Here is a 119,549-nt window from a genome sequence, read left to right as displayed (position 1 = left end):
CAAACTCAATTAAATCAAGCAGAAACGTCTTTTATGTCTCTTTCTGTTTCTCTTTCTGCTCCTCGTCCTCGACTTTGATTAGTCTTAGATGCTCAAATGTTGGTCATACTAATGGTTTAGCAAGTCATGACATGGTGGCCAGTGTCTCTATTGCAATGTCTGACTCATGAGACAACATGTTCCCATAATGCAACAGGAGTGTAAAAGAAGTGATGAGCCCACTGCTTCACTACAGGATGTAGCCTATTATATGTGTTATGTATATATGCATGGGGTCTTTGCACCCTGTGTTCTCACTTTACATGACATATAGGCCTAATGCTCTTCTGCAGAATTACCAGTGATGAAAAGCTAGTCTGTTCATGTTAAATAATTTGTAAGACAAAACGCCTGCATATTAAAGATTCACCTTCATCGTTTGTTCTAGTTGCAAATGATGAGCTACTTTTAGGGTCTCTTTGATCACATGGATGGGCTGGGGGCATGTTCCTGCTCACTGGTGAAAATGTGCTGTTAGCGGTAACTTACTCTCTGGGACTTCTCAGCTGCTCACCAGATGAGTTTCTGTTTATCTTACTTATCTTTACTGCATCTTTAATAGTCTTTGTTAGTTCCGTCATTAAAGAACTGAATTATAAAATAGTACAAGATACTGTTAGATAATACCCATTTAATAATTAATCCACTTATTGGATTTGTGCTGGTCAAATGAAGTCTGAGCATTGAAACATTCGCAACTAAGATTATTCAATAAATTAAACTGGTATTTTGGGTACGTGACAAGACTTGGGTTTTGGGTATAAGACTACTTGCTGACTAGTTGTTATTTTACCAGACAAAACAGATATTTTCTGACAGGATCTTGTGTCTGGGGATGGATCTTAATAATCTGGCGTGGATAATCTAACATTTTGGCATAGTCGGCAGGATGAAATAACACAGAGCGGTTATCTCCATAAGAGTGGGGATTGTTTCTCGCATGATCAGGTGGTGGAATGTCCCAGACCGCTGGGCTTCTGATTCGGGGACACACCAGAGGATGAGGAGGACTCCTGCAGGTGTCTTCCCCTGGCAAACTTATCTAATGCAGAGTCATTGTGTTCTGTTTGACATTTTGTGGAAATTCAGTACCATGGGTATCAAAGCTAAGTCAGATGATATAATTCTTATGGAGTGGTCAGAAGTTAAAGGTGCTCTAAGCAGTATTAGAAAAAAGCTTATGACCGCAGTGTAAAGACCAAGTCCCAAAACACACTCGCTGCCAATCAGCAGTAAGGGGCGTGTCTAATAATGCGCTCAGTGCACGGGACAGATATTAGCAGGTCGACCATTGTGAGAAATGCCAGGTAAAAAAGGAAAAATATTTCGGAGGAACGAGCAATAAAAAGAAGGGTTAAGATCAGGCAAGAGGTAGAATATGTAAATAATGGAACAACTTCCCAGCGGTCAACCCACATCGTTTTCACTTACTGATGACATCAGAGGCGTCATGCCTCTTTCATGACATTAGAGGGCACCAACCACACCGGCGATTAGAAGTTTCACTCGCTCGCTGACTAAATACCTCTTTTTTGGCGAATTCTCTCATCATAAAACAACTGTGCAAATGTGTGTACTAATCTGCAAGATATTAATTTCATAGTGAAAACAGCCTCAGTGATTTCAACGGGAGTTTTTAAGAGTGCTTGAACTAGACTGTCAGTGGAAATATTCTTTGAAACTGTAAATGATCTTTGCTCTCTTTCTGGCCAATGAAAGTGTTATGATTAGTAGCCTTTTTTGCAAAATTCACATTAAATATAACGTCAATCGTATTAAAAATGTTATGGCATGACACCATCTGTTAATTAAGTAAACAAATAGGAGTGCATAATATATATCGGCCGATAATTAATGCACATCTCGTCAGTAAAGCCAGTTCTCTAATTAGCGGTAAATTCCATCAGGTGCGTGATTTCACATCGAGCAGCTGTTACTACACAGAGCCGTTGTTAACTGTCAAGCTGCGCAATTCCACGCTGACAATGAACATGATTTGCACAGCTTGTCAGTTAACAGTGGCCGATAGTTATCGCGCACCTCTAAAAACAAGTTCTGCTGTGGCTGTGTGCTGTGGCTGTTGTGGCTGCTGTGTCACATGACATCATTATCTAAATGTCACGATTGGCCAACCAAATCCAGTATAATCGCAAAATAAAGGAGCATTTAAAGTAAATAAAACTCAGTAACTGTTCAAACGTAGTCTATATACACTACATGTGCTCCTCTTATCTGTTTTTTACCTGTTTGACACTAATGTGTGATGCTAGGAGCAGGTACACACAGTCCTGCACAGCCCAACTTCAGTGTCAACAATGATGGAAAATTAACTTCTGTACTGACAGGAAATAGCGGCATTAAGTTAACATCTATCATCTGGAAACTCAGCCACAAGTTCCTACAAGTTTTTAGAGACCATGTTGTCACTGCACTTTAAGGTAAACACTGAGAATATTATATTAATGATACTCATTTTAACTTGCATTGACAGAACTTTCTCCATGTTTACATCTATATGAATGTGTCTAGACTATGTAAAATGTGTATTAATTATCATTGAATGTTTGATGAAGCAAAACTAATATTTGCAATTAAGACTGTGCTTAATGAATGTTTCCATTGCATGCAAGGGCATTTTGATACTGAAGAAATGTCAAAGTCTAATTAACCAAGTTCTTTTTTATCCCCGTCACTAATCCTGTCCAAATATAGACAATTTTACGCTGACAAATAATTGTTTTAACTCAGATAATAACAGCTGAAATAAGGAAGCTGGAGAAAAATTGATTTACTCCTGTCAGATTTGTACAGAGGTGTGAGTGTTTGTTTTGTCCGCTGAGAGCAGCTATGGCTCTTTTCCCCTGACCATACAGTCTGTCTGAATGTGTCATTATTATTTTTTTCCTGATATAACAAAGGAGGATCTGTCCACTCTGTAACAAACTGTTAAAAACTATGCAGAATGACTGTCTTTGCTTTCTTTCCTGTTTTTTGGCTCACACAAAAACATGCAAATATCAGGATTGGGCACAATTCCGAAAATTCACAAAACTGCAGTACAGAATTACAATATTCCAAGAGTGTGGATTTGAATTAGCCACAACACACAGGAAGTATATATATATATATATATATTACATTATTATTATTATCATATATACTAGAAGTGGAGTTTTCTGACTCGCTGTGAGAAGTTTCACAGTTAATGGCATTCTGGGAATGTTTTTCCATCCTGGTCAATAATCTGTTTGTCCATAAGGAAAAATCTTCAAATGTTAAGACTTTCAGCGTTTACCATAAATAATTTTGTATTAATTTAAATTAATTTGAATTCTGCTTCTACCCCAGTTGTACAGTATTGTTCAAAATAATAGCAGTACAATGTGAGGTCATCAATTTTGTGAAGAAACAGGTGTGAATCAGGTGGCCCCTATTTAAGGATGAAGCCAACACTTGTTGAACATGCATTTGAAAGCTGAGGAAAATGGGTCGTTCAAGACATTGTTCAGAAGAACAGCGTACTTTGATTAAAAAGTTGATTAGAGAGGGGAAAACCTATAAAGAGGTGCAAAAAATGATAGGCTGTTCAGCTAAAATGATCTCCAATGCCTTAAAATGGAGAGCAAAACCAGAGAGACGTGGAAGAAAACGGAAGACAACCATCAAAATGGATAGAAGAATAACCAGAATGGCAAAGGCTCAGCCAATGATCACCTCCAGGATGATCAAAGACAGTCTGGAGTTACCTGTAAGTACTGTGACAGTTAGAAGACGTCTGTGTGAAGCTAATCTATTTTCAAGAATCCCCCGCAAAGTCCCTCTGTTAAAAAAAAGGCATGTGCAGAAGAGGTTACAATTTGCCAAAGAACACATCAACTGGCCTAAAGAGAAATGGAGGAACATTTTGTGGACTGATGAGAGTAAAATTGTTCTTTTTGGGTCCAAGGGCCACAGGCAGTTTGTGAGACGACCCCCAAACTCTGAATTCAAGCCACAGTACACAGTGAAGACAGTGAAGCATGGAGGTGCAAGCATCATGATATGGGCATGTTTCTCCTACTATGGTGTTGGGCCTATTTATCGCATACCAGGGATCATGGATCAGTTTGCATATGTTAAAATACTTGAAGAGGTCATGTTGCCCTATGCTGAAGAGGACATGCCCTTGAAATGGTTGTTTCAACAAGACAATGACCCAAAACACACTAGTAAACGGGCAAAGTCTTGGTTCCAAACCAACAAAATTAATGTTATGGAGTGGCCAGCCCAATCTCCAGACCTTAATCCAATTGAGAACTTGTGGGGTGATATCAAAAATGCTGTTTCTGAAGCAAAACCAAGAAATGTGAATGAATTGTGGAATGTTGTTAAAGAATCATGGAGTGGAATAACAGCTGAGAGGTGCCACAAGTTGGTTGACTCCATGCCACACAGATGTCAAGCAGTTTTAAAAAACTGTGGTCGTACAACTAAATATTAGTTTAGTGATTCACAGGATTGCTAAATCCCAGAAAAAAAAATGTTTGTACAAAATAGTTTTGAGTTTGTACAGTCAAAGGTAGACACTGCTATTTTTTTGAACACACCCCTTTCAACTAATTGCCCAATTGCACAGCCTTAAGAGCGTGCATATCATGAATGCTGGGTCTTGTTTGTTTTCTGACAATCTACTGAACCTACTGGTAACTTGTTTGCCACGTAGCAATAAAAAATATACTAAAAACCTTGATTATTCTGGTTAGTCACATTGTACTGCTATTATTTTGAACAAAACTGTAGTTCCCATGTGCTTCTGCAGTTCAAACTCTGATCAAATCTTCATCAACAGGTTTAATTATACTAAAATTGCCCTTTTAACATTTTAAATACACTACTATTATAAAGTTTGGGGTCAGCATGATTTAATTGTATTACAGGAATTAATACTTTTATTCAGTAAGGATGCATTAAATTAATCAAAAGTGACAGTAAAGACATTTATAATGTTGTAAAAGATTTCTGATAAATACTTAAAGACATATTCAAGAAAACATGTTTTATGGTTTCCACAAAAGCATTAAGCAACCGTTTCCATATATAATAATACATGTTTCATGAGCAAAACATTTGCATATTAGAATGATTTCTGAAGGATCACGTGACACTGAAGACCGGAGTAATGACTGTTATAAAATTCTGTTTTGCCATCACAGGAATCATTTACATTTCAAAATGTATTAAAATAGAAATTAGTTATTTTAAATTGATAGTTGTAGTATTTTTGATCAAATAAATGTAGCCTTGAAACCTTCAAATATGTAAACGGTATGTGTATTACACAGGTGTGTTCTAGTCTCAGTCAATTTCTAAAAAAGAGTGAGAACAACAATGAATCCTGCTGAAAAAGGTTCATTGTGATGCTTTGATACTGTGATTAATTTAGAATGCTTTAATCTATTTATAATCAAAAATGTATTCTGCCCTTGAAGATAGATTGCACGAACACTGGCTTGATTTAATGCATGCAGCTTCTTTTTCTTAGATCGATAATGTAGGGACATTTTTCTTGTAATGAACTCTTACAGTCAACCAGGTGAGGGAAATACTCTTTGCAGTGAATATAATGAAGGCAGTAAGCACATTTTTGCACAGGAAGAAGTGTTGATTCAAAGTTGCCATTCATCTTCAGCTTATTTCTCAATTTCAAAAAGGTGTCCTTTCCTGCAACATTCACAAAGAGAGAAGATACATTCAACTGCAAATAAAACGATCTGACAAGACAAAGCCACACTGAATTACGTTTCTCATACTGTTCGTGTGCAAGCGTGTGCGTTTATGCCATTTGGGGCAGCGATTGTTGATCATCAAACATTGATCTCCAGCAAGGACTCATTCTTTCTGTCTGCAGTCACCGTCTTATCCTAATGCTGGCAGAACATTATTCCTCAGTTATATTTTTGAAGAACGTGTCATTTTGAGTACATTGTGCAGCAGTGATAACGCTGGACTGTGTTCCACGGACAGTAAATATTAATATTAATGTACTCTTGTTCAAGCAGGAACATTTGTGTCCACCGCACAGTGTCAGAAAATATTAATATCTAGACGAAGGTATTTACCCTGTAGGTGTCCGTGTGTGTGTCAGTGGCTTCACGCTGCTTGAACAAAGCTCTGAAGAGCACTAGGAGCACCAGCTGTTCTTTAATTTCCACACAGATATTTCATAAATGACCACAAATAATGTCTGGATTGACCATTAAATGTACAGAAATATCTTAATGATGTGCACCATTCTGACAATAATGCCAGTGACAAGCTTACTCAATAGGATACAAAACATCTGGACAGAAAGAAGGGCTATTCTCTCATTCTTCTTTTATCACCACGGCTAATTAAATCTGTTCTGTCCTTCTGCTTTTTTTGGTCTGTTTATCACACTGTAGTGAGTGTGTGAAGGCAGTGGTTGTTTTCAAGCATGTTTTCCCCTTTAGTCAAGATCATGAATGAAAAGAAAGTGTTCTTATCTGCACAGAGCGAGCAGTGGATGAGTCATCTCTATTGCACAGCTAAAAAGAGAGAGATGGCGGTGACTTGGGTTTATTAAGGGTAACATGATGAAGTCTATCACACATGGCCAGGAGAGAGGGAGAGAGGAAATATGAGAGGTAAAAAAAGACAATGAAAGAGACTGAATTCTGCACACTGTAATCAGACAATGAGGTGTATTTTCCTGAGACAGAGATTATTTTTTGGAATTACTGGTCAACAAGGAGCAAATAACCAGTTACATGACCTTCATTACCTTAACAAACTTGAATAAATAGTGATATATTTATATATGTTTAACAATAAGTGCAGAGTAACAAGTAGAAAAACAAAATTGTAGCTATTAATATTCAAACATTTTACAGGTCTTTTATGAGTAATTTAATGATGTTGTAGTTGGTAAACTTGAGAGCCAAATACAAATAATATTTTGGAGATATGGAAATTATTTAAAATAAGATTATTAAGTGATGGACAATTAAGATGTCATGTTTAATTTAAGAGGTCTTTTATCCATGTTAGATGAGCAAGTTATCAATTACTGCTTATTTATATTTGTCTTCAATTCCCCTTTTGCCTGTTAAACCTCTTTGAAGGTTTGAAAGTATTATCAAGTTTCACATCCCTTGCAGCCACAAATAAATAAATAAATAAATAAGTAAGCATACTACACTAGAATTTGGGCATTTTCCCTTGTTATCCTCTTATAGTGTTCAATTGCCTGCCTTGGAAATTACCAGTCACTTTGTGAAGTCTGTACTTTGTCCAGCCTAACTTTGTGTCATTTTAGATGCCCAGTACAATGTTTTTTGCATTTTTATAAGAATGCTGAAGTATCTGGACACATATTTAACTGCTCTGCTTATTAATAGTGGATATAAGTATACGCTTAAATGCACAGATTCTCATTTGTCACCCTGACATTAACATTTATCCATTCAAATCTTAGTTTCAGCTCCGGCTAGCAGTATTAAATGACAGCTAGTACTTTGTGTTTGTGCTGTTCTGTTCAGATTTGCATCCTCTGATATACTTCAAGCCTCATTACACACATCTCTTTCTAAACAGCAGCACTTCCAAAAGTTTTAAAGCTATGTTATGAGAGGTCAGTGCTGATTCTGAATGAGTTCTAAGATGGCAATAATACATCAAAATAAGTGCAAATATCCTGCTGTTCGAGAGTCCTCGATTGTCCTAGCCAGAAGTACTGAGTTATGCCCTGCACTAAGTAGAATGTTAGTATATCATATAAATCCACATTTCCCAAAAGTATTGTTATCTAAGTAAAAATTCTCATTAAGTAGCCTACAACATGCAAGTTAAAAGTTTTTTTTTCTCCTTGTTTTTTTAGACAAAAGAGCACAAAATAAAGCTTTTAATTAATTGTGAAAATTCTGAAAAAAAGCAAAGCAGTGTACACTATATTCAAGAATTTAAACCATCTTGTTATAAGCTTACTTTAAAAAAAAAAATCACCTATTAAAACAATACCATTGAGCTTATCCTATAATTTATCTTATTTAACCTAAAAAGCAATAAGATTAACCTTTATGAAAGTCACATATTGAATATAGGTAGTAGCAATTATGCAGTGCTTACTACTCAAACCAGATGATCTATGAATGTGACTGTAAACCCCAATGTTTTCAATAATAAAGAAATCAAGTTATCATAACTTAACATTACTTAAAATGGCAAGTTTTGGTGTCAAAAATGAAACCGGTACGTTTAATTGGCTATTTGGGATCAAAATTGTTTTGAATTAAGATTTAAAGTATTATAGCCTTAAAATGTCAATTTATTTAAATTACACACTATAAAATGATTGGTCATGTTTGAAATTCTGCCTTGATAAACACGCAGATTAGTCGAGAGGCGGTGAGATTTACTATAACACTAACGGTCTCTAACCATGTTATTCTGGCAGAAATGTAGGATGCTCAAATTTGATTTGATTAAATTCTCAATGGGTAGGCTATAAATGTATTAAAGGTGTAATACAATAGACAGTGTACAGTTATTAAAGGGTTAGTTCACCCAAAAATGAAAATTATGTAATTAATAACTCACCCACATGTCGTTCCAAACCCGTAAGACCTCCGTTCATCTTCGGGACACAGTTTAAGAGATTTTAGATTTAGTCTGAGAGCTATAAATAAAGTGACGTGACATGTGGCCAAGTATGGTGACCCATACTCAGAATTCGTGCTCTGCTTTTAACCCATTCATAGTGCACACACATAGCAGTGAACACACACCCAGAGCAGTCGGCAGCCATTTATGCTGCGGCGCCCAGGGAGCAGTTAGGGGTTTGATGCCTTGCTCAAAGGCACCTCAGTCGTGGTATTGAAGGTGGAGAGAGAGCACTGTATATGCACTCCCCCCACCCACAATTCCTGCCGGCCCGAGACTAGAACTCACAACCCTTCGATTGCAAGTCTGAATCTCTAACCATTAGGCCACGTCTTCCCAAATTTAAATACCCAAGTGGTGTTATCACCGTTATTTTTGTGATGTGCCCATTGAAGACTGGCACCTGATGGTAACCTCAAATAAGCTCCACTTTCGAGAAAATAGTTTTCTCAGCCAGTAGGGATGAAAAATTCTGAATGTCAAAAGATTAGACATTCATCATGGCATTTATCAATATCGACTGATATGAAAATTCTATAATGTTTTTGGGGCTATATCGCTATAAAGGTGACTTGACTTGACTTGAACGTCAACTGACAGTAGAAGGAAGTAAAAGTTAGTCATTATACTCTGAGGCTCTGCAGATTTGGTTTAACATAACTCTAGACTCATTCTTCCCACTGGTTGCTCTTTTGCAACTACTGTAACTTTCTCAGTTGGTCACACAAGCGCATGATTTGGTTACACTTTTTATTTTTGCTACAACATAGAATTGGTCAATGCATGTTGATTAATTTTTTTTATCTTAGTTTATAGTTATATTGTAACAAATGTGGTTAACTTTCAACCCATCTAACCTATTATTTTCAATTCAATTCAAGTTTATTTGTACAGTGCTTTTTATGATACAAATTATTGCAAAGCAACTTTACAGAAAATTACGTATCTACAATATTTAGTAGTAGCTTATAAGTGGTGATTAGTTTATGTGCAAATGACAGGAATTTTCAGAAAAATCTATAAAAGACAATGTCAACCAGACGGTAAACACTATTAACAGCAATTCTAATGTGAATGCATAGTAAATTGCAATATTTGTTAGTTCTGTGTAAATCCTGTGGTAAAACAGAGAAACAAAAAGAGACATCATTAGCGTAGCTGCTGTTGCAACAAATTAAAATGAATTAGTTTAACCCAAACTAAATTATGAGATGCATTATACAAATGCTTGGCGAAAGAGATGTGTTTTTAATCTAGATATAAACAGAGAGAGTGTGCATTATCAGGAAGGCTATTCCAGAGTTTGGGAGCAAAATGTGAAAAAGCTCTACCTCCTTTAGTGGACTTTGTTATCCTAGGTACTACCTTAGGGAACGTGATGGGTTGTAACGTAGAGTACCTACCATTAAATTTGAAAGGAGTTTGGTCATTTAACTACTCCTGCATTTTTCTATATAGAATTAAACCGCTTAGTAAACATTGTACAGAAACTATAAAATTGTTTCAGTTGGGTGGCATCTGGTTATTTGTTAATCTAGCCACGGTGCTAAATAAAAACCTTGGATTGTTTTGGTTATTTTCAATGAGTTTGTGGATATGCTTGGCCCTGGCAGTTTTTAAGGCCTTTCTATAGCTGGATATACTGTTTTTCCACTCAATTCTAAAAACGAAAAAAAAAAATCTCCATTTGCCCTCAAGAGTTTATTTCTTGAGAAAGTGGGTATAACTGTTATACCATGGCACAGTTCGTTTTTCTCTAACCTTTTTCAATTTGATGGAGGCAACAGCTTCTAATGTATTAGAGAAAATAGTGGCCATGTTGCCAGTCATTCAATGTGGTTCATGTGTATCTTTACACATAGCAATTGAGAAAAATGAGGCAGGATCTTTGCAAATCTGTCTTTGGTGGCTGAAACAATAATTCTGCCCAGACGGTATCGCTGAGACATATAGTTAATATCAGTTATACGCAGCATGCACGATACAAGGAAATGGTCTGTAACATCATCGCTTTGAGGTACAATATCTATAGCAATAAGATCGATTCAATGCAATATAATTAAATCTAGTGTATGATTAAAAAGGTTGGGTGGGCCCAGTGACATTTTGCTTGACTCCAAAAGATTTTTTTAGATCAGCAAACGCAAGTCCTAAAGCATTTGTATTATCAACGTGAATATTAAAATCTCCCATGATTAACGCCTTATCAACTGTAACCAGAAGATCTGAGAGGAAATCTGCAAATTATTTTAGTTATTCTGTAAACGGCCTAGGTGGTCTATAAACAGTAGCCAAAGCAAGAGATACAATAGATTAATTTTGCATATCTGACAGTGTAACATTATGCAGAAGTATTTTGAATGATTTAAACCTGTATCATGTTTTCTGGGTAACACCTCCCTCAGACAGAATTATTTGTGAATTGAAGCTTGTGAATGGGAGTTCCTCTTTTTTCTATGGTATTAGCCATGCTTTTTCTTTCGGATTCATGATCTTGGTGTCATGTTTTACAAGTAAAGATCATTATATTAAATTAAATTAAATTATATTATATTAAATTAAATTAAAGTTTATTTGTATGTAACTTTTTACAATACAGATCATTGCAAAAACTATATCAGATCGGCACAGTCTTTTCTTTGGGTTTTACATATTGTGAGTTTATGGTATGAATCTGTGGGTTTTCGTGTTCTATGGATTTGTTTGTTTAGCACTTTGGTCAGCCGTGCTTGCTGTTTTAAATGTTCTATATAGATAAAACAAACTTGATACAACTTTAAAGGGGGGTGAAATGCTCGTTTTCACTCAATATCCTGTTAATCTTGAGTACCTATAGAGTAGTACTGCATCCTTTATAACTCCAAAAAGTTTTTATTTTTATTATATTTGTAAGAGAAAGATAGTCTGTACCGATTTTTCCCGGAAAAACACGAGTGCCTAGAGGTGTGACGTGTGGGCGGAGCTAAAGAATCACGAGCGCCAGTAGGCTTTTGGGTTGAGAGCGTCTAGAAGCTGTGACACAGATCCAGAGGCTGAAATTTAACAAGAGCAGCAACAACAAAGGCATCTCTATGTGGTATGTACTGAAACTGTATATATTTGCTTAGCGGTTTTGGAAAATGACTAAGTTCCACTTTATGTCGTCTTTTTTTTTTTTTTTTTTTAAGCTGTACATGTGGAAAGTGCAGTTTGATGACAACATCGCATGTTGTTTACTTGATATGCTTACGCGCCGATAGCTAAGTTAACAACACAGAGATATTTGAAGCAGTTTTACTCACCGCATGCGGTTCCAACACACGATCGTGACCCTTTTTCGTTGGGACTGCATTATCTTTAAGAAATAAACGATGTGCAAATCCGAAATTCAGGGAACAAACAAAAACACTTGCACAACTCCGTTGATGCTCTGTAAAAATAAACTCCATCCACTGGTCCCTTAATGCTGTTTCTCTTTTGGTAATCTGTGCAGGGTTGTCTTGCCCTGGCAACCAAAAACACACTTCTTTTGTGACATTTCGGTCTCTCGCTCTGATCAGTGAATGTCTGTGCTCTCTCAGTGCTCTGCTATACAGGAGCGTGCGCTCTTCCGGGAGAAGTGTCCTCAGGACCCATATAAGGAAATTCCGCTCCATCTAACGTCACACAGAGCCATACTCGCAAAAAAACTTTCAGAAACTTGTGACAAACCGTAAGAGGTTTTTTTGGAACAAAAATACTCCTTCAAACGTACAACTTAATTTTTGAAACTTTGTCCATGTTTAGTATGGGAATCCAACTCTTTAACAGTGACTACGTTTACATGCTGTTAAAATTCGGGTTATGGTCGGGTTAAGGTCACTATTTGGGTTTCTGAAACATTCTGGATAACCCGTTTACATGCGTGAGCAGAGAGAGTTACTCCTGTATACATGGAATGTGTAATCAGTCGCCAATATCCCGATGTAAACAGCGACGCACGGTTAGCGTCTGGACGTAATACAATATGCGTCATTTCCGATTCTTTTTCCTGTATCCAAAGACTCAAAAGACCAAGATTCCTTGCGAATAGAACATGCGCAGAACACACATTTTGATGGGGATATGCCGAAACGCATTTACAAGACCAAATATTCGGGTTAGAAAAGGGGTACCCCAGGTATAATATATGAGATATGAGCATATCCGGGTTTTTGCCGGTGTTTACATGGCCGTGCGCGACCGGGTTATTGCTAATATCCCGGTTTTGAACGGGTTATTGGCTGCATGTAAACGTAGTCAGTGTAAAAAACTCAGTATGCATGAAATAGCATTTCACCCCCCTTTAACTTTTTAAGACTAAAACAAAAGCTTCAATGATTAGTTAATAAAACAGTAGGCTACAATGCCTACAATGCAATACTTAATACACTGACACACATCTGCTTTCTTTCTCAGCCGTTTTGGTTCACTTAAGACATAACCGATTCAAAGCGTTCCACGTGCCTCGGTCTCCTCCAACACCTGCTCCGCCGCCGTAGGTTGGCTCCCTGGAGTCAGCTGCCACTCCTCCTCCTCCATTGCTCCACCGTGGGCCACTATTATTGCTATGGCCTGGGTCCAGTTGGACTCCTTCTGCTCCGGGTCCCTCCTGTCTCCTCCCTTGCTCCTCCCTTTATCGTCTCTTCCGTGAACTCTGTCTGCTGGCCCCTCCTGGGTGTCCATCCTCCACCGGAACCTCCTCCTTGGTTACACCCCACGCCTCAGTAATGTCACGCCTCTGGACTCATTATGTTGTCCATGTGTCCCATGTTGATTGTCTCGTTCCACACACCTGTGTTTACTAATTATCCTTAGTCCTTAATGTTCCTGTCTTTGTGTCTCACCTCTGTCGGACTTCGTCCATACTTGTTGGATGTTCTGTGTTACTGTTGTGGATTATCCCTATGATTCCTGGAATAAATACTTTTTCTTTTACTCCACATTTCTCTCTCGTTCCTCCAATAGTGAAGTGTGATAGGCGGATGCTTAAAAAGCAGCGAAAAGTGGCATGGTCAAAGACATCTGCATGTTTCCATAGGAAAACAATTAAAAAGTAGTTCAGTGTGACCGTCTATGACCTTACCAACGCTTGATAAAATAATATTTTTATAAAAAAAATAAAAATTTGTTATATTTTCTTGACTGTATGTGTACAATGTTCACATTGTATAATGTTGTTCATTTGATGTGGAGAATTTCCTTCAAAATGTAGATTCTCAGTTTCACTGTACTTCATGTATTGTTTATGTGTTTAAGAGTTTGAGGAAGGGGTATTTTACACTGGGGTTTATATATAATGATGACCACAGTTTTGAAATTGTTATGGTGTTGTGAGATTTGAAATCATATAGATACACAAAACTGCCAGAATGTAGACTTGGGAAAACACAGGTTCTTCTACTGTGGTCTTGGACACAGGCATCAGGTGATGTTTTACTGTCTTAGTTCACTTTTCATAGAAAATATACAGAGAAACCTGAAACTAGTGGCTGGCATGTGGTAAATGGTTTTATCAAGAGTTATGGTTATTATGATGAAGTGTCAATCCTGTTAAATAACGAGTATTTTTTAATTTGAATACATATAGATGGTGGTGTGTGTGGACCAAAGACATGGAATATACTATTAAAAAAATAATAATAATAATGTAAAGTTGTTAGAGTTGCCTAATGTAAGCATGCCATGAGTGGTACATAAGATCCTTCTAACTCTCATTCTGAAACCTTAGCACACTGCCTTTTTTGGAATAAAATGATGACACTTCTATTGTGGTGAAGCTAGACTGTTTAAAACCAGCATGAGAAAATTATTTTTATGGACTGACTTCAGCTATTTGTTTTGCGTCTGAGCTTCAGCTCCAACCATGCCGCATCTTTTCTCTGATATTCCAGACAAACTGCGTGTGATACTGTCACAGGCTGCAAATATATTTCTAGCTGTCGTTCTGATTTACATTATTCAGTACATCTTTAATTCTGAGTTTTCATGCTCCTGCACAATTGGGTTTCATTCAATTGGATACATTTACATTTTTGTCATTCCTATGATATTCTTCTTTATTTTAAAAATAGTTAGACAAACCACAACAAAGGTTTGTGCTGTAAGTTGTGGCGGTCTTTGTCCTCAATGTTTCCAACTATTTGGAATCTGTCTGTTCTGGTGGGGATTTGTCCTTTTAGATGGAGACCTTTATGTTTGTATTGCGACCAAATTTAATGTATCATTGGTTGAAATTCCTTGCAAGAAGGAACACACTTTTCAAGAAAGCAGCATGATTACAAGATATAAAAACACGTCACAGGTAAGTACTTTAATCAGGACAAATACATACATACATATATATATTTAGTCAAATTTTATGTAAATTACTTTTTACATTTCTTCTAAATCAGTTTAATTGATTGTCTATATTTTACATTTGGTGGTTGATACTAAAAATGTATACAGTGTGTCCTGGAGATTGTGGATGGTTGCCTATTTTTTACTACATGTTTTACAATTTTTACAAAATCCTTGGAAATCCTAAAAAAAAAGTGGGACACAGGACATGTTGTGAAAATATTTCATCAAACATTAAACTAATTTGAAAAGGTAAAAAATAATGCAACAACAAGAAACATACAAAATATCAAACCATTCTTTTGGTCAACAAAGATTGTAATAGATGTCTTTGCCTGAATGCATGTGAGTTTAATTTTGTTCACTTCCAGACATAAATATAGTGCTACTCTGGAGTTTAACTTCAAACTTCATTGCTGCTGAGATATAGAGATTCTTAGTCAACACCTAGTCCTGCATAGAATAACCTCCCCTATAGAATAATTACTGTAGCTTTGTGAGAAAAAAAAAGATTACAAATTTAAACTAATCTATTATTAGACATATTTTTCTTATTCTTCCTCTGTTTTTTTTTTTTTTTTTTTTTGCAGACTATTGGTTACATCCTCATAGCTATTGGTTTCTTTGGATGGTGTCTGATGTCAAACAGGAAGATTGGGATTTGTTGTGATAATTGCTGCCCGAATTGTAAGAACTGCTGTAAAAGAGAACCCTACTACAAGAGGCTGTATGAGGAACTCCTGTCTGAGGAAACTGATGAATACTTGGATACAAATTTGAGAGAAATTGCAAAAATGAAAGCAAAAAGTGTATGTTCGAAGTACATGGACTCTATTAAAACAAGCCAGATTAGCCAGGATAATGAAGATAATGAACAAACTTTAAACACTTCACAACCTTCACATCCTTCTGTAAATGTTGAAGATGCTTGGTCTACAATATCACAAGCAGATTTAATAAACGTAAATCTGAGCACAAGTGTGCACAGACCTCCGGAGGAGCAGGAAAGTAACAGTCCAGTGACACCTACCGTAGAACGGACCGAAGGATTGGCTATTCAAGGGGCTGGGGCTCGAGTCCACCCCATGCACAACACTGCACCTGAGCATTCCTAATCAGTGTGACAAACAAGGGGGAAGCAAATAATATAGTTTGTCAGACTGTTGATTGATGTTAATTATCATACCTGGCCACTATTTATTTCTTTTATTCTAGAATATTCCTTTTAAATCAATTAATTTAAATCAATCCATCGGAATATTTGTTAATACAACATCATAAGACCATCTTTTTTACATATCAAAAATAAATCAATATTGTGTTTTCTGATAATATTAATATGAATGTCTACAATTTTTAGTAAATTAAACCATTAATTTCTGTTAACAAAGCCTTTTGAATATCTTTGATATTTTGTTAAATAATATATATAATTATTGCCGCACCCAATTGTGCTGCAATGCTGATTTTTTTTTATATATATAATGAAAATAACTGTGAAATTAGAATATTATTGTAAAAATTATATTGTATGAATCTTTTAACAATCACCATATTACTTAAATGTTTTGAATAACTTTTAAACAATACTTTTTTATTTCTAGAATGTGCATCAGGATCTCTGGTATGAAGCGTATACACAGAAAAGTTTATTTTTACTACTTTTGAAATTATTTTTATGTAAAGGTGTTTCTTTAACATTTTGTGATTCATTAAAAATAATCAAGCATAATTTTCTTATGTGTCTCTTGACATCACAAAAACATGCATGCTGTTTATTATTTTTATTAATACTTTAATAATTATACTACATGATGAACAAGATCAAAATGGGACTCAAACATCTATGAAGTATATCAAAAAATAAAACTTTAATAAACTATTTAAACAATACCATTCTCATCACAAAAATGATGCATTTGAAACAGGTTCATGTAAATTCGTTTTTTTTTGCACAGCCCTATCATCTAACAAAGATAAACAGCGTAGCCCTTTGTGTAATAAGTTACAGAAACTATTAAACAGACCAACTTAAATAATAAAATACACCTACTGGTTGTGGTCCATAAACAACCCCTTCTCCAGACAAAGAGGGAACTGCTCCATCTTTCAAGAATAATCTTTGTGCGAATCCAGCATTAAACTGATTGAGATTGAGGAAGCTGTTCTCAGCAAAATGTGATGCACAGTTTTACATGTGGATTATAATTTTCGGGAACAGAGTTAAACATAAATTGTAACCATTGATCTCTAAGTACAGGGTCCCTGGGAAGGCCAAACAAAGGTAATTGGACTCCGAGATGAAAATAAAAGCGTTTTGACGACATGGCAACAAACACAAACGCAACTCTTCTTCTTCTCCGTCAGAGCGCAACAAAACCACGCCCCCTTTTTTGTGTATTCCTGTGGGCGGAGGTTAGTCAAAAAACTGTTTTAGTGACGTTATTACTGCAGGAACTAGAGGGATGTAGTCCAAACGGGTCGTTCGTTGTAGGCGAATTCTGTTAAATCAATTATCTCGCTTGGCATTGAACTTCGAGCTTTAGAATTTTACAGATATTATTTATCCTCTAACAACAACATTACACACTAACTAAAGTTTAAAACATGGGATCACGAAGAACGGGACCTTTAATAGTTAGTAAGGTAGTTGTTAATTTAGGTATGGGGTAGGATTAACCCTTGTGCATTGTTCAAATTCACTACCCTTTCATTATGTTCGGGATGAAAACATCCACTCAATTAAACTGCTATAAAAATGTGTCAGATTCATTTTTTTTCTCATTTTTTTTTGCATAAATATGTTAATCAACTTCAGTCCTGATCAAAACTACCAAATGTTTTTTAAAAATCTTGAAAATTGCCAAGTTCATAAATGATGTCACTGATTTGGGGGAAAACACAAAATGACTTATTTTCAATATAAAAGTAATTGTGGCTGGATTTTTTTACTTTTTATAAGAGTCTTGGGCATGTCAAAGATTAGTAGCAACATTGGCTTTGATGCATTTTTTGTCTTTGTGCAGCATTAGATTTACATTTTTTCTACCTAATTTGTTGTTGGTGGCTGTTTTTGCCCCATTGACTTCCATTATAATGACATTTTTGAATTGCAAAGCCATGACACCATATAATCATGCATTATTGATTTCTTGTGGTTTTCCCTTTTGGGAAGAGGTAAAATGTGTTATTTTTTTACAGTTGATCACTAGGTGGGACAATTAATCCTTTAGATGGGCCTGTGCAAAAAAAAAAAAAAGCTTAGTTTCTGACTTGTATATGAAGCTATACAGAGTATAACAGCAAATTATATATTGTGTGTATATACAAAGCATTTTCCCAAAATATTGGTCAAAATAAGATTTGTCACCAAAAATCATTCCATTAACTCAAACACAGAGAAAGTTGTGGCCAAAATAAGACCCAACTTTACCCCCTAGTGGACGAAAACGTCCCCAACACCGCATAAAGGGTTCAGAGATCTAAAATACCGTCATGCAGATTAAGTCATTAATATGTACTTTATAAGTACTTATAAACAGCCAATATGCTAGTAATATGCATGCAAAAAATTAATAGTCAGAATTGGTCCTTAAAATAAAGTGTTACCATAGATTAATATTTTTAAATGAATGTGATTAAAACAACATTCTGAATTTATGTGATGAACTACAGCTGTTTATTGGTGAACTTGAACTTGAACAGAAATTACTTCATACATCCTGTACAAATCACTGTGTCATTTGATTAAATGTAGCTAACTGAAAACAGCTTACAAATGACACTTGGTCTGATATCTTTTATTTATTTTTTATAATTATTATATATCTTTGAGGCCAGAATTACTTTAGGAAGGGCCTTAGGAATCCCTTATCTTTTTCTCCCTAACTCTCTATCTTACACACTCAATTAGATTTTCTTTTAAAAAAAACAATTGGTAAAGACCTATAATCTTCATAGTCACACCCTAGCAAACAGATCCTTCGGATGAGACGTTAAACCGAGGTCCTGACTCTCTGTGGTCATTAAAAATCCCAGGATGTCTTTCGAAAAGAGTAGAGGTGTGACCTCGGCATCCTGGCTAAATTCGCCCATTGGCCTCTGACCATCATGGCCTCCTAACAATCCTAATATCTGCTGATTGGCTTCATCGTTCTGTCTCCTCTCCACCAGTAAGCTGGTGTGTGGTGGGCGTTCTGGCGCAATATGGCTGCCGTCGCATCATCCAGGTGGATGCTGCACACTGGTGGTGGATGAGGAGATACCCCCTGTCTATGTAAAGCGCTTTGAGTGCCTAGAAAAGCGCTATATAAATGTAAGGAATTATTATTATTATCATAAAAGGAATATCTTTAGATTAGAGGGTGACACAGGAGTGGATTTTCAAACTTCTCCCATCTCGTCATTAACTTCTTCATCTGAAGCTTGTGTCCGGAGCATGGCAGGCAGCTAGAGGATGCAGTGTCTCGTTCCCTACTCAGTGAATCATGGTTACATTCGTAACCTGAGACGCTCCCTTTAAAGGGAACTTCGAACTGCGTCCCCTAGGGGTCGCTATGGGGAACAATATACCCATGCCGCCATGCTGAGGGGAGTGCAGGTCAGAATCACGGTGAACACTAAGTACCAACTATACTATTTCCATGGGAGTTGCCCCTGGGACATTTAGATGGCTGTCTGTGACAGTACCCCTTACAGCCAAAGGCCTAAGCTACATACCCAACTTAATCATTAGGGCCTCTGCCCAGGGTAGAGCTGAAGGCTTGGAATCAGGAAAGATTCATTTAAAGGGATACGGCTAAGAACCTAGCATTTTCTACCAAGTCTTGCCTGTCACACAGGGGCTACCGCTTGCTTTCTCCTAAGCTTGCTGAAGGAGCTGTCTCAACAGATCCCTAGTAATAACACCCTGTTTAGATGGGTATTCAAGGATACATAGGTGGAGTGGAGCCCAAGATGAACGGGGCTTTTACCAACTCAAGAAAGAGCACGGAGCAACCAAGCGAAGCCCTCACCATATAGGATTTTAGAAAGAACGCAGGATACTAGCATGCGAACTTACCACGGTGTGCATTTCAGAAAGTGTGCAAAGACTTCACGTGCACACTTACCAAAGCATGAATTTTCAAATATTGTTCTAAGGAGGGGCTCTCGTGGCACTCTGATAGAGCAGCTCATAGATGAAATGGTGCATCTCAAAACAGTATGTTTGAGAGTCATCAACTCGATCTGTGTAAATAATACAGGAGCGCTGTGAGGAAAAAACAAAGAACTCAGTCTCATCCTCTATCCAGGTCTCTTAGCAGATCAGTTTGATATGCTTGAAGTCCCACCATCGTGTATGATAAAGCCACAGTCTGACCTGTATATATACATTATATATGTAAATTATTAAAAGACTGGTTACTGTTCAATCTCTTCTAAGGTGTTCTGGATCCAGACTGGAGCTTGTGTATATCCTAGGGATGTAATTCCCGTGGCAAAACAGAGAAACAAATACAGACATAATTAGCATAGCTGCTGTTCCAACAAAGTAAAATTAATTAGTTTAACCCAAGCTAAAGAATAAAAATGTGCATTTGATCTGATGCAACTGCAGTCACAATTTAAGAGAAGCATTATGCAAATGCTTGGCGAAAGAGATGTGTTTTTAATCTAGATTTAAACAGAGAGAGTGTGTCTGAACCCCGAACATTATCAGGAAGGCTATTCCAGGGTTTGGGAGCCAAATGTGAAAAAGTTCTACCTCCTTTAGAGGACTTTGTTATCCTAGGAACTACCAAAAGTCCAGTGTTTTGAGACCTTAGGGTGCGTGATGGATTTTAACGTGGTATAAGGCTAGTTAGGTATGCTGGAGCTAAACCATTTAGGGCCTTATAGGTAAGTAATGATAATTTGTAACTGATACGGAACTTAATAGGTAGCCAGTGCAGAGACTGTAGAAATGGGGTAATATGATCATATTTTCTTGACCTTGTCAGGACTCTAATATAGAATTACATTTGTTTCAATAATAATGAACCAAACTTTATAAAACTGAACGTAACTTTTTCAGAAACTATCAAAAATATGCCATTACAAAAGAAGAAAAACACTATGAAAATGAAAAAAAAATGAACTCAGTCGCACAAATTTAACATGCTCTTCAAATATGTTTCAGTTTGTCCAAGTTTTTCAAAGATTCGTTTTCGCTAATGATGGATTCTAAATTAATTGCCACAGATTCACAGTGGCGCGTATATTGGAAAGCTCTCGCAGTGATTGAATCTGGTCTCGACCGCAAAACAAAGTTTTTCACAGACAAAGTGAAAGACATTAATTTTAAGCTCATACACAGGTTCTACCCTGTAAAGAAGTGTATACAAATATGACATTGATCTTTCAAGCTCTTTTTGTTTGAGTTCTGAAGAAACTGTACACTTATTTTTGTCATGTCACTACACTCTTTGGGATGATACTTGTGTGTTTGTCAAGTGTAAGATTTTGCCAGGCTTCTCAGTACATATGAAAAACATTATATTTGGGTATTATGACTCTGACCCCACAAACGAAAATAATAGTTTTGTTATTAATAAAAAAAAATTCCTAAACAAATTTCACATTCACAAATGCAAATTATCCAACTGTAAACCTGTCTTCTCTGTTTTCCTAAAAGAAATGAAAAACTATTTGAATGTATAATCTCAGTGTGTACTAAGAAAGCTATAAGGACTGTCAGGAAAAGTGATCTTAAGGGTTGGTGTACAATGTTCTCCATTACCAGACAAAGATTTTTCAGTAGCCTAACATGTTAATGGGGCACAGCTGTATTTCACTGGAGCTTGTGCCTCAGTAAAAAGGGTCTAGCCAAGATTCTGACGTTGAAAGCACTGCTCTACCCACGGTCTTAGGGGAAAGAGAAGTTTGAGAACACAGAGGTAGATTCGAGTACGGTGTCACGGCACAACAGCAGTGGTCAGAGGATGGTCAAACTGTGGTAACCAATGTAAAGACCTTACCCACTGAGACACCATCACATGTGAGTCACCCAGTTGAGTCACTGTACAGGAGGAAATGAAAAATGATAACCTCATACTTCAAGGAAAGGTCACTGTGAATTGTGCTCTAATTTAAAGCTTATATAAAACTAACTACTACAATTCCTTTTCAACCAACACATTTCTTAAGGGATTATTGCAAGCAGTGGGACCTTTATACACACACACATAAAAAATATGCATGCAACCCCCCCCCCCCCCCCAATTACCAACATTTACCATTTCAGACACTTTTGTCCACACATTCTCTAAGCCAAACTTTATCTAATACTCACTTTCATGCTTCATCTCCCTTTAGCTCCTATACTTATATCACCAGTGACCTATTTTCAAACCCTTTTAATGTCTGAAACCTCAGAGACAACATTTTAAACAATACAGATATACAGATCTTACCCTTTTTTAATCTGTATGGAGAATTAAGTTGATATCTTCTAAAAATTCAATGTTATTCATGTTACATTTGTTAACATTAGCTTCTGTGTAGTCTTTAGTCTCATGTCGCCAGATCTTCTGACTGACAGCTGAAGGTCTGGAATTCACGGCAGCTTTCACTGGCCAAAGCCCAACCATGAGGCCATTTGACCGACATGTCAAACAACCAATCAGAGTTCGTTTCGTTCAGCATCACGTTTCGAGGCGTGGAAATGTCGCCGCATTAACAGACCAGTGTGTAAAACTCTCTGAAGTATGTTAAAGATTCTATACCACAAACTTTAAATATTTCACATACTTTTGAAACTCCAGCGTTTAGTTAATCCTAATAAGCGTTCATCATCACAGTTGTAAACACAGCGGCTTTCTTCCTTCATGAGTGGGTTTGGTGGCACAGCATCCTTGTTTCCAGGCAGAATGTTAAAGAAGGCGACACACACGTCTCCCAGAAATCCTGTAGAATTCAACCAATCCGATGACGACTTTGACACTCCTGAAGTGTTTCCACTTTTGTTTCCCATATGCATAAGATGTTTAGCCAACAATCCGTAGGCATGATGTCTGAGGCTGAGACTAGGTAGTCTTCTCTGTCGTCTCTTTGTGGTGAGCGTGTGTTAGAATAATGAAGGTCATCCAGGAGAATAACCTTTGCAAGATCATTTAGAAGCCAAATGTTGTAGCTGACATTTGTACAGAATGGAGATCCCGACAAAATTATAATACAAGTAGGGAAAAATGAGGGCAATTTTCATTCAATGAAATCTTTCTTTGTGGCTTGCATGTGGGTCAGGAAGAATAGTGTGTTAGACAAAAACAGATATTACAAGCATAAGGGTGATTCATAACCTGGGTAGCAGCTTTTACAGTTCTTCTCTTCTGTAGTGGAAGATAAATCTCAAAAAATAAATTGATGTGCTAAATAGAAGGTCTAAAGTTTGCTACTTTGATTGCTAGACATCTACAGTGAATATCCCGAAAACTTGTGAGAATACATCCACTGTGACTGTCACTTTCATCTCATCTGAGTTTCCCCTCAGCAGTTTCACTTTTTAGAGCAGCATTGTGTGACTTTCACTCAAGCAGACATAATTACTCTGACAGCACAAACAACTGCTTCATTAGTCCATGGTACGTGTTTCAAAAGTGACTAAATAAAAAATCTTCTGTACAAACTTTGCCTGTATGTGATTATTTGCTCAGTTTATTTACAGTACTGCTCAGATGGAAGCTTGATTCAGATAAAGGGATCAGTAAACATAAATAAATAGTTTATTTCTGAGTTATGAACTACAGTAAATAATGATTCGTAATAACTCAATGTTGGTTGTATCGATGTTTATTCAATATTTTTTTTTTATTATTATTTTATCTGATGTGATGTGCAGTTATAATGTAAGCCTCAGATGAAAACTTATTAGATGACAATTTGAGAGCTTTAACCAAATTAAATGAATATGTAGTTCACCCAAAAACATATGTTTGCTCATGTCTTTCTGAACTTTAGCTTCTTTCTTTTGTAGAACACAAACACAGTTATTTATGAAAAGCAATATTTTCTAGAGAAGATTCGTTTTTTTGTTGTTGTTTTTTTTTAATAATGTAATTTGATTCTGGTCCTCGCTCACATAAGTATACAGTTTCAGAAATCTTTGTCTTAGAGCAGGACACCTAAACCTTGCTTAGCCTGGAGAGACCTGCTATTACTGTACTGGAAAAGGTTTCAGATGAAATGAAAAATCACTAATAATAATAATAATAGAATGCTGCTGTATTGTTGTTGAATACGCAGTTCAGTAAATCACATAAAGGCTCACTCTAACAATGCACTCATCCATAATTGTTGTCAGATTGTTAATGCATTAGTCACTATTTGAATGCACAGTAATCAAGGATAAAATTACAGATGCCCTTTCTAAAATAACCGCAGTGACTCGGCACGTGTCTGGTTTGTGCTGCCAGACATTATTCATTGTTGTAAGCAAATCATGTGCACAGCTAAACAGCAATAACTTACAAGATATCAATAAAACGCAGGAAGGGCTCTGAACAGAAATAAATGCGGTTTAGTAATGATGGCCATTGACTTTGCATTACATGTATTGGTTTAGCAAACCTTTTTATATAAAGTGACATGAGTGGACTGCAAAATAAGCTAGATCTACATACATAGCCCTCCTGTTCTCTTGCATTTTAACAGCTGAACATATTTTAATTGAGTATGTAGCGACTTCAAAGTGTAGTGGGATGAGAAAGCCTCCTGCTTACATTAACAACTACCAAGCTAATCTTGGCATTTAATCACCTTTTTTCAAATCACACACACACATACATACAGTACTGTGCAAATGTCTTAGGCCACTAGTATTTTCACCAAACAAATGGTTTTAAGTCAGTTATTTCTTTGTTTTGCTGTAGTGTGTCAGTAGGAAATATCAGGTTACATTTCCAAACATTATTTTTGCCATTAAATGTAATAATCCAGTAATTTTTGTTTGCACAAGGAGTCTGACAATCATCCAGTCTGTCTAGAATGACATGAAGAAACAGAACAAACTGAGACAGACTAAATCCAGAAGAACTGTGACAATGCTCCAAGACACTTTGAGAACCTGCAAAGCTACAGTACTGTGCAAAGTTTTAGGCATTTGTGTCAAAATGCTTTAAAGTGAGGATGCTGTCGAAATTAGTTTATTAGTTTAACTAAAATAAATCAACATTGGGTGTGACCACACTATGCTTTAAAAAAAAGCTTTTGTCCTAGGTGCACTTGGACAGTGTTATTTTCAGGTAGCTTTGCAGGTAGGTGTCTTGAAGTGTCTTGGACTCCATGTGCAATAAAAAAAAAAAAAAACCTCTGTTGAGCAGAGCTATTATATATGGCAAACATGTACATGGCACTTCTTGACCGATTTCTATTTTACCTAATGAAAACTGGTGTTTACCTACCAACACACAAACAGTACTCAAGTTGTATTCACTCACGTTTCATCAAGGGGAAATTCAGAGCTGCGGGAAAGCCACAATGATTGAAATATATTCTGAATGCATATTCCTACATTACCACATGAGGCCTTTTTATAGATTGACACACTTCCAAGCATCCTCTGTGTACTGCAGTCAACCATCAAAGAAAATGAATAATTCATGAAAGCCACTGTAACGGCAGAGATTCACCTGAAGTCAAAAGCTTGTCAAAGTGTTTCCTCAGCAATCCTATTGGAGAATATTCGATGAGGACTCATTACTGTCAGTGGTTAGTCATTCATTGCTCACCTTGTCTGATGAGGTCTGAATTTTAATTTGCATTCGGTAGGTTAATGTGCATGGTCTTATATAAATGAGAGATTCACATGGATCAGGAAATCTCTTTAACATCCGCTCCCTAGTTATTATAATTATTTTTTTTTTTTTTGTGCTTATTAACACCAACCAAGCAATCAATTTTTATTCATTATATCATACTTTTAAGTATTCATTGACTTCCAGACAGTTTTGTTTCGTCCTCTTCCCCTGCATGAAAATGAACAATATAACAGCCACATGTCAACTGGTCGTGGATCTCAGGTCACTTGGGTGACTTTATTTGATGGATGTGTTTATCACCCTGCTGGGTCACTAATGTCTCACCCTCTGGCTAAGTGTGCTTTTATAAAAGGGTTTTTGTTTATAGCTGGAGAATATTTCAAAGGCAACTTACCACAGTGCTTTAGAGCAAACCAAATCAATAAGTTTAAACTACAAAAATAGATTCTTGGTTTTCCATTTTCACATGTCAGAAAAATTTACAGATGTGTACCACAGGATATTCAGAGGACAAGTTTGTTCTTGAGACTCAATGCTGGAGGATTATTGCATAACACGTTTCATGAGGTGACTCACTATTTATCCATTTTGCATTTTCTCCTGTCATTGACCTGAGGTTAGTGCATTAGCAGAAGGGAAATAGAAGCAAGTCCCATTTTGAAATGGTGGAGAATATTTTCTATTATTATATATAATATATTTTTTTCTCATATATATTTAAAATAGCTATGAAATATTGGTAACACTTTATTTCAAGGACCAGTTCTTATTAGCTAGTTGCTTAGTAGCATGCATATGATTAGCATATTTGGCTGTTTGTTAGTACTTATAAAGCACATTTTAATGCCTTATTCTGCTTGACCATAATTTATACCCCATACCTACACTAAACAACTACCTTACGAACTAATAAGCAACAAGTTGGGGCTTTGTGCAGGGAAAACTCTTTAGGGAAAAATAGATGTTCCCTAAAGTGTTACCAATTTTTTTTTATTTTTTATTTTTTATTAAAACACTTTAGACGTGAAGATAAAGATATTTATTAGATGCCTTCAAAATCAACTTGTTATGTGCACCCTAACTTTAAATGGGTATGATTCCTCTCCTCTTGCTCTTGCTTTTATCTTACCTTACTTAGATGAGAGAAACAAAGAACAAAAAGGCTGCATCCTCCTGGGGGCCAGCAGAAGACCATTTGGTGATGTGAAGCGCTGCAAGTGAAGGAGCTCAATAAAGAAAGAGAGGGAAGCAGGGGATTGAGTTAGCGAGTTAACATGTCGTGTCTACGCACTCCTGTCTGTTTTTGTGCGGGGAGCACTACTTGCTCAAAGGGCAGAAAAGCTTCAGAGGAGAGCTGAGCAACCTGCTGCCAAGACCCAGAGGCTTCAGATCAATGAGCACACAGCTTCTGGCAGTCTCACTCAACAACAGGATATGAGCAGAGCCTTGAAGAATTAACCACAGGCAGTCGAAGAACAAAGAAGGGAAATGCATTCTAGGAGAGTTATGACTCACCACGTGTTAATAATATGGATATGTAAATGAAAGGAAAACTTTCTGTAGAATGCATTGACTTTATGTATTGTGTTTACAGCTGTATGTGTACGGAAGGTATTTGCATATACTGCATGCAATGCACATTTGAGGGACATGTGCTACTGAATAGGTTGTATGTTTCTTAAAGAGAAATCAATGGAGTTATGTTTACAGACTTTTTAGTAAAACACATATAGCCCTGGAGATGGACTGAAAGAAAGTGCTTCCAAAAACACTTTATGTGATGTTTTACAGCGCTCTCACTTCTGCAGAGGGTTTAAAATCTCTTACAGGCGTTCAAATGAAGGCAAATGTCAGAGAAGTGTCTGTAAATTCAGTTCATCTTCAAACCAATTTTTTTATGTAAAATCGATCGAGCTCCCTGCAGAGATCCTGTGCATATTTTATTTATTTTTTTGTCAGTGGCATGTGTTCAAAGATTTGTATTCCAACAATATGGTGTTAGTTTAATTAAATAAAGTTGTTGTGTGTTCATACACTGTGAGAAGAAAGTCTGTAATAAAACAGATGTAAATTTTCCATTAAGTTTATGAAAATTTCCTTCAACCTTATACACGTGTGTAATTCAAAATATGGGTAAAATACCTTTGAAAAATCAATGCAAAAAAATCATATTATCACTGTACACTAAACTGACATTTCTTAGAATAGAGAAAATAGAATATAGACAATGCTTATCGTAATTTCTCACAAATTACAACTGGATATATGTCATTAGTGTTCTGAATAGAATAGTACATGTTCACCTGTTTCAGTGTCTCTAGAAAGACTTCTACTCATAACTCATAACTGTGAGATGCAAGTTGCCGAACTGAAAATGCGGCTTGGCATCTGTGTCTGCTGTAAGGTGGAATATTTATGAAGGAATGAAAGAGTGGTCATCCATCACTGGAGACCGGTGAGATGGAACAGCTCAACAAAAAACAAGTGAAAATCAAAAACTGTAGAGAAGTTATTTATTAATTTTTTTAATCAGACAGAGAAAGGTGGAGGGCTGTTTGCGAAAAGAAAACAATTTAGTCTTTTCTTTGATGATGGACTCTTTCGGAATATTACCGAAATACAAATATCAAAAAAGATCTCATGAGGCAGTTGAACAACCTAAAAATGTTTTACACTTGATATGTGTGTCTAGGTGTTATGTCTTTGAATAAATGAAGTGAAATGTGTTATTATGTTTGTTATTATTCTTATTTTATCTACAGTATTTCAAACTGGCCTATGTGGGATTTTTTTTGTGTGATTATTATCAAAATTATCCACCTGTAACCACTTTGGTTGTTAAGGTTTTTTTTTTTTTTTTCTTTATTAGTTGATAGATTGGCTGCAATAAAGTTTAATCAAGACATGTTGGATGACATGTTTATCTTTATAGAAATGTCTTGGCAATTTCCGCCAGTTGTCCACTTATGATTCTCTGACTGCTCTTTTTCACGGAAATAGACTCTTATTTATTATTTGGCATTTATTGAGGAGGTTTGTTGACTGTCATCAGTGGAAGTGCTGCCAGCTGGGATGGTGTGAGCACAGAAGGGGTTTGCAAACTGGCCAAGATCTTGAAATATTAGTTAATTCATTAAAAAATGAAATGGCAAAAATGTTTGATTGACATCCTGTGAAAGAGTTACAAGTAAGGGAAAGAGACACAGACACCCTTAAGCATGGCTCAAAATCACAGAACCGCAGCTGTGACAGGCTTTTTTAATTGCTCAGTTCAGTTGTCATAGATGAAGCAATTATAATCATGATGAAAAACAGGAATATTGCAAAATAATTTGTTGACTTGCTTGGTCCCTGTGAGTTTTTAACAAGATTTTATTTTTATTTTTTTCAATTTTAAACTGCCTTCCTGTCACACCTTAATATATATATATATATATATATATATATATATATATATATATATATATATATATATATATATATATATATATATATATATATATATATATATATATATGTATATATATATATATTTTTTTATAATGATATCCCCACTCTTTTACAACAGAGATAGATTTCATTTATAGCCATTTCATTTCTTTGTATTTGCAGATTTCCTCTTTGCATATGTATGAGATTTGGATAACTAGTCTTTTGTGTTCCTGTCACATCAGTTTTATAACATACCTGCTGATTTCCCCTCTCAATTTTTAGAATTAAACTTGGAGGTATTATTCACTATATAAGGTGTGTATTGTAAATTTTTCAAAGAGGAGACAGTCAGTGCATCTTCAAGTCTTAGAGCACCCCATTTTTACATATTATTAACAGACAAAAGGCACCTAAACATTAGCATATTTAAAGCGGACACTGTCAAAGCCTGGCTGTCTTGTTTTCATAGACTTTATTTGTAATTTTTTGTTTTTTTTTGGTATCATCCTGAAGTATATTTCAGATGTAAAAAAAGATCTATGATGTGACAGAAAAGATGATGCATGACACAATAGAAGAGATTCGCTGGGGATATCACTGAATAATCTGACATGGGATTATCTCTGTTAGCTGCTTGCAGTGACATTAACTAATTCACTGAGAAGTATTGAAGTTGGTTTTTGAAGAAATCATAGCTTTTGTCTCTTGCAGCTAGAACCTTTCCTTTAGCCATACACATTTTAACTTAAAGTAGTAGTGAATTTGCGCCTAAGATTTCAAATCTTCTGATGATTCACAGGCTGGAAAGGAACAGATTGCTGAAACAAGAGGTGTTGACTGAGACTGGGTGTTTATATTTATCCACAAGCATAAAAACACTCACAGATGATGATGATGATGGAAATGAGTGGTAAACAGAGAAAATGAGCATTATGTAAAAGCCAAACTGTTCATGTAATCTCCATTGTGGTGACTGTGATTATATTTTTGGAGCAACAATTGAAAAGAAGAAACTGACATTTATGTCAGCTGAGTGAAGAGACTGTCTGATTTAGTTGAGCAGTTTACTTAGAAGGAAGTTTTAAGATGATTTCCCTTTCCTTTTCTTACATGCCTGAAGAGTGAGAGACTAAATGACTCAAGTCACACACACAAAAAAGTTTAGTTTACTTTCCACATTGATGCTGTATTTTTGTGTAATTTGTATAAACAATTAACCCTTTAAGTAAGCCCAGAAAGCACTTTTGCCTCACTGAAGTTTTTTTTCTCTCTTTTATTTCTGAGTGGCTGAGTGTCATACACAAGACTCATAACTCCAAGACCATGTGAGTCAAAAGGTTAGTATTGTTTGATAGAAAACTTTCTGTACTTTTTTTTTTTTCATTTGGACATTATCCTGCTGAGAAATAGCTAATAAAAATTTAAGAAAAATTTGAGTGCACAATTTTTTTTTTCTTATCCGTATTATTTGATATTCAATATCTCAGGACAGAAATGAGGTAGGAGAAACATTAAACTGCATCTGTTTCAAAATGTGTGATGATAGAATAAAGTATTCAAAATATACAATATTTTGTAACAGAATAGACCTTTTTGTTTAGCTCTTGACTCGCTGAAGGAATTTTAAAAACTGTTGTTTTTCTGAGAGCCATACACAAAAATAATGACTCTTAATTTCAAGACCATTTCGTCATAAGGTAGGTATCGTTTGATATAAATCTTTCTATTTGTTTGGGGGGGGGGGGGGGGGGGGGGTCTTTGCATTTGAATATTGTCATGTTGAGTAATAGGTGATGAAATGTAAGAAAAATTTGTATGGTCAAGGGAAATTTTTCATATCATTCTTATTTGAGGTTCAGTATCTCATGAAAGAAATAAGGTAGGATAAAATGTATATTAAATGAAGTTCCCCAACATATGTGCTGTATGTGAATTAAATTTTGTGGTGATATCATGAAGTAACCAAAAGTTACAGCGTTTGGAACCAAGGTAGCCCTTTTTTGAAATGGTTGTTTTAAATTTGAAGTAATGCCTCACTCAAGTTTAGCCAAAGCCCCAAACTATTATACTTGTTTTATTCTACTCGATAAGACCTTTCAAATGACAAATAACTCAAGCACTCCTTACGAGTTAATCAAAGTGGCTACATGCATTGCAAAGCTTAGACTCTTACTGTATTCTGTATACTGTACTCCATTTTTTGTTGATCAATGAAGTGGTTTGAAAAATATGATTAGTAATATTTTTGTGGAGGGGGCATCCCTCCCACAGTACACTCCGGTTTAGAGGCACTGCTCAGTGCTCTTTAACAGTTGTTGAAAATAATTACATTCATTAAAAATCTGATATTCTAAGCTTTAAAGGGGTCATATGATGCGATTTCAAGTTTTCCTTTCTCTTTGGAGTGTTACAAGCTGTTTGTGCATAAATAAGATCCCTTAAGTTGCAAAGACTAAAGTCTTAAACCCAAAGAGATATTCGTTATCAAAGTTAAGACTCTGCCACGCTCCCCCTAAAACAGCTCATTCAAACATGCCCCCACATCTACGTCACTATGTGGAAATATTAGCATTATACCACCCAAATTTTCACGTAAAGAAAGAAGGCATGGTTTTAGTAACCGCAGTTAATGTTGAAGCAGCCATGTCAGGGAGATGCTGTGTGTATCTAGGCGAAACCAAAAGCACTTTATTTGGTCTTCCGAAAATAAATGCATTTAGGAATCTTTAATATTACTTACAACAGAACAGCAACAGGTTCCCGCCTCCTTCTTGCACACTTACGAACTGTATTACACTGGTGCCGATACCCGGGAGGAAGGAGGGACACACTGTCAAAGAACCCTCGCTGCTGTGGTGAATCCACAGTGCCATCGAGCATGGCGGAGCAGTCTGCCGACATTGACACTCGAGGACACCGGCCGCCTGGGATGTGGAGGGATGGCTGCCGTCTGTGAGGGAGCGGAGGAGTCGCTGCCGTTCGCCTGCCACCGGAGCCTTCTGCCATTCGTTGTGATGGGGAGGAGCAGGGAACGGGGGACATAAAGTTAAATAAAAATATGTTTAAGGAACATATGTTATTTGGTTAACATGTTTATAAGTGTCATTGAGAACAGGGGAAGGTAAAGCAATAAGTCAAGGATTTGTGCATATTTTGAAATATAATTTAAATAATTATTTCAAACACAATTTCAGTCAAAATAGGAGATAATAAGAAACTATAGCCATGGTGTTACTATAGCATCAACATGTATCTGCATACCTGACAAAACTTGATACTGTGGAGGACCAGGGATGTTGGTCTCTTGAAGGTCTCTTATTCACTAAACGTTCCCTAAAATAACCCAGCAGTAAAAAAAAATAAAAAATAATAATAATCAAATAAAAATAATAATCAAAGTTGCAGTGAAAAGTTAGAATTTTCCAGAGCGCTCTCCTCCTAATCATATATATATATATATATATATATATATATATATATATATATATATATATATATATATATATATATATATATAAAGATTCCACAGTAATCTGATTGTTTTTTTTGTTTGTTTTTTTTAGTAACCATAACATTACCGTAGTAAAAACATGTTTTACTGCGTTTATACTGGAAGACAATCTAGATTTAAAAACATTCTAGCTAGCAAATATGTGCATATTAACAGCGTGAACATGAATTGACCATGCAACCATATGATATGATTAAATGTTAACAAATTAAGAGTATTAGCAATCATAAATCAAATAAGAAATTTCTTATAAATATATTTTACCTAGGTGATTACGATCACTCAAATGCAGTTTTGTTTTGTTTTTTACCTGCGAATGTGCGCAAATGTGCATTTCGTCCATCAATTAACATTTTCATCAACAGGTTAGGCTACAAAGTTTGTTGTAGCTATATGGACGCTCAGTTTTTCCAGCTGTAAAATACATTATGCCAAAATTTCATTTAATAAAGATGAATTGCAAGGTTGCTGTCTGTATGCACAGGCTATTTAAGTGTAAGCTATTGGCTATGACTAAGGCAAATGCTACCCCACTCTCCGAGCTCAAATACCTTAAATATGAGCCTTTATAGACATACTGTTTCTTGCGTAACGAAAACGCTGAACTTATTCAAACAACAAGATCTTTACCATTGCAAGACTTCATTCAGCTGCTGTGCAGGCCAGGGTTGCCAGGTTTTCACAACAAAAATCCACCCATTTGCTACACAAAAAAACTAACCCAATCGCGTTTCGAGGGGAGTCCCCCATTAAAACCAGGTGGTAAAAATACATGTTTTTTTGGTGGGGTTCCCATGGTAAATTTGCATTCCAGGTGTTAAATATAACATTGTTGAGGTCACTTCAATCCACGTACTTGGCAACACTTCTGCTGTGGAACTTCAGTTCATTCAGTTCAGAGCCAATTGTTGTTTTTCAATGGCTCTGATACAATCGATATAGAGGGGGTGGAGTTATGAGGTTTTAGTGACAGTTTGAGTGGATCCAACTAGATTTTAGCTTCAAGCTCTTTTTAATGTTTCATTGTCTAAATATTTGTAAAACAGACAGACGTAAAGGGTGATTGATACCACTGATTTATTGAGAGAGAGAGAGAAAAAAAGGGGGGAAAATACACCACAAAAAAAGGGCACTTCTGAGAGTAAGGGGAAAAAGGGTATATGGTCTGCACAGGTTGAGCCCGAGCGGCATCCTCCCGCTCTCTCTCTTGAAGCCAACAAGGCCCTTCATAACAACTGTAAGGGAGGTGAATTTTTTAATAACTCATCCATTTATTAAATAGTGTTCCTGTAGCTCAACTGGTAGAGCATTGCCTTAACAAGCAAGCAAGGGCAAGGTTGGGGGTTCGATTCCCCGGGAACACATAAAAGCGTCTGCTAAATGCTTACATTGAGTGACAGGTAGATTGCCGCTGCTGACAATGCCATTAAGCTAGGTGGGCATGGCTTCAGCAACCAGCTCCCGCCCTTTTGCCCATTTTCGATTGTACGGGAGAGTCGCGCGGTGACGCACTGCCAAGATGGCGACGGCCCACTCTGCACACTTTGAGCTTCAAAAACGCTCTTCAGGAGTCAATACGTCAATACATCCTTGTTTTTATACAGTCTATTGTTGAGTCCTACCTGTGCACGTGCCTGAGAGAGACGGTCACATCACAGGGGAGCTGTTTTAACCATCCGTGGCTTGTGTGCTGCAAACACATAGGAGCTTCATCACTGTGTCTGTCATGTGACTCTATTCCCCTTTCAGGCTTGAACTGATGGTAAAACTAAGGACATTATTAACTGGCTTTTCATTTATTTTGAAAGATGGATTATGGAAAGGGGCGTTACATTGTTTGCGGTGTTTGGCCAATCACAATGCACTGGATCAGTTGGCCAATCAGAGCAGACTGCGCATGTCGGAAGGAGGAACGCCGCATTTGAGAGAGGCGGGGCATAGAGGACCTACAATAATGTACAGTATTTGAAAAATATTTTTTTTAAACATTAAAGCATGTCAACATATTCTGTTACACCAAATACACAAAATAATGATCTTTTAAAAAAGCATCATATGACCCCTTTAAAATGATATCTATTTTATCTAATTTTATCTAATGAGTTATTCCATTCAGGGGTTGCTTAGTAATTTTATTATTTATTTTTTTCATGCAGGGACGGGGCATCTTGGGCCTAAAGGGCTAAGAACCAGAAATAAACAGCATTTTATTTTATTTCTATTTTATTCCCTGCATTGTCTATATCAAACTTGATAATCTCGTGTTTTAGTGGACCTGGACGTTAAAGACATTTAATTTATCTGTGTTATTGATAGACAAAACAAATTACAGGAAATCTGTGCTCCTATGTACAGCTTTAAAAGTTGCCTTTATAATGTATTTTGAACCATTATTCATATTGGATTGTGTTTTTGGAAAGTGGTGTGTTACTGCAGCATTAGTCTTCAAGCCAAGGGCAACAAAGGATTATTTATGCTTCATTCATACATAATTTCTAAATAATTTTTATACTTGTCTCAGAGTGGCCAGTCTGATCAAGAAATTTATATAGAGCACGGAAAACATATTTATATGTTAATCAAATATTTACATTTTTCAGTTTGTTTTCTTTCTTTTTCTTTCTCTTGTTCTTCTGTTTGTGTCGATAGCCTATTGGCCTTTGCAGTCTGTTTGTTCTTATCCGCTCGAGCAGATATATAGTTATAGCTGAGAAATGAGGCAAGAAAAGCATGAGGGTGAAAATATGATGTTAATATTTGCACAACTTATTCATGCACTTATTATATTGCACCTCGGCAACTTTCATTTGTGCTGCTAATGAACCGAGTAGCATGAATACTGGAGGTGTGCTGAGATAATTATATTCAAATATTTCCATCAATTAAATGTTCAAGTACAGAACTGAACCCAAGGCGTCATCATGGATGACCACCAATAGACTCTTTGGTGCATTAGAGCAAAATATTTCTAACAAAATATTTCTAGTTCCCTTTCATTGGTTCACTTCTATGCTTCTATGCGGTCGCTATGGGAACTGAAGCAGTTATATCATCACGCCATTATATTGGCCAGTAGCACCTAGCCTGGCCCCGAGAACATGTCACTTATGCTCATTTCAGCATACCATGCGCAATTTCATAAATTATCTGTTGCCTATATGAAAGCATTTTTGTAAGAGCAGTTTCACTCCTCTCAAACGGACAAGATGATCTACAGAGAATGCATTGAGAAAAAGCCCTTAGGTAATGGGCGCATGGCTCGTTTCTGAAGGCATTCAAAGCCCCCACTATCTCCAAAAAGGGATTCTTCCCATGACGGTGCATGCTTGGGAGGTGTCAGCTTTGAGTCAGAAGATTTTGTCCATCCTAGAGAAAGGGACTATAGAAGAAATACCCCCACTCAGATGAAGTCAGGTTTCTATTTTGTTCACTTCAGTCTCTTTCTGTTTTTGTTTGTTGACGTTATTTTGTTGTACCCAAGAAGTATAGGGGTTTACATCCGATTTTGGACTTTCGGCACCTACAGTAAACCTTGAACTCATAGTGAGCAAATTCAAGATGCTGATGTTAAAATCCATTTAGTCTCATATACGAACTCGAGATTGGTTTGTGACTAATGGATGCGTACTTTTACATACATATCATCAAGAAACACAGGAAGTTCTTCAGGTAAACTTTGAGGCAAAGCTTACCAATACAGTGTTCTTCCCTTTGGACTGGCTCTGGCTCTGAATTTTCACAAAGTGTATGGACACAAATCTGTGCCTGTTGCAGTTCCAGGGTGTCCAGATTTTGAACTACCTGGATTACAGGATTTGTGTAGACACCTTGTGCTCTGCGACTGTGAATGAAGCTCCATTTCGTTTGGAAGGGAGTCCAGCTGGGACATTTCGTCATCGCAAGACAATCACAACAGATGCATCTCTCATGGGCTGGGGGTAAATCTATCAAGGATACCCAGTTTGTGGAGTTTGGACAGAGGTGCATCATGGCTGGCACATAAATCATTTGGAGATGCTGACGGTGTTTCTGGCAATCAGACAGTTCTTACCCTATCTGAGGGGTTTTCACATTTTGGTCAGGAAGGACGACATGACTCTGGTCTCATGCCTGAATCGCCAAGAAGGAATTCATTCTTGCCCCCTGTGCATGTTGACAAGACATATTCTTCTTTGGGCACAGACCATGTTTCTGTCTGTCAGGGCAGCCCATGTCCCAGGTCATCTGAACTTAGAAAAAGACCTACTCTCAATGCAGGGCTTGGAAGCCAGAGAATGGAGGTTACTCATTGTGGTGAGCTTCATATGGAAGAGATTTGGCAAAGGAGACTTTTTTGCTGTGAGCATGACTATGCATTGTCCTCTCTGGTTGTTCCTGTCTCCTCCATCCCCTCTGGGTGTGGACGCTCTGGCCCAGAAATGGCACAGGACCAGACTTTATGCCCTCCTGCTGATCCATTCGAGATCACTCAGATGTGGTTCTTGGACTTATCACTTGCTAGCCAGCCCTCCTTGGGAGGTTCCCCTTAAACATGACCTGCTGACTCAGGTTTAGGGTATGATTTGGCATCCTCATCCAGATTTATGGAGATTATGGGAGTGGCTGCTGAGCGGAGTGCATAAATGTGTTTTGGTCTCTTGAGATTACAACATTACTCTTAACTCTAGGGCTCCCTCCATGAGCTGTCTGTATGCCCCTAAGTGGAAGCGTTTTGCCTCTTGGTGTAGGCAGTGCAACCTAGATCCAGTTCACTGCCCTGTATGTTCAATACTAAGTTTCTGCAGAGTCAATTTTCAAAGGAGTATACCCCTGCCACCTTTTATGTGGCAGCCATATCGGCTGAAAATGTGCACTTTGGGAGGTGTTACTGTTGGACATCACCCTCTAGTTTCCACTTTCATGCAGGGGTCAAGACTGCTTAGGCTTTTCTGCTAAGCAATAAATCCTTAATGGGATTTATCTATAGTGTTGGAAGGTCTGGCAGGTAATCCATCTGAGCTATTGGAGTTTTTGACCATTAATATGGTCCTTTTGCTGGCTCCTAAGAGAATTGGGGGATCTGGAAGCTCTTTCTTTCTCCAGGCTCTTTTCAGCCCTTTTTATATGGATTTTGCCCTAGTGCTGGTTAAAGTCTTACTGTGACCTAGGCTTGAGTACATTCCAGAGGTTGCTTTGACTCTGATTTGCTTCCAACCAGTGGTCTTGGAGGCTTTTTCTCAGGCTGATGCGAGGTGTGATAGTGATGTGTGACTTCTTAATCTTCCTAAGCCCCTTTCACACTGCACGTTGGACCCGCAATATTCCCGTAACATTGCCTGGTCGCCTTCTGTGTGAAAGCAACCACGTCCCGGAATTGATTACCGAATCGAACCCGGGTCGGGGACATAGTAACATTGCGGTAATCGATCCGGAACGAGCGCTGTGTGAACAAAAGCCAGATCTAATTCCGTATCGAAGTGATGACGCGTGTTATCGCGCGACTTTTTTACCGGCTGTTTTGAAGGAAGATCAACATTCGCGACGAAAACATATGTGCAAACTGTAATGAAGCAGAGATCAGTTAGTTCCTCACTTTCCGCGCTGACGCAGAGATCGTTTGCTTGCTTCAGTTAAAGTATAACGTGCCAAGCGTTGTGGACTCGTACATTACACGTCACGCGCTGATGTCACGTGTCGTTACGGGATCTTCAAGGGTTGTGTGTGAAAGCACGCACATATACCGGGTCATCACTGGCAGTGTGAAAGTGCCAAATCTAGCGACCAGGGAACAATTCCAGGAACACTTTACCCCTGTATTTGCCGGAATGGCAGTGTGAAAGGGGCTCTAGTGATGGCATTGAGGATCTATGTTAACCACACATCCAGTGGCATGGATATGACCAACTGTTTGAATGGTAAAAACAAGGGAGCTGCCGTCACCAAACAGAGAATGTCTCATTGGGTAGTTGATGCTTTTTCAGTGGCCTACGAGGCACGTGGATTAGCTTTGCCTCTGGGTGTGCGGCTCACTCAACAAGAGGAGTGGCTTCTTCTCAGGCTCTTTTTATGGGATCTTCGTTGGAAAATATTTATGCTACGGCAGGTTGGTCCTCTTCAAGTAAGTTCTACAGTCTGGACATGAGGATGGCTCTTGGATCCCAGGTTTCACCCATTTGATCAGATGCTTTCCTCTGTCCTCCAGCTATCCTAAGGTATGGGAAGGTGTTATGGTATATTGTTCTCATAGCAACCGATTTGCAGCGTAGAAGTGAACCTATTGAAGAAAATGTCTAATTTATGTATGTAACCTTAATTCCCTGGCCTTTCCCAAAACTTCAATAAGTGCTTCCTTCATTTTTGGAAATTTTATGAAATTGCATGTAGCATGCTGATATGACCATATGTCAGGTATTCTCTGTGCAGTGCTAGGTGCTACTGACCAAAATGGCACTGTCTCGGTTATGTTATGTAATCAAGATGTTACAGTCACTTTCTGCCTCCACATCTAAGTGAATCTTAGTAGCTGTTTGATGTATTTATTTATTTTTGCATGCGAGCATCCCTCTTCTATATGAATAATTTAATTTGTCCAATCAATCTTTTTGTTTTTTAAAGTACCAACTTGCATTTGTGGGTCTTCTGTAAAGATTAAATGTATAAATCTCTGAGCAGTGTTCATTAGAAGGTGACATCTAATTGGCAGTGAACTATTGATACTCAACATCTGACAAGCTAATTTATTATCAGTCTCATGTCTATAGTCAATAAAAACACCTCTACATGCCCGGCACAGTTCAGTTCCATTTAACACTGCATGCACACATTCGCATGTAAACATTTATTCTACAAGACATAACTGCCAGGTTAGATGTACAATAAAAAGGAAGATAAGTGGTACAGTGCTGGGGGTAATGAGACAGTTCAAACGTAAATGGAAAAGTGGGAGGAGAGAGAGAGATCTCAGTGAAATACATAGCATGACTGATGTGCTTATGTAGAGGACAGATGGATGGACTGATAGAGGGACAGTTAAGACCTTTACATATATAGATAGATATATGGATGGATATATATATATGGATGGATAGAAGGATTTACTTCAAATAGTAAGTTTGTGTGTTCATGTTTTTGTCTAAATGCTTTCCTATTATTGGCTATTTTTATCAATTACATTTTCTTTGGACCTCAAGCAAGTGGAGTGTGTAGTAGTAGTAGTAGTAGTAGAAAACTTTAATGTCCTCAAAGAGGCAATTTGTTATGCAGTACAGACATATTGACACATAATCCACAACACAAACATTATCCACATGCACAATATCATAAATAAAAAATACAAATAAAAACTACTTCACATATGTTCTCCAGTCATACCCCTCCCCATACCTTATTTGATTGGGTTATTGCCATTGGAATGAATGAGTTTTTTGCTCGGTTGGTTCTAACCTTAGGGTGTCTATATCTGCGACCAGAAGGGAGAGGCTTGAACTCCACTGAAAGTGGATGGGTTGTATCCATGCAAACCTTGTCTGCCTTCTGTGCCAATCTCATCAGATATAGTTGGTACAAGTCTACCTGTTGTTTACCAATGATTCTTCCACAGGTTTTAACAATCTTACCCAATTTGTTCCTGTGGGTGATTTTTGAATGTCCATACCAGCATACAATACAGTAGGAGAGAATACTCTCAATAAAAGACTTATAAAAAAGAGACAACATTTTGTTATCAACATTAAAATAATTAAGTTTTCTAAGAAAATATAAACGTTGTTGGCCCTTTTTAAAAACGGCATCAGCACACTGATCCCAGGATAACTTACGGTCAATGATAAGACCGAGATATTTATACTCCGTCACCTAGGGCTGTAGTACTCGAGTCCGGTCTTGGACTCGAGTCCGGACTCGAGACATTTTTCTGTCGTCTCGGACTTGTCTCGGACTCGTTGAATTTGCACTCGGACTTGGCCATTGGACTCGCCAAGTCTTCTAGTTGGTCTCGACCGAGTCCAGCAAAAAAATAAAATAAAAAATTTCTCCCTCAAAACAAAACCACATTTGCACGATGTTGCGACTGAAAACGTGTGGAAAACGCTAGGCGCGCCGCTCTCCTTATTTCCAAAGCACTCTGTAGCCTGCACTCTACGCTCGCGCTCCAGTGGCGTCTGCTGTTGCTGGGCAACCATGACCCGCTCTCCATGATGACGCAGAAGTTTCAGCAAAGAATAAATGGAATTCCAGCACTTAAAATCACTTACAGTAGCTCTGCTAATAGATTCATTTAAAAAATGGCTATCCTTGTACAACTATGATCATCTGTTTCTCCATCTTGCCTTAGCTTTCAGTATTGTTCCGGGAAAGGATGTGCATGACCAGTGGTGCACTTACTGCGACCTGAAAAGTTTAGATGTTTCTAATTTAATTTTCTACTTGTTAGATTGTGTTTTATTTACGTCTACACCTAGATAGCCTTTTTTTTATCAATAAACGCGTATTAATGCATAGCCTTATGCAACAATTACATATGTAAATTTTAAAAACTTTAAAATATATATGACATTACATATTTACATTTTCAGGTAACAGCCAGTATTTGTATCTGTAACAATCACAAAATTTTTCCTATCTGCATTCGGATACAACATCGTACAGTTACTTGATAAGACTATTATGACTTTTTATATATTTTTTCGTAGTTATCACTGAACAAGTATGTCGTGTTAAACTGAAATAATTATTAATTTCTAAAATAATATTTATCATGCAAGCAGAGAGATGTCATGACAAACGTTTAGTGATCATTTGAACACGACTGAATCCATTCAATGCACACATTCTCATTACGCAGAAAACTTTGAGCGAGTCTTAATGTTAATGAACTTCACTAAACAGATGTGTGTGTTCCGCGCAAACCAGCAAAAGGTAAATATGCAAACATGTAGGACAAGTAGACAATGTATCCGTATCTAAGCTGATTATTAGCCTACTCTTGAGAGATAACTGATTTGGTTTTTGAGAAACTGAGACGCGCAGCGCGGCTGTTTGATTGGTGAGCGCGCTGTGCTTATTCCATTAATTCGTATCATGGTAGCCTAAGCTTTCAATATTTGCCTTTTAAATATATACAAATAATATAACGTGTAGCTATGATGTATTATTATAGGTAAAATTACTCTTGCAACGCTCTGATTTCTGAGAGATAAACAGAGAGGCGACAACAATGCGGTGTTTGATTTGCACTCTTTTCACTCATAAAGTTTACATTCATTCACTTCTGGCGCTGATGCCCTGGCTCACCTAGCAAACACCAGACTGTGTCAGCTTCAGCCGAGTATTCAGGCAGAATTATTCCTTGTGCGTTATTCGTTTTTTAAGCAATTATCCTTGCCATTCCGAATAAGGTATTCGGCTTCAGGCACAACCCTAATTATTACATTACATGTTTTATTTTTACATGCAACATAGATAAGGTCATATAGTAACAGCTCCACGCAATATTGTAATTCTAAAATTCACGTCGTACTTGCAAACACTTTGTATGCATTATGGTTAATGCATGCTGGAGTAGTCGATTGTTTCCGACAGAGCTCGACTAGTCTATGCAAGCACTAGCACAGTAGGACAAAAAATTTGCTGTATTTATGTGCGCATGTCCAGTAGAGCCAAACGTATCCATTCTAGCCTTGCTGCGCGCATTTGTCATATCCCCAGCTTTGCGTGTGTCTGTGCACTGTGCCAATTAGGCATAGTCATATACATTTTTGACCACAGATATAATGTCAACAAAAAATAAAGTACATAAAAATTATTTGACCTTACAGTTCCAAACTTTGTTTGTTTATCCAAGTTTAGCTCCCAGGGTCGGACTGGGAGTAAAACCAGTATTCATTAGCAAGGCCCCAAAGGAAGAGAGGGCCCTTGAAAAGTATGAATCTGAAATATATATTTTTTACCTGGATATTTTCATGGGTGGGGGCCATGGGGGCCCATCAGGACTGCCTATGCATTGGGCCCAGGATCTTGTTTAACACCCCTGTTAGCTTTAACCCTAATTATACACACTTGAACCTAATCAAGCTCTTACTAGACACACTAATCTTACAGGTGTTTTAAGGCCAGTTGGAGCTAAACTTTTCAGGACATTGGCCATCCAGGATGTAGTTTGGAGACCCCTGTCCTACAGAGTTGTTACTTTGCACATGCTTTTTGATTATTACAAATAATAATGTAAAATGATTTTCTTAGAATAGGAGATATGCTTTCTCTCGCATCACAAACATTATCAGTAGTTTAGTATGTGGTCTTGAAGAGGACCCTTTTTTCTTTCATTTGGACTCGGTCTTGGACTTGGACTCGAAACTTTTGGACTTGGACTTGACTTGGACTCGAACCTCTTTGGACTCGGTCTTGACTCGGTCTCGACTAGTCCTGGACTTGGACTTGACTTGGACTCGACAAAGCCGGACTTGACTACAGCTCTACCGTCACCATCTCTATCTCCTCTCCTTTTATCAGAGTTGGAGTGGGTGAGGGAGCCCGATGTCTAAAATCAAAGACCAACTGCAATTGCAACTGGGAGGCTTCACACCAGTCAACAAATTCATGCAACACTGGACCGTGTTCAGTTTCATCTCGCTCCAGTAAACTAATCACAGCAGTATCATCTGCAAATTTAATTATATAACGTCCAGGATAACTACTGCGACAACAGTCAGTGTACAATATATACAATAGTGGTGACAAAAAGCTACCCTGTGGTGTCCCAATTGAAGTGAAGCGGACCCCAGACAATGTGTTCCCCACCCTTACTCTCTGTGGCCGCCCACTCAGGAAGTCCAAGATCCATTTAATTAGTGTTGTGTTTAGTTGGAAATTGTCTCTAAGTCTGTTTGCTAATATTTGTGGGTGGATTGTATTGAATGCTGATGAAAAGTCTGCAAATAAAATGCGAGCATGTGTTTTACAACCCTCCAAGTGTGTATACAGATAATTTAAAAGCACCACAATGGCATCGTCCGTCCCCCTCCCAAGTCTATAAGCAAACTGTAGAGGGTCAAGAGCATGTCTACAGGAATTCATGATGTGTGTTTTAATGATCTGCTCAAGTGATTTAACTAAAGTGTGTTTATGTGTGCCACCTGTCACATTAAATAAGCTCCCCGATTCGTCTTGGTAGTTGCAGACACAGATGCCGAAGAAAGAGATACACCTAAGGAACTTTCACTAAACCCCTGACTCACACTTCAGTCTCTCTCTCTCTCCCCTCTCTCTCAGCACAGCTGGATTGAACAGAATGATCACTGGCTTGAGGAGGACCAGAATCTGCTAGCACCGCACACTGTCAGAGAGAGCAGAGAGAGGGAGTGCGAGAGAGCGCACGCTCAACTATCAGGTCACCTAGCTCGTAAAATCTGTGGTGTTCTAACATTGAGAACAGAGAGGAGCAAGAAGACTTCACTTAACAGATGCAACACACACACTGCGCTTTCAGAAATGCATGGATTATGGGAACAACATTGCGTGTTTACACCTTACATTTTCAATTTGTCAGGCTTTTTGGTGACAGTAAAAGAGTAGCAGGAAGACTTCAGGAATGTTTTCAAAGAGGACAAAATGAAGCAAACCTCTGGACTGAATGGCTGGATGAAGGATGCAATGAAACAAAGAAGGATACATGACCTTTAACCGAACTTGGGAGGTAACAAACTTTTGTCTTTGAGAGTCTGTCAACATTAATAAGGGGCATTATGAACTTGCATGCCAACATTTCAAAACCTGCACCTAAAAGCATCTTCCCCTCTTCAAACCTGATGCCCTTTGACCCTGACACATCTGACACATGGACACAGAGTCCGGACATCATGCTGGGCAATGTGGTGCGCAACATTTCGTTTGGCTGTAACAAAAGTTGGGCTGATGCATCTCTCTTTCCCAATTTATCCATAAGTGGTACTTCCAGTGAAAAAACAGAACTGCTGTCATGGCAAAGGTGCAACGGTGAGATGAGTACAGAGGAGTTAGTTCGGAAAAACTGGGCTGCGCTGCTAATTTTGGTTGTGGTCATTATTACGGTTACCGGGAACATTTTGGTAATCTTGGCTGTCAATCTGGAACGAAAACTGCAAAATGCCACCAATTACTTTCTCATGTCATTGGCAGTGGCAGATATGCTTCTGGGACTTCTGGTCATGCCGGTCTCCATGGTGACCATTGTGTATGGTGAGTCTGCTTCGATTTTGACAGCAGTTATTGATTAGACGGTGATGTTTGTATGTAAGATTTCAGTGTTGAATGTTGATTCTGAATGACTGTAATGTGTCATACGCTTGTAGTAATGTTACCGTCAAAAGACATGGTGTGTATATCTGTCAGATTGCAGTAGATTCCAACCTGGAAAAGTTGGAAGCACAGATGTGGTTGATTTTGATATGATAATTTTCCCACCACAAACTTTGAGAAAATAATGACTGGAATGGTGCTCTAAATCGGACATGTATTAGATTAGGTTGATCAACCTTGACCTCAGGAGCATCATTTGATATCATTTCAAAGATGGCGGCTACTGACAATCATGGCACAACATTACGTTTATAATGTAATATTACGATATAAATATATATGATAATTTTCTTTTTTTGGTCTGCTGTTTTTAAAGCGAATGTGAGCTTTTCACTTTTGTTTTTGCCATAATTGGCATAAAAATTTTACGTTACGTTACGTTACATTACGCTATGTTATGTGGCACCATCTTGTGGTGTGTTCTGGTATTCCACATTCAAACTCCAACAAAATCAACATAATTGGAGCAGTGAAGGTGCGATGTCTAGGTATCTGAGAAATTAGTTGACTGCGCTTGTATATATATTTTTGCAGAAAAAAATATAATTTTTTTATTTTTCAAATTTTCCATGTATTTTTTTTTTATTAATATACTTTATCATTATCTTTATTATTATAATTATTATTATTACAAAGGCTATTCAAACTCATGCCATGGTAATTTTACATTTTAAAAATAAAATATTAGTTTCAAAAGTGAATATTGCAATAGGCTCAGAGAAATGAGCAAGTTGTGGGAGTTTTTGTTTCGGAGAACCTAAATAGCAAATAGTACTCGACTAATCGGTTACATCATTTCCATTGAATTAGTCCTAGCACAGTTCCCTGTTGATGTCACAACCTTGAGACGGATGTGATTGGCCTAGACAACTTATACACTTCAGTGACACTTTAAATTATGATATACTGTATAATATGTTAATAAAAACTAATGTTTGTATAATATGTCAAGAAAACAAATGATGCTATTTTTTTATAATTATATGTCTTGAGGCATTTAATATCTAAACCAATAATATACCCATTTTATTCTTGAAAAACTGCTTGCGTAAAGTGAGTGTATTAGCGTACACATTGTTTGAAGTGACTTCTGTAGCATACCGTATTTGTGGTATTTCAAGTTAATTTTCTAACCTGGCACATTTCTGACTGCATTTAAAAAATAATTGTTCACTGTTTTCACTGTTCTATTTAATTTTCAAGTTTTTTCACCAAGTTCATTTATCATTCATTGTGTTGTTAATTTTGTTTTCATTATGTTTCATCAGGGAAATGTTAATTTCTGTGTAATTTGTTATTTGTATACTTAAAGTGGATGTGTTAATTGATCATTAGTGGTCTTGTATACATTGAGGGTATTTTCATGCAAACTGTTTGCTGGATGACATTGTGGATTATTTTATTTACCTCTATATATTATAGTAAGTCCAAACAAATTAAAAATGCATGATTTAGTACAACAGATTGTATTTGTAGTTTGAAGATCTTTTTACAATTCGAGTAGGAATAAGAAATGTGTTTTTCTGATGGAACTTGATAGTGTCATTGTCATGCTGTATTTTAGGCTGTTGTCTGTATGCCGAGGCTGCGGCTTTTAAGAACTAAGAGACAGAAAGGTTAAGATTGCACAAGAGTATGCATGAGAGAAACATGCCACCCTCTTCACCATTTCCATCCCTCTCTGTGTCTCTCTTCTGTTCATCTGTCCCCTCTGTATTTGCTGTGGGAAGTATTAGTACCATTAGTCAGACTGTGGATGTGAATAAATGTCATGTCACTGTTTCCGGACAGAGTCACATGTTACAGCTAAAACCTTGTTAACATTTCAAGGTGAGTGTTAGTGGAATGACCTCTTCTGCTTACTAAATCTGTCTGTTAAATGGTCAGACAAAAGAACCCAGTAAACTACACTTTTGTTGAGCATTTTCTTGAGCACTTTTTGCACCTTTATTCTTCCTAATTAATTGGCTTGATTAAACTCTTTTGTCCTTGTGTTTGATGGTTGGGTCTCATTCAGTCTGTTCCATTCTCTCCTTTTCTCTCTCACTGTCCTACAAGCATGCATGTGAATACACAAACACAGGGATTCCAGAGAATGTTGCTGTAAAAATCATAAATTCATTCATTCTTTGTAAAGCATGACATTTGGACCATGAGTATATGGGTTTTCATTTTCTTTTAAGAATAAACTGAAGGGCAATTATAATGAATGCAGCTCATATTTATAGGAATAATCTTGTTTAACTGCTTAAGCTTTGGTGTGTAACCCATGGCAGTAGAGATATTACAATTATACCAATAAGCCCATAATAATTTACTATAATATATAATTTTTTTGATAATACATTTATTTAAATATTTCAATTGTAATATTTTCATATGAAAATATATGATGTTTTATCTAAGTAAATAAAGGGGAGGGGGGGGGGGGTGAAATGGAGAATCAAAATGCTCTTGATTTTTACACATACAGTATAAGAGGTTAATTGTGATAAAAATAAATCATACTGAACGTTTCAGAACTCCCCAGTTTCAAATATGAATGACTATTTCTACCCTTCTTAAGTGACAGGATTTAAAATTAGGAGAATAGTTACGTCACAATTATCCTTGTCATGCCCCTTAACATGAGTCATATTCATATGTAATCAAGGAGGTTTGTTCTGAACAACTCACGTTTGTGACTCTCAGAGCCATTCTGGAGATGAAGTGGAATGTCCTCATATATTGAGCTGACAGTGAGCATGTGTGCTGGAAACACAGTGAGTGTCATGTGTGTTTGAGTTTGTGTATTGGACAAAACCGCGCCATTCATTCGAGACGTGCAGAACATTCAAACATACAGTGACTGGCTGTTGTCGCTTTTTTTTTTTTTTTCTGTTTGACTGGCACAATAATTTTTACTTAATATTAATCCACATTAAGTAAAAATAATTGTGCCACATGTGTGTGTGTGTATATTTATGATAGCAGTAACTGTAAGTGAGGGTAAAGGATAATCAAAATAAAATGCAATTAGTCTGTGCATTTGTTTTTTAAGGTTAAAAAACACATTATTTTCCACATACTGTACATTATTGTTTCTCCTCTATGCCCCTCCTTTCTGACACACATTGATTATTTATTACAAAGCTTATTGTTCTGAAAAGCGAGGTGTATGGTGATTGGTCAGCTATCCAGTGCGTTGTGATTAGCTGAATGCATCAAACGTGTGTTGGAAATGTTACACACCCTTAATATACTGTTATTCCGTGTGTCCCGGCGCGACGAGACAAAACCAATAAAACCCATTACAAACGAGGCATTTGTTGCAACCAGTGGGGACATAATTATGGATTATAATGACATATACTATCTGTTTACATGTAGCGTTGCATAACGCACTGCTTAATCATAAAACCATGTCTGCATTTGTGATCAGAGAAACGACAAACAACAAACGCTACTTTACACTGCTCAGAACTCGCGTTTGAGTTGGAATTGCCACACTTTATAGAAACAGATATCGGCATTGATATTTATGTATGCGCTGCACACATCTAAATATTTGGGTTGAACTGTTCTGGAACAGTGTCGTAAATACTTGATTTTTTGAACACTTGAAATCCACTGATTTCTAGTTGTGTCCTCTTTTGGAAAACCAAACACAGTAGCTTCGTTTTCACAACAAAACACAGCATTTCCACAACATGGAGCCAGTGGCAGAAGCGAGAATAAAAGTCTAAAAGCCTTCTTTCTTTGCATGAAAATTTGGGCTGCATTATGCAAATCTTCCCACATCGTGATGTAGAGATGTGGGGGTGTGTTAGAATGAACCATTTTAGGAGGGTGTGGTTGACTCTTTTTATAAAGAATATCTCTTTGTATTTGAGGCTTTAGTCTTTGCAACTTTACAGATCACCAAGAACTTGTAACTCTCCAAAGAGAAAGATTAATTTTAAATCACATCATATGACCCCTTTAATTTTAATTTGTAGTTTTGTGAATTTAAGTTCTGCTTTTAAAAAGAACATTATTTTTTGTTTTTAATTTCTAATTTTAAAATGTTAGACTGCACAGTGCAATGAAGTAAGTCAATCATAGCAGTGGGCATTTACTTCCATTTCTGCATAACGCCTCTTGAAATTGAGTGAGTTTCACAGACAGTGAAAATTTACATTTTTACAAATATTGGTCAGTTTTTGGTTTTAAAAACTTTGCAAACTTGAGAAAACTGCATTTAATAATGCCTTTAAAAATAAAAATGCTCCAAGTCAATATAGATATCACAATTTTATAATGTACAATATTAATAATACATGTTTTGTTTTTGTTTGTTTTTTTTTTTCAGAAAAAAATAAATAGACCCACAACATTAGCTCTGATTGCAATTTGCACACCACATTTTCTTATCTTGGGCACAGTAAAGTATCTCTCCAACACTGCAATCCAGCTACCAGAATTGGCTCTTTAAAATGCAACAGGTCCACATGTATGATTGGTTATCCTCATTTGATCATAATTTTATAATGATGTTTAATAGAAATGTATACAAATATGTAAGCCACCTTCACATTATCATTTGAGGGAATGTCTTCCTAAACATTTCTGAGAACCATAATGAGGATCAGCGAAACACCCCTGAAACTTCCACTGGATCACTTGTAAACACAGACAGATTCCACTCGTCTTAGAGGAGAGCAGAGAGGCTGAAATGCTCTCAGAAGAGTGGAGATGACAGAGAGACTGAGAAACAGACACATCGGAGAGAGATCTTTATAAAGTCCATGAGAGAGGGATCGCATCTGAAGCAGCAGGGGTGATAAAATCAGAGAGGAACTCCCATTGAGTTTCAGAGATGACGTACTAGAGCAGTGACGAAGCCCACACTGAGTAATCCAATGGTAAACACAGGCGTTTTATAAATAGCAGCACATGTTTCTTACCTATTATCCAAACAGGTAAGAATAGCCCTGTGTGTGTCCATTATCAAATAAAATAAAATAAAATAAAATAAAATTTTGGATGAATTTTCCTATTAGAAGTTGCCTATGAATATCCAACCAAAAGTTAGTAGTAATTATATTATATTATATTATATTATATTATATTATATTATATTATATTATATTATATTATATTATATTATATTATTGTAGTTTTATTTTTTAAGCAACTGAATAAAGTTAAAACTGCATACACTTGATGTGACTTGGTTCTAATCAATGTGAATGAAAGGAATAAAGAAATAAGCCATGAGAGGCCATGCGCTAGGTACTTACCATGGTTAGTGATAATTAAAAGTGATAAAGGCACTAGTGTATAATTAATAGCTACATTTATTATATAATATAATTTATAAGTCTGACTGCAGGCTGTTAGCAATTAATTTATGTTAATATAGAATATCCTGTAATAAATGTGCCTTAGCTGTGTCAGATTTTCAGATATAGTCTTTCTTGTATGCTGGTATATTTTTGGTCTTCGCTGTTCCTCGTTTGTTTGTGTTTGTTTTCCATAGATCCGGATGGAGTGACAGTCACGGAAGCCAAAATATATGGGATCAGAATGCACACAAGACACTAATTTCCCCCAGATTCTCTAAAACCTCTCAATCTCCCAAACGGATCCATAGAAGAGCTCTGGCATAATCCCCTGCCACGTCATGTCACCATGACGATAGAGTGTTCCAGAACAACACTCGAAGCTCAATAGCTGCTGTTAATGCAGCATTGATGGTTCTCTGGCACAGGTGGTCTCTAGGTTGCCACGGCACTCACCGACTAAAAAGAGAGGAGGGACTTAATGAGCATATAAAATATATGTTTCATTCTCATTAGGGTCATGGCTGCTTTAAGCCCTTGACATCTGTGACACATCAGTAATGGCTGTTTAACTATTTTCTTTTGAACATCCACCTGCATTATAGATCTGGGGTGGGTTGTTATCTCTTCTGGATGTGTATGGATAGCCATCATCAGGTTTCTAAATGCTGTTACAGCATACAAACAGTCTGTGTCTTATTCACTAACCACCAGCAGTTGTTTAATCAGGTGCTAACTATGCTGGAATAGCACATTCAAATTGCATTCAGATTCAAATGTGTATTTAAATTAAGTCATTGGCATTCTTTTCAGCACAAATACACCTCCTTTCTATGTAAATTAGGATTACAGATTGCACTTTATTAAATATAACTCACCTCTATTTGTCTACCGCTGGTAGCGTTGCCAAAGAAAAAGATTTTCTATAGATCATGGAAGCAGTTATTCATTAAACGAAGAACATTCAATGGCTTTATAAGCAGAAATATATCCAGATGTGTGGTGTTGTTGACATTTTCTCATTTTAAAGATCGTAAATTAGTAAATAAGAGTGGAACTAAACCAGCACAAACAGCATGTGCAAATAAAAAAATTGCTATCAGTATGCGTAATTCATTCACCCCTAAATGATTCAAGGAAATAATAATAAAAGCAGATTGATTGGAAAAATGTGCCTTTACCTACATTTTTGTAAAACTCCAAAAACGTGCATATGCTAGTGCCAGTAAAACCATGTTATTCCTTTTAACATAAATTATAATTACAGCGACAGATATCAAATAATAAAGAGTTACTTTCACATGATTCCTTACTTAATACTATATGTCATGACCTCAAAAGATTTATAACATTATGCATGATTTGTAAACTAATACATTTTCATGTTTGTATCACATAACCAGCTCCATATGTGTGCCTTTCAGTAAAGTTGCCTGCCAGTAAAATGCACAAGAAGCAGCAGAATGTAACTTTGCAGAAATGTCGCCAAAGGGACTTTTTTTCATCTAAGCTTAGGTTGAATAACAAATTGATCAAAACTAGTAAATAAAATACATTTTCAAAAATTACAATTTCATCATGTTTACCATTGGTTCTCATCTTTCCTGTATCCCATTGTGACTCACCGTGTTTGAATATGTGCAAGTACAAATTACATTTTTGCTTCAGAAGACATAGTACGAGATTTAATAGGACATTTTTCTTAAAAAAAAAAAAAAAAACTGAAAAAAAAATGTACAGGTCATTTCACTGATTTACGGGGAAGACTCTTTAAAACATGCGTCCATTTAGAAGGGTTTGGAAGAAAGATGATTAGGAAAGCATTCTATTTGTGTATGAACTCATCATCATTTTGAGTTATTTGCAGGACAAACAAGAGGTAAAGAGACAGAGTGAAGTGGTGAGAAAGGTGTGTGGGTGTGTGGACAGGAAGGGGTGATTAATTAGTCTGATAGTTTCGGGGTTGCTTAACGAAGCAGAGGATGAGTTCAGGAAAGGTCGGAGAAAAGGGGGTGAGCCAGCGGTATTGTAATTATGCTTCCACCGACACAAATGCACACAGACACACTCATGACATCACAATGATATATCTTCCTGTTTTAGGCAAATATATATATACTGATTCAGCTTGTTGAAATCTTGGGCTTTTGGAAAGGCAAAGCTTTTAAGGCGGCAGTGCGTATGTGTGTGTGTGTATTCATAGTTAATGTTTCCAGAGAGGCTGTGTGGTTAAATTCACTGTAATTGCATAAACAGCACTGCAAATGGGTACTTTCCATAGACTGATTGTTTTTGCTTCCATTAAATTCCATTATATATTTTTTTCTCAGTGGGAACAGAAACAGTTTAGCTATCAACATTCTACAAAATATAATCTTTTGTGATCTACAAAATAACGACAGGTTTTGAATGATTTGAGGATGAATGACTCTCCCTTTAATTTACTACATTTTAATTACCGTTTATCTTTTAATACATTTTAATTAACAAATGAGGACAAAAATAAACAAAAAAAACAATTATATTGTTTTTTTTTTTGTTTTTTTTTTTACTGTTTATTTTCGGTGTGCTTTGATGTAATATCATAAATCACATAAATACAGTTTAATACTGTCTTAATACAATTTTGGTAATTTAAATATTCCAAAATGAATTTCATTTTATATTAATTAAAATATTTAATAAAAATTTAATAAAATTATAATAAATTAATGATAACTATTTTAAGTACGATGAGTTTGATAGCAGTTCAAATTATGATTTTAATATTAAATAAATATTTTAAATTGTGATTTTAATTGTTGGATTTTTTAGTGAGAGGATAACAGGAAGAAAAAGTGCAGGAAATGAGATGAAACCGAATTGTGCTTTAAAAATGCTATTTACCCCTTTCTTTCCAAAATCCTCAACAAAAAATAGTTGCTTCTCAACTTCACTCTTATTTAACTTGCAATAATCTATATTAACAATTACAGTGTGGTTTCCACCCTTTTCATAGAACACAAATTACACTTGACTTAATGACCTTCTTATGGCAGCTGATTCTGGTTTAGTCACTATTTTTGTCCTCCTTGTTAAGTGCAGCCTTTGACACCATTTCTCACACCATCCTTCTCAATAGAATAATCTCCACTGGCATCACTCACACCCCTCTTGATTGGTTTAAATTTTATCTTTCAGGGCACACTCAGTTAGTCCAGCTACAATCTTTTAGTTCATAACCTTTTTATCATTAATACTGGTGTGCTTCAGGGTTCTGTCCTGGGACCCCTTCTTTTCATCATTTATCTTCTTCCTCTTGGCAATATCTTTTGGGAATACAACATCCTATTCCACTGTTATACGGATGACACCCAACTCGATCTCTCCAGGAAACCTAATTCCACTCTCACTGACTGTCTCAACAATCTTAAATCCTGATTTCTTCAAATTTTCTCAAACTAAACAGTGACAAAACTGAATTTCTTTGAATTGCCACTGAACCTTTATCCAAAAGTTTGATCATTCAAAAAACATCTGAAGACACTTTTTCACCAGCACTTGACAAACTAATACTAGCACTTACCTTTTCTTTTCTTTTCAACAACAACAAAAACATAGCTATTTGTACTGCACTAGACTTGTCATGGCATTTATACTATATACTGTTAAGGTACTTTTGTTGGTCTGATTGCTTCCATTGTTCACATTTGTAAATCGTTTTGGACAAAAGCATCTGCTAAATGAATAAATGTTAATGTATAATTCCTCGGTCTTCCCTTCTCTTCAGGATAAGAGCTTGGGTGTCCTCCTGGACAGTACACTGTCATTTCAATCGCATATTAATAAAAACACCCGGTCCACCTATATTCATCTACGTAATATTAACCACCTTTGCTTTCCCTTACCCCTCATACTACTGCTATTGTTGTTTTGTCATTATTGTAATTCTATTCTCTTTGGTCTTCCTTACAAATCCCTCTATAAGCTTCAATTGGTTCAAAACTCAGAAGCATGTATTATCACCAGAATCTCCCTCCTTTTACCACATCACCCCTGATTTACAGCAGCTTCACTGTCTTCTCATTGACTTTAAGATTCTCTTGTTCACCTTTAAGGTCATCCATAATCTTGCCCCTTCAGATCTGTCGACCTCCTCCATATCCATACTCCCTCTCGCTCACTTTGATCTGCTTCTTCTGTTCATCTTACTGTTCCTTTTGCTTGCCTCTCCACCATGGTTCTGGAATTCACTACCACCCGACATCAGAAATATTGACTCTCTATCTCTTTTTAAATCCAGACTTCTTGAGTGTTGAGAAATGTGCCTATAAATAAAGTGTATTGTTATTATTATTATTAAAATTTACTAAAAATGCGTACCATTTTCACAGAGTGCCAGTCATTTCAGTTTGTGTACTGTCACATGGCTAACACCAAATATGTTTATGTTTGAGCCCTGATGATGGCAATCTGCATCTCATGTTCATAGTAAAATGCATCTATCTTTAACTAGTGTGCCACACAGAGAGAATTCTTTTCACACCTCAGCTCATAGTGAAGGCAGGAGAGCGTGGGAGCTTTTCTAAGCTAAGATAATGATATTTTCTCACAGTTTATCTCCTGTGCTGCTGCATGCATTTATCAAACCACAGACTGAATTTTAGCTGAAGCCCAAACTGATTTTCTTCTGCAGAGAAATTCACAGCATCTGTTTTCGAGCATTTAATTCAACTGTATGGAAGCAACATGTTCTCTGAAAGAACACAGTAAGCACACACAAAGGGAAACTAAAATAATACTGTGCTGAGGTAAAAATCCAATAGCAAACCTGAGTGAATTCCGATGAGGAATGATGTTTCTTAAACTCTGGTGTGAGATTGTGTGATCTTTGTTTTGGTGATTGATGGTCTTTGTCATATTTTTGCACACAAGCCCTGCACAGTCATCCATCCACATATGACCATTCTTCTCTTCACTTCCTCTGTCTGCATGTAACCCATTTCCTACAACTCCTCCTCCTGTTATCCTCTCAACCATTTCTTTTTCTATATTTTTCTACCTCATTTCCTCTTCCCTTGAAAGACTATTTTCTATGTGGCACTTCATTTGTTTTGGCTCTTTTGGCTTAGTCTTTGTGCTTAATTTCAATCTTTTGTCAGTAAAAAAAGAAAAGAAAAAAAAATCCAGTGAAAGAGCTCCTTTCAAAAGAAAGTACCTGGCAATAACTGAAAATTGCTGTAATTGTATTATTAATTGAGCATTTCTCCCCTTCAAAGCTTGTGTCTGTGTGTGTTCTGTACAAAATGGCAGGTGTTAAGGCTGAAATGTACAGTTTCACTGATGAGTCTTTGGTGGATGGTCATTTTCTGCCTGACTGCCCAGAGTGTAGTAAGCTAATGCTGTTACACTTACAAAACTGAACGAACTTTTCACCAGTAGCTTCAGTGTGCTTGGATGGATACACAGACAGGCTGACACTGTGAGTATAAAGACAGAGAGATAGATATAGACAATCAAGTAAATCGATGCATATATAAATTAGAGAAGACAGTGTATCATTCTATCTGCTTGTAAACTGTGCAGTGCTTTTTGGATGGGTTGTATTGTGAGAATGTCTGCTCTCACATCAACACAACATGTACAGGGTGTGTCGCGGTGCACTCATGAACATATGAAGAGTTTGGTTCCAAAACGCAATAAATCCGTTTTGATTAATTTGAGTAAAAATATGTTTTCTTTACCAAAGATAAACCTAAAAAAACACTATATTCTGTTTCAAATTTTTAGGTTATAATAACATAAAAAAATTAAATCCAGGTTTTGATTTTCAAAGATTTATTATAAAATTGTATATTTTTTTCCCCAAAATGCAATTAATCCATGATACTTTTTTTCTTTCTCAAAATGCAGTAAATCAATTGAATCAATATGAATGTTATTTTTCATATTGACACTGATGAAAATACACAACATAGTAAGTTGATCCACATATAACAGCCTCTGAACTTGGTACTACTAATCTTATTAAAAAACACATTCATCAGTCAACGCTTCCAAAATGAATTCAGTGGGTCATCTTGTTTATGCTATAAATTAATTACAGCAATAAAATTAAAATTTCATCATGTCCGAGAACAATATCACATTAGACACAGAAATTCCAAAATGACATTTCCCTTACATTCAACTTCCAAAAGTGCATTAATCTCTGCCATGTTACATTCATTTAGTTGACTATGTGACTATTTAGTGCTATGTGCTGTATTAACAAAAACATAATTGGCATTTATAAAACACTAACACTGACAAGTTACGCAATATTGCATTCATAATCAAATGGGATTAATCTAATGAATGCGATATAGCATAGCTTGTCAGTGATCTACAGCTCTGTATATTAAAAGCATCTGAATAATTTCCACCTGAAAGCACATGATGGAGATTTTCTGGTACTATTAATCACAGAACTGGCTTTACTGTCGAGATGTGCATGACAATCACATGTGATTTATCATGCTACCCTTGTTTGTTAATCACAAAGTACAAACTAGATGAGAAAACTAGATGCCAGTGCATTCAGAGCTCCGTCATTACTGTCTAGAGTGCATGGAATGATGCGCTGTAATTGGTTGTTACAGTTTACAGTGTATGGAATGGTGTGCTGTGATTGGTTGAGTGGATAAATCGAATTCTGGAAAAAAAGGGTGAAAACATGACCTAATAACTCTGCGAATATCGCATTTTGCGTAAAATTAAAAATTGACTTTTTCAATAACGACCAGATGCAATACTGATTTTTGCGACAACTCTTTTTTTTTCTTATTTTTTTTTATTTATTTATTTTTTTAAATGGCGTTTATCACATTTTGGAACCAGACTCTTCATATGTATATATTGTGGAATTTTTATTTGTTCATTTTTTTTCACAAAGCATTTGTGTCACTTCATAAAATTGCTGTTTAGACACTGGAGTCACATACTTGATGATGATGTCTTTATACCTTTCTGGACCCTGAAAGGGGTAGTTGCATAGGCTGTCAATTGAGAAACAGAAAGCGCTCAAGTTTCATAGAAAATTATCTTCATTTGTGTTTCAAAGGCGAATAAAAGTCTTATGGGTTTGGAACTGTATGTGGGTGAGCAACTGATGACAGAATTAACTTTTTTTGGTGAACTTTCCATTTAAAGAATATTGTGTTCGCTTATAAGAAAATGGCATCATCACTGCAACATTTCCTTTGACTATTGACCGTAAGTCTAATTATTATTAATGACAGCCCTGCCCTGTATTCCTTTTTTATTTATTTTTTTTGCCATGTATTTGAAAATGTTTAGAATTTGGTACAACACCAATAATATATTAGTACCTGCTCATGCTTTCTTTTGAGTTTGTGTATCAGATGAAACCATGCAAGTCACTCACAGACGTACAGAGCATGCAGACTTTTTAGCTACATTCACTGACTATTGCAAATTTTATTACATAAACAGAAACACTGTTAAACATTAAATTTAATGTGCTGAGTGCTGAGTTCTTCACACTGTGTTTGGTATTAAAATCAGTGCGACACTTTGCAAAAGGCGGGGGCATTGTTGAAATGGCTTTGAGATATGAAATTAAATTCTTTAATCCAGCTGTTGTTAAATTTACATGTATATTTTGCACCACCTTCTCCTAGGAGTCTTCTCCTCCTATTTCTACCAGTAATGCTTGAATCAACTTCTTACATCTACTACCTGTGCAGATATTAACAGCACAAATGGGTTGTAGGTTGCCAGGTTGAGATCCCAAATGGGTAAAAAAAAATGATGATGTGTCGATTGTGTAAGTAAGATGTGTTTCATACAAGATCTGGCAACTGGACATCCTTGAAATAATATTTTGATGTGATTATTCATATAACAAGGTTTGGACCATACAAATTATGGGAGTTTACCAGGAGAAATAACAAAAGGGGATGGGGTAGGAGATGGATGTGAAAGACTCCAGGCAAAAACAAGAGTGTTGACAGTTATGATGGATGGATAGAAAGATTACTACACCCTAACAACAATACCACACAATAACTGTTTTTTTTTCTCACTGATATACAGATAGATAGATAGACAGATAGATAGATAGATAGATAGATAGATAGATAGATAGTGTATTATATGTAGTGTTTTAGAAAATAAACTGCTTTTCATCAGGGTGTCTACTGAAAACACTGTCAGTGATCATTAAGCTCTTTTGCTGTCCTCAAGAGCTCATCACAATCATGCCTTGCAGTAAAATCACTTAGTTGAGCTAAGTGGACAAAGCCCATTAAATTATCTCACAGGGTCAATTAGCATGTTAAAGGAAAGCCAATATTTCAAAGCCTTTTGTTGTCAGTTTTATTCCTCGGGCCTGATTCTCTGAATGTCTGTGTCTTCTTCAGGTTACTCCTGGCCCCTCCCTGCATCACTGTGTCCCATGTGGATCTATCTGGATGTTCTCTTTTCCACCGCCTCCATCATGCATCTGTGCGCTATTTCCCTGGACCGTTATGTGGCCATCCGTAACCCCATCCGACACAATCGTTCAAACTCACGCTCTCGTGCCCGGGCCAAGATCACGGCCGTCTGGACCATCTCAGCAGGTACACCTGAAGCCATCAACATGCACACATGACACCGTGCTGCAGTGTGATGTGAAGCCATTATTTTGAGACTGTCGTGAACAGGATGTCATTCTGTCTTGATGAGTCATGACTCTGATCTAATGTATATACTTGATAACAGTATTAACCACTGACTCTGCTTTCAGAAAATCCTACAACTATTCCTTATTGGTTTTAACATGACCTTGGCTGTTTGCTGCTACTATAACAAAGAGCATTCCAAAGAGGGTCTTTAAACCTTTATGTTTATGTGTACTTAAATTGCTTTTGGGACCAGAGAAATCAGTGGCTAATAAACCTCCTAATAAACCTATTTTGTCATTCACCAGAGGAGAGGCTATTGAACATATAAGTGTGGGAGAGAGCTGGGTATCAGTAAATGAGAAGTAAAATTGGAGCAATATTCAGTTATATTATAGATTGGAGCTGAAAGGCAACAATAAGACCTGCAGTAGATGTGTGCAGCTTCATCAGTATCCTGCTGATCATGTCTATGGAGCACCACAAGGAAGAAATAATTGAGAAGAGAAAAAAATAGCGTAATGGAAAGCTAAAAAGTAATGAATTTTACATGCCCGGGTCATTGAATGCTGAAGTCATTAATATTTCCTGCACGCACAGTGTTATTTCCACCATATCTCAAATCATGTGTGTTTAATAGCATACTCTGGTGGAAATAACATTTTAAACATTTGTGAAATAAAATTGCTCAATCTTTCTCGGAAATGACTCTTCATAAAAATATTATGATATGTGATATTTACTTTATCATGTCACATTTATGTCACAAGTATACTCAATTTTGATAAAAGAAAAAAAATATATTAATTTACTTTTGAAAGTATAATCATCTGAAAATATATATATTTTTTAAAAAGCAATAAAAAAACCAAGGCATTGAAAAAATGTTTCCAAGATAGTTTTAGTGTGACCTTCATATAAAAGAAGAAAATAAATCTATTAATTTTAATAAATAAATAATCAACCTCTATTTTAAGTGTGTGTTCACAGTGTGTACGTGTTTGTTCACTACTCACTGCTGTGTGTGCACTTGGATGGGTTAAATGCAGAGCACAAATTCCAAGTTTAGGACACCATACTTAGACACACGTCATGTCATGTGAACGCCACAATGCCATAAATCACAGTAATGCAAAAAGAGAAACAAAACAGTCTAATAAAATACATTTATAATGCAAAGAAATATAACTTAAGTCAGATCTAGAGATCGATCTAGAACTAAAATATCTGCAGTATAAAGTGGTAAACTGTGCAGGGAACACTTTCGGATCCAGCGTCAGCTCCCAGTACAACAGTGAGCTTCAGAGTGGTCAGAGAGCTGAGAACTAGCACTGCTTTAAAGTGAAGAAGACTTTCTGATGGCAATTATGTGTTGTTTGGGGATCAAAGTACTGTAGATCTGCTAACATTTCAGAGATTAGGGGTTTTTACTGAGCATGAGTCAGATGCTTTTTAAAAGACAGCAAGTCTGGTTGTTAAGACAAAAAAAGTGGTATTGTAATTATCAGTTGAAAAGCCTCTTAGCACCAAGATAGAAAACATGCAGAATTAGTTTTTTCGTACCATACTGGATTATTTGTTCTTTTTCCAGCATAAGAGAATGCATCCATCCATCTACTCAAGTATTTATAATGCAAACGAAACAGATCAGCTGTCACCCTTCCTCTTGATGCTAAACAGCTTTCAGTCTGCTTTAAGGCAAGACACTTCAGACATAACAATTGTTTTTTTTTTCAAACACTGGTCAATTTGAAAGATTTCAGGCAGTTATGCTTCCATAGCATATATGTCAACAACATAAAACAAGTATTTCCATCCTGGGTTAATTCAATGTTCAGATTCCCGTTTTGGAAATATATGCAAATTAGTGCTAATTTAATACAATTATGCATTATCTACATCTTTAAACATAACATTTCAGAAAAATTGTAATGCTTATCGGTTGTCTTAATGTATGTGATTAACCGACTAAGAATTATGGAGAGATCTGTCAAAATCTGTACCCTTTCTTAAATGTCAGACAGCACATCATGTCTATAACTGAGATGATTATGAATAAATCCATTGTGAGGATGCAGCCCTTAGAGGTTGAGAGCTGTCAGTGGAGCTGAGCAAAGCACTGTAACATCTTACATTATAATGCTGCTTTTCAAACTTTAAACTCTGTTTACTCTGATGCCAGAGTGATGCAAAAGGAGGTTGAGGTGAGCAAGATAAAGTAACCCCACTTAGTTTTGAAGGAGAAACCTGACTGATATATATTTTTAATCTCTCCATCTTCCTCTCAGATTTTGACACACGGCGACACCCATTTTTTTTACACTCTGTGGTTCTTATCATAGTCATCCAAGGGCTGCAGTTATCTGTAGATGCACTAATGCCATCACCCCCCTTACCAGCTCGGTTTCCCCCCAACAAACCCCGGAGATCAGACACGATTTGCAGAGATTTACTGTTGCCATGGAGATCTTTTATCACCATGCCAGTTTCACTGAAAGTTTGTCCTTGAGTGATACAAGATTTCCATTTGCAAGATGCTAGTGGAAATGAGAAGTATATCATATACAACATTATACAGGCTGAACTGAATGCTAATGGTCGTAAATAGCTGTGTTATTGAGGTTACGCCTCTAAAGAAAAAAAGTCCCATCAATTACTGTGAAGTAACCCAAAGGCATGTGACAAAGACGGATATTTTTGCTGCCTAAGCATAAGCAATGTGTCTAAGTAAGTAGAATAATATGAACCTGTCCTTGAACAAGAGATCCATCAATCACAGCGAATCCCATTGAGCAGCCCAGCATGTTTTTCACAAATATACGCCACCTGCGCTCTCAGTTTGAAACAGTTTAATGATTTGTAAATAAATGATGGATCAGTGTTTGAAACAATTAATGGAAAGTGTTTACACATGATAACGAGCCAGGAGCTATTTAAAGAATATCATTATCATTAAAGCAAGATGTGATTTCAGACAGAATGTGTGCTCTTGAACTGATGTTTGTGAACAGCTGTGTGTGTTTCCTTAGAGATAAGAGATGGTTTGTAGACTAATACATTCCTTATCAGCATTAGTCAGCTGCTTAAGTGATATTCCTTTATATGAGCAAACTTTTTCAAGTCCAAATGAATTGTAGAGCTTGTTATCTTCAAAATGACATGTAACCCACACTTTCCCATCTTTTAAAAGAAAGAAAAATCACAGATTAGGATTAAATGGCAAACTTTCAAAATACATTAACAGAATTAAAAACAAACAAATAAATTGCAAGTGGATATGTCATCTATAAAACATTATTACAGCAATTCTATTATTTACTAGGCTGTTAATAAATGACAATATTGGTGATGATGATGATGATGGTTAATGGCAATAAATCCCATTTGTCCGTAGTTTTGTGGTAAAGTTCTTTCTCGTGTTTAATTTATAACAAATCTAAATTACAATGATCTATTTATATAACTGACTGATAAAAGTATAACAGAACAAAATAAACTATGTCAGATTTTCTAAATGCATTGCAGCCATAAAAAAAAAAAAAAAAATGAATTGCATGTTAAAATGTTATCTATGCAAGCAATATTAAATATATAACAAAATTATAAACCCATCTTATTAAAACAACTGTATTGTTTATTTATTAGGGCTGTAAATTAATTTTTACATTGGTTTATTATTATGAACCTCATTTTGATTGTGAACAAATTCTCAATTAAGAGGGTCTTCCTTTTCATAATTTAGTGATAAAAAAAAAAAATTACACAGACCAGAATGAAACGGTCCGATTTTTCTTTTCCATTAAAAAGAGTAATGAATTTGATGTTAACGTGTTATCTATGAAAGCAGTGTTATTTCTAGCACTATATAAACTATTATTTATTTATGTTTGCTTGTACAAATGGACTGTGAAGAGGACATAAATAGAACATGTCATAGACAACCTGCATGTCACACAAATCTGCTGGTTTTGTGTTTTGTGTGAAATAAGCAACTGTCATCATTTCTTCTCTGTTGTTTGGTTTCTTAGCCACCTTTACACAATTTCTGCAGACTTAACTAAACTTCAAATGCACTTTCTTCCCCTGTCTTTCTGCAGGCATCTCCATGCCTATCCCAGTGCTGGGTCTGCGCGATCACACCAAAGTTTTCAAGGATGGCAGCTGCCTATTGACTGACAACTCTTTTGTGTTGGTCGGGTCCTTTGTGGCCTTCTTTGTACCATTGACCATTATGGTGGTGACCTACTTCCTGACTATCAGCGCTCTGCAGAGTGAGGCCACGCTCTGCCTTGACCAACTGGTGCCCAGACCCAAATGGAGCACAGGATTCACACTCAACTTCCTTCCAGGACCCTCATTCTTACCCTCAGAGAAAAAACTATTCTTGCGGCGCTCGTTGAGCCGCGAGGCAGGGTCAGAATCAGGGGTTGTGACGCCACCTTTCGGACGGCATACAGTGCAGTCTATTAGCAATGAGCAAAAAGCCTCCAAAGTTCTGGGCATTGTCTTCTTCCTGTTCGTGGTCATGTGGTGTCCATTTTTCATCACCAACGTTTTAGCGGTGGTTTGCGAGCCAACAGTATGTGGCGCTGATGTGATGAACAGACTGTTGAATGTGTTTGTGTGGGTCGGTTACCTTTCATCCGCTGTTAACCCGCTGGTTTACACTCTCTTCAACAAGACTTACCGCTCTGCCTTCACTAGATACATCCGATGCCAGTTTCATGAGGAGAAGAAACCGTTACAACTTATCCTGGTCAACACCATTCCACCACTGGCCTATCAGACCACACACATGCCGCTCACTGGATCAATAGGCAATGGGGATTTCTCTCTGCCCCTTCCCAATAAAAAACACCATCTGGCCAAAAGCAGCAAAAATGAGAGTGTCAGCTGCTTGTAAATTCACTACGTGAACTCAGAAAAATGCCAAGTGTAACCCTGGATTTCCTTCTGGGTTTCATGTTTGGCATTCTCTCCGTCTTACCTCTACAGAAATCAGCTCCGATTGGTCTAAAGTACTAGTTTTCAAAGCCCAGCTGCATTTATAGATGAACGGCTTCACAGTAATGACTTTATCACAGGGTACATCAAAAGACCTTCATCTGATCAAGATGTGTCCTGACCATAAATGTCAGTTGAATTACTGGGGTAAATCTTCTCTGGTTATAAAAACTGTATGTAAGTGTTAAGTCAGAGTTTTGACTTGTACCATTTTATATGACAGAGAGTGAAGTCTAAATTCATGTTTTGTTTCCAGTGTCTGATTTTTGAAAACAGGTGTGGATTAAAGTTGTGATGTAACTAGAGTTTTTATACTGCGTCAAACAGTTTGTATAAGCTGATGTTTGTGCTGCTGGTTTGTCATTTTAGCAGACATTTTAGTTCTCTTGAAGGACAAAATACCGTTTTGGTTTTTGGACCCGCACTTTACCTTTAAAAGTAAAGAACAAACTGAAGTGTCTATGGTCAAAAAATAAGGACCACTTTTAGTTCATTATTAAAAGGCATTTTTCAATGATGGAATTTTTCGCGAACTAAAATAACCTTATAGAAGCCTGTTTCCACATCAGAAGATAATAATAAATAAATAAATAAAAAGTTGTTATTTTGAGATTAATCATATATTTAATGTTTTTGAGAGAATTATCTTATGATCACCAAGGCTGCATTTATTTGATCCACAAATACAGTAAAAAATAGTAATATCAAGTTCAAGTTCAAGTTCAATTTATTTGTATAGCGCATTTACAACAGCCTCCTGGCTGACCAAAGTGCTTTACATAAGAGCAAGAATATTACACATACATAAAAAAAAAAAAAAATAAATAAATAAATAAATAAAAAATAAAATATACCAGACAAAAATTTAAAACCACCCATTTCAAAATGTAGCATAACACAGTAGTCAGTACACTAAGGAAAATAAAAAAGTTTTTAGCAAGGATTTAAAAATAGACAAGGAAGGGGCCAGTCTGATCTCTAAAGGCAGGGTATTCCAGAGTCGTGGCCCAGCCACTGCAAATGCACGCTCCCCTCTACGCTTTAGCCTAACACGAGGGACCACCAACAGAGCCTGGTCACAGGAACGTAGGTTTCTTGATGGAGTATAAGGATGAAGAAGTTCAGATAAATAGACAGGAGCTTTGTTATGAAGGGATTTATAAATGAAGAGGAGAATTTTAAAGTATATTCTCTGAGAAATTGGCAACCAGTGAAGGGATCTGAGAATTGGGGTTATGTGTTCATGTTTACGACAGTTTAAAAGAAGTCTGGCTGCAGCATTTTGGACTAGCTGAAGTCGTGCAATTTGAGATTTAGATATACCGCAATATAAAGAATTGCAGTAATCTAGACGCGATGTAACAAATGCATGAACAGCCATTTCTAGAGTTTTTGGAGTGAGAAAGTTTTTAATTTTAGACAGTAAACGAAGCTGATAGAAACTGGATCCAATAACAGAAGAGATATGTCTATCAAATTTTAAGTGTTGGTCAATAGTAATAACTAGGTTCTTCACCCGTGAGGATCTAAAAACGGATAAACTATCTAGCTCAGGGCTTATACACTGAGAGTTGTCATTAGGACCGAAAAGAATTACCTCGGTCTTGAGTAATATCAAATATTATTACAGTTTAAAGCTGAAGTCGGTAACTTTTGACGCTCTAGCGATTAATAAACAGAACTGCTTGCGTCTTGCGGAAGAACATCGTAGCCGGAACTACTTCTCTCTGTTTATGTCTATGAAGAATCACAAAGGTACTGGGTTACTCCACCGTGGTACCCCGAAGCAATCTAAAATAGTCCGAATATAAACACTTATTATAGGTGCACCCTAGTGATTCAGGACAAGCCAAAAACACGTTTTGGAAAATGGATACATGGTGTACTCGCTTATTATATAAATTTTTCTAGATTTTGAACACAAACAAAGTTACGGACCGCAGCTCTGATTGGTTGTTTCTTACCGGGGGCGGATGAATTTCTGCAAATGGCAATAGGACCACTGGGAGGAGCCAGAGGAGCTTGATTTTTTCACAGATTATCTGTCTCATATTCTACTGTCAGGACATAATGACAGGTTTAACAAATATGTAAAAAATATATTTTTACAAAAGTTACCTACTGCAGCTTTAAAGTAACTGTGTAATGTCTCTTAAAGTGTAATTTATTCTTGTGGTGGCAAAGCTGGACATTACTTTAACCTTCAGTGTCACATGATCTTTCAGAAATTGTTCTAATATGAGGATTTGGTGATCAAGTAATATTTTCTATTGTTATCAATGTTAAAACAGTTGAAACGGCATAATATTGCTGTGGAAACCTTGCTGAATAAGTTCCAAAGTTGTTGCAAAATCACATTGTGAGAAATAGTCACAATTACTCTCTTATTTTATTCTGAGGTGGAAATGGGCTTTCATTGAAACCTTCTCAGATATTTCTTTTGAAAAGACTACAATCCCGCTCAGAAAGCATGCTGTTTGACCAGTAGATATTTTCCTAGTGGTAAACATCATAGCTATTTTGGTTTACCAGCTGGACCAGCCCCATAGAGGAAACCAGCATAAACCAGCCTGGCGCAGGATGAAAAGTCTAACATGTTCATTTTAAAAGGTATCCACTTATCACCTTGTCATTTGAACCTATCAAAAACAATTTCTGAGACATTTTGGAGTTGCACACATTGTTCAGGTGGTGGCAGTATTCAAACCCAACACTTATCTTTGTCAGATTTGAAGTTCTTTGAAAACATGCTTTTAAGGTCACCTGTAAGTTTTTGGTTTTGAAAATGTACCTCTGGATTCAGGGATCCATGGCAGCACAGACGGCGATCTCAGGACCATTCTGGGATCGGCCGAGAGAGCGACGGGTTCAGATCTCACCAACTTGTGAAAACCTCTGATCTGTTTTCTGATTCTATTTCCAGTGTGTCTGAATTGTCAGCGGTGTTGTTGTTGTTGTTGTTGTCATGGTGACGGTCATAAACTTGTTTGCAGACATTCAATGAGTCATCTTTCATCTTTCTGAGTGGATAATTATGCCAGGTATGTGTATCTGTGTAGTATTAGCCACCCTCATTCCAGTATATCAAAGATATATTAAGCAGCCTGACAGCTAGAGCTGTATATAAACATGTAACTCAATTTTCCTGAGAACATTGTTTTTCTTGGGTTTCCTGCCAGCCTCTATATTTATCAAGTCCGCCGCTTGACCAGAATGGTCATAATTTACCACTGTTTTGGGTGGCCATGACAGTAAGAGCATGAAGTTACATTAAGCCACACTGCACACAAATAACTCAAAGTGACTGAATGAAAGAATGTAGAAGCTGCACATTTTGGGGGAAGTCGTAGCCTACTGGTTAGAGAGTTTGACTCCTAACACTAAGATTGCGGGTTCGAGTCTCGGGCCGGCAATACCATGACTGAGGTGCTCTTGAGCAAGGCACCGAACCCCCAACTGCTGAATAATGAGTTTTGCACAAAAAAAAATCTGAAGACAATGGAGCGGTTCATTTTGTTGTCCTAAAATGCAGGAATTTGCATTTTCATAAAACCATGATAAACATGACTCGAAAACAAAAAAGGCTATTCTAAAACCCCAAATGAAAAAATCCTGAGAGAACACATTGTAAATTAGCCTTCACCTAGACAGAGTAAAACAAAGTGTCCTGTCCTTTCAACATAACTATCCTGTACTTCTGATGGTGAAAACAAAATAGGAAGAGCTGAATATATGCCAGAGATTCCATTAAACGTCACAACATCAAATTGAAGAGCACAGACTCTATCATCACTGTTCTACACAAGGTTTTGGACATTCCACTGAGCGGACAGAAGTGGACACAGAACGTATTTCCATTATGCCGGGTCTCCCCTGAGTCACTAGAAGTCGTTATGAATACGAATGAATATTTTTGTAAACTGTAAAACAATCAGTTGTGAGAAAAAGTCATGTTCCATCAGCCACAGGGTCATTTGAAATTACCCGCAGGCTCAGAGTAGCTGCCTGAATCATCACAATGTGTTTGCAGTTGCATGAGAAAACTGTGTAAGGGAAAAAAATGGTTCATTAAAAAAAAAAATAAAATACATGGAATATTTCTACAATACTGATTTCTTCAGTATCGTAGATGGCTTCCTGCAACATACAAATATTAACTGAATAGTGCCTGAGTAAAATTTGAAATAAATTATACTATTAGCTAAGTATACAGTATGTGTGTGTATGTATATATATATATATATATATATATATATATATATATATATATATATATATATATATATATATCATTCTCAAAAAAATAATTTAATGTGAGGGCCCACCTCATTTTTATAATTATCACAACACTGCTTGTTAATATATATATATATATATATATATATATATATATATATTGAATAATTAATTATTTTTAAATTAATAACTGGAAGTATATATATCAAACACTCAATGCAACTTCATATATAGGCCTATATATAAATATATAATGTCAAGTTGAGTGTTTGTGTGCATCTGGAGTGTGTCTTAATCTGTGTGTGGGTTGTGTCAAAATGGCATTTGTGATATGACTGGCACCTGCATGATTCCTAATCAGCACGGTGCAGCCGAGGCTGCTGGGAATCAGAAGACGTGTGGGTGACATTTTCCTCAAAATTAAATAACCTTATGATGATTTTTATTTCATTTTTTCCATTTACTGACACAAAAAATATGCACACGTACCAAAACACACCTACACATGGAATCACACACACACACACACACACACACACACACACACACACACACACACACACACACACACACACACACACACACACACAGAGTGATTTAAATCAATTAAAGAACGCTTTGTAAACAGTTAAGTCTTCTTGCTGGAGGGCTTCATCTAACCCAGAACTAACTAATACGCCCACCTTGACAATTGTGAGTACCAATCCTCCAGGGCTAGAGATATATGTGAGAGAGAGAAAGAGAAAAAGATAGATGGGAAAGTCAGGCTCAATGCAAAGTTCTTTGAACTTTAAGTATGAAATGCCAACTGTCACAGCTGCTCAAAAATGAGAGTGTGTGAAAAAGAGAAGGAGGGAGAAAGAGAGAGAAAGCTGGCATAAAAGAGGCACGTGTAAAAAATGAACCCTGTTTGACACTCCTTTCGTGTATTTTCTGGGGTTCTCCTAAACCCTCGTCTGAGCTGATGCTAAATTATTCACATGTGTCACATCGTGCCCTGTAATCCTAATTAACGAATCACCTCCGGGATACAATGGGCTAGTTGCATATCTCCGCCATCTAGATATTTCCGGTTGTGCTTAAAGTCAGTGCAGAGATCCGGAGAAGTCCAAATATCACCTTCTATATGTTTACAGGATTTATAATATCACTTCATATGCAAATAAGATATACACTGCTATTATCACTATACTACAAATGTTAACTGAACCAGTGGATTTGAAACTTGTGTATGTTTGGGTCCAGTGAATGAATTAAATACACTACTGTTCACGAAATGAAAGTTGAACTCATGGTGTGTATACACAGCTATATAATGTATTTTACCTTACCAAATATGTAAATGTACAAATGACTTATTTCTCGAAAATGTTTGCATTATTATTATTTTTTTTATATTAAATATTTACCTCGTGAGACGTGGGCTGCGATTTATCTTCAGAAGTATCCATTTCTCAATTGTACACATACATCAGTCTGTTTCATCGTTATTTTCACAACATATTTTATTATTTTACACAGTAAAAAATACGTGACTAATTTTAATATCTGTTTAATCTGATAATTAATGCAAAACAATAACAATATACATGGCTGCTCATAGACAGATAATGATTTATGCTGCAGATCTTTCACAAAACAAATAAACAGATAAAAACACACATGAATGAAAACAGCGATCTTTTATTTAAGGCCAACCTACCATAATTATATTACGTTTAATTGTACAGTTAGTTTTAAAATTATGTTATCAAATAAAGTTAATAAAACATGCTTTATCAGAAATCTCTGTGCGTCTTGTTTGATAGTCAGAAACATTTATCTTACATAACAGAACAAAACCAGCTCTTCGAAAATGAAAAGTATTGCATATTTGAGAGGTTTGTGTTTGAAAAAAGAAATCCCTGTGGACTTGACGCTGATCCGCATAATCAACAGAAGAATAAAGCAATCTCCGCGTTGTATCTTGATGAATTTCCACACAGAGGTTCGCAAAATATAGGGAGGATGTTTCCCCATGTTTTTGATATACCACTATCGGCTGTTAAATTTGAAAATCATTAATTATATACATCTAGCCAAGTTTCGTATGTAAGTTTCCCTTAGTCAATGCGAGCGTCGCAAGACCGGAAATAAGTATGCACACACTCGCGTCGCTGAAGCTCACCGGCGCCATCTTGTGCACCTAGCCGATTGGAAGCTCTTTAAAAAAGGGCAGGACCGAGTCTAGGAACAAAGGCGAAAAAGATTTGAAAAGAATTGAAAGTCCAAAATAAGCATATACAAACAAATTCCCTGTTTTTTTATTTTCTACCTTCCTTTTCTCCACCCTTTCCCTTTCTTACCATGTTAAATTGCTTTTAGTCTGACAGGTAGATGAAATGTGTCGTGTGCCTCTGATCCAGCTAGAAACTGAACAGTAAAATCAGCTGAGCTTTTCACTGACCACAGCCGTGATGAAGCATTTGCCACAGCAGCTTGCTGTTGACTGAATGCCTGACCCACGTAGATTTTTTTAAGCTGTTATAGCTTCATGGGATGATTATCTAGTCAGCTGGCTTATCGACCACCAGTGCACGTGTATTTTTCACTAATAAGCACGTGTGACATTTAATTTGAGTAATACGGTCTGCAGGCACATAAATATATTGGTTATAATAGCTGAAGACACTCAGCATGTTAAAGCTATTGTGATACAGGACTGATCTAAAGCAGTTCTCACCACTTAAAGATGTCATAAGAACATTCAAAGAAATGTATTGTGTTTCTCATACTAGGTAAATTATTATTATTTTTTTTTTTTCATAGCACACGACGTGTGAGATATATACTCTCTCAGGGTGAATGTAGGCACCCACAGAGCTTTTCTGCCCTTCTGCCCTTTTTCCTGCTAAGGGTACTGTTTCTAAGTACTTTATTGGTTTTTACAGCTGTAATCTAAACCACACCATAAAAGCTTCATAATTCTAGAGCGTGTTCTTAAAATCAAAGATCTGCGGAAGATTAATGTGCAGTCAAGGCCAGTTGGCTAGTTTCTTTCTTTGGAGAGTGCCAAGAAAATAACACGCTTTCAGTTTCAAAAACAGATCATTTGGAAATTGCTGGAGTGCAGGCAATCGCTCCGTGTGAAATAAATCTATTGAAATGGTTTATCATTGGAAAAGTCCCTTGCCGGTTCTGATCTTCACAGTTTTGGCAAGAACGGTGAATCATGTGACCATGTCATTTCCTTTTTTCGGTTGTGCTCTTATCCTCAGGTGATCAGTATAGACTCCGGGCAGAGAAAGATGAGATGGATGGTGGTATTACCAGGCCAAGAAAATATGATCATATTACCCCAATTTTACAGTCTCTGCACTGGCTACCTTTTAAGTTCTGTCTCAGTTACAAATGATCATTACTTACCTATAAGGCCCTATCCTAGGAACTACCAAAAGTCCAATGGTTTAGCTCCTGTGTAACTAGCCTTGTACCACGCTACAGTCCATCACACTAAGGTCACAAAACGCTGGACTTTTGGTAGTTGATAGCTAAGTCCACTAAAGGAGGTAAAGCTTTCTCACATTTGGCTCCCAAACTCTGGAATAGCCTTCCTGATAATGTTCGGGGTTCAGACACACCCTCTCTGTTTAAATCTAGATTAAAAACCCATCTTTTCGACAAGCATTCAAATAATGTATTTCTTAAATCGTGACTGCAGTTGCATCTGATCAAATGCACATTCTTATTCTTTAGCTTGGGTTAAACTAATTAATTTTACTTTGTTGGAACAGCAGCTACGCTAATTATGTCTCTATTTGTTTCTCTGTTTTACATCCCGTGGTAACTAGGATATACACAAGCTCCAGTCTGGATCCAGAACACCTGAGAAGAGATGATGCTGACCCTCAGAGAACCTCAGATGAAGCTAAGCCTGAAACAACATACAGAACTAATAAATATTGCTACAAGTGTGATTGCATCATAATTGTGTGTAAAAGTGTTCATCGTCTGGTTGACTACGTATTGTATTTATTTTTCTGAACATTTCTGTCACTCACAGTCACCACTTATAAGCTACTACTAAACTGAATTTTCTGTAAATTTTCTTTGCAATGATTTGTATCATAAAAAGCGCTATACAAATAAAATTGAATTGAATTGGCTATTGCTAAAAATACATCCCAGCGACTTAAGACTGGTTTTGTGGTCCAGGGTCACATATTTGAAATTAATGTTCTAAAATTTATAATAAATGGTATTTTTTAATTCATAAAAAAAAAAAAAGCTGTGATATTTTAAAAATAAATAAAAATAATCAATAAAATAATCAATACATAAAAAAATAAAAGATAATTTTATCAAAAATGAATTGCAATAAATAATTTTATAAAACATAAAAAAATAAAAATAAATACATCTGCTAACAAGATGTAACAGTATGAGTGTAGTTATAAATCCTTAATCTTAACTACAGATTTAAATGGAAGCAATAAATAAAAGAAATATACAATTAAAAATAAATAAAACTGTCAAAATTATTTAATTTATCACAGTATGATTGTATCCTAAATCCTAAATCTGCAAAATTCAATAGAATATCTGAAATATAATTCAAAAAAATATTTTTTAATCTAATCTTACTGAAAAATAAAATGCAATAAAATAAATACAAATAAATAATGTTCAATAAAAATAACATTATTCAATAAAAACAATAACAAATTAATCTAATAATATTTAATGTAAAAAAAAGAGAGAATATCCATTTAGCAACAGTGAAAGAAAGCTTCAGACATGATTTAGTGTTAGGCAGGACAAGGGCATCCACCTTAACCATCACAAGGTCAAACTATATTCTTCTGCACTCTATACAAATCACAAGCCTTGTTCTTGATGTGTAACTGTAAATCAAATCAGCTTGCAAGTGTGTGTCACCTTGGCTGTAAATCTCACTATTTTCATGCTTCATTGGTATGTGCTTGCTAAATTTGTAACAATTGAGTTCAAATCACTTGGTTAAAAAAAAAAAAGTAATTTCGTATCAAAGGGTGATTACAGCTCACTTCCTCTTAATATTGGAGGTTAGCCTTTTGTTGAGAGTATTATTAAGCCTTTCAAATCAGTAAGACATTCAGACCTTAGTGATTATTCATACCGGTGGACGTGTGATCAAGTTCCCTTTCAGCTAGACAGATTAGGTGTTCGTATATTATGTGTGAGTCATTCGACAGACTAAGTTCCTTTGGAAACCAAAGACTGTGGCTCTTGACTGATGCTGCATGTGTGAAGCCTAATTAACAACATGCAAGTTTTACTACAGATAACGGCCCTTAAAGGGTGTTATAGAGTGTCCAGATAAAGAGTATTATAGTGTGGTACCACTGAAAATATAGTTGTGTCCCAAATTACTTACTAACTATGTACTCCACTCCTCAGTGTATGAGTTGTTTAAGCTTCTTTTGTTACTAAGCATTGGAGTCTACAGGAAAGTTTGACAGTGAAGTGCATGAATTACATTTTTGTGGATAAATATGTGGATAAATAAGTGAATCGTATGAGTATTTGAAGTGGAATTTGACCAAAACTGTGATGGACATGGGTTATGCTCATCTTTGGTTGTTCCTTTGAAGGCATCTTGAGTAAAACAGTTTTAATCTTTAACAAAGCTTGACCTGAACCAGACGTATGGAAGCTTGTTTCCGCAACAGAATAAAAAAATAAAGTTAATTGCGATTTGGTTTTTATTTTTTTACTCACAATACAAACTTTTATTCTTAGAACTACAAGACAAGTCAGAATTGTGGGATGAAAAGTCTCAGTTTTTTTTATTTTATCCAATAGCAGAAACAAGCTTAAACACACTCAACAGGAAAATGTGTAAATATTAGAACACTGGAGAATTATAATTGTTCAAATGATTACTCTAGTTGCTACCATATAAGGCAACATACTTCTCTCTTAAATATTTAGTGGTCTTTGTTAAGGAAACAATAACAAATGTTGAAGGTAAAATGCCTTTACAGATAGCTGATGGAGAGAGATTGATTGTGTTCTTCAGTACGCTGTGTTTTCGCAGTTAAATTAAGTAAGCATTACGTTCTGTGCTCGAGTAATTGTCTGGACAGCCTGTGATTCGTCTTTAACAAGGGGCCAGCCGGGCCACTAATATATTTTCTGCCTTATGTGGCCATTACTGTTTATTTCGTTTTTAGAAAGGACGTGCTTTTTGGTTTGCGCTGCTCATCGTGACATGTTTCCATGGAGTTTGTGATTCACCCTGATCACATTTAGCATGCAGTGCAGTGGAAGTAGGTTCTGAATCACACGGAGTGGTTTATAAATCATGGCAGTACTTAAGGTGACTGAAACAGAAGAGAAGAACAACAAAAGAATAAAGTTCATTTACAGCCCATGAGGATAAAAGCCGATACGTCCAGGGCATTTGATGATAAATAATTTGATTTCATGGGGAAATTAAATGGTGTCATATGAAAGATTTTAGTAGAGCCAAAAAAAGGAAGCGTTATTGAAACTGATGTAATGTTATTTGCTATACACTGTTAGACAGGGCACTGATTATCTGCAGCTACACATCCTGCTCTATGAATGAAAGAGTAATATTGACTCTTAATATTGACTCGTTAGTATGCGCCAGGGTACAACATAACCATCAAGTTATAATTTAATCTTGACTATCTAGAAATAACCAAGACTGCTTGTTTTGACCTCTGTTGATAATCTCCTTCACAAAGCTCATCCTTGTGTTATGTCATAATTAACAAAGTACAGTCATGCAAGATACATTTTTAATGGCAATACAGAAAGAGAGAGAGAGAGAAGGATAGAGAGAAAGAGAGAGAGAGAGAGAGAGAGAGAGAGAGGGAGGGAGACAGAGAAAGATAATTATTATTCATATCCATTTTTCCAACTAAATTATGTGATCTAAGGAGCAGATGTGCTGCAAAAATGACTATTTTTATGTGTCTGTATTATTATAGTAAATGCAACCCTGAGGAACAACTTTCTCTCTACCAACTTAAAAATGATCATCCGGCTCACTGTGCTCTGACTTTCTTTTCATCAACTTTTCAGATGTGTTAAAGAAGTGTCCACTGACTGCACACTTCAAAACCTTAGCAGATGCACTGTTCACTTACTGAATTGTGTGCATTAAGACATCCTACTCAACTGACATACTGGTAGCCTTTGTTTAGATGTGAGATGCGTTTTAGAGCTTTCATCCTATATATATATATATATATATATATATATATATATATATATATATATATATATATATATAATATGTTACTTTTCAAAAAATTCTGAATGACTTTCCAATAAATTTGACCTTTACATTTAATGAATTAATTAAAACTGATTAAAACAAACCGGCTAATTTCATGATCACAATTATATAGTTCATGAACTGCAAGTATAAGTTTTGAAATGTCATTTCATATTGGCGCACACTGTTCAATAAACACACTTTCAGAAAAATACATACAATACAGAAAGAAATAAAGCAAAATACATTAAACAAACATATCTCTCGAGCGCCTCTATTTGGCCAAAACGTAGAAGCACAGACTTTACGAGAAAAACGTAAGGGGGCGTGACTTTACGTCTTACGCTGACCTCGACGTCACACTGAACTCTGGATCATTTAGCTGCAACGGTAAGTGCTACAAAATAATAGCCTATCCAGGCCATTAACTTACATGATGAGGAGAGTTACAAGGGGCCAAATAAAACATAACTTTATTTAGCGCAAGGTTTGCCATTACTTCAATCTTCGCGAGGCGCTTCTTTTGGGGGTTTTCTGCAGATCCTGCTATGAGTTTGGCAGGCCAGTTACTGCAGTGCGCATGCGCAGACTCCATGAGTCCAGAGTGTTAAATATGAATCGTTTAACAAAATTATTTGATAAGTCTCAAATCGTGTTAAGAAACATCAACAGTGAACTAAAATGTCACTCTTTATACATGTATGTCAGATCACGAAGTTATGTTTGTGCATATGTATGAAATATGATCTCATAATTCGAACTTTTATTTTTCTCAGCACAGTTAACAGTGCAATGGCATTAACGCAAGTTTCTTCTAATAAGTGCTGCGATGGATATCAGAAAGTGTTCGAGCATGACAGGTGAGAGACTGTGCGTTTTGTTTAAACGCCTGAATAAACATTTCACCTGACGGCTCTTTGCGTAAACTCTCATTTTTCAGCTCCGAGTTAAAATGCAAAATGAAGTTCGCCATTTACCTTCCTCCCAAAGCTGAGAGCTCCAAATGCCCGGTGTTGTATTGGCTTTCAGGTGCTTGATTCCATTTCATTTCTCTTCTCTAGGCCTGTTTGAGTGAATGAGTCTTGCCACTTTCTTTATACTGCATACTGACGTTTAGGTGGTTATAAATTGGACAAATGTTATGGTCTGTCTGTTTACATTTATGCATTTAACTGACACTTTTATTCAGATGAATAAAACCAATTTGTCAACAATAGCAAACAATATGCATTATATACACAGCCAGTAATGTCCATAAAAATGCATTTAACCATCCACTGTTTTTTTTGTTTTGTTTTTTAGGTTTGACGTGCACAGAGCAAAACTTCATCACTAAGGCAGGGAGCCAGCAGGCAGCTTCTGAACATGGGATCATCATCGTAGCTCCAGACACCAGTCCACGTAAACATCTGAACATTTACAGTTTACAGTCTTGCTGGTCCATCTCTAGAGGGATTAAACCCTATAACTGACTTCTGCTCATCCCTATAATCCTAGAGATGCATAGGCCAAAATAGAATAATTATGGAAACTGAGGTCCTTTGGGAGGTCAGTGCATTACTGCAACATAAAGATGAACAAGTTTCATCTAAGGATCAGATAGCACTGGGACTTCCCAGTTCAGGTTAGGGGCTAGAGTTTCCCACCAGGCAGTCATTCCACAGCTTGGAAAAATGCCAATTAAAGCATAAATCAAATGTTAATGATTATTATAGAAGTCTGTACTGTTGAGGTAAGAAAGTGTTAAACCTCTGGTTGTTGTTATCTTGTGATCAGAAATATTTTAGCCAACCAATGCTAATATATAACCTCATTAACACTTAAGCACATGCTCAGAAAATGATGATTCTGCTCTGGTCAGGTGGCTGTAACATTGAAGGAGAGGATGAGAGCTGGGACTTCGGGACAGGTGCAGGATTCTACGTCAATGCCACCCAGGAGCCCTGGAAGACCAACTACCGCATGTACTCGTATGTCACCGAAGAGGTGTGTGCACTTTATATGTTCCAGAGACATGTTAGTCACTAGGATAACAAAGTGATACTCTAGTAAACAATTAAATTAAGAGTTTTACAGTTAAATATTAAACACTGGCTTTTGCACTCAATGGCTTCATTACCTTTCTCTTGTTCCCAGCTCCCACGACTGGTTAATTCTAATTTCCCTGCTGATCCGGAGAAGATGTCCATCTCTGGTCACTCCATGGGGGGCCACGGTGCTCTCATTTGTGCACTTAAGAATCCTGGGAAATATAAGGCATGCCTCTTTTTTTTTTTTACATCCCATATACTGCTTCATAATTTAGTTGATTGATATTTAAATATTCAGTCTGATTTTTTTTTTTTTTCATTTTTTATACATGTGCCTGTTTCAGTCAGTGTCAGCGTTTGCACCCATCTGTAACCCTATACAATGTGCATGGGGACAGAAAGCTTTTTCTGGCTATCTTGGACCGGACAAGTCCATCTGGGAGGTGAGAGATGGTTATATGTGTAAACACGACCGTTCGTAAATTTCTGGTCATGTATGAACGGTTATTTTTTGTTTTGAATGAACTTTATACTTTTATTAATCAAGGATGCACTGAACTCATCAAAAGTGACCGCAAAGTTAAAAAAAAAGAAAAAAAAAGTGTTATGGTACATAAAAACTTGTCTTTCTAATAAATGTTGTCTTTTGAATTTTGTTCATCAAAGAATCCTGAAAAAGTATTATGGTTTCCACAAAAACATTTTCAACATTGGTAAGACTTTTTTTGAGCAAATCAGTATATTAGGATGATTTCTGAAGGATCAAGTCACACTGAAGACTGGAGTGATGTCTGCTGGCATTCAGTTTTGCCTTTACAAGAATAAATTACATTGTACAATGTATTCAAATAGAAAGCTGTTATTTATGTTTTTAAATATCTCACAATATTACTGCTTTTTGATTAAATAACTGTAGTCTTAGTGAGCAAAAGATACTTTTTTCAAAAACATTTGAAAGTGTATGTAGCAGTGTGCAATATTCTGTTTCTTAATTATTGATTTAACATAAAAAACACATTGTCCAACATCAGAAATCGCTTTATCTTAACTGTCTTCCTCCGTCATCTCCACAGTCGTATGATGCTACTGTATTGGCTGAATCATATTCTGGGCCTGAGCTTGATATTCTGATTGATCAAGGCCGTGATGATCAGTTCTTATCTGCCAGTCAGCTGCTTCCTGACAATCTGATCGCTGCCTGTTCCAAGAAGAAAATTCCTGTGGTTTTCCGCCTTCAGCAGGTCAGTACTGAATCTACATGTAGGGAAGTCTAGTTCCCATTAATGCAACATATCTTACTAGAACAATTCAGGGCTCATGATTACACAAATTTGTTAAATCCTTTACAATGGTGTATATATTTTAAGACAAAATCGGCACTCTTTTTGTTTCATTTGCTCTAACAGGGTTATGATCACAGCTACTATTTCATCTTCTCCTTCATCAACGACCACATCAAGCACCATGCCAAATATCTGAATGCCTGAAACTGTGCGTCATCATGAGTATGGAAACATCCCTTGTTGCCTTTCAGATCATAACAACACCTACAGTATCTACACAGCTGGAAATGACTATTGACTAGTCACTTTCCCTCAAACTGCAGTCCAACTCTGTATTTTCCTCATGGAAAAATGCATAGGGTGATGTTTGGCTATAGACATTACATTTCTTTAAATAAAGGCATTTGGTTGTGATTTTGTATTTGTTGTTCTGCAGTACTTTCTGGGTTTGTGTCCGTTCATTTTGTGAACGACTCCTTTGCACACAATAACTCTGCGTGCTATTAACAAGTCCTCATTTCACATTAAATAAAGCAGGATAAATTGCTGGATCAATGTAGTTTGGCAAACAACAGGACAGTTATTGTCATGTGATTATTGAATGTTTAAGAAACAAACTAGTCTCTGAAGGTGAATGTATTTACTGGTAGAAGTTGGTAAAAATATACCTTTTTTTCAGAGGTTAAGGCAAAAGGTGGAGTGACATGCATGCCCCCCCCCCCACACACACAATAAACATTACTGTACATGCATTTAAAGTTCACAGAATTACAAAGGTGTAAAATCCCGAACACTGAAAAGACATGGAAAAATAATTCCTATTTATAAAATTAAAGTACAAAAATTTTAAGTACAAGCCTTTTCTCCTTTATACATCAAAGTAGATAAAATAGCCACATGACATTCAGCAGTTAAAGATTTGTATCCCATTTTAAAGTGAGTTATCAAACACATTAGTGATCTGATCAGCTGATATTTTCTCCAAATACTGTAATATAATACCATGCATAAAACTATTTGCCAGTTGCCAAAAAGACAATCCCAAATACGTAAAGTGCAAAAAACTCATTTAAAATCAACTCTGCATTTAAACCTCTATCTAGTTTGTGTGAAACAGTGTCACTACTTTTTCTGTGAAGTGGTGGGGAATGTTGACAGTACAGTAAAGATGCACAACCTGCCCACACTGTAGTAGAGATTTTAATAATGTACTGGAATGAATATAAACAATAAACCTCAAATCAAATCAAATGTTTTTAATGTCTGAGGACAACCCTAAGAACACAATTTCTTAAAAGATACAGCAGTGAATTTATGAAGTGACTACTGTCTAAACTAGGCATGAATAATAATAATAATAAAATGCAACATTAAAGGTTTGTAAAATACCATGTAAATCTACCACCAAAGACCAAAATCTAAGTGCTTTCCGTTCAAATGTCTCTAAAATTACTTTCTAATCAACACTTTCATTTTTTTCCTATTTGTTTTAATCAGTTATGACATGTTTATGGTGTAAAAAATCTAGGAATTAGTATGAATATGATTAGGATAGAATTTTAACCCATGATGCCCCATGTTTTTGGTGTTCACAGTTAAAGCTTCTGACCAGATTTTGTCCCTAATATTTGCTACAGTATAATAATGTGCATCAAATTTTAAGAGCAGATAATGTTTTTTGTTGCCAATTACAGTACAGACATAATCGTTAATGCATTAGTACTGAATGCATGGAAATTATTGTCATGAATAAATAATTACAGCCTTTTTCTCTGAAATCACATATGGAAGTGTTATAACTGCTTTCATATAAGAACCTAGAAGATAATACATAGTTTTTTTTCCCCCCGTTAACTCACACTCATAAATTGTGCTTTAATTGAAATCAACATATTAAAATAAGCACATCAGATATAAATGTTCTGTACATTTTACACATCCACATACCAATATCACATTACAAATCCTTCTACAAATACAAAACTCTTATTTTAAGAACACACTGAAATCATTGTAAAAACGGTATAAAATGATTATGTTTGTAAATCAGTTTGCTATCAGAAAATAATTTTGGCAACTGTCAAATAATCCCCAGTGAGAAACCAGCTTCAAATGTTTTGGTCTGTTTCTGTGAGGAGCTGAAGCTTTGGACATCAGACCTTCCACAAGCAAACACGCACGCAAGTAAAATAACAGAAAAAAAAAAAAAAATGTTCTTTGACACAAAAACTTACATACAAAAGTGCCAACATGTGCTCTCGTTCTCTCACTCTCACAAAAGAAATACTCTCCTCAAGATAGCGATCACACATACACAAACGAAAACAAATGTCAGGCATGTTTTCTACTGTCCACACACTCAAACATACTCTTTTAGTGAAATCATACCTGACTGACAGGTGAGCAGAGCGGAGACTGTAGGAAACTAAAGTGAGGCCACACCTCCCCTGAGACAAATCATCAACGTCTCCCAAAAACAAGTACAAATGTGGTTACAAAAAAAAAAAAAAACATAGGAATCTGGGAGGACAAGTGATTTCAATCTACATCACCAAAGGCCAAGCACAAATATCATCTAAGCTAAACATAGGTAGATGTATATATAAAATTGTGCACAATTATATATATCCTTAACTAACTGTTTAATAAATAAACATATATTAAATAAAAGGAATTTCATATCTCAAGCTAGTTTTGAGTTGCTTAAAGCGTTAGTTCGCCCAAAAATGAAAATTATGTCATTAATAACTCCACAAATGACTTAAGATGTTAACTTTTTTAATGTGGCTGACACTCCCTCTGAGTTCAAACAAACCAATATCCCGGAGTAATTCATGTACTCAAACAGTACATTGACTGAACTGCTGTGATGAACACCGAGCCGAGCCAGATAACAAACAATAGACTGACTCGTTCACGAGTGAAGAACCGGTTGCATCGGTGTTCGGATCACCAGTAGTTCTTTCGGACAGTTCGATTCAATAAACCGGTTTAAGAAAACGGTTCACCAGTTCTTTCGCGCTCGACGTAATGGCGTCATTGGCGATGATTGCCCTTGATTCAAGCCTTTGATTTGAACTCTCTCTCACACAGACACGGAAGAGAAGACAATGCTGAATAAAGTCGTCGTTTTTGCTATTTTTGGACCAAAATGTATTTTCGATGCTTCAAAAAACTCCAACGGACCCTCTGATGTCACATGGACTACTTCCGAAGATAAAAGGAGGCCTTACATGTTTGGAACAGCATAAGGGTGAGTTATTAATGACATAATTTTCATTTTTGGGCGAACTAACCCTTTAAGCCGTGTTCAGACTGCACGATTTTAGCCCAGTTTTTGGCTCGCCGACAGGTTTTGAGAAATCGCTGACAAATGCCCGAAATCACAGGCAAATCGGTGCTCGTTCACGCGTGTAACAATCACGCAGTGTGAATGAGCAAAGATGCGATCTGAGAGAATCGCAGACAAGTCGCCGATGCCCGTGAGATATTTGGCATGCTAAATATCTGGACCTGTCAGCGATTCAAAATCATGCTGTGTGAAAAGTGTTCTGACAGAAAACTACACTGGCGATGACCGACAGCCAATGAGAGAGCAAGATACAGAGCAGTGGGGAGTTCAGGGAGGAGTTATAGACCAGCAAGCATGATATAAGAACACACAATCCTTGTTCCTCGCGTCTCCCCAACCATTTCCTCCTCCATAATCTTCTTTTCTTTTTCTTTTTTTCTCTGCAAATCAGCGCACAGGGAATTCTTACTGCAAGCTTCTTGCGGGCTACCATTTTTAATAATAATCCCAGTCTCACTAGAGAACTCCAGTCTTGCACGCGTGATATCGCGTTGTTTTCTTGTCACATCTCGCGTGTGTTTGGTTGTGAAACGTAGTTTGCATGCCAGACATAGTTGTCGGTGATTCTTCCTATTGTAAAGTCATGGAGTGTGAAACCTTTTGTTGCCGATCCATCGTGCAGTATGAACACAGCAGCGACTGAATGCTGGCCAAGATAGTCATGCAGTGTGTAAAGAACAGTGACCCGACTACTTTAAAAATCGTGCAGTCTGAACTCGGCTTTACATGACTATGGCCCAGGCAACAGTGATCAGATAACAGTACTAAATAATGAAGTAAAGAGAGAGTGAGGAAAACATGAGCATATACCTGCAAGCTGAGGATCACCTGTTCTAATAGAAATAAATGGACTCTGTCCAGGGAATTTCTCAAAGATCGTCTGGCGCTGGAGGTCAGCAAAAGGAATTAGTGTCAGTGAGACTGGCTTGTGTTTGTGTGACTCATGTGACGAGTGTCTCGTTGGCCGAAGTCTCATCCAGCAGAGCTTGCACAGTGATGCCAACTTTGATCAGGCCCTTCTCCTCCAAAATATGATGCGGCAGACATAACTTATCCTGGCGAGAGAGGACAAGCAAAGTGTCATGTCAGAGAGGAAAGAGACAGTCATGGAAAACAGAATTTTTCATTATATACAATTTATTAAACTGAATGCACTCGTTACTGAATACAGTTAATGAAACCGATAGAGACTCACCTCATTTAGCAGTGAGGCCAAATACAATATGAGTTATGCAAACAATCAGTAAAATATTGCTGACCCCAGAAATGTGAACATACAACGGTGTATAAAAAAAAAAAAAAAAAAAAAACTAAACAGTAAAACAAAAACTGTCTTAAAGAAACAGACCCACACAGGTGAGAAAAAACAGCCCAAACTGTACATTTATTCCTTTCATTTACAGGGTCATAAAAACAACGAAGCCTTACAAAGTCCATTAGCAGCAGCAGCACTGAACACGATTCAACACTGACAGGAGTCAAGCAGTCTAGAGCTGGACAAACAGAAGCAGACGAACCTTCAGAGGAACCCACGCAATCTAATTTAAGAATTTTAAGCAATTCAAACACTTTTTGCATCTTGTAGCTTTTTTTTTTTTTTTTTTTACAAATGAGGAAATAACTGGGAAATTATACCGAAACAAATGGTCCTGAACAGTCAATATTGCCTTTATGTTTGTCAGACTGAATGATGAAAGCAATGCCAGTTATAACTGTGTAACTGTGATCACGCAGATAAGGTTCAAAGCATTCTGTAGTTTGAGGATTGTGATGTCATGAGGCCTCAGTGACATCACTGTCTGCTCATTTACTAACGGATTTCTTTTTTTATCTGAGATGAGATAAACAAGGTCATTCTATAATGTGAGATGAAGATCAGAACCTAAAATAGAATCAGAGGATCCAATTAGAAGAGACCCTCCATTCCAGAGTAAATCAAATACAGCCACTTCACTGATTAGTCAATTATTAAAACTGGGTTAATCTAATATTTCATAATACAAAATCCCGCCTCTATTACAGATCAAAGATACAGTATATGAATTCAATCTTATTCTCAAACCCTGTTATTCCTCATTGTTTAATTCGGATTAGTCATATAATTGTGGAATTGTGCTTATTAAATTGGTTAAAACATTTGGTTCACTCTTGTCATATTCTGACCACTTTCATCCAATGGATGGCGTTTTGGATTAAATAGCAATGTAATAATTTACAAAGACAGTGAAGGATATTAAATAATTGTCATTGAAACCAATATATCAGGCTCTTAAAAACACTCTTAACCAAAAAAGTAGCTATTATTTTAATTTATGTTTTAAATCCAACAGATAAATTAGCCCTTACACAAATGATTAAATGTTTTTAATCCTAGATTTGATCTCACCATACAAGCTTGCCATTACATCATTTTGCTTTGATGGCAGCCTTCACTTACTCGAGCGTCCTGATATTATTATCCGCGGATTGTTTCTGTGAAGCAGGTCTTGTTTTCAGTAGATATATGCTGATGAGGCAAGACCTCCATATCCTTTTGTATTATTTATGTTTTATCATGCAGATGCTAATAAATATATTTGTTTAAGAGTACCAAAAACTAAATCAGTGTTATGACTGCTGAAATGTATCTTAAGTTTTGTACAGAGGTGGAAGTGATTGAGACCCTGGCCCTTTGCCATTCCTTATTAAAGTGCTAGCATTCTGCAAAGACAAATACCTATTTTTCTTTTCTTTTCTTTTTTTGCCAACTAATTAATAATACATATCAAACATGAAAACATCTAAATCTCTTCATGGATCACATGTTGTTGTTATAAAAATGTTGCATGTTTTATGTTATGTATGGGTTTTATTATAGCCAAATCAAGATGCAAAGGTTGGTCAAACGTATGAAACTATCCATCAAAAAAAAAAAAAAAAAAAAAAAAAAAAAAAAAACGAGACAAAGACACATTTTTTCAAACAGGATGTGCTCATTTTAAGGAATAGATTACAAAAATTACAATTCTGTCATCCTTTACTTAGAGTTGTTGGTCCCCATTGACTGATATGGGAAATAAAAGTGGTACCAGCAATTGTTTGGTTACCCCATTCTTCAAAATATCTTCTTTTATGTTCCACAGAAGACAAAACTCATTCAGTTTTGGAACAACCTGAGGGTGAGTAAATGATGACAGAATTTGTATTTTTTGGGGGGACTTTCCCTTTAAGTGAGGCCATCACAAACTGTTCAATGTGCTTTCAAAAACCAGTAAGTAATATAATGTGTTATTTGTGCATTATTTGAATTCGCTCCAGCTGTATGCCACAAACAGCATCACCAGACAGAAAACATGTAGTAGACTTGAGCCAATCAGATCCCATATTTGCCAGGAAGGGGGTGGAGTCTGAGTGGACTCGGGGATAAGCTTCTTGACCTCTGTCTCTTTCTCCCTGCCACACTCCACCTTTCCTTCCTTCTGCCTTGTTCCTGTGCTCTCCACCATGAGCAAGGCCGCAACCACGGCCCAGAGCTGACGCAGGTTAAACTGCAGAACATCATAAGCCGAACAGAGAGAGGACTGAGAGAGATTAAAAACATGGAGAGGATGACAAAGAGAACCAGGAAGAAGAAGAGGAGAAGAGAATAGAACAGAATAATGATGAAGAATGGATGGAAAGAGAAACAAAAGGAGAATAAAAGCAAATGAGAAAAAAGAGAGATCATCCGTCCGGCAACAGAGAAAGATAAGGAAGGTGATTAGACAGTGATAAAGGTCAAAGGTAAAATGCTTCAAACTCCAAAAATGGCAAGAATTCTGGATCATTCTCAGGAAACGGTTCCAGGTGTGTAACAAATGTGCTCCCATGATTACTTTACTGATAATGTAGTTAATAAGACACTTAACTAAGTCACATTGTTTAATGTTTTACTCAGTTTAGTGTGTACTGCAACAAAAAAAAAAAAAGAAAAAGAAAAAAAAAGAAAAGAAAAAAGAAATTTATTTTTAAAAGTTTTTCATCGAAATATCATTCAATCTGAATGTCTTCATTCATTACTAATACATGAGTTATATAGCATTCTGGTCAACCAGCTGCCAGTAATTTTTCCCTCTTTATAAATAATTTCATTTTTCTGACACATAAAAAAAAAAAATCCTAATAGCAGCGTCTTAGTTGATGAAGTCGTTCCACCTGGTGTAAGTGTTTACTAGCTCTACATTTATTTCAGTTTGCTCACACAAATTGATATTGTCAATATATATTCTTGGCACAAAGGTTAATAATATTGTCTAAATAATGTGATGTGGTGCAAATACTTTTGTTTTGCTTCAGAAATCACTAATATGTTGATTTGGTGCTCAAGAAACATTTTCCCTCAGGATTCTTTGATAAATATTAAGTTCAAAACAACAGCAACATTATAAGTGTTTCCTGGCACTTTTAATTAATCGAATGATGAATATGGTTGTCTAATCATAATATACTGTACATGACAAATATTTTGGAAAAATAAGGTATGACTTATTTATTTTTTCCATTAAATCATAATTTTCCCCCTCAAATAATCTTTTTATTTTTTAAACCTTGTAAAATGTTCAAGCACAAATGGCTCCATTTCTCCAGAATGACCCTCTTACTACCTTCTGAAAAAGGGTTTTGTGACAGTGAGGTTGAAGGTTGTCAGTCAGTGTCTCTCTTTCAGGAGGCAGCTGTGGCTGCTTTGAGGTGTGCTGGGGCAGATGCTGTTAGCAGGCGCACAGGGGACATGGTGGTTAGCGGAGCATGTGCATTAATGAGCGTATGCCAGGCACAAGTCAAGCTACAGTGTTAAAAAACAACACAAAGCAAGAGAACTGCAAAAGCCAGTAAAGCGCAGATAACTCAACAACTCCACTAAGCTGATAAACAAGGCAATGATATATAAACTTTACCATGACCAGACGTTACCGAACAAGCAAGGCCTGCCACATTAGCTCTAAACACGCTAATAGAATAAACTAGCTTGATAAACATCAGCTATCAGGATAGCAAACACAAAAAGCACATGGTGACTAGGCTAGCTGTCATGCAAACTCGTAGTAGCTACAGACACAAGCTACGACAGCTAAAAGCTTCCTGTATGACACGCTATTTAGAACAGCTTGTTATGAATTGCTTGGACCAAGCTTAATTCATGAAGCAGAAGACAACATCTGGGTTCCTTCTGGAAAGGCTAGTGATAGGGTATTATGATAATTTTTTGGTTGGTAGGATGGCAAAACCAATAGAAACTAAAAAAGACCAAATAGAAAAAAGAAGACCAAAATTGACCAACAACCCTCACTTGATTCCTGTACACAATAAGAGATACATCACATCAACAACAAACATTTTGTACACGTTTCAAGGGAACATGGACATTGTGTTCGCTGTGGCTAGTTAAGACAAAGACTCATGGAAGTGATAGCTGTAATTGCTACTAACTTTATCAGGATAATACATTACGCTAATTGAATTGATGACACACTGAATTGATTAACAAAAGGCTTTTATAATCAATTTATACAAAAAGTTGTTCCACTCATGTGTCATGGTCTGTTTATCAGTTCACTGCAATTCTCTCTGTCAGAGCTCAAGGAAACATTATCATTTAACAACATTTATCAGAGAGCAGGTCAGAGCCATTAACAGGATGGAATGGAGCGCTAGAAATGGATGAAGCCTTAAGCCATGATGATAACTTCTTAATACAACGGCATGTTGCAGCTCTAGTAGGGTGATATTAAGAAAGTGACTTCAAATGCTGTTCTATGATCAGTTTTCCACAACATCTATTGACCAGAGAAGGTCCGGAATTTTCTTTAAGCTGATAAATACAAGAGAGAAATGACTCCAAAATGTTTTCAAGGGCGTGACTGATCACAGACCAGGGTAAAGCAATCTCAGCTGCTTCAACCAATCAGATTAGGGGAGGCTAATGATCAAAATCACACAGGTAATAACGTATTTTACCAGGATTTGTTTTCAAGGAGCCCTGTGTGTACAGGTTCATTGTCAGAAATGCATTTGAACTAACCATACAGGTTTCTCAGACTGAGACTTAGATTCGGTGGCCATCCCCATCAGTGGTCCACTACACTGAAGGATTAGTTATAGTCTGTAAAGTGTATAGAATCGGCTTTACAGTTAATCCTTCACAAGATAAGAATAAGACAAAATTCCCTTGAATGCCAAACAGTTCAGTTGGCGGTAATACCCCAAGGCAGATATTACTCTATGTAGGAAATATGGGGAAAAACTGAAACTGTCAAGACAATGTTTGTCAAGGTTACATTTTTATAATATATTTAAAATTAATAATAAAACCAGACAACGGTAGTATGATTGTTGACAATTGTTGACCACCGATTCCAGTAAATGAATGCTTTTAATTTAGGAGTGTACATAAGAGACAAGTACAGCAAAACCTGTACAAACAGTGCCCCTGAGAACCAGATCTAGTTCATTTGTCATTCACAAAAAAAAAATATATATATATATATATATTATTCACCTCAGGGACTCCCATTTTCCTGCAGGCGTCCAAAAAGTTTTCAACATTTCTGCGACATTTAGCCATGCTAAGCTTGGGCTGAAGGTTTAACGTATCCACATACAGATGTCGAGAGAGAGAGAGAGAGAGAGAGAGAGAGAGAAAACACTGGTTAACAAACTTCAGGCTATCAAACACTATCATTCAAAGGTTTGGGGTCAGTATGTGTGTGTGTGTGTGTGTTTTTTTTTAAGTAATTAATACTTTTTTATTCATTAAGTAACATCAAAATTCACAGTAAATATATTTATAATGTTACTAAAAGATTTCCATTTTATTTCAATTGTGTTCTTTTTAAACTTTCTTTTCATCAAATGACAATAAAAAATATTTCTTGAGCACCAAATCAGCATATTAGAAAGATTTCTGAAAGATCCTGAGACAATGAAGACTGGATTAATCGCTGTATGAATAAAACACTTTAAAATGTTCCAAAAAAAAAAACAGTTGTTTTAAATGATACAATTTACAATTACTTTAAAGTGAAAAGTGACATAACCTGTAGCCAAGCATGGTAACCCACACTCAGAATTTGTACTCTGCATTCATCCCATCTAAGTGCACACACACAGCAGCAGGTAGTGAACACACACACCCAAAACAGTGCACCCAGGGAGCATCCAGGGAGCAGTTGGGGGTACGGTGCTCAAGGGCACTGAGGGTGGAAGAGAGTCCTGATCATTCACTTTCCCCAACTACAATTCCTGCCAGTACTGGGAATCGAACCTGCGACCTTCGGGTCACAGTATATCGGTTTTGACTGCATTTTTGATCAAATAAATGCAGTCCTGGTGAGATAAGAGACTTCTTTAAAAAATATATTTAAAAATCATACTGACCTCAAACTATTGAATGGTAGTTTATAGTGTTTATGTAAATGTGTGGATAATTCAAAGATGCCTCACCACTGCAGGGGATGGTACATGGATACTGGCCACTGAACGCGGCCGAATGTGATTGACTAGATGACAAAGCACTACCCCATCCATGAGAGAAGAGCCCAGATCTTCAGGAAGAACTACTTTCAGTCTGCTCTCAATACTCTGACAAAGTCAACATGATTGGGTTATAAATAAAACATTTAATACCGACTAATATTGATAATGTACATACTTGGCGTCTGTGTGAGTGTGCTTGCATACTTCTCGCAGTTGCTCTGTGAGCTCCAGCTCCTCTCTGAGCTGCTCCATCTTTCTCCTCATGGTGAACTGAGGATCCACTGATTCCAGAGTCTTGTGCGTCCTGAAAAACACTGTCACACAACTGAAGCATCACTAGTCTGCACAGAGCATATTCATAATCACATGCAAAAACACTCACTCTCATTTAATTGTGTTCTTTTAACATCACAGCCATCATGATATCCAGTGTCAGTTTTGACATGAAGAGGATTAAACAGTAATCAAATGTCTGTACTGTTGCTATTATGTTTCTTTTTAAATGACTAGCTGCCTTTATTGCCTATTTACATCACAATGAGCATCCTGAATTCTGAAGGGAATTGGACACTGTCCATATTTGACTGCTGACAGCCTTTATTATATTATATTTTCCCACAAGGGGGAGCACTAGACGTGAGAGAAAGAGGCAGTTTTAAAAAGAGAAGAGCACAATGCTTCATTCCACAGGTCTGAGTGTTTCTGTAGTTACATAACTACTCATGCCGTGAAGAAATGAGAGAAAGAGGACCGAATGTAGGGAACATTAAAAGAATGTTATTCCAGAAAATGCCTCCCTTTTTTGTTTTCTTAAAGTTTAAAGCCCTAAAGCAGTGTCTCTGGGCAGCATTAGGAAAACAAAAGTGTGTGTGTGTGTGTGTGTGTGTGTCTATGTACCAATTTAAATATATTTTTGGGACAAATTTGTATACAAAAGTGAGGTAAACCTGACAAAACCTCCCTTTTGGGGATGTAAAAACAATAGTCAAAGTCTAATTAACTAACTTACGTTGCTTAGATAGTTAAATGTGTGTGTGTTTGTGTGTTTGCATCAGGGAGAAAAAAATGTCTCTTAAAAAAAAAGTCACCACTCATGCTTCCGGGGAAAGTGTCTGTTTTAGGGTCCATTTGAATACTTAAAAGTGTGTAAATTTTATGTTCACATACATTCTCCTTTTTCTGCCAGCCTAGCATAGCAACACTGGCTCAACCAATGGTTTGCATTTAGGGGCGGGGCTATCTGTTTGTTCACCAATGGCAAACCAGGGTTGTGTTTGGGGAAAGCTGTTTGAAAACAGTCATTTTTTGAAGCCAGTGACACAAATTAAACAATTTAGCTTTAAAGCTATGTGTCTTTCTCTCACATTGTCTTTCGGTCTCTTAGCTCTAAGAGCAGCACACATTCTAATCTAACTCAGTATTGGCAAAAATGAAACTCAGTCACACATGTACTGTTATATTGTGTGCAAGAGACAGTAAGAATACCAGAACGTTATTGACAAAAATGTCACTTACAGGCACTTTACAGACAAAAAAAAAAAAAAAAAAAAAACACACAGAGAAGAATTTCTGATGTCCAACAGGAAGTTACAAATTCTCCAAGTTTTGTAGTAGTATTTCTTTCGTGGACAGAAATAAACCTCTATAGAAGAGCATATTTGTCTAACCTGATTATGATTTTAACTACCAATAATAGTGTAGTACAGTGTAGACATTTTGTTTTTAAAACATTTCACAGATTTATTCATTTAGATAATGTAAAATGGTGCCAGATTCCATTGGGTTCGATAAAGTTTTAATATAAAGTTCAATACTACCATTAGTACAGAACTATTCTTTAGAAAACTTGTCTCTCTTTCCATCATTCCCACTTTCCTCTTTCTTTCTCGTAAGACGATGAGTAAGTACAGATGTCTTCTGGCAGTTTTTCATCCTCTGAAAGCATTTCTTAAATGGAGGTCTGATTTTCCCTCTGGGGCCATTATCTAATGCTATAAAATAGCAGCTCTATAAATACACACAGCTCCATTTGAAGCCACTGGGCCACCCCAAATTTCATCTCAACCACATCCCCTCTCTCTCTCTCGCTCACTCGACCATTTAACGCTGTACCACTAACCTCAGAAACATTTTTTTACATTCAGACATAAAAAATCTGCAGCCATCATGCTGGGTACTGTGGGTGATTGCCAACATTTTGCTATGCAGCAAGGACTTGCAAAGCAGTTGCTAGGGTTATTAGGCATTGCCAGTGGTTGCTAGGGTGTTCTGGATGGTTGCTTACCAGCCCAAGTCAAAGGAGTCCAAACCGAAGAAGTCTTTGTCATTATTTTTTTTTTTACGGTAGCAAAAATGGTGGAACATGAGTTATATATTTTAATATAGAATTTTTTAGAATTAAAGCTTTATTTAGATCTCTATGATAGTTAACCACAACCTTAGCAACCACCGCTAAAAAAAAAAGAAAAAGAAAAAAAGAATCTTCTGACAAGAAAACACTAATTGCAACGCATTTGACTGCACAGGATGATACATTGAGCAGACCTACCACTGCTTGGCATGTCTCCTTCAGCTGGGCTAGGGGGCGTGTCTCTATCGGTGGGCGGGGCCTGTGTAAGGGGGCGGGGACAGGGCGGAGTCGAGCATGGCAAAGAGGGTGAAGCTAGATGTAGGTATCAACATAAAGTGTAGTGCCAGTAGAAGGTGCCAAGCAAATGATTTTCATTGGAAAACCACAGGAAACAGGCAGGAGTTTCAGGTTTCGGAAAACAGGAGGGTGCCAAGCAACAGCAGTGTGTGTAATAAAAGCAGATAAGCAAGCAGGCAAGCAAGCAGCGGTTTAGCGAAACATAAATAAAAGGGAAGAAAAGGAAACGGGAAGATATGCAAAGCAAAATGACAAGGAAATACAGCACAACACAAAAGAGAAAATATTAAAAACAAAAACACATTATTAAGCAGCATTTCAGTACCACTTTGTTGGCAAGCTGTTAATGCGCCAAGTACAAATCACTATTCTTTATGTTAACTGTCAGATTCAGGGCATGATGATGCTGTCTTTGTTAGACATAAATAACAGATCATAGATAATAATGCAAATGCTAGATTAGATGTTATAGGGGGAAGCAACAAGAAGCCTCTATGCAGATAAACAAACAGCTACATCAATTAAACTGCATCCGGATGAAGCACGCGATTTGATGTATTTATTGAACTGTATACATTAATAATGAATGGTATTTGTGAAAATATCTCTATGTAAATGAAAATGAAATACAGGACATATTCAGTTACTATGTACTTTAAAACTAAACCTCTCCAGATGCAATTTAACCCCTGAAGCCAAGGGAGTAATGTTAAACAGCAATATGAAGGGATAAAAAGCCTGACTTTGATTGTACGGCTGTTCTGAGCTTGACAGGATAACAGGTGTTGGACACAGGCAAAAGGATCTTTACATACAAACACTTCCTCCCTCTTACTACTGAAATGTGATGATAATGAGAGAGCCCAGAATGTGCACCATCCTCTAAAGTGCAACCCCACCCATTCCAACCTCACCATCAATATGCCAACCAGCACATGTGTATTAGTAAAACAACACTGTTCTCACCTGATCTGGGCTTTAGACCAAAGGGAGGTGAGCTCAGTGTAGGGCTGGAAACTGGGGTTATGTCTTCACTCTGGCATATGACAAACACATTCATCATAAGTGCACTGAATCGTTTTAAAAGTAAAAATCAGATTTATAAGCATAAAGTGTTACTGTAATGTTACCATGGTGTAAAGCCATAGTAATATTAATCTTTTGAGTCAGCAAAAAGATTTACCTTGGTAAGTTGGTTCTCACAACTATCACCTGATCCTTCCTGGCCAATCACGTCACCCTAAGAGTGAGAAAAAAAAAACAGGATGCAGGATTCTTGAGATGATGTAAGACGTTAACAGACCAGCTCTTTATACACTGTCAAACAATGCATCACTGTTCTCTGCTTCGATATGACTGTCTTTCTTTCGAATTGGTTTGTTTGTTTTTCCCCTTTCATTAGATTAGAAAGAGAATTACATGATTCTCAATCCCCATGTGATGTGAGTACATTTACTTTAAATACATAATTTCTATTCAATCTATAATGATGATTTATGAAGTCATGCAGGCTACATCATGGACTAAAAGCACATGGAGTGCAATGTTAATAAGCACACTTAAAAGCACACACACAAATGCATCCAGCACCACACACATTTCAAATGCTGTATGCTGAGTGAAAAAGGGCCTAGATGCAATCTAAAAACTGGAAGGAAATCTGCAGAATTATGCAGAATGAATTTAAATGGATTGGTAAAATGTTTAACAGTACTTCACTCTTTGTGGTAGATGACAGCACAATCAAATTCTATTGTTATTGTGTGATTCACCAGTGCACATTATTCTAAGTAAATAATATTTTTGTCTTTGTTATATTTAATCAAAATGTAATTACATTTCCCTTAAAACAACATTAAAGGAATAATTTACATTCAGTCATCATTCTCTCACTTTCACCTCATGAAAAAAAATGTATGATTTGATTTCTTCTGTAAAATATATAACAACATATAAAAAAAAGAAAGAAAAAAAAAAAGCAAATTGCTAGCCAAATACAATTTTCTAAATATTTTATTTTATGTCCCACATAAGAAAGCAAGCCATACAGTTTTGGAATGCCACGAGGGGTGAGAAAATATTATTTTGGAGAACTCTCTCTCAACTATAGACTATAATGCTAACCAACTGTCAAAAAAAAAAAAAAAATGTTTCAGAAATGTTTCAGCAAACTTGTATCTTGCATTATTATATGGAACACCCTCTTTTTATTATACAGTCACATAAAATCAAGCCCAGTCCATGTTTTTCTTGCTAAATATTGTTTCACTTAGAAATGCATCATATTACAAAAGTAAAATGAGTTGTGAGTATGAGAATTCAAACAAGTGGGTGCGGCAGAGGATCTGAAGAACTTGGCAGTTTTTCCAACAGCGTGGAATTTTGCGGAGATTTCTTTGGAGTTCTGCACACACAGATTCCACGTGGCTCTGCTGGGAATGAGCTGCACGTTTACAATAGCACAACTACAACAAGAATGAGTTCACCACAGCACAAACAGAAGCTCATATGTGGCAGCTACATCTGGACCACTTGTTTGGGTAATTCTGTACAAAGTGCACTGCACACGAATGACAAACACATTTGCACTGAATGATGAATCATTTCTGAAAGACCAGCTGCATTTTTTATAACAATGTCCCCACTTGACTCGTACAAGTTGCTCAAGTGTTCACTGGTCAAACAGGATGCATCTATAGGCTGGATGGCAGGACTAGTTTGTCAGATTACCTGTTGTGCCATGTGCAGGGCATAATGTTGACATGCGAGCTGAGCCTCGAGCCGGGCCCGTTCTAGAATGTACTGTCGCTTCCTCTGGAACTCCCAGCATTCTCCAGGAGCCGCCTTCAATGATAATCACTGCTCTTAAAACCATCACACTACGACACTAACCACAGCACACATCACGCTGGTAAAAACAGCCCTGTAGTTTAACTAGATGTACCTATAACACACAAGCTGCAAGGCTAACCAGAACTACAGTGTGGCTACAGTCAATTACGCTTTTAACAACTTTAATAAAAGGAAATGCTTTCTTATCAGCCAAATAAACACATCACAACACAGCAAAGACATCTAATAGTACATACACAAACGACAACACAAAAAACTACCACAACAGATCACTACACATCCAATGTATAACATACACTACCAATCAAAAGTTTGGGGTCCATAGGATATGTTTTTTTTTTAAGGAATTAATACTTTTATTCAGTTAGGATGCATTTTATTATAATGCATTTATAATGCTTTTATAATGTTTTATTATAATGCATTTATAATGTTAAAAAAGATTTCTATTTCAAATGAATGCTGTCTTTATTCATTAAAGAATCCAGAAGAAAACTGTATCATGATGTTTTCCAAAATATTAAGCAGCACAACTGTTTTCAACATTGATGATAAGAAGAAATGTTTTTGAGCACCAAATCAGCATATTAGAATCATTTCTGAAAGATCATGTGAAACTGAAGACTAATGTAACATTTTGTAAGATGTAAATTCTACTTTGCCATCAGCGAAATAATTGAAATCGGTGTAAAGGCAATTTAGAGAATTGTTTCAAAACAGATTATACTGTAAATGTTAGGAATGTGTTGCTGGAAATACGTTACAAAGACTGTTTTTCACTTTTTTAATTTTTTTTTGAGTTTTTCACTATTTTTTGTTCAGGATTTTTTGGGTGGGCCTCGATGACGCATTGGAGCCACTGAGAAAGACCCCTCCCCTAACACTATAATAACTATCAATACCTTAACTCAGTCGCAAGTTAAGGCTGGAATATAATACACAACTTTTAAAATACGAAGAGGTTTTAAAACTCTATAGGCATCATACATTTACCGACTTGTATAAACTGGGCATTATACACTAAACGGATCACACACTACTAGACTTTAAAGTCGTTCCGTAGAACGTGCGCCTTGTTGTTAGGAGACGCATGACAAAATAAAACAATATACGGACTGTACAACGGACTTAATAATCAATATATTACAATAAAAAGAAGGATTTTAAATTGTAATAATATTTCACAATATTACTGTTTTTACCATATTTTTATCAAATTAATGCAGCCTTGGTGATTTTTAAAAACTTATCAACCCCAAACTTTTGTAGTGTAAGTACTTCACAACAAACAGTGCATGTAATCAGAGAGGCTACTGAGAGTGAAGAACTTCATCACTTTCTGTAATTTTAAGCAGTTTAGGCGAAAGGAATGGATTTTTGCGACTGCTCTTGAATGAATGAAAAACTAGCACCTTTTGAAATGATAAACTTTATGTAAAAAATGATGTCACATAACTGACATCACACAAGCAGTCTAAAAGGCGTGAGAAAGTCTGAGAAACTGGTCTACCCTTCAACAATAGCCCACTGATCTCAGAGGAACACTAGAGAAACACCGCACTATAAAGAAGGAAATCAACAGGATGCTTAGAGGAACCAGCAAGGTCCTTTTGTACATGTGTCAGATGTTAATTTAGACACATGTATCTGTGGTTTACCTTAGGCGTTGCCTGACAATCGACACTCTCTTGGCCACTACAGGAAGACAAAAACAAGAATGGGGTGTTGGTGAAAACCTTAACATGCAAAGCAGCATTTGAGTGTATTAGTATTACTACTATTTTGTATTTACTGTAAAACATTTAAGCTGTGAGGTTGTAACTTACTTGAGCGAATCATCTACTGTAACCATTTCCACAGGGTAGAGCTTAATACTGGAGAGATCAGCAGAGTTCATGTTAACCCTATATATATACACACACAAAACAAGTCAAATCAGTTTAATTTGCATAGTACTTTTCACAACAAGCATTGTTTCAAAGCAGCTTTACAGAAAACCCTTATGTTAATGTTTAATATTATATTTAGTGGGTCAGGACAATAGTTTACATTTTGTGATGACACAGCATTAACATAGGCTTGGGTTAAAGAACAGCACATGCAAATCATTTGTTTTTATCTCTATGTTGTGGTAGGCCACATGTTACGGATTGTTAGCAATGCTGAATAACCAACTCAAAGAAATGCATCTAATATTAGCAGTGATTTGCAAGTTGTCAAAGGAGGAAAACAACAGATACCTGTTAGGATCCTGTAGCATCTCCACAGCTTCCTTTAGCTGATTAATCATATTGACCTTTGATCTGTTGGACCCAGTAGCATGGTATATATATGAATATATATGGTTTAACTAGTGACCAAATTCAGAGAATGCAAAAGTCAGTGAGAAAAGATAGAAACAGAGATACACAGACAAAACAACAGAAAGAAAAGTACTCGATAAATATCCTTATATAAACATACGTTTGTTCTGAAACCCAGTTGGTGTCTTCCTCTATCCTGAGGGGCTCATCGAAGTCAACACCTCGACCCTTCAAACACACACACACACACACATCAACATGCAAACTCTGTCAAGTGACTACAGCCTAGAGGCCTAATTGGTTAGAATTAAAAATCAGATACACCACCGCCAGTTGGAGAGGATGACGCACACGCAGATGGGAATACACGCACCCCCTTTATACACACAATGTCCCTCTAGACGTGGATTACTTCACTAGGGAACTGCTAATGCACAAATAAACACTGTCTGCGCCAATCCAATGATGCAATGAGACGCTATCAGATAAACTAACAGTTACTGGAACATGAAGCACTGTGCCAAGAGAGACAGATGAAAAATATGACAAGAAAAGAATGGAATGAAGGGAATAGGGTAGTTAAAGACAGGAAAGAGAAGACCATTGTACTGAACAAAAATGATAATATAAAATACTCCAGCTGGAGCTCTACTAGAACTAGAACATTACAATTATAATGAGAAACTGTCAACATTACAGTATGAAGAAACAAACAAACAAATAAATAAAACAAAAAAGATCAAACCAGTTTCAAGCCAGATCTGCCCACAATATTCTTTAAAATGCGATGATTTCTTTCTAACCTTTCAGAACAAGAAAATCCCTTTATGAATGTTAAGTTTCACATGAATTATTTAAAATTAGATAAAATGTGACCCTGCAGCACAAAACCTCACAAAAAACACAAAAAGGTCTTAAGTCACTAATTTAAGTCAGTAATTTTTGATTAGTAATATGCATTGCTAAGAACTCATTTGGACAATTTCAAAGGCGATTTTCTCAGTATTTAGATTTTTTTGCACCCTCAGATTGCAGATTTTTCAAATAGTTGTATCTCGGCCAAATATTGTCCTATTCTATTAAACCATACATCAATGGGAAGCATATTTATTCAGCTTTCAGATCTGCATCAATCTTAATTTAAAAAAAAACTGTTTATGGTCCAGGGTCACAAATAAGAATTAAATGAAGCTAAATAAAAACAAAATGGAATTCAACAACTATGCTTGGTCTCTGAAGAACAAAGATTCCCCCAGCCCTGAAAAACCTTGATATATGAAACAGTTTAATTTAATGTGACCTTCTGGAAAAGTAAAAAATTATTAAAATATTTATAGAACTCCATGAGCACGTTCATACAATTTACAAATACACATATTTAATATGCCAAGCTCTAAAATATTATATATATATATATATATATATATATATATATATATATATATATATATATATATATATATATATATATATATATATATATATATATATATATATATATTTTTAAATATTTTTCCTTATCCATTAAGTCACAACCAACTGGAAAAGTCACAATCTACGACTGATTCTCACAATTTAAGCAAAAAATGTTGCACTGAGTTGGCACCCAAAAATCTGCTGGTCTTAAAACAGAAACTGCTAACATCAGAGTTCAGGGCAGGATAATGTGCTCAGCTAGTTTAGTTTTCAAAACAACAACAAAAACTTAATCTGGCTTCTGCACAGCACCGCTTAAAGTGGCAAAAGCATAACAGTGTAATGAAAGAGAGGAAGAAAGCAAGACTGGAAAATCTGCTTAAAACTGATCGAAACTTGTCTGGGCAGTGTGAAACCTCCTGATCCTTAAATTCCAGCTTTCAATACAAACACACTTCTGACAGACCATGAAAAGAAGCAGTCTCACACTCACTTTGATGTAGTTGACAAACGGTGAGCTGAGGGTAGAGTCTCGATAGCCCAGATGGTCCTTGAGAGATTCTGATGAACTTCTGTCTGCTACCAGATACAACCACACACATAAACATAAACTCAATTATTATACTGACTAAAATATGTTTTCACTGACACTAAATGTAAATAAAAGCAGATTAGAATGACCTAATGACTAACGTAAGTGCCTAACTTTAATGCAATGTCTGACATTATGCCATAACTTCTGTAGATAAAACTTAATTTGAACCCTGGAACTATCCTCTAAATGAAAAACAAACAGAAACCTAAAGAAGTTAAAATGCTGACGTGTTCTTTGCACACATTTACACGTTCATTCATCCATGCAGACACACAGTTGATGTGTCCAGTAAATCTTGTTGAAAGCTTAAAGACTAAAGGACCCTCCCAATCAGCTTAGCAGTCACACACTCTTTTGCAGAACACACACAAACAGTTTTCCTTTCTTCCTGCAAAGTTCTCGGTTCTCATCTCCTCCTCCCTTAATTCACCTTATGTGCTGACACTGACTTCCCAGCCAGTATCCACACTTCCTGTCCGGGACCCTCCCCTGGGCTTAACCTGGGTCTCAAACACACCGTCTACAGTATCGCTGTTGTGTCAGCCCAGTAAGAGGATGTTTTTCTTCACAGGCCTTTAATATCCTGTCCACACATGTGAGGGCGTGTTTGTGCGTGTGAGCAGCACCTGTCAGAGCGCTGATGTGTTCACTGGAGTCGTCTTTGCTCAAGCCCTCCTCCTCTGTGATGTTGGTCATGGGCACATTCAAGCTGAGACTGTCTTCATCTGATGGCTGGAACACACAAACTCACAATCTAAAACATCACCTAAACAAGCACTAAAAAATACACTAGACACTGTTGAGAAGCAACCCTTAGGCTTTATATTATTAGTATTTATTATTATATAAATAAAATCCTGTGGCTCACGTGGTAGAGCATTGCGTTAACTGCGCAAGGTTGTGGGTTCGATTCCCAGGGAACACATTAGGTAAAAACTGTTAGCCTGAATGCACTGTAAGTCACTTTGGATAAAAGCATCTGCTAAATACACAAATTAATTTTTTAAATATTTGTTTTTAATTTAATTTAAATTTAATATCTTCAGTGTTGTTGTGTCTTTACTAAGCACATAACAATACATTTCCAATGTGAAGTAATTTATCTGTTCACACAGAAAGTCAATGTGCTCTGCAAAACGCCGCAATAACAGCCAATGAGAGTTATTTGATGTTTAACACAGCTATTTTGTATGGGATTTTGGACCAATACAAATTCACTATGGGCGGAGCTTCCCAGCATAACACTACAGAGACACCAAACCACTGATATACTGTGCTTTCCCGATGTTAAGATGTAACAGAAACACTGTATGCCACTGTAGATTATAACTGCCAGATAGCAGCAATAAGACCTTTGTCCCCAAAGTATATGATCTCAGTTCTGCTAGAGTTTTATTGCAGCTCAGCCATAAGCAAACTAACACAATAACATGTGTCTTTAATAGTGGCAGTGCTATAAATTTGCAACACTGATGAAAACACATAGCAGATACTCAGACAGACACTTACACTCACACACATACAGACTGACCTCTGTAGCAGAAAGGCGTTTGTCTCCGTTGTCACTGCCCACCCCAGAGTCACTGTCAAGTTTCTTGTGCTGATCGATGTCCTCAATGCTGAGACAGAAAGAAGAAGGGGTTAGAGGTTAACAAGCATCGTGCAGGACAGAAAGAAAGAGAGAAGCCGCCTATGTCTCTCAGATGAGAAAGGGAAAGAAATCTTTCAGTCTCTCTCGCTCCCTCTGAAGTCTATTAAAAGGATTCTCCTGAGATAAGGATGATAATGACAGCCAACACACATACACACGCGACCTGGATTTGTTTTAGATTCCACATTGTATTCTACATTCAGATCTTTTTATACACCCATTTAGAGGTGCACGACTTGGTTAAAAAATATATATGTTGATTACTTTGACAAATATTCATATTATGTAAAGATTAAATATAGAAGACCGAAAGAATAAAAGGACACTGGTTTTGACAGTAATTCAATTCTCTTTTCAGTCCACTTCTCACTTTTATAAAATATAACTATTAACAATATCACGATTTCATGAATTCTACTGAATTCAATCTACTTGAAATACTCCTTTATAATCATGGGGACTGACCTCCCATTCGTGGGTCGTGTCAAGCTGAGGCGGTCTGAGACAGGAAGGTACATGGCATCGGCCATCTTGTCACTCCGGCATGCCTCCATGGCGAGGTATTTAAATATATGAATCATGCCCTTCATGCAGATCTGAAAGCAGTGAAAATAATGTCAATTATAATGGCAATTGTGAGAGAACTGAAGAATGAATTGCGTGAGTGTGTGTTACCTGCGCAGGAGGACTCTGAAGTGGATTGTTCTCCAGCTGTAGTGATTGGAGCTGGGCCATTTTTCGATAGCAGACAGGAATAGTAGAAACCTTATTACAGGAGAAATCAAACTTGACCAGGGGTAAATCTGCCAAATCTGAAACACACATACAGAGAATTAGTAAGTCACATTAGAAGTGAATATATTTTGCAATAAGGGGGCAGAGGGGACTGCCAAAATGTAAAACAACAACAACAACAACAACAGGGAAACAATCAAACATGCACACGACAGCTCTTGAAATGCTAATAATATATATATATATATATATATATATATATATATATATATATATATATATAATAAAATAAAATTAAGTAAAATAAAATTAAATAAATTAATTAATTAATTATTATTTCAAATATGGTACTTGCTGGTATTTATACATGTTTTTTACTGGTCCTGGTGACTAAAACACAGCAATTAATCAATTTTAAAAAAACAAATTATCAGCTGATCTCTCAGGCAATCTATATTAATGCTTTAGCTCCATGAGGTCATTTTGGCACAGTGTGCTTGAAGAGACCACAACAAATCCTATTTTTATTTATAACCTGCCAGCATAATTTAGCAGAATATTAGCTGAGCTGCAAAATCTCGGTTACAGAATGTTTCAGATAATGCAAGCATTAAGCTCACACAATCATTTCAGCTCTATCAACACTAAACACTTTCTCACTGTTATCTAAAGAAACACTCACACTTACTGTTCTCGGCATTCAGCTTTTACTCAGAACAACTTACAAGAGTGTTGTGTCAATGTTAGTTTATATGTTTATACAAGTACAACATGAGGCTGAGGGTTTTATTTGGCTTTGTTCAAATATGTAGTGAATGTTCCAAAATGATTGCTCACTGAATTACACAGATGAAGGAAGGATGAAGTGGCCTGACTGAGCAATAGAGTTTGATACTACTTAAAGTAAAAAGATTAGATGTTCAGTTTCTTGAATTTTGATAGTGCTCAATGGGTGTCATAACAGCTATCTGCATTAATTAAAAGGATAGTTCTAACAACTACTCAACCTAATGTCATTCCAAACATGTATAACTTACTTTCATCTTCCAAACACAAATGAAGTATATTTTTATTGAAAAATGAGGTTTCTGTGTCTCCACCAAAACTCCCATGCATTAAAAACTACAAAAATACACGGTATAAGTAATCCATATGAAGTTGTTTCTTGTGGAAGTTCAAACATGCTCGCGTGACAAGCAAAAACAAAGCTTACTGGTGGACAGGTTTCATTAAAAGTGTCTTCATTTGTGTTTCAAAGATGGATGAACTCTTATGGGTTTAAAATGACATGAGAGTAAATGATGACAGAGAGGACCCGAATAAGAAGGTTGGTGGAGCAGGGGTCAAACAAAGGCTAGATTTCCTGTAGCTCTGGAGCAACAGGAGGAAGTTTTTATTGGTAATGTGATGAGTAGTTATAAAGGTGAAGTTGTCAGAGAAACTGAAACCATTCTGCAGAGATAAGGAGGATGTAGAAAGGATACAAACACACACATTCACAGACACACTGATTGCAGACTCACCCTCTGGCAGGACACAGAGAAGGTTTCGGTGCACATTGAGTTCCCTCAGAGCTCTGAGTTGGCCAATGTGACGTGGAAGAGCTGTGATTTCATTACAGCTTACATCCTGATGGGAAAAAAAGATAGAGGAAGAGTTTAGAGTTACATATTTACCTTCTTCTCAAACACAAGCTTCTGCAAAAACCTTTCATTACACTCACTCTAACTAAGTGCCTGTTGTACTATATTATATGAGATCCCACCTGGCATCAACTAGAAAACCTGCTCTGTGTATGTTCTATCTATGGTTACAAAACAGAGCAGGAGAAAAAAGACAGGGAGAAGAACTACAAGAAAAAAAAAAAAAACACTGGAAAGATAGAAATGCAGTATATTCACTACAAGCAGATATGAGTCAAATTGAGAATTGAGGGTGAGTCAGCGTGGCAATATAGTCATAAAACACAGAGCAAATATCACAAACATCTCTTTTATACGCAGACATCAGAGGTACAGCACACATGCTCACACTTACCAGCTCCATGAGATTGGTGAGCTGGCCAATGCTTTCTGGAAGTGCGTTGAGTTTGTTATTGCTGGCGTTGAGCACTCGCAGAGGAAGACCACACACACACGCTGGCAGCACCGACAGCTGGTTCCGGCTACAGAACCACGACATTCAAACAAAACATGTTACAGCATCTTCCTTCATGCTACTCAAGCAGAATCATTCATCTGGAAAACTTCAATCACAGCATTCATTTATTTGATTTAATAAGTGGGGAAAATGTAGGAAACAAAATATAATTTGAACCTAGAAATAAAAAGGTTTTAGGATTGTGGGGGGCACAATAAACATCAAAGATGTTAAATACATAAGAAAATATATCTTATTTCTTAAATTCATGATCATTTTTATTTTCTATTTGTGACTTGTTTTTCTCTTTTAATGCATCTGTGCTGTAACCGATGTGATATTTTGCTTTGTCTTTTATGAGGGACATTTGTCTGACATTTCTGTACTGTACATGTACTGTACTTTCACTTTGTTTGTAACTCATGGGGGTTGAAGTGCATTTAATTATCTAAATTATTGCAATTTCCAACTTTTAGTTATATCAATAAAATACGTAACAAGAAAATATACAAAATTAAAACAAAGCATTATCACACGTACGCGTATTTGTATTTTTGTATATATATATATATATAAAATTAAAAGGATGAACTTGTTACACAACAGTTCAACTGTGGCACTGAAGAGAGGAGAATGTGCATTATTAACTCATAAAAGACTGATATTCAAATATAAATAAAACATCATTCTGTTTTTCTTGGTCATGTGTGTGCTGTAGCCTTCCTGTAACACTTCATCATTTCCGTCTGTATGATAATAAACAGGAAAAAGACTTGACTTCACGGAACTGTTCATGAGTTCAAGGGAAGTAATAGCTACTAATAGACACACTTTGCCTGTTATGACTAGAGGATGAAAGACAAATATACAGTTGTTCAACTCTGTGCATGTGTGTGCAGAACTAGAGGAAAAACATAGAAATCTGTGTGCCAGTCTCTTTTTGTTTTCTTTTGGCGATTCCATATTCTTGTGATCTTTCATGCATTTTTCATGATCTCACTTGGTTTTTCTGCTTGATTTTCCATCTCCAGTTTATGTTCACTCTTCTCAACTGTTAAGAGTTTAGAGCTTCATTAGCTTCTTACAAAACAAATTCCATCGCTAATGAACTCAGTGTGAAAATCAGGCCTTCTGCAGGAGACATTTGGCTGGAGAGAGAAAACCAGAGGGAGAGTATGTGTGTGTGGGGGTCTATTTACATTTAACAGAAGCAGGAAGGACAACCAGAGGGAAAAGTATGTTTATTTGGTTTACTTCACTGTTGTATGTTATGTAGTGCACTTTGATTTTACTCTTTGGGCTGTATATGTATCTAAAACCTAATTATAACAATACCATTCAGGTATTTTAATGACCATAAATATTTAACCACACATCTTTAGAAACAACCTAAAGACCACATTATTGGGACTCTAGTTATTTGGGGCTCCCTTAAGTTTCACTAATCAAATATTCATTCAATCGACCCATGAAATACATTTGAAAAATATCATTAAAAAAACATATTCAAATAAAATATTTTAATACCACATTAGGTTTGGTCTGCTGATGCACAAACATGCAATCATATATGTTATGTTTGGAAAATAATACTAGCATAATAATAACAGTACCGTTCACAACTTTGGGGAAAGTAATTTATTTTTATTTTTTTCTGGAAGAAGTATCTTATGCTAATCAAAGAAGCATTTATTTGATTAAAATATTTGATTATTATCAATGTTTAAAACAGTTGTGCTGCTTGATATTTTTCAGAATTCTTCAATAAATAAAAAGGTCAAGAGAGAACAGCATTTATTTGGACTACAAATATTTTTTTTGTATTACACATGTAAGTTTTCACTTTTGATGAGTTTAATTCATATCTTAAAAAAAGCATATTGACTGATTTTTTTTTTTTTTAACTGTTCTATACCACATAACTTGTGACACACAACTTTTGTGTTTAATTAAAAAATATTATTTTGTATTAAGCTTAATTGTGAGAGTGGTGTTAAACTTTTTTAAAATTTTCACCTTGGTAATATATGTGGTTATTTAGCATTTTTTAATCCAATTTGTGAAACGTGTTCATTTTTGTTAGTTTTGTCAGGGAGATTGTAAACATTGCAGAGGTTTAAATCACAGTTCATTTATCAAACTGGAAATCAAAGTTCAAATTAATCATACAGTTCTGAGTTAAGAAAACAGAGACATAACACAATGTCATTTATGTATGTATGTGTATGTGTTAAGGTTGGAATAGCTACACTACATGACTTTTAAAATCTGAAATTATTTTTAAAACACTAGGCATCATACACTTAGCGACTTTGTAAATAGTGACAAAGGAAAAGTGACCATCATACACTACACGACTAAGGATCATACACTGCCCAACTTTAAAGTGGTTCCAGCAACAAAAAAATCATGCAGAAAGATGCACCTGAAAATATTAAACTGAAAATATCAAACAACTGGATGGAGTCTGTGACCAGCATACTATACACTTTATGATTTTCTATGGAATCTGTCAACTCAAATCTGTAGTCTAGCTCGGACATTCTGCAACTAGCGTCAACTTCTCCTGACTGTAAATCAGCAGAAAATCAGGGCAAACATCGTGTTGTGTATTCCAGGCTTTAGTGTGACGCTCACCTGATGTTTAAGCAGGTCAGGGATTGAAGGCTGATGATGGAATCAGGAATGCTTCTGATGCAGTTGTGATAAAGGTTCAGCGTTTCCAGGGAGACCAGATGACACACCTCTGACGGGATGTCAATCAAGCGATTCTTTGACAGCTCTGAGAGAGAAAGAGTTCAGTTAACACGAATGCTTTAAAAAAGAAGCTAGAGCCTTTATTATGCAACCAGCATGACTTTATGTTACACTCAATGCTACATTTGTTGTTGTAGTACCACAGCTAGACACAGGGAGGTGCATTCACAAGTGCATATAACAATGATGCAAACATTAGCAAAAACATCTGTGAGTGTGTGAAGGAGGGGATCCCAAGGTTAGGTTCCCTTCCTGAACACATACACACACACACCTCATTTCAAAAGCCATAATTGGTAGTGCCCAAACGAATTTAGTAATTCACATGCTTAAAAGTGAGGTCATTGTTTAAATGATGACATTTAACAAATGTGCAAGGGTTTACCGACCAGATTGTTTCATCAACGTGATCAATGTTTTGCTAATGTTTCAGGCCATGTTTTTATAGTAATATTTATGAAACTCTGTAGCAGTTGACTTTACTGTGAGAGTATGTGACTAAACGTACTACTCGCTCCCTGTAGACATTATGACAACTGTACCACACTGACCTATACCCCCTTGTCACTACGCATCAGTGTTTCCATGGAAACCATACACACAGCCCTGTGAGAGACTGTATGAGTGCTAATAGCACAGGACAGTCCCAAAGACACACACACACACACACACACACACAATTGTTTTCATGCATTAGACAAGCTTGCAAAGAACGAGGCACCCAAAATACTCTACAGTATACATGCATTCAAAATACATCCATCCAGTTTACTGAGACAAGACCTAGATATATAGTCCTACAAACCATTAACCCTAATAAGTTCAAAGGTTCAAAAAACATAATACCCAAACCATAAATCACTAAGAAAAAGCAGAAATAACAACTGGAGATCTCTAACTTTGAAACTCTGAACCAGAGATGCAATGATGATCAAATTCTGTCTGATTCTGATAAGATGAAAATTATTATTGCACAAAATCATGTTATTATGACAATATACGTTTACTTTTTTTAAAGCACAACAAAAATGTATTAAAACATTGATTTAAAAATGCATTATTATAAAGTGCTTTTTCAAAGACGCTACTTATGTGTGTTAAAAAAACATATAAAAATGTCATAAAAGTGTACTCTCTTCAAGTATTATTTCATTAATATTATTATTATTATTTATTTTTTTATTTTTACTTTTAGGATACAATACAATTAGCACACTTCTTTTTACAAAGACCTAACTCTATACAACAATGAATTTATAACATTATACCGAAAAGCATAAAATATTTTTTTAATATATATATAATAATTTATAATATAAATATTATATTATTAACAAAATTTATAATCACCAATGTAACGAAAAAAGACATACATGCAACGCGGTCACAGATGCATCATGTATGCATAATCTATACTCTAATATATAGAGTAATGTTGACTAGATTCTGAATTATCTTATGTCAGGATGTGTGGATTACTGACAGATCACAAAGGTCAAAAAATATTTGGCCCATCAAAGATGTGCATGTGTTAGCAATTTGATTTCAAGTGCTGTTAAAACAGAAAAAGCTCTTCACCTCAAAACCTGAGTAAACATGGGACATAACCTAGATGTGTCTTCAGTGTGTCTGAACGAACAGCTCATGTGATGGGCAACCACCAGTGCATATTAATATTAAACAGAGTATTACTTTCATATAAGGAACATATGAATGGACAGCTTATAAAGTTATGTGTGCTATCACACTGCACCGTTGGCTCACCCCAGTCTCAGCTATATGGGGAAAGATCAAAACACAAAGGGATGAATAATTATTTATGAAACAGGTCTTTTTAGGCCCGTAGACAAAGTCTACAGCTTGTACAAATATGATCAACAAAACAAAATGATGTTGGTAAATAGTCATCACGTAAAATTGTTTTACTGAACGACATTATATTAAACACACATACTGCAGGTAATAGTGTCCCACCAATATGAACAAAGTCAGCTACAGCCAAGAAAGAGAGAGACAGCAGATAAAACACAGACCCGGAAACTCAAGAAAACATGCCCGCATGATGTGCTGCAGGACGGAGGCCGAATAAAAACTCTTCTGATCCCTGATCTTTTTTCTAGTGTAGACTCCTGATGATCTTAATCGTACAGACGTCGCTATAACGTCTCTCGTCTTGCTGAGCTGTAACAGCGGTCTGTGTTGAGGTTGTTTGTTCTGTTCAGAGCACACAATGGGCAAAAAGATGGCACAGATGGCATGGATTATCAGACAAGCCCCTGATGAAAAGCACGCACACACTGCCATCCCTATGGTTTAAGGACAAAATGGTTGTAGATAAGGGATGTAAGGGATGTAACGTTTAACCGCGAGTTATATGTGACGATTCAAATTGGTTGAGATGCTAAACAAATCGCGATTCATGTAGGGGTAGGAGCTTTTATAAATGAACGTCTGAGGGGAACTTACCGTCTTCAGAAAAGTTTAGGTGGTATTTTTTCTTTTCATCTTGCCCCTGAATAATGCATATTAAAGTTCATAAGTGCAGCACTGCTTCGTTTACAGCGCAAACCAAGGAAACGCTTTATGCGCCACCTACTGGCAGAGAGTGAATCTGTGTCTCATTTAGTTTGTCTGCTGTTTTATGCAGATATATTTATGATTAGTTTCTCAAAACTGAAATCAAACCATTCTGTTTTTGCTTCAAAATTCCGAAAGTATACAATCTAATTTCAATTAAAATCCGCTCATGTTGCGCGTATGCAGCATCTTTGTTTGGATCATGATTAAAATAGAGTGGCTGCCACTAATTTTAAATGGAAATAAAACAGAAAAAGCTTTATTTTGTTTATATGAAGAGATTTATTTAATTTGGGTTACTTATTTATTTGATTTGGGGCATGCTTTAAAATGTAAATTTAGTTTTGTTATTTACATTTACATTCTATTAAAATTTTGCAGATGCTTTTATCCAAAGCCACTTACAAATGAGGACAACAGAAGCAATTAAAATCAACAAAAGATCAATAATATGCAAGTGCAATTTTAGCATATTATTATAGTGTTATATTTCAATTTCACAAAGAAAGAGCATTTCGTCCAAGAAATATTAAAAGGACACATTTAATTCTTAATTTGTCTTAAATATAATTTTGTGTAAAAAACATACACACAAAAAACTGTGTATTGAATCATAAATTGAATTGAATCGAATTGTGAGTTGATTGAATTGTTACATCCCTATTATAGACACATGAGAGAGAGAACAGGAGAGAAGGACAGAAGAGATTTGAAGTTGAATGTGAGGTCTGACAACACATGGGCTGTCAAGGGAGCAAACTCGTGAAATTATAAAATGTTAATTTAACAACCAAAATCAGTTTTTTTACCTTAAAATGTACTGATAACCTCCATAATAATACAGGTGGTAAAACAGAAGGCCACATGATGAATCAGAGTTATCGTAAATGTTCTGTCTTGTGGATATAGTGCAATATAAACAGTATAGCAGAATGAAGAGCCGCAAAAGGACAGCAGAATTTGATACACAGACACACACACACTGGGTGAGTGAAGTTTTCATTAAGTTAATTACATCTCTCATTCCTTTATTTGAGCTCTAATTGTTCATTCTTCCACTCAAACACTCTTGTCCTCTCTTTACAGTGTCTCTGATGTGGGAAAAGGCCAGAAACACAGTCTGTCATTATGTTGCACTGGGTGCGGCCTCATCTTGTGGCTTATAGCTGGAATAATCAGCTGAGTGCGTGTGTGTGTGTGTGTGTGTGTATATGTGTGTGTGTGTGTGTGTGTGTGTGTGTGTGTGTGCGCGTACTTATTTACAGTAAAACAGATGGTTCTGATTTAGATATATACCAAGTGTGAAAAAACAGTTAAATGCACATGCAAGTGGAGTGCTGCATTTGTGCTCGTGTTTCTGCCACTCAGCATTCCTCTGTGTGTCCACTCGCAGTGTGATGCTGAGTGCGTAATTGTGCTCTTTGAGTTTTGTTGGATAAGCAAACTGTTTCTCTCTGACAGACAGTGGCACACTGATTCACACCGGACGAGAGGAGTGTGTGTTTGTCCATCAATGCTTAAATTTGAGTTTTTGACCTGCGGGTAATCCAGAAAGGAAATCACAGCACTGCTTTCATTTTGATAATCATGGATTTAGAGAGAAAATCTCTGTTAATTTGAATTAATTAATAATAATAATAATAATAATAATAATAATAAAAACGGGTGAATCTAATTAAATATTAACAATTTTACCAAATATTTGTGAGCCATATGTATTTTTAGGTTTACTGGTGATTTCAGAAAGGTTAACAAACAAAAATTTCTGATTTCATTTGCTTTACGACAACCTATTCTTTTTTTTTTTTTCAAATGCTGTGCGTCTGACAGGCTAATTGATTTCTTAGCAACATGCTAACATAACATTTTATTGGAAACAATTGTGAGTCTCATGGCAGAGCGCTGCTGGTGAGCCACATTTGCTCTGATAGTGATTTAACTTGTTTATAATTCTTTACGATGCATTAAGAAATGTTTAATTTCTGTTTGATTTGTTTCAGTCACATTTTGGTTTGTTTTGATTTGCTCATACAATTAAAAAAACATTATATGATGGAGACAAAATTGCAACTGCTGAGAAAATTTAAAACTGATTTGTGCATGTTAAAATTGTATTTTGGGTTAGGAATGAAATTGCATAATTGTCTATTATTATAGTCATTGATTTCTAAATTCCATCATTTAAAAATTCAACTTCCATAACTCGCACTTCATTTTCACTGTCAGATCAGTGCATCACTGCTCTTTATACCCTGAGCAGAGAGGTCTGATTTATTTTACCAGAAGACTTATGACCTGATTAGCAAGCTCAGTCCATCTGTCCCCACCACACACACACACACACACACACACACACACACACACACACACACACACACACATGTATGAATGTATATGTTACATCCAGAAATTATATAAGCAAATGTATAGCAAGGCCATAATAACATACTCCAAGATCAAGAAATGGTCCATTAATAACATATTCTTATACTACAAGCATATCACCTTCACCTTCATCAATACACAAACACACTGACCCTCTTTTTGGTGTCTGGGTGGAGCTCATGTCTCAGAATGCATGTAGGGCAGATGAATCTGGGTAATATTACAGTCTCAAGGACACAAACAGCTGGTGTCTGAGCATAGTTCTTTATATTACAATGGATCACTGATCAGAAGGTCACCATTTACCATGGAAATACAATGTGGATCTTACAAGATATATATTTACTGTACCTACACACCTGTACCGGGGTGTCTCCAGTTTTTTTATTATTATTTTTTTATATCAAATTCTTTAAGACCTGCATAAATGACGGACATATTGATGTTAAGCTCACATCGTGATCCCAACCCTACTGTACAGACCAGAATTTAAACAACTTTACAGTTCAAACTCAGGTTTTGGAAAAAAAAGAAATAGAAAAGAAAATGTATAAAATGATAAAGCTCACATTTTAAACTTTGATTATATGATTATATGTGACATGATACAGTATGTGTGATCTAAACATAATAAGTTGTGCTTATTAAAATGGCAAATTCATCGGAAAGGCGATGGATTTGCAAGTTATATAAGGTAAATAATGTCAAAATTCATAAACAGTAGAAAATTAGCAATTAGCATTCACTTGGCATAAATCTGTGATATTCATTGATTGCAAACTGCTCTGAAACCATGAGTCTGTAGCACGCACACAAGCACCATGCAATCATGCAGCGCTCACATTAATTCAATAAAATCATTGCTTTTTGAAGTTTCATATTCAATCACATTATGCCATATCATGGTTCCTGTTTTTCTGTGCCCCAATTTAAGATGCCTTGAAATGATTATTATGACTTTTCTTATACAATTTAAGATATTTTAAGACTTTTTATGGCTTTAAATTTGATAAAAACTGAATTTAAGACTTTTTGAGACTTTAATGACCCGCAGGGACCCCATGTTAAAATGTTAAGCAAGCTTGTATTAAGACATTCATAATTCATAACAAACAAAAAAAAAAAAAAAACACACTATTTCAAATAAATGCTGTTCTTTTGAACTTCCTATTCTTCAAAGAATCCTGAAAATAATGCATCTCTTTTTCCACAAAAATATTAAGCAGCACAACTGTTTCCAAGATTGATAATGATCTCTTTCAATAATAATAAACATTAAACTCAGCTTTGCCATTACATAAAATACATTTTAACATGCAGTATGTTAAACTAGAAACATGGTTATTTTAAATTATAATAATATTTCACAGTATTACTGCTTGTAATGCGTTTTTTATTTTTAAAAATACAGCGGAAAAATCTTACCAACTAAAAATTTGAAACCAGAAGTGTATGCAGTTCTAGGTGGTAGGAAGTTATTTACTGGCTCAGTTTAAGGGCCGTTACATAGTCAACGCGAGAAACGCGAGCAAGCAACGTGAGCGACGCGCTCCCTTTCATAGTCTAAACAGTGGACGCAAGCGTCACGGGCGATGCGTGTATGCAATACACCGCTCACGCAACAGGGGGTAGTAGAGTCGGGTGATATTAGTAGAGTCGGGTCGCGTGATATTCAGATCACAATGGCAACTGAAGAGGAGTTTATTCTGTTGCTGATGAACTATCGTATAAATGTGGATGAATACGTATAAGTTCGCATAATTTTCTCCTCTTCGCCCGCCATTGTATTCAAACCTTCTTCTTCTGTAAACACAATATAATTGAATTAATGTACAATACTTGTAATGTCGCCCCCACAGACAACGCATAGTATTGCGTGCATCGGCGCATATCAAAAACTAGGTCGACACATTTGGCGGCCGAAGCGTAACGATGCGTAGCCTCGGGGATGTGTATGCGTACAGATGCGTTGACTATGAAACGGCCCTAAACATTAAAAGAGCAATGTATTACACTGATATACTTAATTTCATTTGTATATCTTTCTAACTGTATACCAGCATAAAACACACAGGTTTGTTCTGTAAGACAGAGACAGGATGTTTTCTCCTCCTTGGTTCATTGTATGATAACATGTGCAGAAAAGGCCATTTCCTCCTGGAGAAACATGGGAAACACACACACACACACATTTACACACCACTTCCCAAACACATGAAAACCTGTTTGGGCATTGCCTGCCTAATCTCACAAAACTTTATTTGGACTTTTAATTGATCCTAAAATGCATTATAACTAAGAAGTATATGGAGAATCTAGACACATTTGTAGCAATTACTCACGCAGGTTGATAAAGATGCACACAAAGGGGCATTTTATAACTTGACCTGCACTTCAGTCACTTCCAATAGAGCTACAGGACAGCCTAGTATACCAGATTATCAATTATCTATCAATTTAGATATTATAGTACCATGCAATATTTTTTTTAAGAAGAAACCAATCCGACTGACATTTGAGGTTTGATAAAAAAAGTAATGAAAGTTTTTCAGTTTTTCAGCTTGTTTATTTTCATATAAAACTATGGCATGCAGTTGTTTCAATTGTGCTTTTTGTCATAATCGTGCAGCCCTAGTACCAATGCAAGTGCAAATAAATTTATAAACAATAGAGGTCTAATGAAGGCCAATACATTTGATATCCATCCCTTTCCTGCTATACTTTTCCGAGAATACGTGTTTCCCAACAGTTCGTTTAAGGACTGTCACACAGCACCAGATTTTACAGCAATCGAAGCCATTCAGAATCATCATGCAATGCTGTGACACTCTTACAAACCCACAGAAACAAGGCGTAGGTTGGAAATCCCTTCAAGGTTACTGAGCCAAAACCCTTCAGGACACAGATGCCCCCATTAAGTCACACACATACATACCAGTACTTTTTATTGAAAGAAACTAATTATGTTAATCCATTCTAATTCTGTATGTTTTTTTATAAAAAATAAAACAAGTGAGGGGAAAAGAAATAATACCTTTTGTAACAAATTAGATTCTTATATGTAATAATGTTAATGTAACATTAAAATAAACAGCAAAATAAATGCATTTCTTATATCTCCCTGGCCTTGTTTTCAGGTTCTGTCAGTGAATGCCTGGGCTTGGTTGTTTCCATGGTGCATTAGCAAACACTCTGAAAGGTGTTGATGTGATGCATCTTTAATGCATAATGTTTATCCAAAGTAGTGTTGCCCAGCGATAAGACGCACTCCTACACATACCCAGTATTTGGAGGTTGGAGTATTTGTGTGTACATGTGTGTGGGTGTTATCCCATAATTCTTTTAACCACGCATTAAATACCCCTGCATCCACCCAAGCACTGAAAACATAAAGGAATAAAGTTGGACATTAGATTATTTGCAAGAATGCCAAAAGACTACTTAACACTCAACGATCCTATTAGCAGTTGTCGCACTGAAATTAAACCCCGAACATCCACAAAAACAAAACTTGGCTCAGGGAGCTTATCATGGAGGATTTGTGCTTGCATGCCCATATTTATGAAAACGCTATCATGTGGATGAGGGTTTGTGTCGTGAGCAGTGTGTGTGTACAATTTGTGTTTTTATGTGTGTCCTAATTCAAAGACGAAACCAAACTGTGTACATTGTGTAACACGTTTTGTGTGCATGGCGTGTGAGCTCATGTGCAACGTGCTTGTGTGGGTTGACAGCAGACAGAAGTAGGAGGTGAGAGAGAGGATACTTCATCATTACATGATCATCTCGCATCTATGTCAGAGTTCAGCACAGGTCACAAGTAATACATGCGAGTGTAAGCATGTGAAGTGTGTGTGGATCACACATACTGCATGGCTCTAAAAACCGCATGACTTTACTGTCACTTATGGTCAATTTACTGCACCCTTACTGTATAAAATAATACATTTCTTCCAAAAATCATACAAATATTACTGATCCCAAACTTTTGGGGGGGTTTGCAATGCTGTTTCATGTATTCAGAGTTGTTCACAGTGTTAAAGAGACGGATTCTCATGCTAAACGTTAGCCTGACTACGTCAGACTTCCTACTTCCGCTCAATTTCATTTCGCTTCTGTACTCAGTCTGATACAGCGTCAGAGCTTTCTGTTTGCCACCGGTCTGGAAACAGCCGGGCCAATCAACGAACAGAGGGCGGGCTGAGAGCCGTGACGTAGATGCGTAGATTAACTTCGCATAATCTGAAAAAGTCGTTTACAGCCATGTTCACTCCGGTATTTCGCTCGCATCATCATGTGTTTACAACAGGTTTACAGTGGAAGTTCAATCATAGATTTGAGTTCGATGCATGATGTCTGTGCTTCGATGCGGCTGTACAGGCGCATAACATACGTAATAACTAAATGTATCTGATTGGCTTACGGTAACCAATGATTTTAAACTTCAGACAAGCGCCCCCTAGTGAGAGAGAAAACACTTCTCTATTATGCCATTCCAGACTCTGTCTACGAAGCAAAGTGAAGTAGCAGAGTCTGGTATTACCAGGCTAGCTAAACGTGGCAAAAGTTTAAAAAAATAATTTAGAAGAATGACAGAGAATTTCTGTGCTGAAAAGTCTTACTTCCGGGTTGGTACAAGTTTCAGCTGTTTTTTTTTTTTTTTTTTTTTTTTTTTTCAAAAGTTACAGGTACCACAACATTATAAAGTACATTATGACAATGGATATTTATTTTGAGATTTGCTGAATATTATGTTTATTATGGTGTTATTAAATTATTAGTGTTCTAAGAATAGGGAAAATGAACATGCTCAATTAAACATACTACCACACAGAACTGTGTCATTAAAACAGCTATTAAACTTGGTGCTTTCACTTCCAGTTGTGTTGGAACTTGGAATTTTAAAGAAATTCCTGAAAATCAAAAACTCCCTAGTTCCCTAGTACAGTTTTGCTACATGTGAGATATTTCTGCTAATTATGACTCTTTATTATAACAGTGTTGATGTATATGGTAATTACATCCTTGAAGCAAAAAAGGACAGAGCTCAAGGCCATGAAAAATACACTACATTTTATTAGCATTGAAAAATACCTAACACCAGCTGTGAAACTCTGTTACATTTTCTTCCTGTGAGTGCGCAACAAAGACAGTGTGTTCGTGAGAACAACATGTCCCAGCTTGAAATATCAAGTTGGTTTAAAAAAAAAAAAAAAACACTGACAACTTCTGAGGAATCCAAGGCTACTGTAGGGAGAAATATGAGCTGAAATAAGCTGTGGAACAGGCACAGAACACCTGAACAAGTCGTAAACAACTCCTACCGAAGTCTCAAGTCTTCTTAAGGCCCTATGAATTATATTTAAAATAACCATAATGCTGACAATGCGGAGATGAGAACATATATCTTCGTGGCAAGGATGACTTCATCTGTGTCAGCTGTGACACCATGAACAGCTAAAATAGTTAATCTTTAGTCACTTAATAACACTTACGTTCCAAATATCACATTGGACTGGATGTGTGATTTTCTGCATTAAAGTACTTCAGAAGACCATTTAAGAATTCTAGGAATTTGCAATTTCCATGGTCTGCCCTTTCCTGTTTCCTTTTTTAGCTGCTCTCCTGGCTCTGAGCTGAGGGGAGTGCGGAGGAATTCACGGGGAACGGAAGCAGATCTACCGCCAACTGAACATTTCCCAACTGTCATCTTGGCTTTTCCCGCAGCCGTTCTTTTTGACGACTACTGGACCGAATCTTTTCAGTGAGTGAATCATTCTTGTTCATTACCATCCACACTGAATCGTTAACCGTTTCTTTTGAAACATGTGGACTGCAAGTCCACCAAAATGTCACTCAAGAAAAGTCTGTCATTTTCACAGGAGGGTGCAGTTAAGACCTATCGATTAAAAATCAAGGACAAAAATTTAACAAAAAAGATCTCTTCCTCTGGAAAGCATCTGCTGTGTACAAACATCAGATAGATGTTGGTAAGATGTCAGTTATATATAAATTCTAAATCATACACCTCTTAAAGACATTTTCTAAATGTCTGTTTGACATCTGATATAGGAAATGTCCTATAGACGTATTGCAGAAGAGCAAACACTTCTTGCAGATGTCATATAGACATCTCTGTGATGTACATGTGCTATCAGGGTCACTGGTGAATGTACAGAAAAATATACTGAATTAGTCATTTTGACTCACTGTGAGATCCCTACCACTACTGACGTCACACGCCTCGCAGAAATACACGTCTCAAGTTGTCATTATCATAACAAGCAGTGCACATAAAAGCAGCAAATCATTCTATGCAGGGTTAAATTGCAGATCCCATGATCATCAGCCCTCAGAGTTCTGGTTTCAAGACATAACCCACAAGTGCATTCGTTTTCATTTCATAGGCATTGGTGTGTTCTGTTGATCTCCAAAGATGGAAATGAAATCCCCTGTCAAAAGTGTAAGGGGATTTCCAGTACTCAGTATGTGGACAAGCTTCTCACATAGGAAGTCTTATATGGACAGTCCCGCGCTAAAATAACAGTATCCACTAACGTTACTTTCGTCCCACTCATCCTCGAAGCTCCGTGCTGGGAGTTTGTAATGCTTCTGGACACAACTGAAGTAGCCCACATCTCTTTATCCCGCCCCAGGACACTGTCCCGTCTGCAATAGCCTAACATGTACTGTAACATTCATGGAAATGCTGACGCAGATGTTTCATCTGCTTTCTGTTGAGTTAGAGGTCTACAGTAAAATTTTTAAAAAGCCTAAACGTATTTAAGTGGTCAAAATGCGAGAAAACACGTTTTAAGCAGCACTGCCGTTTGAAACTCTTCCAAGCGCAATCCGACCGATCAGGTGCGCGCACGCGCACGCACACACAAACAACGTGCTAAACATAAACACAGAATCACTTCACTTTAACGTACCTGCTTCAACCGTATCCGTTAGGTCATAATTAGATGCTGTCCGAGGGAATTCTTTCAGTTTTCTTGTGCTGAGGTTAAGGAATCCGGAGCTCGCCGCATCCTCCAGAGCTCTCTCCAAGCCCCGGTTGAAAGGCAGGTTCGTGCTGGAGCCCAGTCCGCTCAGGTTCGTCTGTACTGCGGCAGACGGCAGCTGGGAATGAGGACGGGGCTCCGGTCCCAGCGTCGCCATGTTTGCCCCGTCGGGAAAAAAAGCTTGTCGAAAGGCTTTGTGATCAGTATATCCCAAAGAAAATATGCTGGTCTCAATAGCGGTGGCTGAATTTCCTCCTAGTGCGCTATCTGACTGTCCATAACGCGTCTGCGTCTGCGCATATTATTTTATGAACCTGAGCTCGTGCCAATAACGGGTCTTGAGGCCTTTACCGTGGCGCCATCTGCTGTACGATCACAGCAAAAGTGAACAGATGGTGATGTTATACAGAATGTTGTTAGGAAAGTTTACTGAATGGATAACCTTATCAAATATTAAACTCTCAAACCTCGGGAATTCACGGTTGTTATACGAAATGGTATTATGCACACGCATGCTTTCTGTTTATTATCATAATTATTTTTTAAGTAGTAATTAGAAAAAAAATATTATGTCTGAAAGTAAATAGACAGTAACACAAGAGTAAAATAGAAAGATATTATATAATAAAATATAATTTTATTATACAGAACACAACTTATAAGCCTATGTGTGCTGTTCTACAATAGATTCCAAACTAAATTTTAGATTCCAGACTAAATTTTAGTCACAAATGTTACTCCTAGGCCTACATTTAAATTAATTAACGTTTATATGAATTGGACAGATTTGAAGAGACCAATGCC

General features: G+C 36.5%; 3 protein-coding genes across 15 annotated transcripts; 2 read left to right on the top strand and 1 right to left on the bottom strand.

The window, feature by feature from the left end:
• The first annotated feature begins 44,099 nt into the window (after positions 1-44,099).
• Positions 44,100-64,210, top strand: LOC128020326 (5-hydroxytryptamine receptor 2A-like). The gene is made up of 3 exons (XM_052607161.1): positions 44,100-44,946; positions 58,772-58,972; positions 63,112-64,210. Exons 1-3 carry the CDS (start codon positions 44,475-44,477, stop codon positions 63,915-63,917), a joined length of 1,479 nt encoding a protein of 492 aa, XP_052463121.1. The 5' UTR covers positions 44,100-44,474; the 3' UTR covers positions 63,918-64,210.
• Positions 64,211-75,831: 11,621 nt separating this feature from the next.
• Positions 75,832-79,258, top strand: LOC128019811 (S-formylglutathione hydrolase). Of its 3 annotated transcripts, none has more exons than XM_052606072.1 (9): positions 75,832-75,914; positions 76,306-76,384; positions 76,465-76,553; positions 76,827-76,925; positions 77,386-77,510; positions 77,661-77,780; positions 77,899-77,997; positions 78,628-78,795; positions 78,961-79,258. In XM_052606072.1, exons 2-9 carry the CDS (start codon positions 76,317-76,319, stop codon positions 79,039-79,041), a joined length of 849 nt encoding a protein of 282 aa, XP_052462032.1. In that variant the 5' UTR covers positions 75,832-75,914; positions 76,306-76,316; the 3' UTR covers positions 79,042-79,258. The 3 variants fall into 3 exon arrangements, with proteins under 3 accessions (XP_052462032.1, XP_052462033.1, XP_052462031.1); XM_052606073.1 differs by having other exon boundaries at positions 75,851-75,914; positions 76,301-76,384; XM_052606071.1 differs by lacking the exon at positions 75,832-75,914 and adding an exon at positions 76,080-76,223 and having other exon boundaries at positions 76,301-76,384.
• A 204-nt stretch (positions 79,259-79,462) lies between these two features.
• Positions 79,463-119,032, bottom strand: LOC128019809 (leucine-rich repeat and calponin homology domain-containing protein 1-like). 11 transcript variants are annotated; one of them, XM_052606065.1, is made up of 21 exons: positions 118,674-119,021; positions 106,657-106,801; positions 103,918-104,044; positions 103,404-103,509; positions 101,821-101,957; positions 101,611-101,741; positions 101,026-101,113; positions 100,121-100,226; positions 99,393-99,478; positions 97,644-97,711; positions 97,421-97,483; positions 97,007-97,084; positions 96,839-96,875; positions 95,058-95,171; positions 93,511-93,567; positions 93,294-93,363; positions 92,229-92,342; positions 89,885-89,994; positions 89,648-89,785; positions 88,704-88,781; positions 79,463-83,244 (listed from the first exon to the last, which is right to left on the bottom strand). In XM_052606065.1, the coding sequence occupies exons 1-21, from the start codon at positions 118,900-118,902 to the stop codon at positions 83,131-83,133; spliced, it is 2,196 nt and encodes a 731-aa protein (XP_052462025.1). In that variant the 5' UTR covers positions 118,903-119,021; the 3' UTR covers positions 79,463-83,130. The 11 variants fall into 11 exon arrangements, with proteins under 11 accessions (XP_052462025.1, XP_052462027.1, XP_052462030.1 ...); XM_052606059.1 differs by lacking the exon at positions 79,463-83,244 and adding an exon at positions 83,547-85,749 and having other exon boundaries at positions 118,674-119,032; XM_052606061.1 differs by lacking the exon at positions 79,463-83,244 and adding an exon at positions 83,547-85,749 and having other exon boundaries at positions 97,007-97,054.
• Between the last annotated feature and the right edge of the window lie 517 nt (positions 119,033-119,549).

Source organism: Carassius gibelio, chromosome A9 (genome assembly GCF_023724105.1).
Source record: "Carassius gibelio isolate Cgi1373 ecotype wild population from Czech Republic chromosome A9, carGib1.2-hapl.c, whole genome shotgun sequence".
In the NCBI taxonomy this organism is placed as follows: Eukaryota; Metazoa; Chordata; class Actinopteri; order Cypriniformes; family Cyprinidae; genus Carassius; species Carassius gibelio.
This window is presented reverse-complemented; position numbering and strand designations above follow the sequence as displayed.

Coding starts and splice junctions, on each gene's coding strand:
- LOC128020326 (XM_052607161.1), top strand. CDS start 44,475: ATGAACTTGCATGCCAACATTTCAAAACCTGCACCTAAAAGCATCTTC. Junction 44,947..58,771: donor CATGGTGACCATTGTGTATG/GTGAGTCTGCTT, acceptor TGTCTTCTTCAG/GTTACTCCTGGCCCCTCCCT. Junction 58,973..63,111: donor CGTCTGGACCATCTCAGCAG/GTACACCTGAAG, acceptor GTCTTTCTGCAG/GCATCTCCATGCCTATCCCA.
- LOC128019811 (XM_052606071.1), top strand. CDS start 76,105: ATGCGCAGACTCCATGAGTCCAGAGTGTTAAATATGAATCGTTTAACA. Junction 77,511..77,660: donor ACTCGTATGTCACCGAAGAG/GTGTGTGCACTT, acceptor TCTTGTTCCCAG/CTCCCACGACTGGTTAATTC. Junction 77,781..77,898: donor AGAATCCTGGGAAATATAAG/GCATGCCTCTTT, acceptor TGCCTGTTTCAG/TCAGTGTCAGCGTTTGCACC.
- LOC128019809 (XM_052606059.1), bottom strand. CDS start 118,902: ATGGCGACGCTGGGACCGGAGCCCCGTCCTCATTCCCAGCTGCCGTCT. Junction 100,227..101,025: donor AACGCCTTTCTGCTACAGAG/GTCAGTCTGTAT, acceptor TGTGTGTTCCAG/CCATCAGATGAAGACAGTCT. Junction 85,750..88,703: donor GGAAAATGGGAGTCCCTGAG/GTGAATAATATA, acceptor AATCTCTCTCAG/TCCTCTCTCTGTTCGGCTTA.